Source organism: Lathyrus oleraceus, chromosome 2, assembly GCF_024323335.1.
Source record: "Lathyrus oleraceus cultivar Zhongwan6 chromosome 2, CAAS_Psat_ZW6_1.0, whole genome shotgun sequence".
Taxonomy (NCBI): domain Eukaryota; kingdom Viridiplantae; phylum Streptophyta; class Magnoliopsida; order Fabales; family Fabaceae; genus Lathyrus; species Lathyrus oleraceus.
Genome location: NC_066580.1, coordinates 310,545,522 through 310,689,700, shown reverse-complemented (window position 1 = coordinate 310,689,700; position 144,179 = coordinate 310,545,522). Strand labels below are relative to the sequence as shown.

Here is a 144,179-nt window from a genome sequence, read left to right as displayed (position 1 = left end):
ACATTTAATATAAAAACAGTAAAGTAAACCTGTAAATTGCAGAAACATAGAAATATGTATTATAAAAAAAAACTCCAAATTCTAGTATAGAGAAAAACTTGAAATAAATTCTGGAAAAATTATGGTGGCACAATTGCAACTCGAACGACCAAATAACATATTGGAAATTCGCATAATCTTAATCTAAGGTGTACTTGTCACTCAGTGTGAGGTAGTAAGCACTTTTACAAGCTCGTATTTCTGCCTAAAATTCAATATTAATCGTGTTTTCTCCTTAAAATTGAATTGTCCAACACTTTTTATAGCTCAAGTTCGTACAAATAACTGTTGCATAATGGTTAAAAATTGATGGATAAAAATAAGGAACAGGGGGAAAGAATGATTCTGAGCGTAGTGGGGCGAAAACTCAAAATCCAACGTCATGACGGGCGTCAGCCAGGGCCGACGGGCTTCCCGTCATGCCTCCCAAGCATGAAATGCAAAATTTTCCAAACTGACGGGCATCAACTGGGTCTGGCAGGCGTCAAGTCTCAAATATTTGTTTTCTCTTATTTCCTTTGGCTGATAGGCACGTGGCTTAAGCCTGATGGGCGTCAACTTTGCTATGAGCCCGTCTTGACAACAACATAACGTCTTTTTTGTCCCGTTATGACCATTTTTCTCCGTTTTCGCTCGCACATGTCTCTGACTAACATGTACCTGAAATAAATAGACAAAATCCATGTAACACAGTAAAAACATATAAAATTGACACTTAAATACACGTGAATCGAGTCAAAATATACTATGTATTTTTGTGTTATCAAACTCCCATACACTTGAACTCTTGCTTGTCCTCATGCAAGTCAACTAGGATATAAAAACAGTGTGATGCAACAATAACAGAAAAAGACATAAGACACTGCAAAGTATTGAAACTACTTATACGCGGCTGATGAAAATTAGTTCAGCTAGGATCGATTCAATATGTACTAATGCAAAACTAAGGGCATTGTAACAACACAAACCACCCTCGTGGACACAAGTCTCCCTCTTAAGCATATTAGTTCCAATCATGCCATTGAATGAAAGTATAATTTCTCTATTTGTTATAATCCTCTTTCGTTCGTGAAGTCATATTAAGGCCCTTTATCTCTCATACTACATGGTAGGCGGTCTGTAGTGATTATGGTCAAAACAACTTTTTCAAAATTTTAAATTTCCTTTCTTTTTCAAAGATGCATTTTTTATTTCTTTTAAAGGATTCATCCGCTTCTTTTGAGCTAAATGATCGGGTAAGGGTCACCTAACTTAGTAAATGAGGGTTTCTCCTTTTTATTCATTTTTTAAGCAAAGGATCATTCACTTATTATTCGTCGATCGACGTACTTAGTGACTACAGATGGTGCCTGATTGGATATAAAAAATACTTTAGGGATTTTTCACAAATAGAATCGTAAGACTAAAATTCAAAGGGGATTTGAACTAGTATGCATGATTGGGAGGCTTGATGTGTTATGACAGTATTGATTTTTTTCAGATTTTTCCAAGTCTCCTCAACCTAGCCTCTCCTCTTTCACAGCTTATATACTTCTGAGTCAAACTAAGCTTCCTAGGTCTTTTCAAAAAAATTGGTAGGGCTCGAGAAAACTGGAAATTAAACAAATAACGGGAAACCACGCATAAATGACTCGACAATACATGCATACGACTCAAAACATACACTACGCTATGAACAAAAAATTAACTACAAAAAATAAAACAACAATAACATAAACTAAGAAAGAAAAAATGATGAAATATAAAAGGAGATAAAGTAAATAAAAGTGATAAAGCTCTCCCCTACACTTAAATATGAAATTATCCCCAATGTCAGGAAATAAGAGCAAGAGAAGGAGTAGAATCTGATGTGAGAGAACTTGATCGGGAAAATAGCAAGTGTACTATTTTGCCTTTTATAGTAATAATGGGGAAATTCCCTGAATGTCGATCTCAAGGACTGCACGTTAGTATTGAGTTTAAATTATCATTCAATTAAACAAAAAGTACTAATTTGGTTTTTGAGTGTAAAAAGAAAATAATAAAGAAATATGAAAATAAGGGTTTGTAGAGAAAAAGGAACAATGTCAGGGAAGGTGTATGATTTATCCCTGTAACAACTCTGAGTTACTATTGCATCAACAAATATCAATTACTACCAGTTCTCAAGGGTATTTTCTCCCAAGTCCTTGGTGAGAAAACCTTTAATCAATCTACCCTAATTCCTATGTCCATAGCCAATTAGGGTGAAGTTAAGGTGTATAATATCAAGAATGCTCTGGTTCATACAGGGTATCCCTAGTCCTAGGTGATATCTACTGCAGAGTAACTTGATGAAAACCTTATCACTGGCGGTCCAGCCTAAGTGATAACCATAGATCTATCTCAATTGGTCCGAAAGAGAAAGCAATAAACACATCAAAAGGTTACCGTAAACAAAATATTATAAATGCAAATGTAAACTCAAACTCATTACAATTCTAAATCAGGGACACCCCCTAGCATTGGGGGGTTTAGCTACTCATATTGTTTAACAAATTCAAGATAAAAATTACACATTACAAGTAATTGGATGACTTTGATCTTCAATCGCTCTCGCTCATGAATCTCTTCAGCTCTCCAAATGCCTTGATCTCTATAATACTTGATTGCTTCACAATACTGTGGTGCTGTATTCCAAGATGCTTTTTCCTTTGGCAGAAGACCTCTTTTTATAGTGAAAGTTCCCAACAACAGTTGGACAGGTCCAAAGATGTCTCCACAAAGCCCGAAGAATGAAAAGCCCGGGAAAATTGGAAATATTGGGCTTGGGCTGACACGGCCCGTGTCAGCCTACTATTTCCCCTGACACACCCCTGGCAAGGCTAACACGGTGGGGGCTTCTTGTAGCACCTCAAATTTGCACCTATCATTGTACATACATTCTCATATTAGGTCATAGCATATCATGGTCCACTGCATAGCATTGCATTGTTCCATTTGCCTCAAGTGCAAGCCAATCAAGAGAATTAGGTCAAACTGGTCAGGAGATCAGTCAGTCAAGCAAGCAAGTGCATTTCTCAAGGAGCCAAGGCCCTAGGGTTGGTCCAACATGTTCACATGACTTGGGGATCCATTTGAAGTGTTTAGGTCAAGGATTGGATGTTCAGAAGTCATCAGTCAATGCACAATCAGTCAGAAACCCTAAAAGTCAACTGTTGGTCAACTGTCCATTTAATCAGTGATTTGATGATGGAAATTGGTTTAAGAGGTCTCATTCATGTCCATATAGTCTTCATATATCATGTCAAACACCATCATGGAGGAATTTGAAGCCAGATCAGAAATTTCCAAAAAAGGGAAACTGGACCTGTAACTGAAACTTACCAAAAATGGAAAGTCTTGATCCTCAAACTTACATCATGATACAAGCTTCAAATGAATTTTTGCCCAACATGAAAGTTGAAGATCTTGTTCTCCCATTTCCAAAAAGTCCAAGAACACTCAATTCCCATGTATGGTTGGCAAGTTATGATCAATTCATTTTCAAAAATTCTTGAACTTCAAAAGGCCATATCTCTCAAACCATTTGGCCAAATTTGGTGAGGTTTTTTCCAACAAGTCACATTTGACCTCCTCTTTCCAAAAATGTAACTTTCATGTACCAAAACTTTATGGATCAAAATGGCACTTTTGAACCTACATGGATTATTTTCAAGTGAGGTGAAAATTTGAACTTTCCAAATAATCATTCCCAACCATTTCTACCATCCAAACATGTTCTGAAAATGCATTTGTGACATGAACCAAGCCCATTTTCGTGCAGTACATATAGCCATTCCTACTTGCTTGAAAATTGGCCAAAAGTACACTTTTTTTACCAACTCTATTCCACATTTTCATGGACTTTGTTTAGTACCCTTAAACAGAGGATATAAAGATCATTTTCTGTCATTTGGAAACCCTAGCAGCCACACATTCAAGACAGAAAAATCCATTTCTCTCATTTGGCTCATTCTTCCATTTGTGAACTTTCTGTCAAAAAAACTCAAAGCACTCGATCTGGCTTTTGCTGCTACATCACATACCATTATTCTTGAGCTCATTGGAAGCTTTAAATCACAACTGGAAGCAAGGAAAGTAGCACTGTTTTGCTAAGCTCCATCAATGGCAGATTTCGAGTTAAGCCATTTCAAGGGTTGCTGAACCAAAACCCTTCGACCATTCATCTTTTGGAAGCTATTGGCACATCTGTTTCAAGCATTTACCACCAAACAACAACTGCACCACAGCTTTTCTTCAAATTTGGTAAATTTTCGACCCTCATTTTTTCTAAAACCATGCTATACACTTTATAGATCTCCTTGCCCTGATCACACTGAGCTTTGAATGATTGAAAATGGTTGGTTATTTTGAAAGTTATGTTGGATTGAAGTTTGATGTGTGAATTTGTTTTGGCTTGGTTCATTCTTGTTAGTTCGTATTAGGGTAAATTGATCTTGGATTATTGACGAGCATTAAGAGATGAACACAGTGGTATGTGGATTGTTGATTTTGGTTACAACTTTTTCTTGCTGAAAATCTGGAAATTTTTTGGTGTTGAATGTGTTAGAACCCTAATTGCATCGTGTTTGATCCATGAAGCCGTGCCTTGCATGTTTTCTGTTGTTTTTTGGCCATGTAACGAATCAGCGTGTGACACGCAGGCCATCTGGAACGCAGCGTTCCATTTAAGTTCCAGAAAATTACAAGTTTGCCATCAGCGTGGCACATGACCCATTAAATGATGTTGTTTTTTTCATTTTTATTTCAATTTGATACATCATCTTACAAAAATCATGGCGCATCCAATTTTAATCCAAATTTCATGGGATTTTTTGCATCATGTTCATCACAATCTCTAGTTTTTTATCATGATTTTTCCAGATTTTTTTGATGAGTGGATTTTAATTGGTATTAGGGTTTGTGACAGGTGCTCATATTTTGTACACTTTGCCAAAACATTTGTGAAATGGTGATACTTTATCCAATGACCCCCAAACTTTTTGTGCTTAAACTAGATACACTCATGGTGATTTTGGTGTAGAGTTTGTGAATTTATCATTGCTGGTTTGTGAGTTATGATTTTTTGAATTAGGGTGTGACAATTTGTGTCACACCATTGATGTGCAACTTGTTGATTTTTATAGCCATGCCTATTGACCTCAAAATGGATTGAATTTTTGCATGATTGAGCTCACGTGTGTCTAGTTTACATGTGAATTTTCTTGGAATTATTTGTGGCATTTCCTAATTGTTTGAGATTTTCTCCCCTGTTTAGTCATATGTTGACTTTTTGTGACACATGTTCCCATTTCATTTGTGAAATTCTCATACTTTATTAGATGGACATGAAATTTTACATGAGATAAATAGACATCCTCATCTTTGCCATGGTTTTAGTCCCATTCATTTATCATATGCCATCTCTGATTTATGAATTTTTCAAGTTGATGCATGATTGGTTGACTTCTTTGAGCATGTTCAAAATTGCTTTGACTTTCTGATTTTCATTGACTGCCTTCCACTTGTCCAAATGAGATGAAATTTGACATGCTTACCATGCTGTGGGTTATGATTGATCATGATTTATTTGATGATTTTTGGAAATGTTTAAGATTGCTTTTGAGCTAAGTCTTGCTGTTGACTTCTATGAGCTCTCATTAGCCATGCTTTGACTTCTTTTGCTTATGAAATGATGATGATGCATGATATAAACATGAAACCAATGGGGTTTGTTTCTTGAATGTTTGAATTTGATTTTGATTGGACATTGCTTGCTGTTTTGGCTTTCTCATTCATTTTTGACCCTAGGCTTGTCCTAGTGGTCCTGTGGCTTATGTTTGAGTTCATGTTTTCAGGTTAAGCTACAAATGCTTCAAAGAGATCACTACAATTTGATTGAGTTCATTTGATTATCATGAGCTAACCTCTTTGTTTTGTAGGTTGCTTGGCTCGTATGCCTTGAGCTTTGTGCTTTGCACATTTGTCTGTTTGTTTTGACTGTTGATTCCTACTTCCTGTTGCTTTAACTTTTGAATTGTGTACTAATCTGTTTGACTATTTCAGGTACCATTAGTTGCTTAGTTCTTTGAACTTGCTTTGCTTTGCTTATTAAGCAATTTGCATTGAGGTATACTTCTAATCTTCATGTAGTCTGGAAGACCTGGCCTGTTACTTGGCCAGGCACCTGTCTGAAGTCCTCCTTAAGAGGCAATGTTTGTGATTGTTTACATTTGTCCTTGTACAGAGTCAAAAACCTCCTAAGTGAAGAGGCATTGGCAGACACAAGGGATATGCAATCTATCCCCTGCTATTCTGTGTGTCATCTGCTTTGCTCACACCACTGTGTTGATGCATTGCAGATACAAACCCAAGATCTTGTACAATTGTACAGTTGAGTCAGTATCAAATGTGTAGAAGGGTTCCCACTTTCTGAACCCACACATTCTTGTCTTAAGCTCTCCCAGGCCAGGGATAAGAGCTGTGAAGTCTTATCTTCACTCACCTTTCATCTGCTTCACCTTAGCCCCTCAATGGCAAGGTTAAGAGCAACATCTACCCAGTTCCAGAGGTTTGTTTGTTGAGGTTGATATGACCCCTCGACTAAAACCTGACCTTGTTTGAGCCCATTGCTTGCATATAGTGTGTGCTACCTGTGCTTGTATGTTTGTTTGACTTGCTTCCTGTGCAAGTTAGGTTTAGTTTAGACTTGCTTCCTGTGCAAGTTAGGTGTGGCTTGCTTCCTGTGCAAGTCATGATTAGGATAGGCTTGCTTCCTGTGCAAGTTAGCTAGAAACCTTAACTTAGGGATGATTTTGCATGATAACATCTAGGCTCGAGTCGTAGTCTCCCTAGTTGTGTCTCCCTCTGTTATCTGGTTAGGCTAGTCCTTTATCCCTGCGTAGGGGAACTACGTCGCCCTGATCCTCATACCAGATGAGGTACGTAGGCAGGAGATGAGCTGATCTCTCCGGGCACCCTTTTTCTTTTCTTGTGTCTTCAACCCTTTGTGTGTGTTGTTGTGTGCTTGGAAGCTGATGTAAGTCCATCGAGTGGCATTCGGGTTCCAGTGTGGGTTTGTTTTGGTTCGGATGCTGATGTAAGTCCAGTGATTGGCATTCAGGCTCCACGTTTGCCTCTTTGTGTGCGTTGTTGGTTCGGATGCTGATGTAAGTCCAGTGATTGGCATTCAGGCTCCACGTTTGCCTTTGCCTGTGTTTGTTTGTGTGCGTGTCAGCCGAGCTACGAATGCTCTGATTCTCCTTCGTCCAAGGAGATACGTATGCATAGGATGCGATATCCTAGCGAGCATGTGTCGTTTCCCCAGTCCGAACTACTTCGACTCTGATGTCTATGCCTGATAGACTAAGTAGGCCCAGGATGCGGTATCCTGCCGAGTCAGTTTCAGTCTGTTTTCTTGTGTCTCTTTCAGCCAGTGTGTGTGTGTGTGAGCAGTTTTTAGCAACCATTTTCCTTCCTATTGTGCGTGGATCCCGTCGAGTACGACGGATGCGTAGGGGTGCTAATACCTTCCCTTCGCATAACCGACTCCCGATCCCATTCTCTTTGGTCGCGAGACCATGTCTTTTCCAGGTTTACTCTGAGCGTTTCCTTTCCCTCTTTTGGGATAAATAACGCACGGTGGCGGCTCTGTTGTTCTTGTTTTCCCGCCGGTTTTTCGCGTAATGCGACAGCTGGCGACTCTGCTGGGGATATCCAGAGAAGTTGACCTGTGCTGGTCCGTCTTCCCTAAGCGAGTCTCTCCTAGCGCTCTCTAGGTTAGGGTTTTGGTTGCTGTTTGCTGTTATTTATTGCATTCATTTATTTATTGGTTGCATTTATGTTTGCACTAATGTTTGCATTCATATTCATCTGTTCATCTGGCTGGTTGTCTGTTTCTCTCTGTTGGGGTGGGAGTTACATGAGGTAAAAGGCCCAATACCCAGGCCATGAGTGAAATCTAGGATACTTAGGAATAGAGTGATTCATGGGAAGCGGGTGGTATTGCGCCACTTAGCGGAACATTGATATCACGAGCAGTTCAGACCCTGGTGGGATATTATCGTTACATACTTCGGGTGTGTATATGATGATATTCTGCGAAAGGTTATTTATGTTGCGTTTCTCTCGACCTCGCCCTGGCCTAGATGACACCCGTGAGTGGGGAGGGAATGATCATTTTTACAGGTACAGTTGGTGACTTGTTGGTGACTTGTGATCCTGTTGGTGACTATTGGTTCAGAATTTTGGGGTCTCAAATGACTTTGGGTTTCAGATGAATTTGTGGTTCCGAGTTCAAGCCGAAGCTTTGATCCTGTGTTCTGAGAGACACAGCCAACCAGTCGTGTCTGCATCATTTGCATCATAGCATGTTTATTTTCAAAAAAATACGCAATAAAAAAAAAAAAAAAAAGGGGAAAAAAGAAAAGAAAAAAAAACTAATCCCTGCATGCATATCATTTCTCAGGTACATTCCAGAGCTTGTTCACTGATAGAGATGGCAACAGTCCCAGAGTTGAAGCGGAAGACTTGTTCCTACAGCTTTCACCGTGAACCTTTGACGTCTCTGATTGAGTTGAGCAACCTTATGACCAGTGGTAACCAGAAGGGGTTTGTTGACCAGTATGGAGATATTCTGACACTGTTGAAGATGGTAGTCGATCCGGTGCCGTTGCAGACTCTTCTACAGTTCTACGACCCAGAGCTTCATTGTTTCACCTTTCAAGATTATCAGTTGGCGCCTACTCTTGAGGAGTACTCCATTCTGCTGAGTGTCCCGGTCCGGTATCAGGTTCCTTTCTTGGATGTGCCCAAGGAGGTTGATTTCAGAGTTGTTGCCAGAGCTCTCCATTTGGGTATCAAGGAAGTCAGTGATAGTTGGAAGTCCAGTGGGGATGTTGTAGGATTGCCTTTGAAGTTTCTGTTGAGGGTAGCTAGAGAAGAAGCAGAGAAGGGAAGTTGGGAAGCCTTTCATGCTCAGTTGGCCGTCATGATCTATGGGATCGTCCTGTTTCCGAGTATGCCAAATTTTGTTGACTATGCTGCAGTCAGTATTTTCATTGGAGGAAATCCAGTTCCTACTCTATTAGCTGACACTTACTATGCTATTCACAGTAGGCATGGTAAGGGTGGGGCTATCAGGTGTTGTCTCCCGCTTTTGCTCAGATGGTTCTTGTCTCTTCTGCCAGTCAGTGGACCTTTTGTGGATGCTCAGAGCACGCATAAGTGGACTCAGAGGGTTATGTCTCTTACCTCCTATGATATCAGGTGGCAATCTTACCGGATGGATGTGCGTAACGTCATTATGAGCTGTGGAGGATTCCGTAATGTGCCACTCGTAGGGACTAGGGGTTGCATCAATTACAACCCGGTTCTTTCTCTTCGCCAGTTGGGGTTTGTGATGAAGGGAAGACCACTTGAGGCTGAGGTAGCAGAAAGTGTGTATTTTGAGAAGCAGAGTGACCCGGCCAGATTGGAGCAGATAGGAAGAGCTTGGAAGTCTATTGGTGTGAAGGATGGATCTGTCTTAGGGAAGAAGTTTGCCGTTGCTATGCCCGATTACACTGATTGGGTCAAGGAGAGAGTAGAAACTTTGTTGTTACCCTACGATAGGATGGAGCCGTTGCAGGAGCAACCACCTTTGATCCTTGCTGAGAGTGTGCCTGCGGAGCACTACAAGCAAGCCCTGATGGAGAATCGCCGTTTGAGAGGGAAGGAGCAAGATACCCAGATGGAGCTGTACAAAGCCAAAGCTGATAGTTGAACTTGGCTCATCAACTCAGAGGAGTGCGAGAAGAAGATGCTAGCAGACTGAGAAGCAAGAAGAGATCCTACGAGGAGGTGGAGAGCATGTTAGATGCAGAACACCGGGAGTGCTTGAGGCTGCAGAGAGTTGAGGCCAGCTATCAGAAGAAGATCAGAGACTTGGAGAAGCAACTCAGAGATAAAGACATCCAGTTGAAGAAGGAAGTAGACTTGAGACAGGCATCAGAGAACCACCTTGGAGGAGAAGTGGTAGAGCTTAGACGACAACTGAAGGAGAAGATCACTCTTTTGCCAGAATGTTCAGAATGTGACCTGTTGATAGACCAGTGTCAGTACTTGAAGACTCTCATTCCGGGAGGCCGTTTGTCTTAGCTTGTATCTTTGATATGTATGTTGAGAATCACCTCCAGGCTTGTTGGATGGGATTCATTGTTGTACTCCGATTGTTTGGATTTTCTTTGTCGACTTTGTTGTATGATCCTGTTACTCATATAGATGAGGTTGTTGGTTTCACCTTGTACTCATCACTCTTGTGTATGTTGTTTCTGTGCTTCTGTGTTGTTCTTGCTGCAGGTTGCCATCTTTTGAGGATGACTCAGGCTCTTTGAATGCCTGAGGAATGAACATATCATGTGCATCATACGCATCATTAGCACCATACTCATATCATTTTGCATAACAGGTGTTCTTGGTCGTGACTTCTCACTCTTGGTTCCTGTTCAGGCAGGATAGCTGATCAACGTCCGCACCGCTACTCAACAAGACTGAATCAACAGAGAGGTATGGATCAAGTTCAAGCTGAGTTGGCTGAGATGAAGGCTAACATGGCCCAGTTTATGAATATGATGCAAGGGGTTGCACAAGGTCAAGAAGAACTTCGAGCCATGGTTCAGAGACAAGAGGCTGCAATTCCACCGGTCAACCATGCTCCGCCAGAGGGAGGCCCGGTCAATGATAATAATGTTGCTGCTGCTGTACCCATCAACAACTATGCTGTAGGTGATGAGTTGGGGGGTATTCGAATCAACGGTCAACCTATTGCTCCAGATGCCGCTAATGCCAGAGCAGTCCGTGCCCCGGCCCGTAATCCTGCTCCGATTGTTGACAGACAAGAGGATATGTTTTCTCTGCTCAGTGAAGACGAAGACGTTCTGGGAAGGGTTGATGAGAGGGATCGTAAAGTTGATGCCCTTGCTGAGAAAATTAGAGCTATGGAATGTCAGAATTCTCTCGGTTTTGATGTTACCAATATGGGGTTGGTGGAAGGTTTGAGAATCCCTTACAAGTTCAAAGCACCGTCCTTCGATAAATACAACGGTACTTCTTGCCCTCGCACCCATGTGCAGGCTTATTATCGAAAAATCTCTGCGTATACCGATGATGAAAAGATGTGGATGTATTTTTTCCAAGATAGTCTATCTGGGGCTTCTTTGGACTGGTACATGGAATTGAAGAGAGATTCTATCCGCTGCTGGAGGGATCTGGGTGAGGCCTTTTTGAGGCAATACAAACACAACATGGACATGGCACCGAGCCGGACTCAGCTGCAGAGTCTTTGTCAGAAATCCAATGAGAGCTTCAAGGAGTACGCCCAGAGGTGGCGTGAACTGGCTGCTAGAGTTCAACCCCCTATGCTGGAGAGGGAGTTGACAGATATGTTTATCGGTACTCTTCAAGGTGTGTTTATGGACCGGATGGGGAGCTGCCCATTCGGTAGTTTTTCTGATGTTGTCATTTGTGGAGAGAGGACTGAGAGCTTGATTAAAACTGGGAAGATCCAAGATGCTGGTTCCTCTTCTTCTAAGAAGCCGTTTGCTGGGGCACCTCGTCGAAGAGAGGGTGAAACTAATGCTGTTCAACACCGCAGAGATCAGAACAGAAGTGAATACCGTCAAGTTGCTGCAGTGACCATTCCGGCACCTCAACCTCGTCAACAACAACAACAAAGAGTTCAACAACCGCAACAACAACAACAACAGCAACGTCCGTATCAGCCCAGACAAAGGATGCCTGATCGACGTTTTGATTCGCTACCCATGTCGTACGCCGAACTGCTGCCCGAACTACTCAGGTTGGGGATGGTTGAGTTGCGTACAATGGCTCCGCCTACAGTATTGCCTCCTGGGTACGACGCCAACGTCCGTTGTGACTTTCACTCTGGGGCACCAGGGCATCATACTGAGAAGTGTCGGGCTCTCCAGCACAAGGTCCAAGATTTGATCGATGCCAAGGCAATCAACTTCGCTCCAGTGCCTAACGTCGTAAACAACCCTATGCCTCAGCATGGTGGGCATAGAGTGAACAATATTGAGGAAAGAAGCTGAAGATCTGGTTGTTAATGTTGATGATGTTCAGACTTCTCTGCTAGTTGTGAAGGGCCGTCTGCTGAATGGGGGTGTCTACTCGGGCTGTGATGAGGATTGTTTGGGCTGTGCAGAATCTGAGAATGGTTGCGACCAGTTAAGGGCCGGTATCCAGGGTATGATGGATGAGGGTTGTTTGCAATTCAGTAGGGCTGTAAAAGATCGTGGAACAGTGTCAACTATCACCATTTACTTTAAACCGTCTGAAGGACGTGGACAAAGGGTCGTTAGTGCACCTGCAACAAATGGTACCCCAGTTACCATTTCCGTGCCTGTAACCATCAGTGCTCCAACTACTATCGCCGCGTCTGGAAGAAGGGCTGTTGAGAATAGTAGAGCCGTGCCGTGGAAGTATGATAATGCTCACCGCAGTTACAGAAGGGCTGAAAGTCAGACGAGACCAGTGAATCAAACTCCAGTGACAATTGGTTTACCGAATAGAGTTCCTGCAACTGTTGGTCCGGCTGTGGATAATGTAGGGGGTCCAGGAGGTTTTACCAGAAGCGGTCGTCTGTTCGCACCGCAGCCTTTGAGGGACAATAATGCTGAGGCTCTCGCCAAAGCAAAGGGTAAGCAAGCTGTGGTTGAGGAAGAACCTGTCCAGAAGGAAGCGCCCGAGGGGTCATTTGAGAAGGACGTGGAGGAGTTTATGAAGATAATCAAGAAGAGTGACTACAAGATTGTAGATCAGTTGAATCAAACTCCGTCCAAGATTTCTATACTTTCACTGTTGTTGTGCTCTGAGGCACACCGTAATGCCTTGCTGAAGATGTTGAATCTGGCTTACGTGCCTCAGGAGATTTCTGTCAATCAACTGGAGGGTGTGATGGCCAATGTGAGCACCAGGCATGGTGTAGGATTCACCAACCTGGACTTACCGCCTGAAGGGCGAAACCATAACAAAGCCTTGCACATCACCATGGAGTGCAAGGGGGCAGTGTTGTCTCACGTATTGGTAGACACCGGGTCGTCGCTGAATGTGTTGCCTAAGCAGATTCTGAAGAAGATTGATGTGGAAGGGTTTGTGCTTACTCCCAGTGACCTGATCGTTCGTGCTTTCGACGGCTCCAAACGTTCTGTGTGTGGGGAAGTTACCTTGCCTGTGAAGATAGGTCCTGAGGTATTCGATATCATCTTCTATGTTATGGACATCCAGCCCGCCTATAGTTGTTTATTGGGGCGTCCATGGATTCATGCAGCAGGGGCAGTCTCGTCGACTCTCCATCAAAAGCTCAAGTATGTCTGGAACGGTCAGATTGTGACCGTGTGCGGTGAAGAAGAGATTCTGGTGAGTCATCTATCCTCGTTCAAATATGTTGAGGTGGATGGCGAGATCCACGAAACCTTATGCCAGGCGTTTGAGACTGTGGCTCTTGAGAAAGTGGCGTACGCTGAGCAGAGGAAGCCAGGTGCTTCAATTACTTCTTACAAGCAGGCTAAGGAGGTTGTTGATTCTGGCAAAGCTGAAGGCTGGGGCAAGATGGTGGATTTGCCTGTCAAAGAAGACAAATTTGGCGTTGGTTACGAGCCTCTCCAAGCAGAGCAGAATGGTCAAGCGGGTCCGAGTACCTTTACCAGCGCTGGGCTGATGAATCATGGCGACGTCTCTGCAACCGGTAGTGAAGACTGTGACAGTGATTGTGATCTGGACAACTGGGTTCGCCCGTGTGCACCAGGGGGGTCTATCAACAACTGGACGGCTGAAGAAGTGGTTCAAGTTACTCTTCTGACAGAGTAATTTTCTGTTGTTTTTCATTTTGCATGAAAATCCTACGATCTGCCCAAGGCGTAGTGATTCATTGTAGGGCCTCATCATGTTTTAATGATTATCATTAATGAAGGACATTTTTTGAAATCAAACTTTGTGATCCCTGTCTTTCTATTTTTTGTTTTCATCTTTTTCAAAAACAATAAAAATGGCAATGTTTTGTTTTTTGTGACTTTATTGAACTCTTTTTCTAAAACAAAGCATTAAACATGCAGAAGCGATCTTATGGCATTCACTATGAACAGTTCTGTTATGGCTCAGTATGATTTCGACAATCCCATCTACCAAGCTGAAGAGGAGAGTGAGGAAGACTGTGAACTCCCTGCAGAATTGGTCAGATTGCTGAAGCAGGAGGAAAGGGTCATCCAACCTCATCAGGAGGAGTTGGAGGTTGTTAATTTGGGTACTGAGGACGCCAAAAGAGAAATCAAGATTGGGGCTGCTTTAGAGGACTCTGTCAAGAGGAGGCTGATTGAGATGCTGAGAGAATATGTGGAGATATTCGCCTGGTCATATCAAGATATGCCTGGGTTAGATACAGACATTGTGGTGCATCGATTACCTCTTAGAGAAGGATGTCCTTCGGTCAAGCAGAAGCTTCGTAGAACGAGTCCTGATATGGCAACTAAGATCAAGGAAGAGGTTCAGAAGCAGTGGGATGCAGGTTTTTTGGCTGTTACAAGTTATCCCCCATGGGTGGCCAACATCGTTCCTGTGCCGAAGAAGGATGGTAAAGTCAGAATGTGTGTCGATTACCGGGATTTGAATAGAGCGAGTCCGAAAGATGATTTCCCATTACCTCACATTGATGTATTGGTTGATAATACGGCTCAATCCTCGGTATTCTCTTTCATGGATGGTTTCTCTGGATATAATCAGATCAAGATGGCGCCAGAGGACATGGAAAAGACGACATTCATTACACCTTGGGGCACGTTCTGCTATAAGGTGATGCCATTTGGGCTAAAGAATGCTGGTGCTACCTATCAGAGGGCAATGACGACTCTTTTTCATGACATGATGCACAAAGAAATTGAAGTGTACGTAGATGATATGATTGCGAAGTCGCAGACAGAAGAGGAGCACCTGGTTAATTTGCAGAAGCTGTTTGACCGGTTGAGAAAGTTCAAGCTGAGGTTGAATCCGAACAAGTGTACGTTTGGGGTGAGATCAGGGAAGCTTTTAGGCTTCATTGTCAGTGAGAAAGGGATTGAGGTTGATCCAGCAAAAGTCAAAGCTATTCAAGAGATGCCTGAACCGAAAACGGAGAAGCAAGTCCGTGGGTTTTTAGGGAGGTTGAACTACATTGCAAGGTTCATATCTCACCTAACTGCCACGTGTGAACCAATTTTCAAACTGCTTAGAAAGAATCAGGCGATCAAGTGGAATGATGATTGTCAGAAAGCTTTTGACAAGATTAAAGAGTATTTACAGAAACCTCCAATCCTTATACCTCCAGTTCCAGGGAGACCTCTGATAATGTACCTGTCAGTGACTGAGAACTCGATGGGGTGTGTATTGGGACAGCATGACGAGTCTGGTCGAAAAGAGCATGCCATATACTACCTTAGCAAAAAGTTTACCGACTGTGAAACAAGATATTCACTGCTCGAGAAAACTTGCTGTGCTTTGGCCTGGGCTGCTCGCCGACTGAGGCAGTATATGTTGAACCATACTACCTTATTGATTTCTAAGATGGATCCAGTGAAGTACATCTTTGAGAAACCGGCTCTCACCGGACGCGTTGCTCGTTGGCAGATGATTCTAACAGAATATGATATTCAGTACACGTCACAAAAGGCCATCAAAGGTAGTATTCTGTCAGACTACCTCGCCGAGCAACCGATTGAAGATTATCAGCCTATGATGTTTGAATTCCCTGATGAAGACATCATGTATCTTAAGATGAAAGATTGCGAAGAGCCTCTTGTCGAGGAAGGACCGGATCCGGATGACAAATGGACACTGATGTTTGATGGGGCTGTGAATATGAACGGTAACGGTGTTGGGGCAGTATTGATCAATCCTAAAGGTGCTCATATACCTTTTTCTGCCAGATTGACGTTTGACGTCACCAACAACGAAGCTGAGTATGAGGCTTGTATCATGGGGATAGAAGAAGCCATTGATCTGAGGATCAAAACTCTTGATATATTTGGAGATTCCGCTCTAGTGGTCAATCAAGTCAATGGAGATTGGAATACGAATCAGCCGCATTTGATTCCGTATAGAGATTACACCAGAAGAATACTGACGTTCTTCAAGAAGGTGAAGTTGTATCATGTCCCCCGGGATGAGAATCAGATGGCTGATGCCTTGGCTACTTTGTCGTCTATGATCAAAGTTCATTGGTGGAATCATGTGCCACATGTTGCGGTGAATCGACTCGAGAGGCCTGCGTATGTGTTTGCAGCCGAGTCTGTTGTGATTGATGAGAAGCCGTGGTATTATGACATCAAGAACTTCCTCAAGACTCAGGAGTATCCTGAAGGTGCGTCGAAGAATGACAAGAAAACCCTGAGAAGGCTAGCTGGAAGCTTCTATTTGAATCAGGATGATGTGCTGTATAAGAGAAACTTTGACATGGTCTTGCTCAGATGCGTGGACAGACCCGAGGCGGACATGTTAATGCAGGAAGTTCATGAAGGTTCCTTCGGTACTCATGCCGGCGGACATGCAATGGCTAAGAAATTGTTGAGAGCGGGTTATTACTGGATGACTATGGAATCCGATTGTTTCAAGTATGCTCGGAAGTGCCATAAGTGTCAAATTTATGCTGATAAGGTGCATGTACCACCAAGCCCTCTGAATGTCATGAATTCGCCTTGGCCGTTTGCCATGTGGGGCATTGATATGATTGGGAAGATTGAGCCTACTGCTTCGAATGGACATCGCTTCATCTTGGTTGCGATTGACTATTTCACCAAATGGGTGGAAGCAGCTTCCTATGCTAACGTTACCAAACAAGTGGTTACCCGGTTCATCAAGAAAGAAATCATCTGTCGTTATGGAGTTCGGAGAGAATCATCACTGACAATGGTTCGAATCTCAATAACAAGATGATGAAAGAGCTTTGTAAAGATTTCAAGATTGAACATCACAATTCTTCTCCTTACAGACCGAAGATGAATGGTGCTGTAGAAGCGGCGAACAAGAATATCAAGAAGATTGTGCAGAAGATGGTCGTTACGTACAAGGATTGGCATGAGATGCTGCCTTTCGCTTTGCATGGGTACCGTACCTCAGTACGTACGTCGACCGGGGCAACCCCTTACTCCCTTGTGTATGGTATGGAAGCTGTCCTACCTGTTGAAGTGGAGATTCCTTCTCTGAGAGTTTTATTGGATGTCAAGCTGGACGAAGCCGAGTGGATTCGAACAAGGTTTAACGAGTTGAGCCTTATCGAAGAGAGACGGCTAGCAGCTGTATGCCATGGACAGTTGTATCAGAGAAGGATGAAGCGAGCCTTTGATCAGAAAGTGCGTCCTCGAAGCTATCAGATCGGTGATCTAGTTTTGAAGAGGATCCTCCCTCCCGGTGCAGATAACAGGGGCAAGTGGACTCCTAATTATGAAGGTCCGTATGTTGTGAAAAAGGTCTTCTCCGGTGGAGCCTTGATGCTTACAACTATGGATGGTGAAGACTTTCCGTCTCCTGTTAACTCAGATGTAGTCAAAAAATACTTCGCATAAATTGACCCGCTGGACAAAAAGAAAAAAAAGAGTCCAGGCAAAAAAGGGGCATCCCGGCGAACCAAAAAACAGAAAGAAAAGGTTCGGGCAAAAATTAGGGATAAAATGAAAAGAATTTGTACACCCGGTAAGTCGAAAACCCGCAAGGGCGGCTTAGGCAAAAATGGGTATCCCGGTGGATTGAAAACCCGAAAGGGCGATCCAGCCAAAAAGGGATTAAAGCGAAGACTACAGTCTGAGTTGTCTGTACTTCATCAAGCTTTGTCGTCTGCCATCTCGAAAGATGTGATCCGTCCAGTCATTCTTCTCAGAAAGCAAGGAGTTGGGAGGAAAACTGATGATCTGTGAGTTATAACAGAATTGGGAAATAGTGGATGCCGTGTTCACGTTGCCATTAGGATAGATTTTTCCTTTTGTGCGCAATTACCTCTTTCTAGGAATTGCTTCCCAATGTATTTGCCTCTTCAGGCACATTTTCAATCAATAAAAGTCGTTATTCAGATAAATGGCTCTTTTGTTTTTATTTTTACTGTTTTGTTTGCAAAAATGTCCGAATTTTTGATAAGCATTGCATATAAGAACATGAAGGCTAAACAATAGTTTGCAGGATGATGAAACATTTGAAAATCATTTTGAATGTTGAGGACACTTGAGCGTATCTTGTCCATGTATCCCCTGGGGGCATTTTGTTGTGCTGTTTTTCAGGTTGGCATCTGTGAGGACGTTTCCTCAGCAGATATTTTCCCCAAGCAAGTTTGGAAGCTATCAGAGCTATGTTCCCCTGCGAAGACGTCTGTGGATAGTGCCTTCTATCCCCAGACAGATCTAAGGATTGCCTATCCCCAGCAGGCCTGTATTTGCCGATTTCCTCCCGAGTGAGGCAGTCTCATTGAAATTTATCTCCAGCATTTATCCTATATGTGGACTGAAGGATATCCCCAGCGGAGTTTACCTTCCCCCAGCAGCAGTGTTATTCTCCAACATGAGTGAAAAGTCGTTGCTCTCCTTGCAGAGTCTCCCCGCAGAGTTGGAGTACCCGATCAGTTTTGGCTCCCCAGCCGGAGTTTTTCATCATTTTTGCATTTTTGCATTTTAGTGATCATTGCATCCTCAAACTGCGTAGCATTCCCATTCAATATGGAGCATTACGCCATAGAAGAATTCAAACATATGCATCCATGTGTTAACCTCACCAGACCGTATCCCCGGCAGAGGCGGATCATTTCATTCAACATCAGCACAGCAAGTCTGCTACAGTTGCTCTTGACAGCATTCAGGATTGATATCCCCATAGAGGTTTATTACCTCACCCGTTGGCGACAGAAAGTTTGTTTCTCCCCAGTGAGACCCCCAGCAGGTGGTCAACCTTGCCTTGACATATCTAAAAGTCGTTCTTGTGATACCGGTAAGTGTCATACCAGCACCCGCGTGTGTTTCTTTGTTTGGTGTCGGTAAACACCATTGTTTCGGTGTCTGTAAACATCGGGTATTCTCCCCAGTCATCAGTAAATGTCTGGTCATCATTTTTGGTGTCGGTAAACACCATTGTTTCGGTGTCTGTAAACATCGGGTTTTCTCCCCAGTCATCGGTAAATGTCTGGTCATTTTTTTGATGTCGGTAAACATCATCTTTCGATGTCGGTAAACATCGAGTCTTTTCTGCAGTCATCGGTAAATGTCTGATACCCCAGCTAGAGATCCCCAGTAGAATCATCGGTAAATGTCCTATCTGGTTTCCAGTTGCAAATATTTGTTCTTCCCTTAGTGAAGTGTTCCCCGGTCATCGGTAAATGTCTGGTCGTTTTTGGATGTCGGTAAACATCATCTTTCGATGTCGGTAAACGTCGAGTCTCATCCCAGTCATCGGTAAATGTCTGGTCATGCTTTGTTTCCTTGTTGATAAAATCAAGATCCCCAGAAGTCGTCGGTAAACGTCTTGTCTGATTACACCACAAAGATTTTTGTTCCTCCCCAAGTAGAGACGCCATCGGTAAATGGCCCTGTATGCTTCGATATCGGTAAATATTGAATGCCCAGTTTTATCCGCCATCGGTAAATGGCCCCGTTTCTTTGATATCGGTAAATATCAGATCCCCAGTAGCAGTAGCCATCGGTAAATGGTCGAGTTGAAGTTGATATCGGTAAATGTCAAGTTTCTTTGAAGCCACCATCGGTAAATGGTTTTGCTTCCTTTTACATCAGAGTTGTTTCCCAGCAGCCATCGGTAAATGGTCTTGCTGAAGTTGATATCGGTAAATATCAAGTTTCCAGTTCCTAACCATCGGTAAATGGTTTCGCCTTTCTGAAGTTATCAATTGCAGGCGTCATCAGTAAATGACGTGGTTCTTCTTGTATCATATCCGGCAGAGTGCAAATTGCTACGGTTCTTGGTATTCAATCCCTGTTTACCCTGAAAGTCTGACAGCCGTTGCTCTCATCCCTTCGGGTTCCCAGCTGATTGAATAGGGGCAGCTGTAGCACCTCAAATTTGCACCTATCATTGTACATACATTCTCATATTAGGTCATAGCATATCATGGTCCACTGCATAGCATTGCATTGTTCCATTTGCCTCAAGTGCAAGCCAATCAAGAGAATTAGGTCAAACTGGTCAGGAGATCAGTCAGTCAAGCAAGCAAGTGCATTTCTCAAGGAGCCAAGGCCCTAGGGTTGGTCCAACATGTTCACATAACTTGGGGATCCATTTGAAGTGTTTAGGTCAAGGATTGGATGTTCAGAAGTCATCAGTCAATGCACAATCAGTCAGAAACCCTAAAAGTCAACTATTGGTCAACTGTCCATTTAATCAGTGATTTGATGATGGAAATTGGTTTAAGAGGTCTCATTCATGTCCATATAGTCTTCATATATCATGTCAAACACCATCATGGAGGAATTTGAAGCCAGATCAGAAATTTCCAAAAAGGGAAACTGGACCTGTAACTGAAACTTACCAAAAATGGAAAGTCTTGATCCTCAAACTTACATCATGATACAAGCTTCAAATGAATTTTTGCCCAACATGAAAGTTGAAGATCTTGTTCTCCCATTTCCAAAAAGTCCAAGAACACTCAATTCCCATGTATGGTTGGCAAGTTATGATCAATTCATTTTCAAAAATTCTTGAACTTCAAAAGGCCATATCTCTCAAACCATTTGGCCAATTTGGTGAGGTTTTTTCCAACAAGTCACATTTGACCTCCTCTTTCCAAAAATGTAACTTTCATGTACCAAAACTTTATGGATCAAAATGGCACTTTTAAACCTACATGGATTATTTTCAAGTGAGGTGAAAATTGAACTTTCCAAATAATCATTCCAACCATTTCTACCATCCAAACATGTTCTGAAAATGCATTTGTGACATGAACCAAGCCCATTTTCGTGCAGTACATATAGCCATTCCTACTTGCTTGAAAATTGGCCAAAAGTACACTTTTTTTACCAACTCTATTCCACATTTTCATGGACTTTGTTTAGTACCCTTAAATAGAGGATATAAAGATCATTTTCTGTCATTTGAAACCCTAGCAGCCACACATTCAAGACAGAAAAATCCATTTCTCTCATTTGGCTCATTCTTCCATTTGTGAACTTTCTGTCAAAAAAACCTCAAAGCACTCGATCTGGCTTTTGCTGCTACATCACATACCATTATTCTTGAGCTCATTGGAAGCTTTAAATCACAACTGGAAGCAAGGAAAGTAGCACTGTTTTGCTAAGCTCCATCAATGGCAGATTTCGAGTTAAGCCATTTCAAGGGTTGCTGAACCAAAACCTTCGACCATTCATCTTTGGAAGCTATTGGCACATCTGTTTCAAGCATTTACCACCAAACAACAACTGCACCACAGCTTTTCTTCAAATTTGGTAAATTTTCGACCCTCATTTTTTCTAAAACCATGCTATACACTTTATAGATCTCCTTGCCCTGATCACACTGAGCTTTGAATGATTGAAAATGGTTGGTTATTTTGAAAGTTATGTTGGATTGAAGTTTGATGTGTGAATTTGTTTTGGCTTGGTTCATTCTTGTTAGTTCGTATTAGGGTAAATTGATCTTGGATTATTGACGAGCATTAAGAGATGAACACAGTGGTATGTGGATTGTTGATTTTGGTTACAACTTTTCTTGCTGAAAATCTGGAAATTTTTTGGTGTTGAATGTGTTGAAACCCTAATTGCATCGTGTTTGATCCATGAAGTCGTGCCTTGCATGTTTTCTGTTGTTTTTTGGCCATGTAACGAATCAGCGTGTGACACGCAGGCCATCTGGAACGCAGCGTTCCATTTAAGTTCCAGAAAATTACAAGTTTGCCATCAGCGTGGCACATGACCCATTAAATGATGTTGTTTTTTTCATTTTTATTTCAATTTGATACATCATCTTACAAAAATCATGGCGCATCCAATTCTAATCCAAATTTCATGGGATTTTTTGCATCATGTTCATCACAATCTCTAGTTTTTTATCATGATTTTTCCAGATTTTTTTGATGAGTGGATTTTAATTGGTATTAGGGTTTGTGACATGTGCTCATATTTTGTACACTTTGCCAAAACATTTGTGAAATGGTGATACTTTATCCAATGACCCCCAATCTTTTTGTGCTTAAACTAGATACACTCATGGTGATTTTGGTGTAGAGTTTGTGAATTTATCATTGCTGGTTTGTGAGTTATGATTTTTTGAATTAGGGTGTGACAATTTGTGTCACACCATTGATGTGCAACTTGTTGATTTTTATAGCCATGCCTATTGACCTCAAAATGGATTGAATTTTTGCATGATTGAGCTCTCGTGTGTCTAGTTTACATGTGAATTTTCTTGGAATTATTTGTGGCATTTCCTAATTGTTTGACATTTTCTCCCCTGTTTAGTCATATGTTGACTTTTTGTGACACATGTTCCCATTTCATTTGTGAAATTCTCATACTTTATTAGATGGACATGAAATTTTACATGAGATAAATAGACATCCTCATCTTTGCCATGGTTTTAGTCCCATTCATTTATCATATGCCATCTCTGATTTATGAATTTTTCAAGTTGATGCATGATTGGTTGACTTCTTTGAGCATGTTCAAAATTGCTTTGACTTTCTGATTTTCATTGACTGCCTTCCACTTGTCCAAATGAGATGAAATTTGACATGCTTACCATGCTGTGGGTTATGATTGATCATGATTTATTTGATGATTTTTGGAAATGTTTAAGATTGCTTTTGAGCTAAGTCTTGCTGTTGACTTCTATGAGCTCTCATTAGCCATGCTTTGACTTCTTTTGCTTATGAAATGATGATGATGCATGATATAAACATGAAACCAATGGGGTTTGTTTCTTGAATGTTTGAATTTGATTTTGATTGGACATTGCTTGCTGTTTTGGCTTTCTCATTCATTTTTGACCCTAGGCTTGTCCTAGTGGTCCTGTGGCTTATGTTTGAGTTCATGTTTTCAGGTTAAGCTACAAATGCTTCAAAGAGATCACTACAATTTGATTGAGTTCATTTGATTATCATGAGCTAACCTCTTTGTTTTGTAGGTTGCTTGGCTCGTATGCCTTGAGCTTTGTGCTTTGCACATTTGTCTGTTTGTTTTGACTGTTGATTCCTACTTCCTGTTGCTTTAACTTTTGAATTGTGTACTAATCTGTTTGACTATTTCAGGTACCATTAGTTGCTTAGTTCTTTGAACTTGCTTTGCTTTGCTTATTAAGCAATTTGCATTGAGGTATACTTCTAATCTTCATGTAGTCTGGAAGACCTGGCCTGTTACTTGGCCAGGCACCTGTCTGAAGTCCTCCTTAAGAGGCAATGTTTGTGATTGTTTACATTTGTCCTTGTACAGAGTCAAAAACCTCCTAAGTGAAGAGGCATTGGCAGACACAAGGGATATGTAATCTATCCCCTGCTATTCTGTGTGTCATCTGCTTTGCTCACACCACTGTGTTGATGCATTGCAGATACAAACCCAAGATCTTGTACAATTGTACAGTTGAGTCAGTATCAAATGTGTAGAAGGGTTCCCACTTTCTGAACCCACACATTCTTGTCTTAAGCTCTCCCAGGCCAGGGATAAGAGCTGTGAAGTCTTATCTTCACTCACCTTTCATCTGCTTCACCTTAGCCCCTCAATGGCAAGGTTAAGAGCAACATCTACCCAGTTCCAGAGGTTTGTTTGTTGAGGTTGATATGACCCCTCGACTAAAACCTGACCTTGTTTGAGCCCATTGCTTGCATATAGTGTGTGCTACCTGTGCTTGTATGTTTGTTTGACTTGCTTCCTGTGCAAGTTAGGTTTAGTTTAGACTTGCTTCCTGTGCAAGTTAGGTGTGGCTTGCTTCCTGTGCAAGTCATGATTAGGATAGGCTTGCTTCCTGTGCAAGTTAGCTAGAAACCTTAACTTAGGGATGATTTTGCATGATAACATCTAGGCTCGAGTCGTAGTCTCCCTAGTTGTGTCTCCCTCTGTTATCTGGTTAGGCTAGTCCTTTATCCCTGCGTAGGGGAACTACGTCGCCCTGATCCTCATACCAGATGAGGTACGTAGGCAGGAGATGAGCTGATCTCTCCGGGCACCCTTTTTCTTTTTCCACCTTTGTGTCTTCAACCCTTCTGTGTGTGTTGTTGTGTGCTTGGAAGCTGATGTAAGTCCATCGAGTGGCATTCGGGTTCCAGTGTGGGTTTGTTTTGGTTCGGATGCTGATGTAAGTCCAGTGATTGGCATTCAGGCTCCACGTTTGCCTCTTTGTGTGCGTCTGTTGGTTCGGATGCTGATGTAAGTCAAGTGATTGGCATTCAGGCTCCACGTTTGCCTTTGCCTGTGTTTGTTTGTGTGCGTGTCAGCCGAGCTACGAATGCTCTGATTCTCCTTCGTCCAAAGGAGATACGTATGCATAGGATACGATATCCTAGCGAGCATGTGTCGTTTCCCCAGTCCGAACTACTTCGACTCTGATGTCTATGCCTGATAGACTAAGTAGGCCCAGGATGCGGTATCCTGCCGAGTCAGTTTCGGTCTGTTTTCTTGTGTCTCCTTCAGCCAGTGTGTGTGTGTGAGCAGTGTTTTTTAGCAACCATTTTCCTTCCTATTGTGCGTGGATCCCGTCGAGTACGACGGATGCGTAGGGGTGCTAATACCTTCCCTTCGCATAACCGACTCCCGATCCCATTCTCTTTGGTCGCGAGACCATGTCTTTTCCAGGTTTACTTCGAGCGTTTCCTTTCCCTCTTTTGGGATAAATAACGCATGGTGGCGGCTCTGTTGTTCTTGTTTTCCCGCCAGTTTTTCGCGTAATGCGACACTTCTACCTGACACGACCCGTGTCAGCTGACACGAGTGGCCGTGTCAACTGACACGAGTGGCCGTGTCAGGCTACTATTTTCCTTCATGTCCTTCCATTGCCCTGACACGGCCCGTGTCAGGTGACACAGGTGGCTGTGTCAGGCCTCCTGTACCGGGGTTTTATGCTCTTTTGCGTGTCGGACTCTCGCATTGTCGTGTTCTGAGTTCTCCGTTTCTTCTACCTGGATCTGTCGGACAAAAACACAGCTATCCCACGCATAAAATCAAGATAAACAAAGTAAAACATAAAAAATATTAAAAATGCGTAAATAAAATAACGGAAGTAAAACTACTCAAATTGTACCTTAAATGCTTGCACAGTGTATCAAATGTCTCTGTTTTGCGTCGGATCAGTAATGAAAACTTACTATAAATGGTGACTGATCATAACTCAATGTCGGCCATGGCCCCCGACCTCATCCTCGATGTGGTATGTAGTGAGGAGGAGGCGATTTCATACCCATACCATGCATGAAGTGTAACATATCCTATATTTGATCATCACGGTAGGTGTGATTCTGAAATTCCCCAAAATCCCTCTCCTCTAGTCCTATCATCATCCCCTAGAGTTGATCGGTAAGATCTGATATCATATGTTGGTTCTGCGCCTGAGAATCATGTGACTTCTCCTGCAAATGTTGAATCATCTACTGGCTCTATAGGTCGACAAAATGCAAGGTCTGCATATGGGCCAACATGTCCATCTGCTTCTGGTGCATGGATCTGAGTAGTTGGTCGTACTCTGCATTAGTATCATTATGCACCTGCACTTCGTATCCGAGGTCGACGATCTCATGTCGAAAGGCATTATAATCATAAACAGCGGTAACTTATGATAAGAAGATGAACCTGCATAATGGTAAGAATAATGGTGTGTGGTGTGTGCAGGTGATTAAGGTGGGACATTATAGTATTACTCATGTTGAGCATACTCGTCATCCGTATCACCCCATTGGAGCATTAGCAGTAGGTGCACTAGTAGTGGGGGCAAACATCAGTATCCGCTAGAGAATCCAAGGGAAACAACAAATATGTGCCCAATTGGGCAAAACAATGTTATGCACTACTTAATTCCTGATTATAAGATAGAACTGTCTCTGGTTCTTTTCTTTAATCAATTTCTTCCCTATATATGATTTCAAATCCAAAGAGGTGATTTCCTAAATAGGTTCTAGGGTGGCCACCTCAACATCTAATCCTAAGCATAGGGCGATGGTTGTGATCAAACATCCTATAACGATCTTGTCGGTACTTACATTTGTTATCTCTTGAATTTTAGCGAGCATAAATGTCGTTGTATGCATTCTATGATAATGGAAAACATAGTCAATAAAGTACAACTCCTTAGAATTGACGCTGCCACTACTGTCACCTTGACCAAAAAAGGTGTGGTCCAAGATTTTTTAGAAATACCAGATTGTCGGATTATGAATACGAAAGAATTTTCTCCCTTCCATGCTGGTGGCCAATTCTTTGGTTAATCTCTGCCATAAGGGACCGAACTCGAGGGTCCAAAGTCCAGAGGTGAGAATCTCAATTGTACAATAGAGGTGGTTGGCATTAAACTGAAAAGGGGATCCTATTTCGTCATGATTAAGAGTATATTCTTTATTGAACATTATAAATATGGCATCACCATTCACGTTGCGGACAAGCCTCAAATTTGTGTAATCAAAAGAACTTTAAAACTCTAATGTTAGCAGTACATAGGTTTTGTGTGTAAGAGCCACAAAGTGAATCAAGTGCAAACACTCATACATAAAGTGTACAAAATCATATAGGCCTAGGGTCCTAAGACCTTGTACCGATGTCTCTGTTTGGTGTCTCTGAATTTAAGCTCCATATAATCTAATGGTCAGACTCTCTGAGGCATGGTGGAGAGGAAATTTCGGATTTTTTAGTTATGTTTGAAATTCGAAAATTTTGTGAGGTTGGAAAGGTGGGAGTTTTGAAGTGGGTGGTGTGTTATGGAGAGTGTGGTGATGAGTTATGTGGTTTCAATTGGTGATATGGTTAAGAAAAGAGGAATTTATGAGGTTTAAACTTTTGGTTTAATGGAAGTTTGTGGGTTTGGAGAATGGAGGGAGAAAGAGGAAGAATAAGAAGTTTGAAAGGTGAGGGTGGAGAGTGGAAAAACGTGTAGGAGTGGAAAAGTGAAGAGAGAGAGAGTCTAAAAAGTAGATGGGGGATTTAATTAGGGGTAAAGAAAATGGTACAACGTTATTTTTCCCCGTAAAATGCGTTTTGGACGTATTGACGGGCATCAGCATGGCTGACGACCTACCTGTCAACGCCTAAAAGTCAAAATTTGATTTTTTTTTCTTCATGATGACCGTCAACCCTCCTGTAAGAGCATGTTGGTGGGCGTCAACTTCTGTGTTCGCGTGTTTTCAACTTTTTTGTGTGACCGGGGAGTACTTTCTTACCATGCTCTCCTTTTTATTCATTAACTAGAGAAAAGGAAAATACTAAAAACCTGTGGGTTTTATGTCGGTAGCTCAACACAATAATTCTCAATCCTCAAGGGGGGCAGATGTACAAGGTACAACTTCGCTCTAGTACATTATCAAAGGTATGATAGTGCTTAAATCTTTGACCATTTACCAGAAATTTTCCCGTGGACTCACTCCACACCTCAACAGCTCCTGAATGACTTACATGGGTCACTTTAAAGGGTCCTGACTATCTAGATCGATGCTTCCCAGGGAACAATTTTAACTTTGAGTTAAATAATAATACTAGCTCTTGCTCATTGAACTTTCTCCTAGTGATATGTCTGTCATGCCATTTTTTGGTTCTTTCTTTATATATAAAGGCATTTCCATATGCATCTAAATATAGTTCTTATAGGTCATGGAGATCCAACATCCTCTTCTCTCCGGATGCAGTAGGATCCATATTTAGGGCCTTGATAGACCAATAAGCTGTGTTCCAACTCTACCGGCAGGTGACAAGGTTTTCCATAGACCATCTTAAAATGGGTGGTTCCAATAGGAGTTTTATATGTGGTCCTATAGGCCTAGAGTGCATCACTAAGTTTAGAGGACCAGTGCTTTCTCGAGGCGGAGACAACTTTTTTTAGGATTTGCTTAATCTCCCTATTGGAGATCTCTTCCATTCCACTAGTCTGAGGAAGATATAGGGTAGCTACTATGTGTCTCACTCCATATTTCAACATAAGATTTTCAAAACATTTTGATATGAAGTGGGGACCACCGTCACTGATGGCTAATCTAGGGGTACTGAATATAGGGAAAATAATGTTCTTAAACATTTTAGTGACTACCTTTGCATTGTTAGTAGGAGAGATAATGGCCTCAATCCATTTAGACATGTAGTCTACAGCAAGAAGGATGTACTTGTTTCCCATCGAGGACGGGAAGGGCCCCATGTAATCAATTTCCCATACATAAAAAACCTCAACTTCTAGGATAGGTTTCGGTGGAATTTCATCACACCTCAAAATGTTTCCAGTGCGCTGGTGCCAGTCACATTCAATAGCGAAAATGTGGACATCCTTAAAGATGGTGGGCCAATAGAGTCCAACTTGGAGAACTTTTGCAGTAGTTTTTTCCATACTCATATGCTCTCCATATGGTGATGAATGGCAATGGGTGATAACACTCTCGATCTCATCCTCAGGAACACATCGACGAAATATATCGTCGACATCTCTTTTAAACAAGAGAGGGTCATACCAATAATACTTCTTAAGATCATGGAAGAACTTATTTTTTGTTGGTAAGTTAGGTCGGGAGGCAGGACACCAGAGGCAGGATAGTTGACGATGTCAACATACCACAGAACTGTAGATTTAGATATAGTAGTTGCCTCCTTAGCTTCCTTCTTAATACTAGAGCTACCTTCCTCAAGATAATTAGTGAGGTGAGCATAGCGAGGTGCTTCGGCTCTAACGAACACAACTAGTCTATCCTGGGGAAAATCATCATTAATGGGCACATGCTCAGGTTTAATATTGTCGAGCCTTGATAAGTGGTCTTCCACAATGTTTTCAGTCCCCTTTTTGTCTTGGATTTCCAAATCAAACTCTTGAAGCAGTAGGATCCACCGAAGTAAACTCTTGCAGTGTATAGATAATTTTTTATCCTACTAGGTAGGAGCAAAATTTATCAAATACAAAGATAACATCTAGAAGCTCTTTCTCGGTTGTGGCATAGTTAACCTGAGCTCCATCTAAGGCCCTACTAGCATAATATATAACATGCAACTTTTTATCTATTTTTTGTCCTAAAAAAATGTCTATTGCGTAATCACTTGCATCCCACATGATCTCAAATGGCTAACTCCAATCAGAAGTTTGCATAATGGGCATGAATATCAATTCACATTTAAGAAGCTGGAAGGATTCAAGGCATTGTTCATTAAAGACGAACTTAACATCCTTCATTAAGATATCAGTACTACTATGGAAAACACCTATAACAACGGTTGGAAAAGGGATATCCACCATGTCGGACCAGCCGTTGTGAGGTAAGGTGTGATCATGTGTATGATGCTTTCCACCGCGATCGTGCGACCATGATTGTATATATGTAGTACGCTACCTACCACAACGGTTACTTTAAACAACCATTGTTATATTCCTTAATGTATAATATTTAACAACAGTTGTATTAAACAACCATTGTGATATATACATCTGAGTTTATTATAAATCATGTGGAATGCTTATTTCATCAATGTTCACTAAACATATAACCTTTCAATCTGCGCTAGAACATTATAATATGAAAATTTAAGTTATGTTAGAAGAACAAATTCATGTTCAATGCTCGACAAGAATTCTTCAACTCCTTATCCACATTTTTCTCTTTAACAGTTAGAACTCGGTTTAATGATTGTAGTTCTTTAGCCACCCCTCTCTCCACCTCTAATTTTGTTTGCAAGGTAAATAGTATTTTGCAAACAAAATTAGAGATGGAGAGAGGGTGGTTGAAGAACAATATTCACTACACCAAGTTCTAATTGTCAAAGAACAACATGCAGATAACGTGTGAAGAATTATTGTCAAGAATTGAACGTGTACGTGTTTTTTAATACAACTTTATCTATCATATTATAATTTTCTAACACAGTTTGAAAAGTTATATATTCGGTAAGGGATTGGAAAAACACTCAAACCATATAATATATAATAAAATCATCTTTTAAACCAACATTAATAACAACATTCATCAAAAACATTCATCAACAACAAACCATAAACAACAAACATATCAAGTCAATGAATGCTTCAGAAACATACCATACATGTCCCATAATAGCGTGTCCACAATGAAATAAGGATGAAGCTAAAGTTAGAGCCATAAACTTGTGTCTATCTTTAATGGATGTCATTTTGGATCTTTGACACAAGTTTGCAATGCTAACTTTACCTTCATCCTCTTTATTGAAACAAGCATCCCTACCTACAAGTCAAAACAAGCAGAAAGTTCAAACATTGTGAAACAAGCTATTGAAACATATTTTAAAAAAAAACTATAGTGAAAGCGAACCTGTAAATACCCATTGGCTAAGATTTGATGTTATGGTTTCTTTTTGGGGTTTTCATATGAGAGAGAAAACTTAAAGAGTTGTTAGGGTTTCGTTTTGAGAGAGATGAGTGAAAGAGTTGTTAGGGTTCTGTTTTGAGAGAGACGGTTGTTATGTACTAAAGCGAGAGATAATTTTGCTTATATATAAATAAGTAACACCTTTCACCATGGTTGAAAACAAAAACAATGGTGATATACAAGTTCAATCACATTATTATCATGATAAATGGCCAAATTGTTGGTGCTAGGATTCAAACCATTTCACACCATATACATTTCATTATGGTTGTTCTATATGACCATCGTGGCATGCCCTTTAGTAAATACCAAAAAAAATCTCCCAAAAATAAACTATTACCACGGTTGGCACGATGACCGTTATAAAATTGGTGTTACGGAAGATCTATTTTATAGTAGCGTAGTTAGGGGTTTTGTGATTTTAGAGAAGTCTTTTATGAACTTTCTGTGGAAACCAGCATGTCCCAGAAAACTCTGAACTTATCTAACAGTCTTAGGTGGTTGGAGGTTCTCAATAACCTCAATCTTAGCCTTGTCAACTTCAATTCTTTTTTCGGACACTATATGTTCTAGGACTATGCCCTCATTAACCTTGAAGTGACATTTCTCCTAATTCAACACTAAGTTGACTTTCACACACCTTTATAACACCTTTTCTAAATTATCCAAGAAACCTTCTAAACTTGTTCCGTTTACAAAGAAGTCATCCATGAAGACTTCCGTGATGTCATCTAGGAAGTTTGCAAATATTTCCATCATGCGTCTTTGGAAATTCGCATGCACATTACATAACCCAAACGACATTCGACGGTATACGGATGTTCATAGGGGCAAGTAAAGGTGTTATTTTCCTAATCATCATGATGGATTGGGATTTAAAAGAATACCCATCTAGGTAACATAAATGGGAGTGCCTAGCAAGGCGCTCCAACATTTGATCAATGAAAGGAAGGGGAAAATGGTCTTTTCTGGTGTCCTTATTCAATTCCTATAGTCAATACACATCCTCCATCCCGACTCTATGCGCTTACATACTAATTCACCTTTTTCATTCTTCACTATAATTACTTTGCCCTTCTTTGGTACAACATGTACCGGGATGACCCATTGGCTATCTGATATGGGATAAGTAATCCCATCATCAAGTAGCTTCATCACCTCCTTCCCAGTTGCTTCACTCATAATAGGATTAATCCTTCTCTGATGCCCTCTAGAGGCTTTCGTATCCTCTTCTAGCATAATCTTGTGCATACCCACTGTAACACCCTAAATCACACAGTCAATTATCGCATAATTTAATTATAAATATAACCACATAGGGTGTCACATATATCAAAATGGAATCCTGCTCCGTAACACGGGTTACATCAATTCACATTAAACTTATCATCACATGCTCACTTCCATTTTAAAGTATCATCACATCGGAAATATCATCAACAATTATGGAAGGTAAGGTAAGTAATGACATTTGGTTTCAAACTCCAACTTCAATAACAAAATAAGAGAGTTGTAATCAATCCACTTAACATGCTTAAGAATGCACAATAACAAAATTAGTCTTATGACTTCAACATAAACATGTCATAAAATTAAAACAAGCGTTCCCAACCCAATGTTACATAATCAGAGCAAGACGTTACTAAATAAAGAGTTAAACTAAGAAGCAACTCCATGAGATGGCTTCCACTTACTTCAACAATTCTACTCCTGAGTATCTGCACAATGCCCGTGTAAAGGCAACATTCAAACAGAAAGGGGTGAAAATACACTTCAATAATTAGCAGTGAGAAATAATTGTAAGTAGATTCACTAATAACAAGCACACACTAATTAATTCAACATCAACATATCAAGTATTCTCATCCATACAACACAACACCAGAAATAATCATTGAATGCAACACAATGCATATGTACTCGACAACTGACTCAACATGCATGTGGTACCAAATTATGAACACTCAGGTTCGTTTCACTCCATGATCCCCACCATATGATCGATTCCCTCTTGGAACTAGAGCACACTAAAACCGCTACCTTCACCATAGGTAACGCTTCACTAATTCCCTATAATAGGAATTAGCTACTCGCACCTGATCTATCACCATAAGATCAAGGATCATAAAAAAGGACTGAAGTTTAAACAACATGAATGCATGGGCTCTCAAAATGCAACAACAACAAATACACATTGTCCCCCTTCTGACCGTGTATGCCACCAACAACATCATCACCATAAAAATAACATGCATATATTTGAACATGAAACATCATTAACAACATCATCATAACATCATACACCACATGCAACATTAATCAATATTATTATAACCAATAACATCAACTTCAAAAACTCAACATATGCATATTCATAAACATGCAATCATGTTATTTCATTATATCATCAATATTTCATTACGATAACTCAATGAGTCCCTAATCGATCCCACACACCCTCATAAACATGCCTACTTTATACACCTTACTATCACTCAATTCTTACACCAAGTACTAACATTATGTATGTATGAGTGTTAACTTTCCAACAATTCAAACGGGGTGCCATTTGGACTTACAGATCAAAAGTTATGATCAAAACAAAAATAAAGATTTTATGTGAAAAATAGGGTTAGGAGTCGACTCCCATCTCGTATGGGTCGACTCCTACTGTCAAATTTTCAAAAATTAGCTTCTGGACATTATGGGTTGACTCCCATCTCTTATGGGTCGACTCCCAACTCTTATGGGTCGACTCCTAATCTACAAAATTATAAAAGAAAACTTTTATGTTGGTTTGGAGTTGACTCCTAACACATATGATTCGAGTCCCACTGCTATTTTTGCCACACAAAAAACATTTTTTAAACTATCCAAACACTACCTTATGTGCCAACAACTTATTTTACAAAAATATATCGAATAAATCCAATTTCCTAATGTTATAGCCTCCTAAACTCATCATTTACTCCATGGGTTCATGAATCAACAACATATTACAATAATATCATCATGTTCATCATCTCTTAATCTCAATTAACACACTTAAGGTCGTAACCTTCAAACATCAATCAATGACATAATATCATCAACAACATAAAAATAGAATTTATGCATACATATGGTACACGAATTTCACACCAATTCCATCATACAACAACAATTATAACACAAAAATATGAATTGAGATTTAGAACACCCAGTCCTAAGGTGGTTAAGGGTCCCTCCGTCTACCCGACATGCTTAAATACCCATTAAAGAAGCACATCTCCCCCTTACCTGAAATTCTAGAAATTGATGCAATTCTCTCTTGATTTCCCTTCTTCTACCTCTAGCCAATTTGCCTCTTTTGCTCCAACTTCCAAAAATATGTACTGACACTTTCAGGTTCTCCAAATCCCTTTTTTTTCCAAAACTTATTTCCTTCCAATTAGGATCTTCCCATTTTACCCTTAACTAATCCTTATATTTCCCATAATACCCTCACTCCTCTTACTAACTCCAATTTTATTTTATTCTAATTATCCTAAATATTATCCTCTTATTTTAATTAATATAATAAATCTATTATTTTACCTATTAAAATAACTCTAAATTATTTCTTCTATCCATAATTATTTTACCATTCCTCTAACTCAAGGACTCACACCCCACAACCAAAACAACAATTAAATAAATAAAAAAACAAAATTAATTAAATAAATACGGTAAAATATTCTATACGCAAAATGGGGTGTTAAAAATCTCCCCCACTTAAGAAATTTTTTCCCTCGAAAATCACCTGAAGGAAACAAAGATTGATACAACTCTCTCATTTTCTCCCCGTGCTCCCCAGTCATGCTCCCACCAGCTGGTCCTCCCCACACCACCTTCACCAAGACAATCTCTTTACCATGCAACTACTTCACTTCCCGATCCTTTATCTGTATGGGTGATGTCTCTACAATCAGATTGTCTCTCACCTGCAAATCATCCACCTGGATTACATGGGACGGATCCAAAATGTACCTCCTCAACTGAGACACATGAAACACATCATGAAGATTCACAAGTGGAGGTGGAAAAGCAGTCTGATAGGTCAACCAACACCAGTTACCAGCATAACCCTAAAAAACACATAATCTCCCTCTTGGAACTCAAGTGGTTTCCTCCTTTTGTCATCATAACTTTTCTAGCGACTCGACAATGCTTTCATCTTATCTTAGATCATCTTGATCTTCCCGGTCGTCTGCTAAATAATCTCAAGTCCGAGCATATCACTTTCGGCCTACTCATACCAACACAAAGGAGTTATACACCTCCTACCGTGCAATGCCTCATACGGTGCCATTTCGATACTAGCATGGAAATTATTGTTGTAGGTAAACTCAATCAACGACAAGTAGCTATCCAAAGCAATTCCTTGTTCTAACACAAACGCCCTTAGTAAATCCTCTAAATATTAGATAGTCCTCTCTGTTTGACCGTCCGTCAGCGAATGATAGGCTGAACTCAACCTCAACTTAGTACCCAAAGCAGCTCACAAAGTTTCTCAGAACCTTGATGTAAACCTCAAATCTCTATCCGACATAATACTCGAACGTATACCATGCAACCTCACAATCTTTTCGATATATAACTTAGCTAACTTCTGCAAGGAATGATTGATCTTCACCGATAAGAAATGACCTGATTTAGTCAATATATCCACTATCACCCAAATCAAATTGTCTCCCTTAGCATTCTTTGGAAAAACGGTCACAAAGTCCATAGAAATGCTATCCCATTTTCACTATGGAATATTCAGCAGTTGCATCATACCTAACGGCTTCTGATGTTCAATCTTCGACTTTTGGCAAGTCAAACACGAATACACAAACTCAGCAACATCTTTCTTCATTCCTAGCCACCAAAATAACCTCTTTAAATCTTGATGCATCTTCATAGCACCATGGTTAATACTTAAATTATTCCTATGTCCTTCCTCAAGAACACTCTTCTTAAGTACAGGTACATTAGGAAGACAAACTTTATATCTAAACCTCATCACATAGTTCTCATCAACTCGAAAATCACCTATGTTACCTTGGTTGATTAACGTGAGACGATATATCAAACTCAAATCAAATCTCTAACCTTCTATGATCTCTTCAAGGATACCACTCGTAAACTTTAACATACCCAACTTCACATTGTTAGGAGTTTCTTCACACACTAAACTCATATCTCTTAATTGCTCAATCAGTTATAACTCTCGAACCATAAGCATCGACATGTGCAAAGACTTCCTACTCAACGCGTCAGCCACGACATTAGCCTTAACAGGCCCGAAAAACATAAGTTGGCCCAAAACTTCATACTCAAATCATTGAACCTAATATTGAGTTTGTAACACCCCGATAAAATAAGATAATTATTTAAATTGAGTTCATAATATATTTATTAATTTAATTAAATAATTGGAATTTTTATATTATTGGAATTACTATTATTGGGTTATTATTTTATTGGAATAAAAGTTGGAAGTTAGAAAAAGGTCCCATTTAGTAAAAAGGTTTATTTTTCACGTGAAAAGGAAAAAGAGACAGAAAGTGGAAAAAGGGCAAAGAGAACAAGGGTTGAAGGAAGGAAAAGCTTGAAGCTCAGAGATTGCCGGATTAACTCAGGTAAGGGGGGTTTATCATCGTGTAATGGGTATTATGGGATAATATGTCATGGGTAGTGATAAACCATTGATTGATCTCTGAATTGGATGAGTATGATGAAAATTGTGAAATGTTGGATGAACGAAATTGGGTTATAATTGAGAGGAATTCGTAGGAATTAGATGCAATAGTGCTAGGATTTGTGAAATCGAATAGGTTATAATTCGTATTAGATGATATGAACGATTATTGTGTAAAATTGGACTGTAGAAGGTTGAATTGGATAGATCTCGTAGCAGAGAAAGCCATTGCAGATCTGGGAATTCTGGTTTCTGGTCATACGCGTATGGCACTAGGCAATACGCGTATGAGATGGCATGGTACGCGTATGGCACTAGGCAATACGCGTATGGATGAGGAAGATGATGTTTTGAACGTAGATTGGTCTCTGTTGGTACGCGTATGGGAGAGTGGTACGCGTAGCATACGCGTATGAGACAGGTGATACGCGTATGGGTTGGGCGAGGAAACGCGTCATACGCGTATGGGCATAGGTAATACGCGTATGGGCAGGATTGTGATTTTCCTGAGCTGTTGTTGTGCAGTTTTTAACTGTTCAGCTGAGTAACGTAATTCAGATGATGTATGATATGTTAGGGATCATTTCCCGTTGTTTTGAGTAGTGTAGGTATTAGTAGAGTGTGCTAATACTGTGGTTGTTATTTGGCATGATATGATATGCTTATGTGATAAAATACTGCTGATGTGTGATGATATGCATGATGCTGTGAATGTATCAGTTATGTGTACATTTGTGAATAGACTGTTTTATGGCTTAGAGTGTGAGCATATATCTATTCTTGAATTGTTGTTGATGATGTAGCATTGCTAGGTGATTAGCATGCATGTTGTGGCCTTTATGGTGGTAGCTAATTCCCATGGTGAGGAATTAGTGATGAGTTATTGTGAATTGTTGTTGATGTTTGCATGCTAGGTGATTTAGCGTGCATAGCATAGCCCTTGGGGTGGTAGCTAATTCCCATGGTGAGGAATTAGTGATGTGAGTCACTAGGTCTCAAATGAGTGGGACTAGTGAGCTTGGTAGCCGCACCTGGATTTGGTCGGTGAGGTTGAACTATATGTTCACGAGTAGTCGGTACCGCATGCATGGAGTCTCATTGTATAATATATGTATGTATGGCGTATAATATGAATGGATGTATTCCAATATTATACGTGTGTTTTATGGTTGTTTTGAGTTTGAGTATGATGATGGTGATGATTATGAGTTGATATTGCCGTTGCTGAATATGTGTAATCTGATTAGGGTGATGATATGTGTTATATTACTTAGCATTACATGATATTTTATAATGCTTATTATATCGATTGAAGGACTCACCCTTACAACTATGTTTTCAGGTAACGAGCAATGATTGAATAGAAGCTAGTCCTGGGAGTCTAGTGTAGTCCTTAGCGGGTCATGCTCTGGTAGATGTAACATCGGGATGGGATGTTTTACTATGTTTTCTTTTGGTTGTTGAACAACTTTACATGTAATGTAGTACATGATTTGAATGTTGTTACTTTGTATCCGTTGCGAATTATGCAAAAGTGTCTTATTTGATTAAATAAATGAGCATGACAGGATATTTTGATGATTGTGTGACACCCTTCGGGGCATAATTACTCTGATTGATATTTTTATTATTTTAAATAAATATTTGGGGTATTTTAGAAGGGTGTTACATTAGTGGTATCAGAGCCTGGTTGGTCGAGTCGAGTCGTAATTATTCTGTTTCCCCTGTACGGGATAGGTGTTGTGTAACCCTATCAGTACTTATTGTTTTAGCTTGTTGGGTTTTCAGAATAGAGATGGCTGGAAGAGGTAGAAATGATGCTGCGATTGCTGAGGCTCTGGGTATGCTAGCTGGAGTACTTGGAGGGAGTCCGAATGTTGTGGGAATGGGAGCTGCTCGTCAATTGAGTGAGTTCCAGAAGAACAATCCTCCAATGTTCAAGGGAGCATACGATCCAGAAGGTGCTCAGAAGTGGTTGAAGGAGATCGAGAGGATCTTCCGAGTGACTGAGTGTGCCGATAACCAGAAGGTCAGGTTCGGTACGCATATGCTGTCAGAAGAAGCAGATGACTGGTGGGTTGCTACCCGCACTGAGTTGGAATCTGCTGGGAATGCTGAGATCACTTGGGCTGTATTCAGAGAGAGATTTCTGAGGAAGTACTTTCCAGAGGATGTCAGAGGAAAGAAAGAGATAGAGTTCTTGGAATTGAAGCAGGGCAATCGGTCTGTTACTGAGTATGCTGCTAAGTTCACAGAGCTGTCGAAGTATTACACTCCCTATAACGAGGCTACTGGGGAATTTTCAAAGTGTGTGAAGTTTGAGAACGGGTTGCGTCCCGAGATCAAGCAGGCTATTGGGTATCAGCGGATTAGAGTGTTTTCTGATTTGGTGGACTGTTGCAGAATTTTTGAACAGGATACCAAAGCCAGAGCGGAGAGCTATCAGCAGAGGGTTGATAGGAAAGGCAAGAATCAGAATGATCGTGGGAAACCGTATGCAGTTGGCAAAGGTTTCCAGAGACAGAGTGGGATGAAGAGGCCTAGTGGGGGAGACTCTAGTGCCCCTGCTAAGTGTTACAGATGTGGTCAGGCTGGACATCGTTTCCATGAGTGTACCAGTGCTGAGAAGAAGTGTTTCAAGTGTGGCAAAGGTGGTCACTTGGCTGCAGAGTGCCGGTTGAAGACTATGACTTGTTTCAACTGTGGAGAGGTGGGTCATATCAGCCCACAGTGTCCTAAGCCGAAGAAAGAGAATCAGTCGGGAGGCAAGGTTTTTGCTTTATCGGGTTCTGAGACTGCTGCAGATGATCGTTTGATCCGAGGTACGTGTTATATTAATGGCTTTCCTCTTGTAGCTATTATTGACACAGGTGCGACTCATTCCTTTATATCTTTGGATTGTGTTGTGAAACTTAAGTTAGAGATATCTGAGATGCTTGGAAGTATGGTGATTGATACTCCTGCGAAGGGTTCAGTGACTACTACTTCAGTTTGTTTGAATTGTCCTTTGAGTATTTTTGGTAGAGACTTTGGGATGGACCTAGTGTGTCTTCCATTAGTGCAGATTGATGTTATCTTGGGTATGAACTGGTTGGTGTTTAACCGAGTTTCTATCAACTGTTTTGATAAGACTGTGATCTTTCCTGAGATTGAGGAAGGGAAGAGTTTGTTTCTATCAGCAAGGCAGGTGAATGAGGAAGTAGCAGGTGGGGCAGAGTTGTTTATGCTGTTAGCGACTTTGGAGGCTAAAGATAAACTAGTGATTGGCAATCTAGCCGTGGTGTGTGATTTTCCTGATGTGTTTCCGGAAGAAGTGAATGAATTGCCGCCAGAGCGTGAAGTTGAGTTCTCGATTGATTTGGTACCTGGTACTAGGCCGGTATCGATGGCCCCGTACCGTATGTTTGCTGTTGAGTTAACTGAATTGAAGAGTCAGTTGGAAGATCTGTTGGATAAGAAATTTATTCGTCCGAGTGTGTCACCGTGGGGTGCACCAGTGTTATTGGTTAAGAAGAAAGAAGGTACTATGAGGTTGTGTGTGGACTACAGGCAACTGAATAAAGTGACGATCAAGAATCGGTATCCTTTGCCGAGGATTGATGATTTGATGGATCAGTTGGTTGGTGCGAGTGTGTTCAGCAAAATAGATTTGAGATCGGGTTATCATCAGATACGTGTGAAGACTGAGGATATTCAGAAGACTGCTTTCAGAACAAGGTATGGACATTATGAGTATTCTGTAATGCCTTTTGGTGTGACTAATGCGCCTGGAGTATTCATGGAGTATATGAATAGGATTTTCCATCCGTACCTAGACAAGTTTGTCGTGGTGTTTATTGATGACATTTTGGTGTATTCGAAATCTGAAGAAGAGCATGCTGAGCATTTGAGAGTGGTGTTAGGAGTTCTACGGGAAAGGAAGTTATTTGCTAAATTGTCCAAGTGTGAATTTTGGTTAGAGGAGGTTAGTTTTCTTGGTCATGTGATTTCAAGAGGTGGTGTTGTTGTTGATCCTTCTAAGATAGAAGCGGTATCTAAGTGGGAAGCTCCGAAGTCTGTTGCGGAGATTCGAAGTTTCCTTGGTTTGGCTGGTTATTATAGGAAGTTTATTGAGGGATTTTCTAAGTTGGCGTTACCGTTGACGATGTTGACTAGAAAGGGGCAAGCGTTTGTTTGGGACTCAAAATGTGAAGAAGGTTTCCAAGAGTTAAAGAGAAGGTTAACTACTGCTCCTATTCTGATATTACCGAGTTCGTCGGAACCATTTGAGGTTTTCTGTGATGCTTCATTGTTGGGTTTGGGTGGTGTGTTGATGCAGAATAAGCAGGTTATAGCTTATGCTTCGAGACAGCTGAGGGTTCATGAGAGGAACTATCCGACGCACGATTTAGAGTTGGCAGCTGTGGTATTTGTTCTGAAGTTATGGAGGCATTACTTGTACGGGTCAAGATTTGAGGTTTTCAGCGACCATAAGAGTTTAAAGTATTTGTTTGATCAAAAGAGCTGAATATGAGACAGAGGAGATGGTTAGAGTTTCTGAAGGATTATGACTTTGGTTTGAATTACCATCCGGGTAAAGCAAACGTAGTGGCTGATGCATTGAGTCGGAAATCATTGCATATGTCTATGTTAATGGTTAAAGAATTGGATTTAATTGAGCAGTTTAGAGACTTGAGTTTGGTGTGTGAGAGTACTCACAATAGTGTTAAATTGGGAATGTTGAAGTTAACGAGTGGTATTCTGGATGAGATTAGAGAGGGTCAGAAATCCGATGTGCTTTTGGTTGATAAGTTGACTTTAGTGAATCAAGGTCAAGGTGGTGAATTCAGAGTTGATGAGAATGGTATTTTGAAATTTGGGAATCGGGTGTGTATTCCGGATGTTACCGAACTTAAGAAGAGTGTTCTTGAGGAAGGACATCGTAGTGGCTTGAGTATTCATCCTGGAGCTACGAAGATGTATCATGATTTGAAAAAGTTATTTTGGTGGCCGGGAATGAAAAGAGAAATTGCGAGTTTTGTTTATTCTTGTTTGACTTGTCAGAAGTCAAAGATAGAGCATCAGAAGCCGTCTGGGCTAATGCAACCGTTGGCTATTCCAGAGTGGAAGTGGGATGGTATCAGTATGGATTTTGTTTCTGGGTTACCGAGGACAAATAAGAATTTTGAAGCCATTTGGGTGATTGTTGATAGATTGACGAAATCGGCTCATTTCATTCCGATCAGAATGGATTATCCGTTAGAGAGATTAGCCGAGTTGTATATTGAGAAGATTGTAAGTTTGCATGGTATTCCGTCGAGTATTGTTTCGGACAGAGATCCTAGATTTACATCGAAGTTCTGGGAAGGTTTGCAGAGGGCTTTGGGAACTAAACTGAGATTGAGTTCTGCATATCATCCGCAGACTGATGGTCAGACTGAGAGGACGATTCAGTCACTAGAGGATCTTTTGAGAGCTTGTGTTTTGGAAAAAGGAGGTGCTTGGGATTGTTACTTACCTTTGATTGAGTTTACCTACAACAATAGTTTTCATTCGAGCATTGGTATGGCACCGTTTGAAGCTTTGTATGGTAGGAGATGTCGGACACCTATATGTTGGTATGAATCCGGTGAGAGTGCTGTGGTTGGACCGGAGATTGTTCAACAAACTACGGAAAAGATTAAGATGATTCAGGAGAAGATGAGAATTGCTCAGAGTCGTCAGAAGAGTTATCACGACAAGAGAAGGAAGTCACTTGAGTTTCAAGAGGGAGATCATGTGTTTCTTCGTGTTACTCCGATAACTGGTGTTGGTCGAGCTTTGAAGTCGAAGAAGTTGACACCTCGATTTATTGGTCCTTATCAGATTTTGGAAAGGATAGGAGAGGTAGCCTATCGTATCGCTTTACCGCCGTCACTTGCGAATTTGCATGAGGTTTTTCATGTGTCTCAGTTGAGGAGGTACATTCATGATCCGTCGCATGTAGTCCAAATAGATGATGTACAGGTGAGAGATAACCTGACTGTGGAAACATCACCTATGAGGATCGAGGATCGAGAGTTGAAGCAGTTGCGGGGTAAAGAGATTGCTTTGGTAAAGGTAGCTTGGGGAGGACCAGCAGGTGGCAATGTAACTTGGGAACTTGAGAGTCAGATGAAGGAGTCTTATCCTGAGTTATTCACTTGAGGTATGTTTTCGAGGACGAAAACTCTTTTAGTGGGGGAGAGTTGTAACACCCCGATAAAATAAGATAATTATTTAAATTGAGTTAATAATATATTTATTAATTTAATTAAATAATTGGAATTTTTATATTATTGGAATTACTATTATTGGGTTATTATTTTATTGGAATAAAAGTTGGAAGTTAGAAAAAGGTCCCATTTAGTAAAAAGGTTTATTTTTCACGTGAAAAGGAAAAAGAGACAGAAAGTGGAAAAAGGGCAAAGAGAACAAGGGTTGAAGGAAGGAAAAGCTTGAAGCTCAGAGATTGCCGGATTAACTCAGGTAAGGGGGGTTTATCATCGTGTAATGGGTATTATGGGATAATATGTCATGGGTAGTGATAAACCATTGATTGATCTCTGAATTGGATGAGTATGATGAAAATTGTGAAATGTTGGATGAACGAAATTGGGTTATAATTGAGAGGAATTCGTAGGAATTAGATGCAATAGTGCTAGGATTTGTGAAATCGAATAGGTTATAATTCGTATTAGATGATATGAACGATTATTGTGTAAAATTGGACTGTAGAAGGTTGAATTGGATAGATCTCGTAGCAGAGAAAGCCATTGCAGATCTGGGAATTCTGGTTTCTGGTCATACGCGTATGGCACTAGGCAATACGCGTATGAGATGGCATGGTACGCGTATGGCACTAGGCAATACGCGTATGGATGAGGAAGATGATGTTTTGAACGTAGATTGGTCTCTGTTGGTACGCGTATGGGAGAGTGGTACGCGTAGCATACGCGTATGAGACAGGTGATACGCGTATGGGTTGGGCGAGGAAATGCGTCATACGCGTATGGGCATAGGTAATACGCGTATGGGCAGGATTGTGATTTTCCTGAGCTGTTGTTGTGCAGTTTTTAACTGTTCAGCTGAGTAACGTAATTCAGATGATGTATGATATGTTAGGGATCATTTCCCGTTGTTTTGAGTAGTGTAGGTATTAGTAGAGTGTGCTAATACTGTGGTTGTTATTTGGCATGATATGATATGCTTATGTGATAAAATACTGCTGATGTGTGATGATATGCATGATGCTGTGAATGTATCAGTTATGTGTGCATTTGTGAATAGACTGTTTTATGGCTTAGAGTGTGAGCATATATCTATTCTTGAATTGTTGTTGATGATGTAGCATTGCTAGGTGATTAGCATGCATGTTGTGGCCTTTATGGTGGTAGCTAATTCCCATGGTGAGGAATTAGTGATGAGTTATTGTGGATTGTTGTTGATGTTTGCATGCTAGGTGATTTAGCGTGCATAGCATAGCCCTTGGGGTGGTAGCTAATTCCCATGGTGAGGAATTAGTGATGTGAGTCACTAGGTCTCAAATGAGTGGGACTAGTGAGCTTGGTAGCCGCACCTGGATTTGGTCGGTGAGGTTGAACTATATGTTCACGAGTAGTCGGTACCGCATGCATGGAGTCTCATTGTATAATATATGTATGTATGGCGTATAATATGAATGGATGTATTCCAATATTATACGTGTGTTTTATGGTTGTTTTGAGTTTGAGTATGATGATGGTGATGATTATGAGTTGATATTGCCGTTGCTGAATATGTGTAATCTGATTAGGGTGATGATATGTGTTATATTACTTAGCATTACATGATATTTTATAATGCTTATTATATCGATTGAAGGACTCACCCTTGCAACTATGTTTTCAGGTAACGAGCAATGATTGAATAGAAGCTAGTCCTGGGAGTCTAGTGTAGTCCTTAGCGGGTCATGCTCTGGTAGATGTAACATCGGGATGGGATGTTTTACTATGTTTTCTTTTGGTTGTTGAACAACTTTACATGTAATGTAGTACATGATTTGAATGTTGTTACTTTGTATCCGCTGCGAATTATGCAAAAGTGTCTTATTTGATTAAATAAATGAGCATGACAGGATATTTTGATGATTGTGTGACACCCTTCGGGGCATAATTACTCTGATTGATATTTTTATTATTTTAAATAAATATTTGGGGTATTTTAGAAGGGTGTTACAGAGTTTATCTTAAATAATAAAGAAAATTCGACTTTAAGAGCACATGACCGAAAAACATAATCTGACCCAAAACTAACAACTTTATTTTTATTAACTCTAGACTTAAAACTGACGATTTGAATCCTCTTTTCTCCAAATTGGCTTCTAACATCAACATGAAACTTATAGCTTTTTCTCTTACCTTTCCAAGGCATATTATAAATCGTGAAACCGCATCATGTAGCTCAAGTTATGATCTACCCAACATGAAGGTGTAAATTGTTGTTTATTCAGAAAATAAGTAGCGAAATTAAAATCAAAGAAGAAATAAAATAAACTTAAGAAACACACTAAAAATAGTAAAATAAAAGAAACAAGCAATACAAATACCTTAGCACAAATTAAGTGTGGTGTATTCAAATAGACTGGTCAAATTCCCCCACACTTAAACTTTTGCACTCCGAACAAAACTCAAAATTAAAAACAGAGTGAAATCAAGAAAAAGAAGAACAAAATAGAGCATACAATTCCAAAGACTTTCGGGATCACAAAAGGGTTACGTGAAATCCTCATTCGAAGATTCAAGTAATATGGTGTTAGTGAGTAACTTTTTGTAACAGTCAAAGTAAGTAAGAAGATAGTTTACTAAATAGTACATCATAAGCAGCAAGATCCTCACAAGATAAAATTCTCTCAACTCTCAAGTGTTTAGGTTACTGTTTACACTCAAAGCACATCATGAAAATTATCACTACCATAAGCTTGAAAAGATTCTAACATCCACACTTGAAGTACATGCACACAAAGATCAAAAGAGCTTTATCCAGGTTGTAATGGGGTCAAGGTAAGGGTGGGAGAAATCCTAAGGGGTGGTAGGCTAAAATTTAAAGGGGCAAAAGAGAATTGAAGGAGAATGTGGGAGTTGAACTACATAATAATTCATTCACTTTTCAACAACTTCTTTGCAGCCATTTTCTTTTCTCTTTGTTTTTTATTTTTCTCTCTTTTTTCCTATAAGGAATACGATAAGAACATGAATTTTCTTCCTCCTTTATTTTATTTTTCCATATTTTTATCTTTTCTTTTCTTTCTATTTTTTTTCTTTTCTGCCAACTTTTGAAAAATATCACAGTTATATTTATTCAACCCTACACAACTCCAAACAAGACTCTTTCGACCCTTTAAATAGGGTAATGATATTGTTTTTAACTTTTAGGTTTGTAATGAGCTTCAAACAAAGAATGAGATAAATAGACCCAAGGGAATTTCAAACAATGGGTGATATTATAAGGTTGCCTTTTTGTCTAAGTGGCTAAAAATAAAGCAAAAACAACTTGCCTTTTCATATCAGTATGCACAAGTAAACAAATAATTTCAAAAAGGGAATAATGTTTCTAATATATATATATATATATATATTATATATATATATATATATATATATATATATATATATATATATATACACACGTGCGCCTAGTAGTTTAGCCATATGCACATTTGGGTCCCAATGCCAAAAAATTATGGGCAAGAGATACGAAGACAAAAGAGTTCTTTCTATCATCTTCGATTAAATCTGACACCTCCATTAATTTATAATTCCAAAACTACCTTTGAAAATTTTAAAATAAATTTTCGTATGAGGCATATCAGAATTTTTGATAGTGTATTTATAATTTCTAATATACTAAAATTTTAGAAATTTACGTGAACTTTCTCATTCTATACTTGAAATTTCGAATTTTTCGATAGTGTATTTAAAATTTCAAAATTTTAGATAATGTAAAAAAGATTGAAATTTTTGAATTTTTTTTTTTAAATTCCGATATTTTTCATTTTTTTCAAAAATATATTTTTTTTATATAGAAAACTGTGATACATCTTGCAAATTTTCAATAAAATAGATAAATTTCAAAAACATCTAATTTTTAGAAATGAGTATAATAGTAAAAATGCTCAAAATGGAAGATGTCAAATTTAATTGGAGGTGTCAAGTTAAATACTCAAGAATCATGTTTTTAGGGTCGGTGCTCTTGCATAATCGACTCCCGAACCCAGATTTGGGTGCGATGACAAATATCATTGTCGTTCTTTCTTGGGTTTTATCGATATTTCTATTTTTCTTTTTAGGAATAAATAAAGTTCGGTGGCGACTCTGTTCAGTCTATCCCGTGATCGTGCGATTGCACTTCGCTAAGTCGTGTTCTCATTTTTTTGAGGTGTGACAATAGCCGAGTATGGTGAGGTCAACAAATCGGATAATCATGCTACCATTAAAAGTTGGAATCCGGTTAGGACATCAAAATAGGCATAACGGATCCGACCTCCTTTAAACCGAGAATGATCTCATCGGGATAAGTCAAGCTTGATGACAAGGCCCGTACACCATTTGAAGGGTCACAAGAAACGATTACAATGTGATATATTATGGAAGAAGTTATAATTATTAAAGAGGCAGCTGTTAAAAAGAGGCAGCGAACGTTATTGATAAGAGAATTTATGAAGGATGTGGAGAGTCAGGCAATGAGAGAAAGAGATATATAAATAAAAGGATATTTTAAGGGTAGAAGTCCGACATAAAAAACAAAAACCTCACATAACAAACACGTCAACTATTCATTTTAGACTCTTCTTGAACTAGAACAAGAAAGTCAACCTTTTAATATTTTTTAAAAACATGTTGGCTGATCACCATCCACCTATTAATTAATTTAAGTTAATAACAAACATAATTACAAACTAGTTAATTGAAATATATACATGAACATATAGTATAAATGACTACTTCAACGATATATATATATATATATATATATATATAATATATATATATATATATATATATATATATATATATATATATATAATATATATATATATATATATATATTATATAATATATATATATATATAATATATATATATATATATATATATATATATATATATATATATATATATAATATATATATATATATATAATATATATATATATATATATATATATATATATATATTCGCAATAAGTGTATTGTATAAATGAGAGTAAATGAGATTTTTTTTAAACTAACCATTATTTAAAAAAAAATTCTAAAATAATAATTTTTTCAAAATTTTTCTAAAATAACCACCTTTCAAAACAGATGCGCCAGATGAACTGGCGCATCCATTTCCCCTGAATAGGAGGTGTCAAATTGAGTGGCGCATGCAGTGGATGCCTCATGAAGAGGTGTCAATGCCTCTGGCGCATGCCTTTGGCATGTGGTGTATGCGCTAGTTCATTTGGCGCATACACCCTTGTATTATTATTTTTTATTTTTTTATTTAATTTTTAATTATTTTTTTATTAAATAATAAAATATAATGTAATTTTCTTTATTCATGATATAATAAATGTTACATGGGACTGACAAAAATTTAATGACCGGCCCGATCGAAACGTCCCCCTGTTCCACATCCAGGTGCGTTAGTTTGTCTTCGAGGTCTCCCACGATTTTCCTGAGGTGTTTGGGGTCTTTGCTTGCTTACCTAATCGAATGATGGCTGGTGTGAAGGTCCGACGGAAGTTCCAGCGGTATTTGATATACGTGTCATCATTTGTTCCCAATATCCATGGGGCCCTGGCCAACAGCGCTTCCATAATGGAGTTCGGTGCCCATGTCATCGTAGTTAGGTCGATTGGATTGTTGTCCAAACTGCAACATCGTCATGGTTAACCTAATGATCAAGACCCAAATATGACCTCCAGATAAACTGTACAACAATACGACACGATTATATGATAAATAGTTTGATAAATATTTTTAAATTAAAATAGAGTTGTGTAGGTGTATTACATCGTCTGGTCTAATATGATCCAATAGATTGTGATAGACTACTATAGTGTGTTTCAGGCACCTATTGTAGTTCATCCCCCTTACTGACCACCTAGATAAAAAAAAATTGAAAAATATTATTTACCAGTTAATTGTAATATAAAGTATAATTAATTAAATGGTAAAGTGTTAAACTTACTTTGTTGCAAACGGAAACATGAATGGGTTCTCGTTTACTAGGGCGAGTGACATCTTTCTTAACCAACCTCATGCTTGTAGCAAATACGCACATGAATAAAAAGTACAAGTATTTTTTTTTTGACATTTTTACATATTGCACTATACAGATGGGTCAACACAGCTGAACCCCAACTATATGTGCTTACCTTATTAATGTTGCGTAACAACGGTAAATACATAATATTTACTGTATTACCTGTACTTTGTGGAAATATAAATTACCAAATAAAATCATAATATAACACCGAGCTTTAATTATTTTTTCGTACTCAGCGGACAATATTATACTCACATAATATTGTTTAAGATATTTTAAATTTATACCTTGCCCCCTAGCTTGACCGGATGACTCTCCCTCAGTTTGGTCTCACACAAAGGGGCACCCAATAATTCATTGCAAATAGAGTTGTCCTGATTAACTCTATCATTCACGGCCTTAGCATTTATACGGAGACCCAACAACATGTATACATCCTCAAGTGTGACGGTACATTCACCGAAAGGAAGGTGAAATGTGTGAGTCTCGGGTCTCCATCTCTCCAACAAAGTAAAAATGAATTTGTAGTCCACCGAGTACGAGACTATATTAAGGAGATTTACAAATCCACATCCTCTAATATATGGTTCTATCAAAGGATCGTGGGGTACATATTCATGTACACGGCATCGAAAATGCTTTGGGTCCTAATAACACATAAGTAAGAAATACAATAAGAAGAAGTAATATATAATGCAAACATAGATAAGAAATATATACGAAATAAATATGAAATAAGTAAAAAGAGAGTGATAACATACAAATGTCGAGATATTCTCGAGTGTTCCTCTGTGTTAATCACCCATAGTCAACAGAGACATAATGCTGCAGAGGTTGAGTGTGGCAGAGAAAGAGTACGGTAAAGAAAGAGTGTAGATGATTAGTGTTGTAGATGATTAGATGTTATGATTTGAAGCCCGATTTATAGATGATGGAGTCTTACTAGGTTTGCAACCTACGCAACATGTGATTGGATGCATATAATAACATTGATTAGTGCATATAATAACATTGATAATGGCTGGCAAGATCCTCCTTCGACGCATGTCTTATGTATTAGACATATTGCTCAGAATTTTATGCGGGAGATCAAAGACAAAACGTTGCGGAAGAAGGTTGTCAATGCAGGTTACGCATTATCAGGACCTTCTTTCAAACACTACCGCGAAGAAATAAGATTGTCAAACGCAGATGCAGTACGGTGGATCGACAGTATTTCATTGGAGAAGTGAACTAGGGCATACGACAACGGTCAACATTGGGGCCACATGACAATAAATCTTGTGGAATCAATGAACTCTGTCTTCAAAGGCATCTGTAACCTACCTATAACCACTTTAGTGCATGTAACATATTTCAGGCTAGGGGTGTTGTTTGAGACCAGAAGTTCCAAATGGAGTTCAATGTTGCAATCTGAGCAGTTGTTTAGTAACGATTCAATGAAATTCATTAGACATGAAGCTGTCAAAGCAAACACACATGTGGTCACGGTGTTTGACCGCACTAAAGGTTGGTATAATGTTGTCGAGTCCATGGATCACAATGAGGGCATGCCGATGGGACATTGCAGAGTCGAACTAGATAGAGGTTGGTGTGACTGCAGAAAGTTCAAAGCCTTCTGTACGTGCTGCTCCCATGTCATTGCGGCATGTTCAAAGGTTCGAATGGATCCATCCTACTTACTATCTGACGTTTACAAAGTCATCAGCCTATCAAATGTTTATAAAATTAGTTTTTCCGTAGTGGCAAAAAAGGATTACTGGCTAAAATATCAAGGGAATATCGTCTGGCACAACGAAGTTATGCGAAGGAAGAAAAAGGGTCGCCCAAACAGCACCCGTATTCGAACCGAAATGGATACGACGAACAAAATGGTTAGATTATGTAATTCATGCCGTCAGCTAGGTCATAATCGTACTAACTGTCCTAGTGTTGGAACGGGCACAACCGGATAAATTCACATGTACCTCTGTTGCAATATATGAAAAACTAAATTTATTTCATATTATAAGTTTGTGAGGAAAATACCATTAGATAAACAACAACACAAACAACTAAAACAACTACAATACAATAACTAAGCGATCACAACCATCAAAACAATTTTGAACATGTAATGCATCATCCTATGAACGTCTCGGTCAGTCTTAATATCCACCCATTCACGCACTTCTCCATTTTGGTTGAACGTGGACACAAGTCATTGGATTCTTCTAATCCTTTCACCATCTCCAATTTCTCCATCTAACCAACTATTCAACGTCTGATTAAGACGTTCAAACGAATCTATATTCTAAAGTCGAATCTTTATCGGAGACGCAACGACGGAAAATATTAAATCAGCATTTCGCTTGTGAATGTATTCATACATGGTTAAAACTCAAAAACTTGAAGGAGAGTGAAGTTGAATAAAAGAAAATGTGATTGTAAGGTAAAAATTGTGAAAATATTGCATACAAGGCGATATACTTATACAGAGGAGCTAGAAAATGCATGCGCCAAAGGACTGTGCGCATTACATGTCAAGACATGTAGGCGCCATAGGCATTGACGTCTCTTCATGAGCCAAAAGGCATACGCCAGAGGCATTGAATGCGTCACTCAATGCATCCAATGCATGCGCCACTCAAGTTGGCGCCTCCTCTTTAGGAGAAATGGATGTGTCAGTTCATCTGCCGCATCTGTTTTGAAAGCTGATTATTTTAGAAAAAAAATTTAAAAATTATTATTTTAGAATTTTTTTTAAAATAATAATTTTTTTTTAAAAATTCAATAAATGAGATTAATATGTTGAATTATCGGTAAAAAAAATCTCTTTTTATAGTACACTTATTATTAATTTTAGAAGAAAAAAAACATTAATTAAAAATGTTCCGTCGTAACTTTTTCCTAACCACAATAATTTAAAAATATCCAAATTCTTCACTAAGTTTTTTATTGTATTAAAAAATATCAAAATAATTTGTTTTTTTAGTTTCTAGTACCATTTTTCAAATAAGATTCTACATTAAGTAACGTCATGTCGGGCAGCATCCCGAGTAAAAAATCCCTATAAATAAGGGACAAATGGCAGCACAATTAGGCTTGAAGGCGCAACACCAAAATCCTAAGCTCCTTCAAGCCCAAAACATTTTTCTTCAACAGAGTTCACTCAACTCACATTACACAGTTCAATCCTCCGATTCTAAACTATACCTTACTCGAACCTCACCTAAACCGTAACCCGAACCTATCATGTTCGGACTCTCCCAACCCGCTCCGGATTCTCCCAAATCCACCATCAAATTCCTCTGTAGCTACGGAGGCAAAATCCTCCCTCGTTATCCCGACGGCAAACTCCGCTACCTCGGCGGCCATACACGTGTCGTCTCCGTCGATCGCTCTGTTCATTTTTCCGGTCAGTTATTTCTCTTTCGCGGTTGAATTTTACATTCTGATAATGAAATTGCTTTTTGCAAATAGAAATAACCGTAATTGCGATTGTTACAGAACTGCTTCCGAAGCTGGAAGAACTCTGTGGTTCATCCGTGACGCACCTCCGCTGCCAGTTACCCGCCGAAGATCTAGACGCTTTGGTTTCCATAACTTCCGACGAGGATCTCGTCAACCTAATCGAAGAATACGATCGTACCGCATCGCCGCAAGTGCCGTTGAAGATCAAAGCGTTCATTTCACCGCCGAGATCTTCGAACAAGGTTTCCAAACCTCCGTTACCAACTATTTCAAAAACAGCATCTGTCTCTTCTTCATCCTCCGTTTCGTCAACATCTTCTTCATCGTCTTATTGTAGCATTACCGGTGGAGGTTCTGTTCCGAAGTATACCACGGCGCCACCGGTAGTTAACCGATGCGTTCATCATTTGTCGCAACAGACTGTGAATCACGTGAACATGGAGAGATCTTCCGGGAGGAATACTCACCTGCAGCGCAACTGCAACCACTGGCAATAATGTTAAGATTGAGATTAAGAAACTGAATGTTGAGAAAAGAAAAAGTTTAAAACAAAATTTGACGGTAATTAATATACATAAGATTAAGATTAAATCAAAAGATGAAATGGAGAAGGTGAAAAATGTGAAGGATATATTTGTGATGTAAAATAGTTGAGAAGGATTGAGGTATTAGTATGTGATCTTGCTTGTACATTAATGAATTTCTCTCCAATTTCGCATTTGGTTCCTTTTTTGTAGTGATGGTGAGTTTGTTCGACCTTTTCTATTTTCGGTCTTCTTTGTGGGTTTTCCTTTTTTTGTGGCAATGAGAATATCTTCCTGGCCAAAATATCCTAGATCCATATTTTTCATTATTTTCATCTTCTTGTGTGATTTAGTTATGACCTATAGTCTCACTATTACACCCTTAGAATTTTTTGGATCTGGATTTGGATTTACAGAGCAGTAAAAGCGAATAGTTGCAGAGAATCTATACCCTTATGACCTATAGTCTTTTGTGTCTATCTCTTTCATCTCATGTGTTACTTTTCTTTCCTAAAAAATACACACTAAATTCATGGTGATCATCACTTTTCCACCACAAATGCAGGGAATCTATGTCCTCCTTTTTCATCACAATAGTTGCAATTTTTCTCATGAAACTTTGAATTCTAACAAATCCAGTTTTGGATTTAAGGGTTTGTATGATTTGAATTGTTCAATAATTTGACATTTCTCTTTTCAGGTTTAAATGAAGATTGGAAAAGTTGCACAAGGTGGATTTTTAGTGCGCTTGAATGGTGAGTTTTTTATTGCATGTAACCTTCTTCAAACAGAATTGCATTGATTTCACCCAAATCAAATTTACAAAGTTCTCTCTTTTTTAATAACTAACTATTTTAAATTTTCATGGTGTGCATTTTCAGTTTTCGGCCAGTTTTAAAGGAAGTGCTACTAAGAACTATATACAAACATCAGAGGCATTTTTTTGAGACAGCATCTGAGACACATGGGTTCTTGCATATGAAGCCCAAATAGGATACCCGATGCGATGCTGAAAATGCAAAGCGTTGGCCATGAGGACCACTGAAATATTGTCCATATAGAATATAGGAAAATAATGACCTCATTATAATGAAAATGAAAATTAAACTATAATAACTTGGTTCGTAATATTAGAATTAATAGAACCAACATAAAATGAAAGTTATACTTATCTTGAAAAAAGAAACGCAAAAGAACTAGAGAAGTAGGGCCATTCGTTCCTTGAAGATGGCGCCAAACAAAATATGGGGACGTAAATAAAAGGACCTCCACTCATGTAACATTCAAAAGGAAGATTTCTTTTGCTGGTTAAACGTGTTCACACGCGGAATCTTAATTAACTTTATTATTCAATATTACAATAATGTCAAAGTAAGTTTGACAAATTAAGGATATCTTATCATCAAAATTCTTAAAGGGGCGGTGAAAATTTGGAACGAGAGTGTCTTTGAAATTTTGACTCCTTAAAAGAAGAGGTGATTTTCTTGATTCTAGAGCTGATTTGGGTGTTATGCCGTAGTTTGAAATTTTTGCTAAGTCTAGAGTAATTATCGATCAGATTCTCAATTGTTTCAAAAAGGTCTATCTATAGTTAAGTGGCTTAACGAGAGTGATGTCAAATTTAGTTTTTTTTTCACGCTTGTATGAAGATCAGGAGCAAGAGGAACACAATCATTGCTCTTAAAGAGGGTGAGAGTTGGGTCGAGGAGATTGCTGAGATTCACCTAAAAGTTGTTAATTTTTTCTCTAATTAGTTTAAGGAACCACTCGGTGATCGGCCACAACTAGGCGAGGTTAGTTTTCAATCTCTTTTTTAATTTCTCTTTAATGTAGAGGTTTTTCCTTCTCTCTAGGGAGAATTTGGAGCGATGTTTAATCAATTTTACCCGTTTGCTTCTCTACTTAGATGTTTTACTTCTTATTTTGTCACTTTTATCCCTAAAATGAACTCTCATTCTCAATTGGGGGATTTTGAACCTATTTCCTTGTTGGGGTCCTATATAAGCTAGTTGCTAAATTTTTGGAAGTTAGACTCGTTGAGGTTATGGATAACATCATTTCCGTGAATCAATCGACCTTTCTTAAAGGTAGATTGTTTGTGGATGAGGTGGTTGTTGTGAATGAGTTGGTGGATCTAGCTAAGAAATCTAAAAAGGTCTTGCCTCACATCTTTAAGGCGGATTTTGAGAAAGTCATGACTCAATCAACTGAGATTTTCTGGGCTATATGCTTATCAGGTTTTGGTTCAATAGTAAGTGGAGATCTTAGATGGGTGCTTGTGTTTTTCAAAAAAATTGTGGTTTTGATTAATGGTTGTCCGACGCAAAAGATCAGAATTCGAAAGGGACAGAAGCAAAGTGCCCCTAGCTCTTTTCCTTCTCTTGCTAGTGACAGAAGGGTTGGGTGGGTTGTTGTTTAGTGTTATCGACTCAAGTCTTTTCTGGTTTTAAAGTGGGCTTCTTGGATATATATCTGCCATCTCTAGTATGCATATGATACTATTATTTTGGAAGAGACTAAGGTGGATAATCTATGGATTATTAAGGATATCCTTCGGGGTTTTGAACTTTCCTCGGGTCTTCAGGTGATATTTGTGAAGAATTATCTAATTGGAGTAAATATGGATTCTTCCTTTTTGGATCAAGCATGTGATTTTCTTCACTGTAAGCAAGAATATCTTCCATTCAAGTACCTTGGGTTACTAGTAAGAACTAATCCTCGTAGTGAGTCTACGTGGGAACCTCTAGTCACTATGTTGTTTAGAAGGTTAAACTCGTAGAGGCATCAATATGTTAGTATGTGGGATCAGGTGATTATTCTCAACTTGGTCCTCAATGTAATGCCTATTTTCTTCTTGTCCTTTCTGAAAATGTATGTCAAGGTTTGGAAGAAGATTGTTGGAATCCAAATAAATTTCCTATGGTGTGAGAATAAAAGGGTCTCTAAAAGTGTTTGGGTTAAATGGGTTAGTGTGTGTAAACTAAACACAAAGGAAGTTTGGGTGTTTGAGATATTTGTGTTGTGAATCTGGCTCTTCTGGCCAGTTGGAGATTGAGGCTCATTTTAGATGCTTCATGCCTCTGGTATAATATATTATCTTCCAGATATGGATCTCAAGTGTTCTCCTCCCTTTTAGAAGGTAGGTTTGTTAGATTTCATTATCACCTTCCTGGTATTGTGAGTTGGGATTTGAAATGGAAAAATCTCTCTTTGTCTATTATGAGGTGATGGTCCAAAATCTTCTTTTAGCTATCTAGAATGTAACCATATTCCTAAACCTCGATAAGTGGGTTTGGTGTCATTTTAAGGAAGGGATCTTGTCCATTTCCTCAACTTTCTCTAGTCTCCTTCAAAGTGCCATGTTTAGTGATGTTATATCCACAATGGGAAATTTGGTACTTCCTTTTGTCTAGGAGAGTTAGACTCACTCTAAAGTAGATGTTTTCTCCTAAAAGTTTTTTCAAGAGAAAGTCCCTACTAGAGTACTTGTTTAGGTGGGGGGTTTGGTGGACCCTAGGGGGGTGATTTATTTGATGTGTGGGAGAGAGTATGAGTCTGTTACCCATTTATTTGTGTCTTGTGACCCAACAATGTATGTTTGGTATGTGATTTTTAGACGGATGGGGTGGATTTGTGTTCTTCCTAAGGATCTTAGTTCTATTTTCTTGGTTATTAGATTGTTAGGTGGTACGTCTAGAGTGAAGGGTGGTTTGGTTATGATTTGGCATTCAGTGGTTTAGTTAATTTCGAAATCCTGAAACAATATTTCATTTTTAGGCTCCTCGATCATAATGAAGGATGTGGAAGATAATATTATATTCCGAGTTTGGAAAGGTTATCTTAGTAGGCATGCGAGAAACTCTTATGCTTTCTTTGCTTGGTTGGAGAACCTTATTCTTTGTATGAGATGAGGGAGAGGAGAGTGACTCTCGCCTTATGGTTGTGAGTTCTTAGTGGTACTATGGAAGTGGTTTTTTGTTGATGGTAATTTTGCTCGGTTAAGATTTAACATGTCCTACCTTTGTGGGGTTCCTGTGTTTTCCTTTCACATTTTTTAGTGAATTGATGTTTACAGGTAGCTTTTTTTCCCTTATATGTATTTTATGTTTTTATTTTGTAGTTCAGATACTTCTTGTATTTATTTGAATGCTCAAGTGTACTTTTCATCGTGAAATTCTATTTTTCTTTATATACATTTAAAAATAATATCTTACAATCACTAAATTCCACTATGGCTGATCTTTTTTTTGGTAAAGTAGCCTAATGCCTAGAATTCATCCAATATTTTATATTTTTTTTAATTTTCATTTTATTGTAGTTCAGATGCTTCTTGTACTTATTTAGTTCTTAATTGTAATTTTCAGCATGAGATTCTATTTTTCTTTATGTACCTTTAAAAACAATATCCTACAACCAGTAAACCACATTATGGACGATCTCTTTTTTGTTTGACCAAGTAGTCTAGTGACTGAAATTCACACTATATTTTTTGTTTTTTTTTGTTTTTTTTTGTTTTTTTATAGTTCATATACTTCGTGTACTTTTCAACATGACATTTGATTTGTTTTATATACCTTTAAAAATAATATTTTACAATATTCCTGCATATCTACCAACTAAGTTGCCTTAACGAGACGATCTTTTATTCCTATATCTCTTTAGATTGTTTTATTTTCCTGATGCAATGAAAGATTGAACGTGTTTCGGGGGAGTTAACAACTTAACGTGATAAAAGAATTTCCTAAAAAAAATAAAAATAAAACCTGATTAAAGAAAAAGGTATCTACATGGAAATGTGATATTGTCCTTTTTTATACGGACATTGAGGCGTGTTTTGACAATGCATTCACACTAGTATTTTTTATTTCACACTATTTTAATTTTTGATAATTGTGTGTATACAAATTTTGATAGTGTTAATGAATTAACGAACTTGGAAAATTTTACTTAAATAACCAAAATTTTCAATTTTAATACAAAACTAACCAAACATTTCAACATAATTCCTAATATAACCATGTTTCAAACAAAAAAATGGATATTAAATAGGAGACTCTAATTCAATTGCCACCTCCTATGTATTTTTTATTTTTTTCCAGCTACCTTTAGATTTTCCTACGGATGTTACCTGCAGATTTTCCTGTGGATTTATCGATGGACAAAAAATTAAAATTGCCGCAGGTAAATCCATATATCATCAAATTTGCACGTAAATCTGCAAATAGCTAGAAAAAAATAGGAGGCACCAATTCAATTGACGCCTCCTCTTCCAACTCACAACCACACTTACTCCTCCAAAGTACATGTACCTGCATAATGTACAAAATAATACAAAACAAACAACAAAGGAGTGAGAATACCCTTAAATATATTAATAGTGTAAAAGAATGCAAGGGTAGTTTAAGTCACACAATCAACGACACACATTCCATTTACACGACAGTACAACAATTCAATTCATATAGCCTTTATGTATGCAATGTGATAAATAACTCGACTTTATACATGTGGTACCAATTTAGACATAATAGGTTTGTTACTGATCTCATCCACTCAATAATGGTTACTCATTTGAACCTATTCCCAATTGAACCTCGGGTACTCACTTCTAAACCTTAGACGATTACTGGTCCCCACTTCTGAACCCATGACTCGCCTCTTTCAACACACTAACATAAAATGATGCATAAAATACAAAGTAATGCAACAACAACAACACTTATGGTTCCACTTCTAACCATAAACAATATGCAATACATCATTCACAATAGTCCCCACTTCTAAACTACTCACATCAACATAAATCACAAATTCACAACTTACATGTATAATCATATTTATACAACACATCACCATTTGCACATGTAATTATAATTTGCTACTCATAATTATACAAATAACTCTAATATTATTTAACCCATCATAATATTCCATCACAACAATTTAATCTATATAAAACGTCTTAAATGGTAGCTAAACATCCACCGTACACAAAAATAACATCAAAAACTGAAACAACCGCTCAAAACTGGTCCCTGGAGGCCATGACGACCGTCTTCCAACCCGTCATGTCCCCTCATCAAGAACCTATCACCCCATGATGACCAACATGAAAATCCCGCCTGAAGTCCATGTTGGTCTCGTCGACACCATGCTGGCGACTGTCAGCTGACCCATAAGCATGACAGGCAGCCCATCACGCTCGTAACGACCGCCACGTTGATGCAGAATCCAAAATTTGCATTTTTTTCACCATAGGAGCTTATTCGAAGCTCCGATATCGACCCTATCACCCCAAATCGCTCAGAAAATAATAGATACATATTATACAACAATTAAACATCACGTATGCATCGATTACCATCCAAATTAATCAAGTAATCATGAATTCAAGGTTATGCTCATAACACAAAAACATATCAATGGCAACAATCACATTCATAGTTCATACCAACACATCATGCTTAATATTCAAAACATAATAGAGCATAAATTTATACATTAAATATGTCAATTAGCATGGATTTCACATAATTATAATCAAACTCATAAAGCACAACAATGGAGAAAACCTAGTGGAGGGTGAGGATCTCTCTCTACCCTTCATGTAATAACACCTATATTCAAGTAGTTCCTCACTTACTTGAATTTCCAGCAGTAAAATAAGTATGTTTATGGTATTCTTCTTCTCCCCCAAGCCTTTATTATCCTTCTCCCACATGTGCCTCTTTTTTCCAACTCTACGTACTGACAAGTTTGGCTCCCCTCACATATTCAATTTATTTTAACCTAAAATTGTATTTAAGTTAATTATTGAACTTTCGTCCCTCGACTTTTGTGCATTCACTCCTTACTACTCAAAATTTACCAAAATTCTAATTTCTACCTCCAATCTCACTATTTGTCTTATTTTATTATTATTCTATTATTTTAATGAAATAAAACTATATTAAATTCCAACAAACCCCAACAAATGCCAAATAATCACATAAAACGTGTTATTACCAAATAAATAATTAAAAGTATATTAAACCACCCAAATAATTAAATAAAAGTAATAAAAATTAAATTAAATTAATTAATTGAATTCGGGGTGTTACATGAAGCACCACCTACTATCATCAATATCTTTAAGAAGTAGCTTAATAAACCAGGTCCAAGAGTCCTTAGTTTCATTCTCTACAATCCCAAAGGCAATATGAAGATACTGATCATTGACATCCCTCCCGACATCAATCAACAAAATTCCACCATATTTTTTATTTAGGTGACATCTATCTAATTCTATGAATGGTCTACATCCTAGTGTCAATTATTTTTCCGTACCATCAAAACACACGTAACACCTTTCAAACCATGGTTGCAAGCCAGGTCCTGGTCTGCCAATGGTTAATTTGAATGTGTTTCCATGAGAAGCTCTCCCAAATTCAACACCATATGACCATAACAAACTATATTACTTGCTTGAGTCCCCTTCTACAACTTCTCTAACAAGCTGCCTAGCTTTGAAATCCCTATAACCATTGACCTCATTTGTAAACCTCAGCCTTACATCTGCTACAACTTCATTAACTTCATCTTAGTATTGTTCTTCAACTTGTCTACAATCATTTTAGCAACCAAAACAGCCATGACATTCTTATTGAAGAATTGTCTCCCGCATTTATATTTGTGAAACAAAGTTTTGATCTTATATGTCGTGGTTCTTAAAATTCCACCGCATAGCACAATGTAGTTACAATGCTTTTTATTCTTATAAACAAACCTACACCTATTGGCATCATTTTTGGAAAATCTCACCTTCCTACCATTCAAGGCATTGTGTTATAGTATAGCCTTCTTAAACTGCTTTAAAGATGAAAATTCCATTCCATCCTTGAATGTGAAATCCTTTATAAGTGCTTCCTCTTTATTAAACATAATCATTGCAAGCCTGTCATCATTACTATCTTCATCTGCCCCACTATCAAGTTCATCAACTATGTAATCTTCTTCTACGATATGTTCCCTTCCCATCTATTATGTGGTAAACATACGGTTGGATGGTTGGCTAGTAGCACCAAAATAAACATTCCCCCTTCTATGCTCACGTTCATCCACCCTAAAAATAAACCATTCACCAAAGTCTTCATCAAAATCATGCATTATCTTTTCATCATTGCCTTCAAAGTGTATACTATTCATAGATTCATCACTTGTTTCACCGTCCTCACCACTTTCATGTCCATTTTCTTTATTTCTTAACCTCTCCATATATGTTAACTCATGTGTAGATAGTTTGGGCTCAATATAAATTTTAACTTCACAATTATTCTGCTCAGCAAACAAAGATATTTGTGTCTCATCCTCATCATTTCTAAAGGGTTTTAGATCTTTTTCCAGATAACCCTCACCATGTTTACACCATATTTTCACATCATCAACAATAAATTCAGAGTCTATCCCCTTAATTAGGTCACGGGCTTCAAAAAAGGACCAAAAATCAGTGTCAAGTACACTGAATGCATAAATAGCTCCACCTTCATATCTTTACTTAGAGTCTTTTGGAAAAGAACCCTTGGTATAAAATACAACCTTAATTAACCTCGTCTCCTATACATTAAAAATATTAAAAAGGGTAAATTTGGCATTACATTCATATAAAGACAACAATTTTTTAGTGAACACGATAATATTTCAGGGGGAAATAGACTACACACATTACAAAATCCTAAATTATGTGGGAGAAATAAAAAACGGAAGAAACATTAAAAATTAGAAACCATAAACAATTTGGGACCTCACGAACGAAAAAAAAAGGAAGAAACATGTGGGACTAGCCTGTCTTAATGGTGCGTGATATACGATTGGGAGCACAGGACCACACCAAAATCATGTTGGAGAATTGCCATCCAAGGCGCAGCGGAATTTAAAAATTTCTCCATTTAGTGATCCTTACGAATGGGCATGATCAGTGATAGAATCGTTACCTCTTGTGGCGATTCAAACCTTTGGTGCAGATCTCTGATAATGATCAAAACCTTTGATACAGATCCACGGGGCGATCACGAACGTTGAATGATGACAACGTCTCTACTCAGTCCACACGAACGGATTCCTTCAATCGCAGTGCTAGCTGTTATGAATGAAGGCTTTGAGTGAGAGAAAGAGGGAAACAAAATTCCAAGTCTCTACTTGAATTTCTGTCTGAGTGGATTGGAGTGACAATGCTTCTACCCAAGGGGTTCTATTTATAGAACCACTTGTGTGGGCTTCAAGCTAAAAAGCCCACTTAAGTGCATTTTGGCCCACATCTTATAATATGCCCAAAATCACTTAAGTATTTGGTACCTTACCATATTTTGTCTCCCACTTAAGTGCACCGTACCTTACGGTGTTCCTTAGTTACTCTATCTCTTATCAATCCGTCCTTTGTGTGTGACCCTATAGGTTTTCGCGGCATTGGCAATTATATTAAATCACGCATTTAACATAATAAACAGTGAGCGGTATCTAGCAACACATCACTGCTACCCAAGTCACAAAAATGTCATGTGATCTGACAAAACCTCCTGTGATAATAATTATGTGTATAATTACGCCTTTGCCCTTATGTCTATATTGAACACAAGGTATAGACCGTGTCACCCTTGTCCAGTTCAATATTGGGCCCATAGACATTTATCCTGTTACGCAGGATTGGCAAATTCCATCTAGGACACTCATGTCCCTCAGCATGCTTCGTGTCGTACCCATCAACTGTCTTTATGGTTATCCAGTTACGGACAATGTTGGATCAGCAACAAAGCACTCGACTCTACATCTAGGATCCATAGTGGTTTCAGGTCGAAGAGTGGTATACACTATTATCACCATGAGAATAACTTATGACACTTTGCATAACTTTCTATATAGTATTCTCATAGCGGGTCAATCCGGTATAAATGTTACTCCTAATATTCATACCTATGTTTAAGACTTGATAACTCTTTATCCATGATCCATGAGATGTGATCATCAATCTACAAACATAATAGTCTTAATGCTTTAATGTTATCCCACTTCACACTAAAGCTCGACTACGGATATTTTAAGAATAGTGTCCTTATGTTTAATGTGTTCTCATGATTAAGTCACACTTAATACATTAAACGGACTATCTATTCCAGGGACTTTATTAATCAACCATAATAAAGAAAATGCCTTTTATTATTAATAAATAATTCGATACAAGTACCAAAAGTATTGGCCTCTAGGGCTTACACCAACAATCTCCCACTAGCACTAGAGCCAATCAGGCATACCCCGTATGCCCATTGATCTAGTATGGCCATCATGCTTCTGCTGCGCAAGAGGCTTTGTCAGTGGGTCAGCTATATTGTCAAGTGTAGGTACTTTACATATTTTCACATCTCCTCTATCTATTATCTCTCGAATGAGATGATAACGCCTAAGTATGTGTTTGGATCGTTGGTGAGATCTACGATCCTTAGCTTGTGCGATAGCACCATTGTTATCACAATAGAGACCAATGGGATCCACAACACTAGGGACTATGCCAAGTTCACTAATGAACTTCCTGATCCAAACAGCTTCCTTTGCTGCACTTGAGGCAGCAATATACTCGGCCTCGGTTGTAGAATCAGCAACTGTATCTTGCTTCGAACTTTTCTAGCTCACAACGCCACCGTTCAAGCAAAACACATAACCAGATTGCGATCTAAAGTCATCCTTATCTGTCTGGAAGCTAGCATCAGTGTAACCAATTACAGCCAACTCTTCCTGACCTCCATATATCAAGAATGATTCCTTAGTCCTTCTCAAGTACTTAAGGATATTCTTAATAGCTACCCAATGGGCATCACCAGGATCAGATTGGTACCTACTCGTTGCACTTAAAGCATACGAGACATCTGGTCGAGTACATAACATGGCATACATGATAGATCCTATTGCAGATGCATATGGAATCTTATTCATGCGTTCCCTTTCTTCCTTAGTTGAAGGGGATTGTGTTTTTGATAGACACAGGCCATGTTGCATAGGTATGAATCCTTTCTTGGAATCATGCATATTAAAGCGTCTCAGCACTTTGTCTATGTATGTACTCTGACTTAGGCCAAGCAGTTTTTGTGATCTATCTCTATAGATTCTGATTCCTAATATATAGGCTGCTTCACCTAGGTCCTTCATAGAAAAGCATTTCCCCAACCAAGTCTTTACTTGTTGCAGGGTAGGGACATCATTTCCAATGAGTAATATGTCATCTACATATAACACCAGGAACACGATCATGCTCCCACTAACCTTCTTGTAGACACAAGGCTCATCTTCGTTCTTGATGAATCCATATTGTTTTACTGTTTCATCAAAACGAAGATTCCAGCTTCTGGAAGCTTGCTTCAATCCATAGATTGATCTTTGTAGCTTACATATCTTATGGGCTTCTTCTGGTATGTCAAATCCTTCAGGCTGTGTCATGTACACATCCTCAAGAAGATTCCCATTAAGGAAAGCAGTTTTGACATCCATCTGCCATATTTCATAATCATGATATGCAGCGATAGCAAGTAAAATCCGAACAGATTTAAGCATTGCAACTGGTGAAAAGGTTTCATCATAGTCAACACCATGAATTTGTTTATATCCTTTTGCAACCAGTCTTGCCTTATAGGTATGTACCTTACCATCCATGTCAGTCTTCTTTTTGAAGACCCACTTGCATCCTATAGGATTAACTCCTACAGGAGGCTCTACCAAGTTCCAAACTTGGTTCGTGTACATGGAATCTATTTCGGATTTCATGGCCTCTAGCCACTTCTCAGACTCGGGACCAGTTATGGCCTCTTGGTAGGTCATAGGCTCATCTTGATCCATGAGTAATACATCACCTTGATCTGTTATGAGATATCCATATCTCTCAGGTAGGTGACGTATCCTGCCTGACCTACGCTGGTCTTGTTCTACTTGAGTAGGTTGCTCTTCCACAACCATTTGTGTTTCCTGCTCTAATTCCTCCATAGGTGTATCAATGCTTTGTGATTCTTGAATTTCTTCAAGCTCTACTTTCCTCCCACTGGTTCCTTTGGAAATAAAATCCTTTTCTAGGAAAACTCCAGTTCGAGCGACAAACACTTTGCCCTCAGAAGGATTGTAGAAGTAATATCCTCTTGTTTCTTTAGGATATCCCAGAAATAAGCATTTGTCAGATTTGGGCTCAAGCTTAGTTGAAATTTGTCGTTTCACATAAGCTTCGCAACCCCAAATCTTCATGTAAGACATATGTGGTTTCTCACCACTCCATATCTCATATGGTGTCTTATCAACCTTTTTGGATGGAACACGGTTAAGTGTGTAAGCTGCGGTCAACAGCGCATGTCCCCAAAAGGAGTTTAGAAGATCGGCTTGACTCATCATGGATCGGACCATGTCCAACAGGGTTCGATTTCTTCTCTCAGACACACCATTCCATTGGGGTGTTCCAGGAGGAGTGAGTTGGGATAGGATCCCACACTCTTTCAGATGATCATCAAACTCTAGGCTTAAATACTCACCACCTCGATCTGATCGAAGAGTTTTAATATTCTTACCCAGTTGGTTTTGTACTTCATTCTTGAATTCCTTGAACTTTTCAAAGGACTCTGATTTGTGTTTCATTAAATACACATAACCATATCTACTGAAATCATCAGTGAATGTGATGAAGTACTGAAAACCTCCTCTGGCTGGTATGTTCAGTGGTCCACATACATCAGTATGTATGAGGGCCAAAAGATCATTACCTCTTTCACCTTTTCCTGTGAATGGAGACTTTGTCATCTTTCCAATTAAACAAGATCTGCATGTCTCATATGATTCATAATCAAAAGAGTCCAACAATCCATCTTTATGGAGTTTGGAAATGCGTTTCTCATTTATGTGGCCTAATCGACAATGCCAAAGGTAAGTTGGATTTAACTCATTAGGTTTCATCCTTTTAGTATTAATGTTATAAATTGGCACTTCAAGATCAAGGACATATAATCCATTGTTCATTTGAGCAGTAGCATAGAATATATCATTCAAATAAATTGAACAACAATTGTTCTTTATTATGAATGAAAAACCGAACTTGTCCAAACAAGAAACAGAAATAATATTCCTGCTAATTGCTGGTACATAATAACAGTTCTCTAACTGAATTTGAAATTCTAGTTATCAGACTTTGGATGTCACACGGGTTGTTATGACATCCAATTCTGCACAGACAGGAATTATGCAGAACTTAACAGTAAGTGCAGTAAATAACACAAGTAATTGTTTACCCAGTTCAGTCCAATATGACCTACATCTGGGGGCTACCAAGCCAGGGAGGAAATCCACTATCAGTAGTATCAATTCAAAGCTAAACTCACCCGTTTACAACTTATCACTTAATCCCTACCCAATGCAATTTCAATCTTAACCTAAGATCAGAGTTCCTACTCACTCCCCCTCAATCACCTCAGTGATTACTATCTTTAAACAATATTAAAGACAAGTTGAAGTCACACTTCAAACAACTCTTGATTGTGCTTCACAGCTTTAATCAAAATACACAGCACTCACGCTTAAAAGCTTTGAGCGACACAACACTTACAACTCAATGAACACCCTATGCCACAGCAATCATCTATTTGATAATGGCTTGGCTTACAAGATACGTCTAATACAAGACTCACAAAAATACAGCAGTGAAGTATGATGGACACACAAAATCTTCACGCCTCAAAATCCCTGAAACTGAATGAAGGAACGCCTTCCTTTTATATTGCAGTACCCTGGGCTTTTGCACCTGTATTCTCCTGAGTTTAAGGTCACGTGAGTTCCCATAAATTCAACATTTAGGTTACTAACAAATAGGCTATTTGTTAGGTTCATTGAATGTAGCTTGGTTGTTGATTTCCTGGATTTTCTCTCAGTTGTTGAATCCCTGAAGAATAGCCCGAGAAAAAGCTGAAACAGAAAACTGAACAACCTACAATATAGCATATGCTGTCAGGCATGAATGTCACGACATTCAGCTTGACATCAAGGTCCATATGCTGAGTCTGTTTTTCCAGAAAACAGACTGTACAATTTTGCTGACCTGTACATGATCAAAAAGACCATACTACAGTAACAGCTTACATTAATAAATGTCAAAGTGTCCAACTTAACATTTACACATTTGGCCTTCAGTTAGTTTTGTTATTCTCTTGAATAACAAACTAAGTTACATGCTGAAGTATAGCAGAACACCATTCTGTCTAATGTTCAGTAGCTGCTGTCAATGAATGTCATAACATCCAGTTTGACATTCAGTCAGTAGGCCTCATGCCAGATCTAGTCTTTCCTTGATAACCAGACTGGAAATAAATACTAAGTTCTAACAGAACACTAGCTGTTCTATTCCTTAGTATCTGTTGACAGGTATGAATGTCACAGCATCCAGTTTGACATTCAATAAATCCTGTGTTAGCTAGTCCTGCAGCAACTACAATGTAGTCACACATACATGTCATGACATCGGTCAAGACATTAGTAACCAGCTAGTGTTTTACCATATAATGCAGCCAATTAAGCACCTACAAACTCCCCCTTTGGCAAATTTTTGGCTAAAACACTTTGATCCCCATAACAGAGTTCATGGCAGCGGAATCACACACTGTAACACCTCAGAATTTGCCCTCCTCTCTTGGGACTAGCATATCATATTGCATATCATTTTTTAGGTCATTAGGCATTGCATATTGCATATCATGTGGTTACATTGTGCAAGTCATCCTCACAAGTCTTGATCAGGAGATAGGAGGTCATATGCAAGCTAGGGTTTTATTGGACTGGTCATTAATCATCTGAGGATGTGGAGGTCCAAGTTAGGGTTTTTTTTTTATTCTCAAGGAGATTGGTCTTCATCTTGATTGAAATGATTCATCATCATTATCATGGTTTGTCATCATCAAGTGTTGAAGCAGATACCTTGAGATTAGGGTTTTGACCACTGGTCAACCCTAATCAGTTGCATTGGGCCAATCAGGGCATGGCTAGGAGATGGGGTCTATGATGGATATGGGGATCATCATGTGATTGTATTGAGCATATTGAGGCTAGGGTTTCATCCTTGGGCCATTTCATCAGAGGATTGGGGCTTAGATTGATCAATGCATAGCCAGATTCATCTATCAGTTGAAAAGTCAACTGTGGTCAACTGTGCATGATTTAATGGATTTGGAGGTGGGATTGAGTTGGATACACTTCATTCATGTTGGAACAAGTGTTATTTGACATTTCAAAGCTCAAGAATGGAGAAAATCAAGTCAGAACAAAAATTGCCAAAAATAGAAAGTGACTTGTAATAGAAGTTTCCAAAAATGGAAAGTTTTTGACCTCAAAATTACATGTCCAAGGAAGCTTCAAATGAAAATTTGTTCAACCTGAAAGTTGTAGGTCTTGGTCTCACCTTTCCAAAAAGTCCAAGAACTTGAAATTCCCATGTATGGTTGGCAAGTTATGGTCCATTCAATTTCAAAAATGACCCATAATCAGAGGGGCATAACTTCCACATGGAGTGTCCAAATTGGATGATCTTTTTATGTGAAAACTCCATTTGACATGTACTTTCATGGTGCATAATTGGAATTCATCAAAAATGGTCAATGCAAAAAGTCAATTTTCAAGTGTACAGTTAAAGATCCAGGGGCAAAATGGTCCAACTTGAGAAATAATGAGAATTTTGGAATGGGGATTTTTGCAACACCTCACAAATGCAATTTAGAAATTGTTTGAATGGTCATAACATGTCAAGGTGCAATATTTGACCAAGTCACTTTTGAACTCCACTTGAAAAAATGCATTTCATGGCATGATATAGTGAAAATCAAAATTACATAACCAATGACCATGGGACAAGTTGCAACAGATCACACATGTCATTTTGAGAGTGTGTGAGCTGTCAATGAGCTGTCATTGGCCTGTGGTGAAATGGCATTTTTTCCCTTGCTTTGAAAATGACATTTATGCTAATCACTTGCACTTTTGCTAATTGGGTGATTAAGAGCTGATTAAATGGAGATATAAATTCCTAATCATAACAAACTTCTGATTACAATCACAATTCACAAGAAATTGCAACCACTTTTCCCTCCAAATTCTCAAAAATTCTCAAGAACACACAAGAGCAAAAATCCACAAATCTCTTCCAATTCTTCATCAAATCCAAAAATTCTTTTTGCTGCCTATTCCTTGGATCCTCTTCTTGGACTGTTTTGGCAATTCATCATCAAAAGCCTCACCATTCGCAACTGTTCATGTGAGGTTCATCAATGGCATTTGAAGATTTCTTACACTAGGAGCAAATTCGAGCCAAGCTAAGCACTCCAGTCAACATCCTATATCCTCTACTGCATCTGTTTTTGGAAATTGGAGCGCAAGAACACGAGATTCATCACTGCCACCTCAAGGTACATGAAATTCGAATCTCATGATTTGATGAATGTTCATATGCGTTTTGTAGATTGCTTAACATAGATTATCATGATGCTTTTAGTTTTAGAAATGGTGAACCATAGGATAAGTTATGTTGATTCAAAGATTTGAGAGCAAAACCTAATTCGATCGATCCGGTTTATACAGTTAGATTTAGGTTGATTAGGTTACATATTCGTGCTCCTGACACTTAGACCTTTCCAACGGATATCCGTTTGTGCATTTTGGTGATGAAATGAGCAAAGTCGAATTTGGAAGGTGATGAAGAACATAGGCCACGCGGTGAAGAAGAAGAATCCCGTGTTTGATCCATCAATCGCCAGGCATTTCAAAAAGTTGTTTACCGCCAAGGAGAACCAATCAGTGCACGCCGCCGCATAAATGAAATTGGACCGGCCTAGGTTAATTACAGGAATGCCACTGAAACATTTCAATTTAAATAAAACATTCAATAATTATTTAAAAAAATTACCAAAACTTAGAAAAATCATAAAAAAATAATTACAAGTCCAAAAATTATGAGAGTTTTTTTTGTTGGATTCCAGATTCCCTCTAGTTTTTTATGAGCATGGTTTTACAAGTTGTGCATGGTAAAATGTTGACCTGGCCTATTGATCTTTGACTTGTGTGTATTTTTTGCATGTTTTACCATTTTCATCATGAAATGCTCATACATTTAAAGAAATGATTGAAATTTTTTGTGCTCATTCTGGACATGTTGATGGTGATTTCCATATAAAGTTTGTGAATTTTGGATACCTGAGGAGTGAGATATGATTTTGTGAACTTAGGTGTGACAATTTGTGTCACACCTAGTTAGGTCAACTTCATGAATATTTTTGCCTGGCCTATGATTGATGGAATGGATTGAAATTTTGCATGGATGATCATTGATATGTTGAGATGTTATGTGAATTTTTCTGGATTTTTCTATGGCATTTTCAATTTGATTGATATTTTTCTTCTCTGTATGTTCATTTTGCAAGCTTGTGTGATACATGTTGGAATATCTTGTGTGAAATTCTCATATGGTTTTGTATGAATGTGAAATTTGGTATGCTGATTATAGACACATTGTAGGACATTCCTGTTTTGGTCCCATTCATTTCTTAATTGATTTCATTGATTTATGAATTTTTGAAGTGAATGCATGTGTTGATGCTATGAATTGGCTTACATAATCTTGTCTGGATTTCTTGATTTTCATTGGCCTATTTCCTTTTGTCCAATTGAGCTGAAAATTGACATGCTATACCTTGAATATGTCCTGTTTAGGTGTGAATTATTTGAGGATTTTTGGAATTGTTTTGGTATGCTTTTGATGGAATTCATTCTGTTTGGACATTGGATGTTGCATTTGACCTAGTTTGTACCATATTGTGCATGAAATGAGATTGGTAAATGATATGAGTATGGGATCAATTGCATTTGCTTTCTATTTGTGTTAATTTGATTTTGGTTGAGAATTTCTTGCTGTTTAGGATTTTTTCTCCCTTGTGGACCCTAGGCTTGGCCTAGTGGTCCAGTTTCTCACATTTGGTTTGACTTTTCAGGATGAAATGCATAATGCTCAAGGAGAATGCTTCAAGTCAATTAAATTGAGATTGTTGGATGTTTTGAACTAATTTGACTTTGTTTTGTAGGTTGTGAAGCTTGAGCTTGAGCTTATAGCTTGCATTTGTGTGCATTAACTTGTGTTGTCTGTATAGATTAACATTTGCTGTTTATTGTTGGTTTGTCTGAGTACTGATGATACTTGATTGATTTCAGGTACATTTAGTCGCTTACAGTTCTTTAAGAACTTGCTTGCTGCTGCTTGGTTTTTAAACCACTTGAGGTAGGACTTCTATTCTTCATGTAGTCTGGAAGACCTGGCCTGTTACTTGGCCAGGCAACTGTCTGAAGTCCTCCTTAAGAGGCAATGTTTGTGGTTGTTTACATTTGTGCCAAGCAGGTAAAGACCTCTAAGAGGCAATTGGTGGATCAAAGGGATATGCAATCTATCCCCCACTATCCTGTGAGTCGTCCCTCTGCTCACACGGCTGTGTGTTGATGCATTGGGACACAAACCCAAGATCCTGTGCTGTTGCACAATCGAGTCAGAGTCTTTGAGCGTAGAAGGGTCTCTCCATTCTGGACCCACGCTCCTTTGTCTGAAGCTCTCCCTGGTCAGGGATAAGAGCTGTGAGGTCTCATCCTCACTTCACCTTTCATCTGCTCCACCTTAGCCTCGTAATGGCAAGGTTAAGAGCGAATAATACCCATGTACAAATGACTTGTTTCGGCAGTCAAACCCATTGTTTGAGCCTCACTTGATTGGTTATAGTGTGTGCTTTGTGAATATTTGTTTGACATGTTTGCTTGAATTGTTTGGATTGATTGTATGCTTGTATGCTTGCTTTCTTCCTGGATAGGATTAGCTTGCAGTTGTGCAAGTAGGTAGAAACCTGAACATAGGGTAATGATGCATGACAACACTAGGCTCGAGTCCAGCTCCCTGGTAGTGTGTCTTCCCTTGGTTTCTGGCTAGATTTTCTTTCCCTTGAGGGGGAACTACATCACCCTGATCCTTGTTCCAGACGAGGTATGTAGGCAGGTGGTCGTGCGAGACCACTCCGGGCAACCTTTTTTTCTTTTTGTGTGTGTTTACCTGTTATCTGTTGTGTGTTGGGTTCGGATGCCGACGTAAGTCCAGTGATTGGCGGTCGGGCTCCACGTTTGCCGTTTTGTGCGTGTTTTGGTTCGGATGCTGACGTAATTCCATCGAGTGGTTGTCGGGCTCCATGTTTGCCATCTGTTTGTGCGTTTTGTGTTGTTTGGCGTGCGTAAGCCGAACTACAGTGGCTCTGATTCTCGTTCCAGACGAGATATGTAGGCATAGGATGCGATGTCCTATCGAGCTCCCTTCTCTTAACCCCACCTGTGTTCCCTGTGTGTGTGTGATGTTTAGCAACCTTTTCTTTTCTTAGAGCGTGGATCCCGTCGAGTACGACGGACGTGAGGGGTGCTAATACCTTCCCCTTGCGTAACCGACTCCCTTACCCTTTCTCTTTGGTCGCGAGACCATTTCCTTTCCAGGTTTCTCTGAGCGTTTCCTTTCCCTATTTTGGGATAAATAACGCGCAGTGGCGGCTCTGTGTTGTGTTTTTGTTTCAGCCCGCCGGTTGTTTTTTCGCGGATGCGACAACTGGCGACTCTGCTGGGGATTACTCAGATGTTGACCTGTGCTGGTCCATCGTCCCTAAGCGAGTCCTTCCTAGCGCTTTAGGATAGTTTAGGTTGCTTGTTTTGTTTGATTTATTGCACTTATTATTCTAACCTGTATATATTTGCATAAATATTTGCATGCATCATACTATTATTGTTGCCGTCCTCTGTGCAGGTGGTTCCTCTGTTTTGGGGTGGGTGTTCTGAGTGGGGCTAAAACCCAGGCCCGAGTATACACCTAGGATTAGCGTGGTCTCGTGTCGCTCACATGTCGGTTGGGCATGATGTTGCGATGTGACATACCACAAGCCGGACGAGGTTCATCTGAGAAGTGCTCTTCCAGTGGGGTTTTCCATTTTGGTTGGGTTATCTCTTTTGAGCCGTTGACTCTGGTGACCGATCATTTCCCGGATCTTTGGTTTAGACGGTCTTAAGGGAGCTACAATGGCACACCCGAAAGGGCAAACCCATTGAGTATCTCTGCCCGATTGTCGAGACTATTATCCGCCTTAGGATGACCTGATTAGAATTTACCTGTGAGGGGAGGGTGATTCTTACAGATGCATGTTCTGTTGGTGACTCAGATGGTGACTTTTTGTTCCGTGGATCAGAGTCATATTTAAGAGTCGGATTTATGGTCGTTTATTGCCGAGACGCCGGAGTGCTGTCCGAGTTATTTATCAGTGGGAATCCGTTTATTTCAGGATTCCCCGGGCCGTGGTATTTATCAGTGGGGATCCGTTTATTTCGGGATTCCCCGGGCCGATTCAGAGATGATTATGGGTATCTGCTCAGAGACTGATGATGGTGATGAGGTATCTTTCTTCCGTTTATTTCGGAACCCGAGGGTCAGATTTGTGGTTACAGTTTCCTCAGATGGTTATGATCAGTTCAGAAACCAGGTTTCAGTGCAGATGATCAGATGGCTCGGAGGATGGCAACGCATTACATTCATTCATCAGCATCATTACATCTTGCATTAATTGCATCTAACATATGTTTACCCATATGCAGGGACCCTTTTGATCGAGATCCTGGTTGAGAGACTTCCTGTTCAGATATGAGAAGACCCGGCTTGAAGGATGATGTTGCATACAGTTTCTTCGACCCAGATATCAGCGTGCTGAAGGATATGATAGCATTGATCGCACCCGACCATGTGGGGTTGTTTCGTGAGATGTATGGGGGTATTCTGAAGATGGTTTTCAGACTCATTGACAGAGACCGGAGTGCCATTCATACTCTTCTCCAGTTTTATGATTCTGAGCTGAGGTGTTTTGTCTTCCCAGATTATTTACTCGGGCCGTTGATGGAGGATTATGCTGATATTTTGGGCCTTCAGATCAGAGATCAGGTTCCTTTCTATGCTACTAAGGAAGAGCCTGATATTAGTGGGATTTCCCGTGCTTTTTATCTGAGTCCAGAGATAGTGAAGGGTAATCTGAAAGAGAAGGGGAAGTTGTCTGGTTTTCATTTGAGTTTCCTGGAAGCTAAGGCTAAGGAGCAGTCGGAGTTGGGTAATTGGGAAGCTGTCTGTGCTTTGATTGCTGCGGGCATTTATGGGATCATTCTGTTTCCCAACCAGAAGAGTTTTGTGGATATTAACGCCATTCGCTTGTTGGTTCGAGGAAATCCTATTCCCACCTTGATTGGAGATGTCTATTACTCGGTCCATAATCGGAACGAGAAGAGGCGTGGGGGATTGATTCGATGCTGCGCTCAGTTACTATTCAAGTGGTTTATGGGTTATTTGCCGTCTAAGGGTGCTTTTGTTCTTCTTGGTCAGAATGTTAATTGGGCGACCAAACTGATGGGTTTGAGGGCCAAGGATATAGATTGGACTCACAGTAGTGGGGTTGGACAGGATTTCATTTGCAGCTGTAGGGGTTTTCCCAATGTGCCGCTTATAGGAGTTCAGGGTTGCATCAATTATAACCCGACACTTCTTAAGAGGCAGATGGGATTTGCTATGGAGCTTCCTCCGTACAAAAGTGAGGTTCAGGAATCTGTGTACTTCCCAGTTGAGGGTAATCAGGCCCGGGTGAAGCAGGTAGCTGAGGCATGGCGCAGCATTCAGAGGAAAGGCAAGGTTTCTTGGGGTAGAGCTAATAATAGATCTTTTCCTCCGTTCGATGACTGGCTCAGTAAGAGAGTGGAGCTTACTTGTCTACCGTTTCCTATGGTTGATCCTTGGTATCCGTTGGTTGAGGAGACTCCTTCTACTGTTAGCATGGAAGAATTCCTCGAGATGAAAAGGGCTAGAGATCAGTTACTTGCAAAGAGGACGGAATTGGAGATGAGTGTTGCTCGGGTTCAGAGGGTTAATCAGGAGCTCAAGGGGAAGATGGAAGATCAAGACAAGCGGCATGCCCTGGAAGCAAAGCGCTTTGAGATGGATACTGCCTATTATGGGAAGGTCAGTCAGGCTTTGGCATCTTCAGCAAAGGAGCATGACATCACCAAAGAGAGATTGGCTAGAGCTTCAAAGGTCATCGAAGATGAGAAGAGGAGGCAGATTCTCGTGAAGGATCAGAGAGATGCTAGAGCCCGAAGCCTTGCTGCAGAGTGGGAAGCAGAGAATCTAAAGATCATCGCCGAGAGAGATCATTATATGGCAGAGAGAGATCACTACTTCAGACAGATGAAGATTCATCAGAAGGAAGTGGGGAGATTGCAGCAGGAGAACACCGAGCTCAGGTTCGCCGCAGAGTTCGCGAGGATGGAAGATGAGATAGGGCCATCTGTGGGACCCTCATCCGGCTAGATCTTTCATTTGTTGTGGATTACCGTCAGGCTTGTTGACGGAATCTACTTGCTTGTATTTCTTTCCTGATTCTGGAGGATTGTATTTGAATTGTATCTGGTTTGATGTATGACTATGGCACTGTTTGTGCACTATTTGCTATGTGATGGTTATTTTCAGTCAATGATTGATCTTCAAGCTTTATTTGCTTTACCGTATGCACTCACACAAGCACACACATGGTTGGGGGTATCATGCTAAATCACATATCTCCGATCTGCACGATAAAACCAAATGCTGAACATCAGAGTATTGATGCCGGATTATTATTTGTCTCAATGATGCCAGGATCGAGAGACAAAGTGTCCTTCATGTGGATAAGCACTGCATTCATGCATTGATCATAATAACTTGTGTTTTGTTTTGCAGGTATCTGTTGCTAACGTGCTTGATTGTTACAGGAATCATTGCTCGTGCTCGAAGAACTGTACCTTTTGCACTCAACACGCCCTCACAGATATTATACCAGGCGCAATACTCCTAGACTCATGGATCTTCCCAGTACAGATCTCCTCGAGCTGAAGGATAAAATGAACGAGCTGATCAACATCATGCAAGGCTTTGCAGTTGGTCAGAAGGCTCTGGCAGACAAAGTTGAAAAGCTCGAGCGGGCTTCTGCAGCAAACAGCGGTGTAAACCTGGATGGTGTCTCCAACCAGGGGCTGGGGTCTCGTGATGGCGGAAAGAGGACGACTGTGGGTGTTGTAAACAATGCTGCTGGTTTTGGTGTTGGTGGTCAACCTGGACCGGGTCAGAATATGAAGGATGGTCTGGTGCCTCCATTCTATGGGTTTGATGAAAACGGAGAGGAAGATAGGGAGGCTGACCAGTTTTCAATGCAGAATGAACCGTTCGTTCCCTACAGTGCTCCGCCTCAGAACAAGGAGATTCAGCTGCTGGCTGAAAAGATTAAAGTGCTGGAAAGCTATGCCACTCCGGGGGTGGTGAACATGTCAAATATGGGGTTGGTTGAGGGGATTGTGATCCCACAGAAGTTCAAGGCGCCCACATTCGACAGATATAATGGGAGTTCTTGTCCTGAGACTCACCTTCAGGCCTTTGTCCGCAAAATTTCTGCTTACACCATGGATCAGAAGTTGTGGATGTACTTTTTCCAGGACAGCCTGTCCGGAGGTTCCCTGGAATGGTATACCAAGCTGAAGTCTTCTGACATTAAAAATTGGCAGGATCTTGGGGACGCGTTCTTCAAACAATATCAGTTTAATGCTGACATGGCTCCGAGCCGTACCCAGTTGCAGGGTATGTCTCAGAAAAACAATGAAGGATTTAAAGAGTATGCTCAGCGGTGGAGAGAACTGGCTGCAAGAGTGCAACCTCCTCTGGTTGATCGTGAGATGTCAGATCTGTTTATGGGAACCCTGCAGGGGCCGTTTGCTGAGAGAATGGTTGGTTGTCCGGTGACCAACTTTTCTGATATTGTCGTGGCAGGGGAGAGAATAGAGAGCTGGTTGAAGCTTGGTAAGATTCAGGGTACTGCTTCTGCTTCTTCGTCTGGTTCGAAGAAGCCGTTTGGTAATAACGGTCAAAGAAAGAAGGAAGGAGATACCAGTGCCGTGTATGCTCAACGAGGACCCAGTAGGGATCGTTACTTTCAGCACACCGCTGCGGTAACTATTCCTGCTGAACAGCAACCGCAACAGCAGCAGCAACAGCAACAAAGACAACCCTTCCAGTAGAGGCCGCAGAGGGCTGGGTATCAAGTCAGGGGGAGAGCTGCGGACAGGCAGTTTGATAGGCCTCCAGTGACCTATGCTTTCCTGTTTAAAAAGTTGCAGGATTTGGGGCTAGTACAAACAAGGACTCTGGCACCTTTGAGACCTGATCAAAGGCCAGCCAGTTATGATGAAAATGCCAAATGTGAATTCCACTCCGGTGCGCCCGGACATAACATTGAGAACTGTAAAGCTTTTAAGCACACAGTTCAGGATTTAGTGGATTCTAAGGCAATCAATTTCGCACCATCTCCCAATGTCAATGCTAATCCCATGCCTGCGCATGGTCAAAGGGGGGTGAATGTTATCTCCGAGGAGAGTCGAGTTGGGTTGTTGTCTATTGGCCAGTTGAAGACTCCGTTGGCTGAGGTCAAGGGTCTGTTGTTGAAAAATGGGGTTTATCCGGGCTGTGGCCATGAGTGTGATGAGTGCATGGTTTCTGTTAATGGGTGCTCATTTCTGAGGAAGACTGTCCAGGGTCTGATGGACGAGGGGAGTGTTGTGGTTGAGAAGAAGGTTGATGAAGGAAAAAAGGAGATCTCCACCATAACAATCTATTTTGATCCGGTGGATTTGTCGGATCTTGCTGAAGCGGCTCCAGTTACCATCACGGTACCTGGACCAATTCCCTACGATAAAGATGATGCCGTGCCGTGGCATTATGGTGGGGAGGTTTACTGTAATGGCGAGAAGTTGGAGGAACAATCTGCCAGTGAAACCACCGTGTTAAAGGTGGATAATGCCGGTCCCAGCGGTTTCACTCGCAGTGGAAGGTTATTTGCTCCTGATGCGTTGAGGAGAGGAGAAGAAGAAAAAGATAAAAAAGAAAAGGCCGAGGCTTTAGCCAGGGCGAAAGGAAAGGCTGTGGTTGATAATGGTACTCCTGTGGTGACGCCGGCGCCTGCAGGGTCGGAAGGCAAACTTGATGATGATGCTGAAGAATTTCTGAGAATCATCAAGAAGTCAGAGTATAAATTGGTAGATCACTTGCAGCAGACTCCTTCAAAAATATCCATTCTGTCATTGCTGTTGAGCTCTGAGGGGCATAGGGAAGCTTTGTTGAAAATTCGGAAGAAAGCTTATGTTCCTCAAGAGATAACTATAAATCAGTTGGAGACGGTGGTGTCCAATGTTCATGCTAGCCATGGGCTGGGTTTCACAGATATGGATTTAACAGTGGATGGGAGAAATCATAACAGGGCATTACACATAGCTATGGAATGTAAAGGAGCCGTGCTTTCGCATGTGCTGGTTGATACCGGCTCCTCATTGAATGTGTTGCCGAAGAAGGCTCTGGCTAAGCTGAATTGTGATGGGCTGATTCTCACTCCGACGGATTTAATAGTGCGGGCTTTCGATGGGTCAAAGCGGGCCGTGTTCGGGGAAGTTGAGCTGCCAGTGAAGATTGGGCCTGAGGTGTTCAAGTCGACATTCTATGTCATGGATATTCAGCCGGCATACAGTTGCTTGTTGGGTAGGCCATGGATTCATGCTGCTGGGGCAGTAACGTCGACTTTGCACCAGAAGCTGAAATACATCTGGGAAGGTCAAGTTGTCACTGTTTGTGGAGAGGAGGACATATTTGTCAGCCACCTGTCTTCTTTCAAGTATGTGGAGATGGATGGTGAGATTTGGGAGACACCCAGTCAGGCATTCGAAACCGTTAAGGTGGAGAATGCTCTGTTTGCTAAAGAAGAGGAGAAACCGTCCATTTCTTCGTATAAGCAGGCCGCTGAGGTGGTCAAGAGCGGAGAGGCTCCTGGTTGGGGCAGAATGATGGAGGTCCCTGCAAAGAAGGACCGATTCGGGGTGGGGTACCAACCGGGCCGAGGCTCAGGACAAGGAAGAGGACGTCGTACGTCGGTAACCTTCACGAGCGCCGGAATGCTGGATCCGGATCACATCTGCATGATGGGTGAAGATATTGATAGCGACTGCGACATCGACCGCTGGATAAAGCCGTGTGCACCAGGGATGGGAATCCAGAACTGGAAGGCTGAAAAGATCATCCGGGTCACTCTCCTCGAAGAGTAATATTTTTCTTGTTTTCATTTTATATGCATGAAAGCCTTACGTGTTGCCCGACACGTAATGGTTCATTGTAAGGGCCACCTCATGTTTAAATTTGCAAATTCGCATCATGAATAAAAGGATGTTTTTCAGTTAAAAGCGGTGTTCCCTGTTTTTCATTTATTTTTGCAGTTTAAAAATAAATACAAATAAAAATGGCAATGTTTTCATTTTTCTTTTTCAATTTCTCACACCGGTTCTAAAGCAATGCATGAATCAACATTCATGCAGATGCGATTCCTCCCCGGATCTCATTGATAACAATCCTGTTACACCCTTGTATGACTTCGACAATCCAATCTATCTTGCTGAAGAAGAAGACGAAGAAGATTGTGAACTGCCAGGGGAATTAGCCAGGTTGTTAAAACAAGAGGAGAAGGTGATTCAGCCGCATGAAGAGCCGATTGAGGTTGTGAATTTGGGTACCGACGAGGTCAAGAAAGAGGTGAAAATCGGGGCTGCTTTGGAGGAAAGTGTCAAGAGCAGAATGGTGGCATTGTTGAAAGAGTATGTCGACATCTTTGCCTGGTCTTATCAAGATATGCCAGGATTGGATACCGATATTGTTGTGCACAAGCTACCGTTGAGAGCAGATTGTCCTCCAGTGAAGTAGAAGTTGCGCAGAACTCGACCTGACATGGCAATGAAGATTAAAGAAGAAGTGCAGAAGCAGTGGGATGCTGGTTTCCTTGCTGTCACCAATTATCCGCCATGGGTTGCGAACATTGTACCAGTCCCGAAGAAGGATGGGAAGGTGAGAATGTGTGTGGACTACCGAGATCTGAACCGAGCTAGTCCGAAAGATGATTTTCCATTACCTCACATTGATGTGTTGGTAGATAATACAGCTCAATTCTCGGTGTTTTCCTTCATGGATGGCTTTTCTGGCTATAATCAAATCAAAATGTCGCCAGATGATATGGAGAAAACAACGTTCATTACACCATGGGGTACCTTTTGTTATAAGGTGATGCCATTCGGTCTCAAGAACGCCGGTGCTACTTATCAGAGGGCCATGGTGACTTTGTTTCATGATATGATTCATCATGAAATTGAATGCTATGTTGATGACATGATAGCAAAGTCCCAAACAGAAGAGGGGCATTTGGTAGATTTGGCCAAGTTGTTCGACCGGCTGAGACAATTCAGACTGAGGTTGAATCCGAACAAGTGCACGTTCGGAGTGCGGTCTGGTAAATTGCTGGGGTTCATTGTGAGTGAGAAAGGAATCGAGGTTGATCCTGCAAAAGTAAAAGCAATAAGAGAAATGCCTGAACCGAGAACAGAGAAGGAGGTTCGTGGTTTCTTAGGTAGATTGAACTACATTTCACGGTTCATATCTCATCTAACAGCCACGTGCGAACCGATATTCAAATTGTTGAGAAAAGATCAAACGGTCAGGTGGAATGATGATTGCCAAGCGGCATTTGAAAAGATAAAAGAGTATTTGCAGGAGCCTCCGATTCTGATGCCTCCTGTGGAGGGAAGACCGTTAATTCTGTACCTGACAGTCCTCGAGGGGTCTATGGGGTGTGTATTGGGGCAGCATGACGAGTCTGGTCGAAAAGAGCATGCCATATACTACCTTAGCAAAAAGTTTACCGACTGTGAAACAAGATATTCACTGCTCGAGAAAACTTGCTGTGCTTTGGTCTGGGCTGCTCGCCGACTAAGACAGTACATGCTGGTTCATACCACTTTATTGATTTCCAAGATGGATCCAATCAAGTACATTTTTGAGAAGCCAGCATTGACCGGACGGGTTGCGAGATGGCAAATGATTTTGACAGAATATGATATTCAGTATACCTCTCAGAAAGCAATCAAGGGGAGTGTATTGTCTGATTACCTCGCCCAACAACCTATTGATGATTATCAACCGATGAAGTTTGAATTCCCTGATGAGGACATCATGTTTCTCAAATCGAAAGATTGCGAGGAACCAATCCCGGAGGAGGGGCCTGACCCCGAATCCGAATGGATTCTGATGTTTGATGGGGCCGTTAACGTGAATGGGAGCGGTGTTGGTGCTGTTTTGGTTACGCCGAAAGGATCCCATATTCCTTTTGCTGCCCGGCTAACATTTGAGTGCACCAACAACGTAGCTGAATACGAAGCTTGTATATTGGGGATTGAGGAGGCGATTGATTTGAGGATCAAGAACCTTGTCATATATGGAGATTCAGCTCTGGTGATAAATCAGGTTAACGGAAAATGGTATACGCACCAGTCTCATTTAGTTCCGTATCGAGATTATACGAGGAGACTGTTGACGTTTTTCACCAAGGTGAAGTTGCATCATGTGCCTAGAGAGGAGAATCCTTTGGCAGATGCTTTGGCTACTCTGGCTGCCTTGATTAAGGTGCAGAGGTGGAATCAGTTCCCCAGTGTTGAAGTAGGTCGTCTGGATAGACCGACTTATGTGTTTGCTGTTGATACAGCGCCTGATGATGAGAAGCCGTGGTATTATGATATCAAGCGCTATCTAGAGACTCAAGAGTATCCTGAGGGAGCATCCAAGAGGGACCGAAAGACTCTGCGGAGGTTGGCCATGGTGTTCTATCTGAATAAGGATGGGGTTCTGTACAAGAGAAATTTTGATTGGGTCTTGCTCAGATGTGTTGATGATAGAGAAGCAAGCCAATTGATGAAAGAGGTTCATGAGGGATCGTTCGGTACCCATGCCAGTGGGAATGCAATGGTGAAGAAGCTGCTGAGAGCAGGTTATTACTGGATGACAATGGAGGCCCAATGCTTCAATTTCGTGCGGAAGTGTCATAAATGCCAGATTTATGCTGACAAGGTGCACGTGCCTCCAAATCCGTTGAGCTTAATGTCGTCTCCATGGCTGTTTGCTATGTGGGGCATTGATATGATTGGGAAGATTGAGCCTACAGCTTCGAATGGGCACAGGTTCATATTAGTGGCTATTGATTACTTCACCAAGTGGGTTGAAGCAGCCTCTTATACGAACGTGACGAAGCAGGTCGTCGCCAGATTTCTCAAGAGAGACATCATTTGCCGGTATGGGGTTCCCGAGAGAATCATTACTGATAATGGTTCTAATTTGAACAATAAGATGATGGCAGAGCTGTGCCGGGAATTCAAGATTGAACATCACAATTCTTCTCCCTATCGTCCGAAGATGAATGGGGCGGTTGAGGCAGCCAATAAGAATATAAAGAAGATTGTGCAGAAAATGGTGGTAACCTATAAGGATTGGCATGAGATGTTGCCGTTTGTATTGCATGGGTATCGAACGTCGGTGCGTACATCTACTGGGGCAACTCCTTTCTCATTGGTATATGGAATGGAGGCTGTGTTGCCGGTTGAGGTTCAGATTCCCTCTTTGAGAGTCCTGATGGACGTAAAGTTGCAAGAGGCTGAATGGGTAAGGACCCGGTACGAGGAGTTGAGCCTGATTGAAGAAAAGAGGCTGGCAGCCATCTGTCATGGGCAGTTATACCAGCAGAGGATAAAGCGTGCTTTTGACAAGAAGGTACGACCTCGGGTGTATCACGTAGGTGATATGGTGCTGAAAAGGATCCTTCCTCCTCAAAACGATCGAAGGGGCAAATGGACACCGAATTATGAAGGTCCGTTCGTGGTCAAAAAGGTTTTCTCTGGCGGAGCCTTGTTGCTAACGACTATGGATGGCGAGGATTTTCCATCCCCTGTGAATGCGGACGCAGTTAAAAAATACTTCGTGTAAAGAGACCCGCTGGACGAAAAGAAGAAAATAGTCCAGGCAAAAATGGGCATCCCGGCGAACCAAAAACAGAAAGAAAGGTTCGGGCAAAAATTAGGGATAAAATGAAAAATGTACACCCGGCAAGTCGAAAACCTGAAAAGGCGACTTGGGCAAAAAAGGGTATCCCGGTGGACTGAAAACCCGGAAGGGCGGTCCAGGCAAAAGAGGGATTGAAACGAACAACTGCGTCTAGCATGATCGTTTGCGCTTTGGTTAAAGCATCATGGATAATACCCGGTAGGGATCAATCGGAATTGTCTTGTTCAGAAGGCAGAAAGCACGGAGAGTCTGAGGACATATGGGGTGTAACCGAGTTGGAACTCGATGAGATCACGGGTTTCACGTTGCCATTAGGATAGATTTTTCCTTTTGTGCGCAATTACCTCTTTTCAGGAATTGCTTCCTTTGTATTGCTCATTTGAGCCACACTTTTTCAATCAATAAAATGCATATTCAGTCAAATAATTTTGTTTTTGTTTTCATTACTGCTTTGATTGCAAAAACATCCAATATTTTTGATAAAGAATGTTGCATTTTAAGACATACAGGTCCCTTCCAATGCATGTTTATAAGATGGAAAGCTTGAAATCTTATTCGGAAGGTTGAGTGACCCAAGTGTTGAAATCTTGACACGCCTGGGGCACGGTTTTATCTAACGGTCTGTTTTGCAGGTGTTGTTAGATGTTTTTCACTCACTTGCAGGTTGTGATGTGGAAGCTTTGAAACAAATCCCCAGAGAGTTCGCTCAGGAACGAATGAATGAAAAACGACGAAGTGACGTTGAGACGTACGACGATCCTTGATGATAACCAAGAAGACTCTTCAAAGTCGGAAGATTGGAAAGTCTGTAGAAATTCCCCGCAGGGTCCAGTCAGGGACGAGGGACGGTGAAGAGACGACGAGGGACGTCCGACGACCTTTGGAATTAATCAAGAAGACTCTTCAAAGTCGGATAATTGAAAAGTATGTATAAATCCCAGGAGTACGTTTCTCGTCGAGCGCGGGGCGATTGGGGATACAAGATGATGGAGCAGAAAAGGTCCAGACGAGTCTGGGAATTCTCAAAAGTGGAAAGCTGATACGCGTTTGGGAGGTGGATACCATGGTTCGACGAGTCGACGGGTGTTCTGTACCGACTTTTCTCATTTCCCCAGCTATATTCCCAAGCAGAGTTGTGAGGACCAATTCCCAGCAGATCCAAGGTCTGTGGATTCCCAGCCGAGTCAGGATGGTTATCCTTGGCAGGTAAACGATGTGTCTCAGCAGCCAGGCCTGAAGGTTGTTACTCCCCGAGTGGAGCGGGTTTCAATGAAATATATCTCCAGCAGTGTTCATCCTACCAGTGGATTGGACAATTTTCCGTAGCAGACTGATATCGGTATCCCCAGCTGAGTGTATCCTACGTGTGGATTGCATGGGTTGTCCCCAGCGGAGTAGCATTCGTTTTCCCTAGCAGGGTTTGGCTGGTTATCCCCAGCAGGTTTCAGATCGAATGCTTCCCCAGCAGCCAGTCCTGGAGGTTGTTGTTTCCCAGCAGAGCTATCTGTGAGTGCTTCCCCAGTAAAGTCGACAGGTATCTGTGAGGGTTCCCCGAAGCAGGTGGATGTATATCCCCAGCAAGTCAAAGACTGTTGTATCCCCACAGGGTGTTGGTGGTTCTTGTCCCCAGCGGTTTCTCAAGCAGATTGGGTGCAAAGGAGGTTCTTCCCCAGCAAGGGTTACCTTTTCCCAGCAGCAGTGTTATTCCCCAGCGGGGTGGAGATTGGAGTATTGACGAGTTCCTCAGCAGAGTGTCTCGTGTTCCTCAGAAGAGTCCCTTGAGGGGGATACCTTTTATACATTCATCATGTAAAAAATAGCATAGCATATTGCATAGAAAAAATAAAGCGCGTAGCATTTCCATAATTATGGAGCATTACGCAGAAAAAATCAATCATGCATCATATTGCAAGCACAAGCTAGTCTCAAGCCGTGGTCACCGTTTGAGAGGTGGTTTTACCAGAAGTAGAGGTGTTACTCCGAGGAGTTTGGCCTCATGATTTGATCAAAGGTATTTCCCCAGTAGTGTGATACTGGAGGAAATGTTTCCGTCGGACAGAGATGGAAATAATATCAGAAGACGTTACGCGATTAGCGCGATTCCGGGGTTCAAATGGAGAAAAGGAGATGTTGAGGCATTTTCTGGAAATGGGGTTCAAATGAAGAAAGGGAAGTGTTGCGACATTTTCTGGAGATCGGGGTTCAATCAGAGAAGAGTATATGCTGAGGCATTTTCTGGGGTTCAAATGAAGATTGGAGTTGAAGAATGTATCCGGGATGAGGTCCTTAGGATTATCTTCTGTTCATGTGTCACCTTAGACTCTGGCTGAGGCCAATGGAGGTCGTTATAGGTGTCTTCTGAGGAAGAGATACACATGCTACCTTCCTTTTGTGAAGGTATACCCTCTGACATGTCGCCCTCAGAGTGGTGTTTGGTGTTATTTCCGACGTTGCCAGCGGAATTATCACGGAGAAAAGGAGATGTTGAGGCATTTTCTGGAGACGGGGTTCAAACGGAGAAAAGAAGATGTTGAGGCATTTTCTGGAGATGGGGTTCAAACGGAGAAAAGGAGATGTTGCGGCATTTTCTGGAGAACGGGGTTCATATTGGCGATCGTGAGTTATCGTCAGGCGACTGGGGTTCAAACTGGAGAATGGGGTTCATTATTTGGCAAATAGGAGAGCGGGGTTCAAATGCAGTGATTTGAGGATCATTTGCGCAGAAGAAAATTTCGGGGTTCAAGAAAAGCATAAAAGAGAAGAGAGAATAATAATCCCGAGCAGATGTGTGGTGTTCAAGCCATGGTTATCCCTGCGTTACCATTTATTTTGGTATCCAGGTCGACGTTTCTGTTTTGGGGTTCAAGCCGAGTTTTCTCCGTTCCAGACGGATTCTTCAAGATTGTGTTTCTTCGCCGATGCTGACAGGCGTTGTTAATTATTTTCCCATCAGAGCGCAAATTGTTCGTCTGTTCTTGGTATTCAATCACTCTTCATCCTGATCATCTGAAAGCCGAGGTTGTTCATATCGACAGGTTCATAGTGGATTGAATAGGGGCAGCTGTAACACCTCAAAATTTGCCCTCCTCTCTTGGGACTAGCATATCATATTGCATATCATTTTTTAGGTCATTAGGCATTGCATATTGCATATCATGTGGTTACATTGTGCAAGTCATCCTCATAAGTCTTGATCAGGAGATAGGAGGTCATATGCAAGCTAGGGTTTTATTGGACTGGTCATTAATCATCTGAGGATGTGGAGGTCCAAGTTAGGGTTTTTTTTTTGATTCTCAAGGAGATTGGTCTTCATCTTGATTGAAATGATTCATCATCATTATCATGGTTTGTCATCATCAAGTGTTGAAGCAGATACCTTGCGATTAGGGTTTTGACCACTGGTCAACCCTAATCAGTTGCATTGGGCCAATCAGGGCATGGCTAGGAGATGTGGTCTATGATGGATATGGGGATCATCATGTGATTGTATTGAGCATATTGAGGCTAGGGTTTCATCCTTGGGCCATTTCATCAGAGGATTGGGGCTCAGATTGATCAATGCATAGCCAGATTCATCTATCAGTTGAAAAGTCAACTGTGGTCAACTGTGGTCAACTGTGCATGATTTAATGGATTTGGAGGTGGGATTGAGTTGGATACACTTCATTCATGTTGGAACAAGTGTTATTTGACATTTCAAAGCTCAAGAATGGAGAAAATCAAGTCAGAACAAAAATTGCCAAAAATAGAAAGTGACTTGTAATAGAAGTTTCCAAAAATGGAAAGTTTTTGACCTCAAAATTACATGTCCAAGGAAGCTTCAAATGAAAATTTGTTCAACCTGAAAGTTGTAGGTCTTGGTCTCACCTTTCCAAAAAGTCCAAGAACTTGAAATTCCCATGTATGGTTGGCAAGTTATGGTCCATTCAATTTCAAAAATGACCCATAATCAGAGGGGCATAACTTCCACATGGAGTGTCCAAATTGGATGATCTTTTTATGTGCAAACTCCATTTGACATGTACTTTCATGGTGCATAATTGGAATTCATCAAAAATGGTCAATGCAAAAAGTCAATTTTCAAGTGTACAGTTAAAGATCCAGGGGCAAAATGGTCCAACTTGAGAAATAATGAGAATTTTGGAATGGGGATTTTTGCAACACCTCACAAATGCAATTTAGAAATTGTTTGAATGGTCATAACATGTCAAGGTGCAATATTTGACCAAGTCACTTTTGAACTCCACTTGAAAAAATGCATTTCATGGCATGACATAGTGAAAATCAAAATTACATAACCAATGACCATGGGACAAGTTGCAACAGATCACACATGTCATTTTGAGAGTGTGTGAGATGTCAATGAGCTGTCATTGGCCTGTGGTGAAATGACATTTTTGCCCTTGCTTTGAAAATGACATTTATGCTAATCACTTGCACTTTTGCTAATTGGGTGATTAAGAGCTGATTAAATGGAGATATAAATTCCTAATCATAACAAACTTCTGATTACAATCACAATTCACAAGAAATTGCAACCACTTTTCCCTCCAAATTCTCAAAAATTCTCAAGAACACACAAGAGCAAAAATCCATAAATCTCTTCCAATTCTTCATCAAATCCAAAAATTCTTTTTGCTGCCTATTCCTTGGATCCTCTTCTTGGACTGTTTTGGCAATTCATCATCAAAAGCCTCACCATTCGCAACTGTTCATGTGAGGTTCATCAATGGCATTTGAAGATTTCTTGCACTAGGAGCAAATTCGAGCCAAGCTAAGCACTCCAGTCAACATCCTATATCCTCTACTGCATCTGTTTTTGGAAATTGGAGCGCAAGAACACGAGATTCATCACTGCCACCTCAAGGTACATGAAATTCGAATCTCATGATTTGATGAATGTTCATATGCGTTTTGTAGATTGCTTAACATAGATTATCATGATGCTTTTAGTTTTAGAAATGGTGAACCATAGGATAAGTTATGTTGATTCAAAGATTTGAGAGCAAAACCTAATTCGATCGATCCGGTTTATACAGTTAGATTTAGGTTGATTAGGTTACATATTCGTGCTCCTGACACTTAGACCTTTCCAACGGATATCCGTTTGTGCATTTTGGTGATGAAATGAGCAAAGTCGAATTTGGAAGGTGATGAAGAACATAGGCCACGCGGTGAAGAAGAAGAATCCCGTGTTTGATCCATTTCAATCGCCAGGCATTTCAAAAAGTTGTTTACCGCCAAGGAGAACCAATCAGTGCACGCCGCCGCATAAATGAAATTGGACCGGCCTAGGTTAATTACAGGAATGCCACTGAAACATTTCAATTTAAATAAAACATTCAATAATTATTTAAAAAAATTACCAAAACTTAGAAAAATCATAAAAAATAATTACAAGTCCAAAAATTATGAGAGTTTTTTTGTTGGATTCCAAATTCCCTCTAGTTTTTTATGAGCATGGTTTTACAAGTTGTGCATGGTAAAATGTTGACCTGGCCTATTGATCTTTGACTTGTGTGTATTTTTTGCATGTTTTACCATTTTCATCATGAAATGCTCATACATTTAAAGAAATGATTGAAATTTTTTGTGCTCATTCTGGACATGTTGATGGTGATTTCCATATAAAGTTTGTGAATTTTGGATACCTGAGGAGTGAGATATGATTTTGTGAACTTAGGTGTGACAATTTGTGTCACACCTAGTTAGGTCAACTTCATGAATATTTTTGCCTGGCCTATGATTGATGGAATGGATTGAAATTTTGCATGGATGATCATTGATATGTTGAGATGTTATGTGAATTTTTCTGGATTTTTCTATGGCATTTTCAATTTGATTGATATTTTTCTTCTCTGTATGTTCATTTTGCAAGCTTGTGTGATACATGTTGGAATATCTTGTGTGAAATTCTCATATGGTTTTGTATGAATGTGAAATTTGGTATGCTGATTATAGACACATTGTAGGACATTCCTGTTTTGGTCCCATTCATTTCTTAATTGATTTCATTGATTTATGAATTTTTGAAGTGAATGCATGTGTTGATGCTATGAATTGGCTTACATAATCTTGTCTGGATTTCTTGATTTTCATTGGCCTATTTCCTTTTGTCCAATTGAGCTGAAAATTGACATGCTATACCTTGAATATGTCCTGTTTAGGTGTGAATTATTTGAGGATTTTTGGAATTGTTTTGGTATGCTTTTGATGGAATTCATTCTGTTTGGACATTGGATGTTGCATTTGACCTAGTTTGTACCATATTGTGCATGAAATGAGATTGGTAAATGATATGAGTATGGGATCAATTGCATTTGCTTTCTATTTGTGTTAATTTGATTTTGGTTGAGAATTTCTTGCTGTTTAGGATTTTTTCTCCCTTGTGGACCCTAGGCTTGGCCTAGTGGTCCAGTTTCTCACATTTGGTTTGACTTTTCAGGATGAAATGCATAATGCTCAAGGAGAATGCTTCAAGTCAATTAAATTGAGATTGTTGGATGTTTTGAACTAATTTGACTTTGTTTTGTAGGTTGTGAAGCTTGAGCTTGAGCTTATAGCTTGCATTTGTGTGCATTAACTTGTGTTGTCTGTATAGATTAACATTTGTTGTTTATTGTTGGTTTGTCTGAGTACTGATGATACTTGATTGATTTCAGGTACATTTAGTCGCTTACAGTTCTTTAAGAACTTGCTTGCTGCTGCTTGGTTTTTAAACCACTTGAGGTAGGACTTCTATTCTTCATGTAGTCTGGAAGACCTGGCCTGTTACTTGGCCAGGCAACTGTTTGAAGTCCTCCTTAAGAGGCAATGTTTGTGGTTGTTTACATTTGTGCCAAGCAGGTAAAGACCTCTAAGAGGCAATTGGTGGATCAAAGGGATATGCAATCTATCCCCCACTATTCTGTGAGTCGTCCCTCTGCTCACACGGCTGTGTGTTGATGCATTGGGACACAAACCCAAGATCCTGTGCTGTTGCACAATCGAGTCAGAGTCTTTGAGCGTAGAAGGGTCCCTCCATTCTGGACCCACGCTCCTTTGTCTGAAGCTCTCCCTGGTCAGGGATAAGAGCTGTGAGGTCTCATCCTCACTTCACCTTTCATCTGCTCCACCTTAGCCTCGTAATGGCAAGGTTAAGAGCGAATAATACCCATGTACAAATGACTTGTTTCGGCAGTCAAACCCATTGTTTGAGCCTCACTTGATTGGTTATAGTGTGTGCTTTGTGAATATTTGTTTGACATGTTTTCTTGAATTGTTTGGATTGATTGTATGCTTGTATGCTTGCTTTCTTCCTGGATAGGATTAGCTTGCAGTTGTGCAAGTAGGTAGAAACCTGAACATAGGGTAATGATGCATGACAACACTAGGCTCGAGTCCAGCTCCCTGGTAGTGTGTCTTCCCTTGATTTCTGGCTATATTTTCTCGTTCCCTTGAGGGGGAACTACATCGCCCTGATCCTTATTCCAGACGAGGTATGTAGGTAGGTGGTCGTGCGAGACCACTCCGGGCAACCTTTTTTTCTTTTTGTGTGTGTTTACTTGTTATCTGTTGTGTGTTGGGTTCGGATGCCGATGTAAGTCCAGTGATTGGCGGTCGGGCTCCACGTTTTCCGTTTTGTGCGTGTTTTGGTTCGGATGCTGACGTAATTCCATCGAGTGGTTGTCGGGCTCCATGTTTGCCATCTGTTTGTGCGTTTTGTGTTGTTTGGCGTGTGTAAGCCGAACTACAGTGGCTCTGATTCTCGTTCCAGACGAGATATGTAGGCATAGGATGCGATGTCCTATCGAGCTCCCTTCTCTTAACCCCACCTGTGTTCCCTGTGTGTGTGTGTGTGATGTTTAGCAACCTTTTCTTTTCTTAGAGCGTGGATCCCGTCGAGTACGACGGACGTGAGGGGTGCTAATACCTTCCCCTTGCGTAACCGACTCCCTTACCCTTTCTCTTTGGTCGCGAGACCATTTCCTTTCCAGGTTTCTCTGAGCGTTTCCTTTCCCTATTTTGGGATAAATAACGCGCAGTGGCGGCTCTGTGTTGTGTTTTTGTTTCAGCCCGCCGGTTGTTTTTTCGCGGATGCGACACACACCTAGCAGGAATTAATACTAGCTAATACACTCAGAGTGGCAGCACACTCACACATATGGAAGTTAAATAAAAACTTCACACAGCAGCACACACATACAGAAGTTAAATCTAAACTTCAACTCACAATAGCTGCAGGGGAGGAATCTGTCGTCATGAGAGTCTGTTGTAGAGACCCACTCTGTTTGTCAGGGGTTACTCCCCCTTTTTGTCAAAAATGTTGCCAAAGCCAACAACATAACCAGAGAATAATGACAGAGTTACAAACTTGGTTTGACTTCACAGTTTCAACCAAGTTACCATCCACTTGATCTTGCTTCACAGCTTTGATCAAGTAATCACCCACTTTTGCTTTACAGTAGATACCACCATATCCGAAGCCATGATTTTGTTTCTGACATCCAGAACCACTCCTGCATGAACAACATCCTTGAACTCCTGCAGGTACATTGGCCTTCTCACAGTAGGGTGTCTCCTTACCCTCTTGTATCCACCCTTGTTGCAAGTAGCATAGCTATGATCTGTTGACCAATCATAGCCTAGTACAAATTGTTTAATAGGCAGAGATATTAAACAATTTATCCCAACCATCAGTGGTTGCTATAAGGTCTCAGAGAGATATATTCCCAGTTTGCTCCTTAAGTTTTCAAACTGAGTAGCATCCAGAGCCTTTGTAAATATGCCAGCCAGTTGAAGATCCGTGGCTACATGTTCCAAAGTGATCACCTTATCTTCCACCAGATCTCTGATGAAGTGGTGCCTAATGTCAATATGTTTGGTCCTGCTGTGTTGGATGGGATTCTTGGAGATATTGATGGCACTGAGATTATCACAGAACAATGTCATGACATTTTGAGTGACATTGTACTCAGTGAGCATCTGTTTCATCCAAACCAGTTGGGAACAACTGCTTCCAGCAGCTATGTATTCAGCCTCTGCAGTGGACAGAGAAACACAATTCTGCTTCTTGCTGAACCAAGATATGAGGTTGTCTCCTAAGAAGAAGCATCCACCTGATGTGCTTTTTCTGTCATCAGCACTCCCAGCCCAGTCAGCATCACAGTACCCAGATAGGACAGGCTCAGACCCATGTGAATACAGCATCCCATAGTCACAGGTCCCATTGATGTACTTGAGAATCCGTTTGACTTGATTCAAGTGGCTCACCTTAGGCTCTGCTTGATATCTGGCACACACTCCAACTGCATAAGAAATGTCAGGTCTACTTGCAGTTAGGTACAGCAGACTACCTATCATGCTTCTATATAGGCATTGATCAACACTAGGCCCTCCATCATCTTTGGTCAACTTCAGATGAGTGGGAGCAGGAGTCCTCTTGTGCCTAGCATTATCCATACCAAACTTCTTAACTATGTTCTTGGCATACTTGCTTTGGGAGAGAAACATAGAGTCCTCCATTTGGTTTACTTGCATTCCAAGGAAATAGGTCAGTTCTCCCACTAGACTCATTTCAAACTCAGACTGCATCTGGTGAACAAATTTTTGAACCATTTGTTCTGAAATTCCACCAAAGACTATATCATCAACATAGATTTGAGCTATCATGATTTTGCCTTCTTCATCCTTCACAAACAAGGTTTTATCTATGCCACCCTTTCTGTATCCATTTGAGGTCAGAAATTCGGTTAACCTTTCATACCATGCTCTAGGTGCTTGTTTCAACCCATACAAGGCTTTCCTCAACTTGTATACATGCTCAGGTTGGTTAGGATCACAGAACCCTTTAGGTTGTTCCACATAGACTTCTTCATTCAGGTAGCCATTCAAGAATGCACTCTTCACATCCATTTGGAATAGCTTAAACTTCAGGATGCATGCTACCCCCAACAACAATCTGATGGACTCAAGCCTAGCCACAGGAGCAAATGTCTCATCAAAATCTACCCCTTCAACTTGAGTGTATCCTTGAGCTACTAGTCTTGCTTTATTCCTAGTAATTACTCCTTTCTCATCAGATTTGTTTTTGTAGATCCACTTGGTACCAATGATGTTGGTCCCTTCAGGTCTTGGAACTAGCTCCCAGACTTCATTCCTTTTGAACTGCTCAAGTTCCTCTTGCATGGCAGTGATCCAGTATTCGTCAGTCAGGGCTTCTTTCACATTCTTTGGTTCAACCTTGGATACAAAGCAGGAATTTGAGTTTATTCCCCGTGACCTGGTAGTTACACCACTGGTGGGATCCCCTATGATAAGATCCTTAGGGTGGTCTTTCTGAATTCTGATAGATGGCACTTTGGTGGTTGCATCTACTTCAAATTCAGGAGGAGGTTCCTGTACTTCTTCAGACTTGACTGGACTGTCAGTTGAACTGTCAAGGAATGTTTCAACATCCTCCATGACATCGGTTCCTTCCTCTTTATCGTCCACAATGACATTTATGGATTCCATCAGGACATTGGTCCTGTAGTTGAACACTCTGTAGGCTCTGCTGTTAGTGGAGTATCCCAGAAATATACCTTCATCACTTTTGGGATCTAGCTTCCTTCTCTGTTCACGATCTGTGAGAATGTAGCATTTACTTCCAAAGATATGAAAGTACTTCACAGTGGGTTTTCTGCCTTTCCATATTTCATATAGAGTGGAGGAGGTTCCTTTTCTCAAGGTGACTCTGTTGTGAACATAGCATGCGGTATTCATTGCTTCAGCCCAGAAGTGCATGGGGAGCTTCTTTGCATGAACCATTGCTCTGGCAGATTCTTGAATAGTTCTATTTTTTCTTTCAACTATTCCATTCTGCTAAGGAGTTATAGGGGAAGAGAACTCATGACTTATTCCTTCAGACGAGCAAAACTCATCAAACTTGGAATTCTTGAACTCCGTACCATGATCACTTCTAATCCGGACCACACAACTGTCCTTTTCCCTTTGAAGTCTTATGCACAGGTCTTTGAAGACATCAAATGTATCTGACTTCTCTCTGATGAAGCTTATCCACGTGTATCTGGAATGGTCATCCACCACCACGTATGCATATTTCTTCCCACCCAGACTTTCAACCTGCATAGGTCCCATTAGGTCCATGTGCAACAGTTCCAGAACTCTGGAGGTTGTGGGATGTCCCAGCTTCGGATGTGACATCTTGGTTTGCTTGCCCACCTGGCATTCTCCACAGACTCTTCCTTCATCAATCAGAAGCTTTGGAATTCCTCTGACTGCTTCCTTGGATATAATCTTCTTCATTCCCCGTAAGTGGAGATGTCCAAGACGTCTATGCCACAGCTTCACATCCTGTTCTTCCTTGGCTGAGGAGCATGTTGTGGAAAAGTTAGAGACTTCAGGTTCCCACAGGTAGCAGTTATCTTTGGACCTGGTTCCTCTCATAACTTCCTGATTGTCACCATTTGTCACAATGCATAGCTCCTTAGTAAACTGAACATGAAACCCTTGATCACACAGCTGACTTATGCTGATGAGGTTTGCAGTTAGTCCTCTTACTAACAGCACATTATTCAGTTTTGGAACTCCAGAACAGTCCAGTTTTCCCACACCTTTTATTTTTCCTTTGGCACCATCACCAAAGGTCACATAGCTGGTAGTGTGAGGTTGAATATCTACCAGTAGATTTTCCATACCAGTCATATGTCTTGAGCATCCACTGTCAAAGTACCAGTCTTCTCTGGTAGAAGCCCTTAGAGCAGTGTGTGCTATCCTACCATACCATTGTTGCTTCTTAATGGGAACATAGCGCTTATGTGTTTTATGCTTAGGCCTGACATGCGAGGCTTGGTTAGGGAAACCATGAATCCAGTAGCAGAAGGCTTTTATATGACCAAGCCTACCACAGTGGTGACACCTCCACTCCTGGTATTTCCTCTTCTGATGATCATTCATCCTAGTTCCTCGATGTTGAGACATTGACTTTGACTTCCGCTTGAACTTCTGAACTTTAGCCTTTGGGCGTTTGTGTTCAGTTGAGGATCTTTTCCCAAATCCAAGGCCAGATTTGGTTCCAGACTGCTGTCCCACCTTTAGAATCTCTTCCAAGGTGTCAGTTCCCTTATTCATCATTCTGATGGATTTAGTCATCTGACTCAGCTTGGAGGTCAGCAGGGCTATCTCACCATTTAGACCCTCTATGACAGACAGTTGCTTCTGTCTCTCATCTTCTAGTTCCTTGATGAGTTTCTTTTGCTTTTCTCCTTGTGCACGCACTTCTGCATTGGTGGAACACAGCTTCTTATAGGCTGCAGCAAGTTCATCAAAGGTCAGTTCATCTGCACTTGAGTCATCATCAGAGGCACAAACACTGGTTAGTGCAGTGACATGTTTGGCAGATTCACTTTCAGAGTCTCCTTCAGACCATGTGATAGCTAGCCCCTTATTTTGCAATTTGAGGTAAGTAGGGCATTCAGCTCTGACGTGTCCATACCCTTCACAACCATGACACTGGATTCCCTTGCCGTGATTGAACTTCTCATCAGAAGTTGATCTTTTCTTAATGTCAGACGGGATGTTCTTGACATTAGGTCTACCTCTTTGATCAATCTTCTTCACGAACTTGTTGAACTGTCTCCCAAGCATGGCTAAGGCTTCTGATATACTTTCATCACCTCCAGTATATCCTGCTTCTGACTCCTCTTCAGCATTAGATACAAAAGCTATACTTTTGTTCTTCTTCTCAGCATACTCACCCAAGCCCATTTCAAAGGTTTGGAGAGAACCAATGAGCTCATCCGCCTTCATGTTGCAGATGTCCTGCGCCTCCTCTATAGCTGTGACCTTCATAGCAAATCTCTTAGGCAAGGACCTGAGAATCTTTCTTACAAGTTTCTCTTCAGCCATTTTCTCACCTAGTCCACCAGAGGTGTTTGCAATTTCAAGAATATTCATGTGAAAGTCATGAATAGTCTCATCCTCTTTCATCCTCAGATTTTCAAACTTGGTGGTCAGCATCTGAAGTTTGGACATCTTCACCTTGGAAGTACCTTCATGAGTTACCTTGAGGGTATCCCAAACTTCCTTAGCTAGTTCACAGTGGTGTACCAGCCTGAAGATGTTCTTACTGATTCCATTGAACAATGCATTCAAGGCCTTGGAATTTCCAAGAGCTAATTCCTCTTGCTCCTTGTCCCACTCTTCTTCAGGAATCTGCACACTGACTCCATCTTCACCTGTCCTCATTGGATGTTCCCATCCTTTGTTGACAGCTCTCCAGACTTTGCTGTCTAGAGACCTTAAGAAGGCTATCATACGAGGCTTCCAGTCATCATAATTAGAGCCATCCAACATGGGTGGTCTGTTTGAGTGTCCTAAATCCTTGTCCATGGTACTAGAAAGTAACTTCCCTAGATCTCACCCAGAAATTCACAGGCAGGGTGCCTGCTCTGATGCCAATTGAAATTCTAGTTATCAGACTTTGGATGTCGCACGGGTTGTTATGACATCCAATTCTGCACAGACAGGAATTATGCAGAACTTAACAGTAAGTGCAGTAAATAACACAAGTAATTGTTTACCCAGTTCAGTCCAACATGACCTACATCTGGGGGCTACCAAGCCAGGGAGGAAATCCACTATCAGTAGTATCAATTCAAAGCTAAACTCACCCGCTTACAACTTATCACTTAATCCCTACCCAATGCAATTTCAATCTTAACCTAAGATCAGAGTTCCTACTCACTCCCCCTCAATCACCTCAGTGATTACTATCTTTAAACAATATTAAAGACAAGTTGAAGTCACACTTCAAACAACTCTTGATTGTGCTTCACAGCTTTAATCAAGATACACAGCACTCACGCTTAAAAGCTTTGAGCGACACAACACTTACAACTCAATGAACACCCTATGCCACAGCAATCATCTATTTGATAATGGCTTGGCTTACAAGATACGTCTAATACAAGACTCACAAAAATACAGCAGTGAAGTATGATGGACACACAAAATCTTCACGCCTCAAAATCCCTGAAACTGAATGAAGGAACGCCTTCCTTTTATATTGCAGTACCCTGGGCTTTTGCACCTGTATTCTCCTGAATTTAAGGTCACGCGAGTTCCCATAAATTCAACATTTAGGTTACTAACAAATAGGCTATTTGTTAGGTTCATTGAATGTAGCTTGGTTGTTGATTTCCTGGATTTTCTCTCAGCTGTTGAATCCCTGAAGAATAGCCCGAGAAAAAGCTGAAACAGAAAACTGAACAACCTACAATATAGCATATGCTGTCAGGCATGAATGTCACGACATTCAGCTTGACATCAAGGTCCATATGCTGAGTCTGTTTTTCCAGAAAACAGACTGTATAATTTTGCTGACCTGTACATGATCAAAAAGACCATACTACAGTAACAACTTACATTAATAAATGTCAAAGTGTCCAACTTAACATTTACACATTTGGCCTTCAGTTAGTTCTGTTATTCTCTTGAATAACAAACTAAGTTACATGCTGAAGTATAACAGAACACCACTCTGTCTAATGTTCAGTAGCTGCTGTCAATGAATGTCATAACATCCAGTTTGACATTCAGTCAGTAGGCCTCATGCCAGATCTGGTCTTTCCTTGATAACCAGACTGGAAATAAATACTAAGTTCTAACAGAACACTAGCTGTTCTATTCCTTAGTATCTGTTGACAGGTATGAATGTCACAGCATCCAGTTTGACATTCAATAAATCCTGTGTTAGCTAGTCCTGCAGCAACTACAATGTAGTCACACATACATGTCATGACATCGGTCAAGACATTAGTAACCAGCTAGTGTTTTACCATATAATGCAGCCAATTAAGCACCTACAGAATTATTAAACCACTAGGTAAAGTTAATTCATAAGTTCCTACGGCTAAGGCAACAACCTTTGCTCCATTGTCAACTCGTAGGTCGACTTCACCTTTTGCCAAATCTCTACTCCTTTTCAGTCCATGCACATTTGTACAAATGTGAGAACTACATCCAGTATCTAATACCCATGATGCAGAAGTAGATAAATTAATTTCAATAACAAAAATGCCTGAAGTTGGAGTCTCTACTCCATTCTTCCTATCTTCCAGGTACTTTGGGCAGTTCCTCTTCCAGTGTGCGGTCTTACCGCAATGGAAGCAGGCGCCTTCCTTTTCTATGCTTCCACTAGGCTTTAAAGCAGCACTAGTGGGTTTGGGTTTGGCAACTTCCTTGCCTCTCCCTTTATCATGTTTGAGGACAATCCTCATGTCTCGGTACCAATCCAAAAAATTTGTCCCAGACAATTTTTCCTTCTCAAGGTTTGATCGCAATATGTTGTTAGAGGTGTTTGTTGTCATGGTAATCTACACAAGGATTAATGAAAATATAAGTATCATTGACATATTTAATTAGGCCTTTAATTAAACATGTTCCCACTATTTTACTCAAAACAAATGACCCTCATCATCTGATTCGGAAAATCCCGTTGGAAGATTTTCTAGTGGGTCGAGATCCATATTTCACTTCGTTCTAAGTCCGCGTAGGCGGATTACACAAAACTAGGTTATTTAGGTAGGAACTCCTTCCAATTGTATCTCATACAACTCTCGAAAATTTCAGTTGGGTGAATAACTCCTTATTCCAATCCATCATATGGATCATTCCCAACTCTTGCTTCTAAACATATATATAATCTTATTATAATTTGTTTAGTTAAGTTTGACCCATTGTTTTAACAGTTGGATATTACAATTATCCCATCGCACCTTACTAATATAGAACATGCACCTCGCGTAGGCGAAACCTACATTATTCGATACTAGTCTTGATGAGTGTTAAAACTTGGAAAGCTTAAAACTTAATATTTATTTTGAGGGAATTGCAATTTTTCTGATCTCACCGGCTTGTTTATCATATAAACCGTCTCTCACATGCATCAACATACATTCACATGCATCAACATACATACAAACAAAATGAAACGTTACGGCCCCTAGCGCAATTGTTCTCCCAAGCCAATGAGAGAACCTAAGCTAACCTACAACGATCTAAGCTTCTCCAAGCAAGATCTTCAAGGTTGTCCTCCTTTGGCATTGACTTCTTTGCTTTCTTCATATCATTACATTACATGAAAGAAACTCGTTTTACATACGAGGGAGTGAGATGAGAAAAGAAGTTACATTTGGGAGATTAAGAGAGAGGCACGACACGCAGGTCGTATTTTAAAACCCAAAACAAAACAAAGGAAAACTAAGGCCATAACCGATCACCACAAGACAATAATAAACACTTTATTATTATTATTATTAATTCCTTTAATTAATTAAAATCAAATTAAATTTCGACGACCGATCATCACATTTTAATGAACAATTCATTTAAATCGATATCGCTTTTCGTATCAACACTTGACACTTTTAAAGCACTGAGTTAGCCGAACGGGTGAAAATTTCCTTGCGTTAACCGGTTAACCATATGTGTTAACCGGTTAACACTATTTGAAATCTGAAAAAAATGTTTTCTGCCTTGCGTTAACCGGTTAACCAAATGCGTTAACCGGTTAACACTGTTTGAAAATGTCTTGGAAAACTGTTTTCCGCCTTGCGTTAACCGGTTAACCATATGCGTTAACCGGTTAACACTGTTAAAAACTCAAAAAAAATTATTTCGCATTGCGTTAACCGGTTAACCATATGCGTTAACCGGTTAACACTGTTCCAAAAAGTGTTTAGAAAGCACAACTCTTGTGCAGTCAAACCCCAATCGCATAACTCTCTGACAACACAACCCTTGTGTCGTTACTAACCCTGATGCACCAATTTCAGACCGTCAAACACATCTCGATTGTTAATTCAGTATGATTGATCAACACGTCATTGCTTCACCATACTAATGTCGGATCAAGAAGCAAACGACCATTGATCGCTCAAAGGAAAACAATCACTGAGGGTTTGAATGAACGAAACGAGAACACTATGTCATATATAATGTATTTTGCATCAGGATTACATATATCACATATATGTAACTTGATCGATCTCAATTTAACCTTTGATTCATTCTGTCTTTAATCATATTATTACAGAACAAAAACAGTTATCAGATTCATGGTTTCGTAAGTGGCTCTGATACCACTGTTGGAGAATTGCCATCCAAGGCGCAGCGGAATTTAAAAATTTCTCCATTTAGTGATCCTTACGAATGGGCACGATCAGTGATAGAATCGTTACCTCTTGTGGCGATTCAAACCTTTGGTGCAGATCTCTGATAATGATCAAAACCTTTGATACAGATCCACGGGGCGATCACGAACGTTGAACGATGACAACGTCTCTACTCAGTCCACACGAGCGGATTCCTTCAATCGCAGTGCTAGCTGTTATGAATGAAGGCTTTGAGTGAGAGAAAGAGGGAAACAAAATTCCAAGTCTCTACTTGAATTTTTGTCTGAGTGGATTGGAGTGACAATGCTTCTACCCAAGGGGTTCTATTTATAGAACCACTTGTGTGGGCTTCAAGCTAAAAAGCCCACTTAAGTGCATTTTGGCCCACATCTTATAATATGCCCAAAATCACTTAAGTATTTGGTACCTTACCATATTTCATCTCCCACTTAAGTGCACCGTACCTTACGGTGTTCCTTAGTTACTCTATCTCTTATCAATCTGTCCTTTGTGTGTGATCCTATAGGTTTTCGTGGCGTTGGCAATTATATTAAATCACGCATTTAACATAATAAACAGTGAGCGGTATCTAGCAACACATCACTGCTACCCAAGTCACGAAAATGTCATGTGATCTGACAAAACCTCCCGTGATAATAATTATGTGTATAATTACCCCTTTGCCCTTATGTCTATATTGAACACAAGGTATAGACCGTGTCACCCTTGTCCAGTTCAATATTGGGCCCATAGACATTTATCCTGTTACGCAGGATTGACAAATTCCATCTAGGACACTCATGTCCCTCAGCATGCTTCGTGGAGTACCCATCAACTGTCTTTATGGTTATCCAGTTACGAACAACGTTGGATCAGCAACAAAGCACTCGACTCTACATCTAGGATCCATAGTGGTTTCAGGTCGAAGAGTGGTATACACTATTATCACCATGAGAATAACTTATGACACTTTGCATAACTTTCTATATAGTATTCTCATAGCGGGTCAATCCGGTATAAATGTTACTCCTAATATTCATACCTATGTTTAAGACTTGATAACTCTTTATCCATGATCCATGAGATGTGATCATCAATCTACAAACATAATAGTCTTAATGCTTTAATGTTATCCCACTTCACACTAAAGCTCGACTACGGATATTTTAAGAATAGTGTCCTTATGTTTAATGTGTTCTCATGATTAAGTCACACTTAATACATTAAACGGACTATCTATTCCATGGACTTTATTAATCAACCATAATAAAGAAAATGCCTTTTATTATTAATAAATAATTCGATACAAGTACCAAAAATATTGGCCTCTAGGGCTTACACCAACAAATCAAACTCAAAATTTCCATACACTGGCAAAAACATAATCATGTGGATGTAAAATACTTCAATGGAGTTGAGAGCGAGTGAGAGACATGCCAAAATCAGTGAAAGCTACAAAATACTTCAATAGAGTTGAAAGTGCGAGATAGACCATATATGAATCTTAGGGTTTTTGAACAATTTAGGATTCGATTTGGGATTTAAGTAACACAATCAATTTAAGTCATACAGTAAAATCCCATGTTATCCATCACATTAACTAGGAAATTTAAAATTTTATCCACGTCATACTCCGTTAGCTCCACTTAACAGCAGGGTATAAATGTGTGGATGGAAAATACTTGGAGGACCATTCTTTGAAGGAAATTTTTTGAGGGATTAAAAATGAAATTGGTAATATTTAGGAGTACCATAAACTTATTTAACCCTAAACAACATAATTGGATGATAATTAAGCATAAATTATGCATTACATATATTAGTTCAAAGCTTGGTAGTAGGTTGCCTTTGTAACTCCCATCATATGATCCCTCATAGAACTTACTCCACCAAATCTCTTTTTAAAATTGGCATACAAATGTCTTAGACATATTCTATGCTCAATGAACCCAAACATCTCCTCAAACACATCCACAAGACCTTACACAAAAACACAATCATTTAATTCATACCCTGCTCAATATGGACAAATTATACATTATTCGTAACTCCCCACAACTCCAAATGTTAATCAAAAGTACTGGTTATTTGGATCCATATCCATATGAATAAGTAATTGACCGTCATACTTTATCTTCAAATGACACCCATCCACACCAATAAAGAAAGGGTTTGTATCTGTTAAAGAATTCCTTTCTTGTAACCATCAAAAAAGAAATAGAAACTACCAAACCTTGATGGAATGGTTGAAACTGGTCTCTCAACATTAACTTTCAGAGTATTTCCACTACCTTGTTTCTCAAGTTTTGCAACATAACTCCACAACAATGAATACTATTTAGTTGAGTCACCTTCAATAATTTCCTCAGTTATATGCTTGGTCCTCCATGCTCTTCCTTTTGTAATCCCTACTGAGTTTTTTCTTCTAAGTTCTGCCATTAGATCAGATACCTTAACCTTCCCACTTGACTGCCTCTTTTCGACCACAACCTTGGACACCCACTTTGAGTTAGCTGACTTGTTATTCAAAATACTAGAACATGTGTGTGCCCCCACCCATGTCTTTATTTGATAGGTGTGTTTGTCTCCCACTTTACTACAAAATGCTAAAAAACCACATTTACCCCTACACTCCACCCTAATCCTATAAATTTCAATTTTCACAATCCTAATCTCTCTACCATTCAAAATTGACCAATCTCTTATAGAATCCTTAAATTTAACTAGTGAGTTAAACTCCATACCTAGTATAAACTCATAGTCTTTGTTCATCAAATCTCCTCTAAACTTCTCATATTTGGGCATCCTTTCATTGTCACTATCATTTGGGTCTGAGCTACCCAATTCTTCACTTTCATAGTCACCATCATCTCCTACACACTTTGAATTATTTGATTTCCCACCCATTCCTAAACTTCTAGCAATGACACTTGTAGGAGCAACCAACCTGATTTTTGAAGGAGATCTTACAGTAGATCCAATTTTATTAGATTTTAACTTATATCTATATTTCCCACCATTCATTTCAACCATATTACATTCACGTGGTTGATCAACCTTAATAACCATAAAGCCTTCATTATTTTCATTAGCTCCTTCTTCCTCAACATCACCAAATCTTATCCCTCTAGCATCATCATCACTATTTTCGTCACTCTCTTCACCAACATCTACATACCTTGGATTGAGCACCCTATTCGAAGTGTTTTCAACTTTATGCTCTGCTCATATATATCCATTAGTATTGTTAGAAGTAGAATGATTTGCAATTTCTACAACATGAAAATCATCATTCAATTGGAAGAAACCTTCTTCAATCCCTTCAAACTTTCTCCATATTTTAACACCACTACCATCATAACCCAATTCTTTTACTAAGTTTAGAGCCTCAAAATACGACCATTTGTCTGAATCTTACCCATTAACGTTTATTTTAACACATCCTTTATAAAAATATAAAACTATCACGATTTGTGTTTTTATTATATCATTTTTCTAACTTATTTATTTTTATGTTTTTATAATTTGAAGAGAAAAAAATGTGTCAAAAAAAAACTTAAAAATGTGTCAAAAAAATGTGTCATGCCATGTGGCTTATTATTTAAAAGAAAATTAAAAAAAAAGGTTAGTGTATACATGCCACGTCATATATTTTGTTGACCAAATCCATCTTATAAGTTCAAAGATTTCGAATTTACCTAATATGGGATGAGAAAAGGGATATTAGCATGTATTATATATATGAAAAGTGACTCTACAAATTGTTTTTATTAACCGATGATCATCATGGATGAATCTAGGTATTATAAAATGAGGGCAGTTGACCCCACATGCTTAATTTGATTTTAATAAATAATTAAATGATTTCATATTTTGACCCAAATTAAAATGGAAATAGATTCCTGTAGTTGACTGCAGACACATCTCAACCATCCATTTTAATCATTAATTTACAATATCTTTTATTTATTTACTGATCTTTAATTTGGACCATTAAAATTCAATCTAGAGGTCTCCGACGGTGTGAATGTGTGAATGCAGAATCCCCCGACTGCAGGGAGTTTAGGTCCAATTAAAATAGTGTGATGCCCCCACATGTCACGGTTCAACAAATGGGCACACTAAGCACTGATCCTTACTTTTTATAACATAGAGTATTGATCGATTTTTTAAAGACAAATATTATAGTACAAATTAATATTATACTCCCTTATTTGTTTATTTGTTAGTATTATATATTTATTTTCTTTGAAAATTTTAAATTGTCTTTGAAAATATATTAAAATTATTTTATTCCCTTAGACTTTTGATTATTATTACAATTGATAATCAATTCACATTGTTTTGAAAATTAAAATCATAAGTGAAAATGGGTGGCCTGACAAGAAATAAAGTTGAAATAATTTTAAATTTGTATCACTTTTAAGTTGAGTCTTTTTTCTTTTTGACGATTTAGAGATTTATTTTCAGTAATACAATAATTTATGGTTTATACATTTATATATATTTGTAAGTATTTACAATAGTAATTAACAATGTTTCAAAAATCAAACTAATCATCAAACGAGTGAGTATACTGGGTCATTAGTTGAGTGGTCAAACGATTGGGTTATTAGTCGAATTCGCATGACTAAATCAGATTAAATCGAATAACTCGGTTGAATAAATTGATCTCTATAATAAAATTATATAATTATTAAACCAATCGAATCATATGACTTGATCTCTAAAAAAACTATAACAACTATAAAATTTCAAAATATCATAATTTTACAAGTATATTCTCCAATTTCTAAACATGGTCGTCAAATATAACAAAATACAAATTTAAATAAATTTTAAATAAAATATAATTGCAATATAAAATGAATAACAAAATAACTGATCCTGTCTAATAAATTTAATTCTAAAGAAAGAAAGTTGTTCTATATAAAGTTTGAACAATGTTTATTTATTTTAATTTTAATTTATTGATTTTTTTTAATAAAAAACAACGTTGCTTTGTCTGAAAAAAAGAAGCAAGAATTTAACCATTTAAACATCTTCATCACATATAACAAAATACAAATTCAGATAAATTTTAAATAAAATCTCATTGCAATATCAACTGAATAACAAAATAACTGACCATGTCTAATAAATTTAATTCTAAAGAAAGAAAATTGTTCTAAATAAGTTTTGAACAACGTCTACTTATATTTTAATTTTAATTTATTAAAAAAATATATTTAAAAAGTGCGCCATTTTGTCTGAGAAAAAAAACAAGCATTTAACTCGTCAATTTTCCAAAACTACGGGTTTGTCAGTTTTTAAGGATTTTGACCAGTTCTAATCGATTCTCAATGGTTCAATAGCTTATCCACTATAAGAAAATCATCCCCCAACAACATGATTTTGTGGCATGATAAACATGTGGCAAAAAAAGTTGTTGCAATGTGTTTATCACATCGCTAAATATTTTAAATGATAAAAAAATTAAAAATTAGGTTATCATGTGGAGAAAGTTTGAAAATTTAAAAAAAATGGCGTGGAAAACACGTCGCAACATTCCTATTTATAATATTTAAAATTAAAAAAAAATAAAGACGTTGGGTTTCAAAAAGGGAGAAGTTTTAAATTTTCAAAAATTCATTTGTGGTGTGTAAAACACGTCACAACCCACATTTAAAAAAAATTAAGAGGAAAAGTTTGATTCGACGAATTGATGGAATTACAGGTTGACTGACAGCTTTTAGGTAGCGACATGTAATTCACGTCGCAACTCTTATGACCGTTCTGACTGTCCAAAGTTTTCGACGTGTTATTCACGTCGCTACTCAATGAATATTTCTTTTTTGCAACATGATTAACACGACACTGATGTGGATATTTAATGACCACACCCTTTTTTCCAAGTTTCACATACATTATCATTGTCTTCCTTTCTCCTCTTCCTTTCCACCTTCTAACTCTCCCAATTTCACTCATTTCTTCCACCTTCTTCCGAATTAAAATCTCATTTGATTTTAGATTTTCACGTTCTTCCAATTTCAATTAAAAATATTATATTTAATTTATCATGTTGATTTTTTCGGTTTTTTTTCATCTTGATTTTCTTGTTAATTTTTGTTATTTTAATTGTTGATTTATTTATTACTCAAGATTCAAGACCTTCACAAGACTCAAGAAGACCGTTCAAGATTTGTTGTTTCTTCATTGAGCTATTATAACTATTATATTCATTTATTTATTCAGATTTTGATATATAAAATTATTGGATTGTTGACAATTGTTGTAGTTTTCAGATTATTTGTTGATTGTTGTTTTTTAGATTTTTTCAGATTTTAATCTTATATTTTAATATATTAGGTTTTTAAATACATTATTAATATATAAAGTTTATTAATCCGAAAATATAAAATATTAAGTTAACTAATACAAAAATATGTTATATTTTTATAATATATTATTAAAACAAAATATATACGTATATAAAAAACATAATATATTATATTCTTATTAAAAGCAGAATATATTATTTTTTGAAAACAGAATATATTATATTTTTATTAAAAAATATATAGATTTATTAAAAATAGAATTTATTAATTTTATTTATTTATTAAAAACAGAATATATTATAGTTTTATTTTGATTATTTTAATATATAATTAAAAACATAATATATTATATATGTATAAACAAAATATAATTAAAAACATAATATATAATTTTCATTTTAAAAAATAATATATATTGTATATATTTTAAAAAAAACAGAGTAATATTATTATTTTTTATAATATGTAATTAAAAACTGAATATATATATATATATATATATATATATATATATATATATATATATATATATATATATATATATATATATATATATATATAATACAATGAAAAACAGAATATATTAAATTTTATTTTTAAAACAGAATAATATGTTACATACATTTTTTAAAAACAGAATACTTATTTTTGTACACAAATATTTATTAAAAACAGAATATATTGTATATGTTTATTTAAAACAAAATAGTATGCAATAGTTATATTGTATGTTTATTAAAAGAATAATATGTTTATTAAAAACAAAATAGTATGAAATAGTTTTTTTAAAAACATAATAATTAAAAATAAAAGACTATATGGTTATTATATGTATTATATGTTATATGTTTAATATATGTTTTTTTAAATAGAACATAATAGTTATTTATTATAAACATAAAATATTATAGGTTTATTATATGTTTATTGAAACAAAAACAGAATAATATGTTTATGTTAAAGAATATATTATAATAAAAATAGTTATTAAAATTTATTTGAAGTTAATATATTAAAAATAGTTATAAAATTTATTTGTAGTTCATATATTAAGTGAGTATATATTATATATATTAAATAGTATAAATTTTATTTGTATGAAAAGTAGTTTGTAATTAATATAAGTTTATGCTTAAAATAATGTATAAAAAATATTATTAAGAATAGTTATTAAAATATTTTACATAAAATATTTTTGTAGTTAATGTTTTACCAAAATTCTCGAAATTGGTCGATATATTAAAATCACATTTATAATTAAAATGGAAATGATTGTACAAATATGTAGTATAAAATATTTTCAGTACTATCGTAGTTGGATGTATAATAGGATGTATCTAGGAAGACGTGCACTTAAACCAAATTTTGAAGAAGGAGTTAAAGGGTTTATCACGTGGACATTTGCTCAAGAATAACCTATAATTAGTCACTCAAAGGAAGTAGAGCGTCATTTAAAAAGAAGGGATTTCATTGATAATTATTGGGTTTGAACATATAATGGAGAATAACTGTCAAGTAACGTACTAGAGACTACTAATACGGATGCTTCAAGTAGTCCATCATATATGGAATGTGATGAACAATTTAATTTGATTGGTGAAATGGTAGGTGATGCTTTTGGGATGAATGTGACATATGATGAACTTGAAGATTTTGATGGGGAAGAGTTGTCGAATGAGGAAGCGCAAAGATTTTATCAGTTGTTGAAAGAAATGAATACGATGTTGTTTGAGGGGTCAACAAACTCAAAATTATCAATGTGTGTGAGATTATTGGTTGCCAAGTCAATTTAGAATGTTCATGTTCAATGTTTGGAATTCTTTGCAAAAATGATGTTGGACGCAACTCCTACGAAAGAAAACTTGCCTTTATGATGCAAAGAGTTTGGTGTCGAAGTTGGGTTTAGAAGTAAGAAAGATTGATTGTTGCATTAGTGATTGCATGTTGTTTTATGACAATGAGTTTGGTACTAATGATGGAGCGTTAGAGGAATGTAAGTTCTGTAAGAGTCCAAGATATCAAGTTCGTAGTAAAGCCATTAACCATAAGCAAAAACGTGTAGCAGTGAAGTTCATGTTTTATTTTTTGATAATACCAAGGTTAAAAAGAATGTTTACTTCAATGCACAGTGCAAGTCAAATAACATGGCATCATACACACAAAACAAGTTCAGGCACTATACGACATCCATCTTATGGCGAGGCATGGAAGCACTTTGATCAGATACATCCTTATTTTTCTGAAGAACATAGAAATGTCAGACTTGGATTATGCTCTGATGATTTTACTCCATATGTCCAAGCGTTGGGAAGTGGATATTCTTGTTGGCTAGTTCTTGTAACCCCTTACAACCTCCCTCCTGAGATGTGTGTGACAAAACCATACATGTTTTTTACTTGCCTCATTCCAGGACCGTCGAGTCCAAAAGGCAAAATAGATGTGTATTTACAACCTTTAATTGATGATTTGAAGAGATTGTGGATTGGAGAATAGACTTATGATACATTATGTAAACAAAACATTACTTTGTGAGCTCCCTTGATGTGAACTATTAACGACTTTCCCGAATATGGCATGTTGTCTGGTTGGGGAACACATGGAAAAATAGGTTGTCTGCATTGCATGGAATACACTGTAGCGGTAAATTCATGACCGTCAAGCTTGGATAAGCTTAACATTAATAAAACCAGAGTTGCCACCGCACTTTTATTATTTCCAAAGGAAAAGGGAAAAGTACGAAAAAAAAACCAAAGATAAGAAGTTTTCAAATAAAAACTAATAAAATGCCAGAGATTACAGGTAAGGGGGTTGGTTACACAGAGGGAAGGTGTGCACCCAAAGTGTCCTAGGTACCCCTAGGGAGCCATTTTTTATGTGTGCATATGTGTTTGGTATAAAAGATGTTTGAGAAAAATAGAGTGTGGGGGTGAGAAAAGAATTCATTGATTATATTTTTGTGTTTGACAAGACCTTCAGACTTGTGCCTACGTACCAACATAAAAATGAGGGATCAAAACCTTGTAGTTCGTGGTAAAAATTTCAAATGAGTTGGTGCATTGCTTTTAACAAAAGTTAATAAGAGAAGGCACAAAGGGGCCAAAAGTTTGAATGGAGTTATTAGTTCTTTTTGTCTTTTGAAATTTCAAGTCAATATGATTAAGTTTATTTACAAATTTGATTTAAGAAAGAGTTTGAAAATTGAATGCCATAAAGCCAAAGTTTCTAACTATTAAAACAAAGTCTAAGTTTGAAATCACAAGCAAAGAAAGTTTTTGAAAAGGGGAAGAGATTTTGAAATTTAAGAAGTGGGAGGAGATGAAGAGACTACCCTAAGCAAAAATTTAAAAGTTAAGAGTTGAAAAGATCTAACCAATGGGATGCAATCCAACAGACAAGAATGTCATATAGAAACTCATTTCCCTTTGGACTTTAATCAAGCAATAATCAAATAAGAAATGAGTAATATCCGGACATCATGAAGATCAAGGCATCAAATAAAGATAGCACATCCAAGCAAGCAAATCCAATAGCTAGAAATCTTCATTGTCTTTCAATGTAACCGATGAAATATTCCTTGATCAACTCAGAAAAAGCATCAGACATAAGATCAAAACAACACTTAAGCACAAAGACAGAGTAGCAGATGAACTCAAGAAATTCCCAAGGCTTGTATCAGATGAAGGCACAGTTCAAAATAGCTCAGTTTCAAGATGTTGGCATTGACCAAGTCCTTTTAGCACAGAGAATGTTGCCTAATCCTAAGTCCAAAAGTTCAGATCAAGTTCAACAATCCACCAGATGTTTTTTAGGGTTTTTCTTGTTATTAGGTATTTTAAGGTCCTAAGACCACAAATAAAACCAAAACAAACAAACAAACAATATATATATATATATATATATATATTATATAATATATATATATATATATATATATACACAATCACAATATATGGCTCAAATGAGCAAAGTGAAAATGACATAATCATAAACAAGTTATATGAACTATAAATAACAATGAATGATAAATGACTGAAATTTAAATTGCATAATAGTAAATGACTTGAAAGTAAAGCAATATTAACAAGTGTTAGTCAAATGTTAGTCAAAAGTTAGTCAAGTGTTAATGGTGATTTTAATTGATTAAGTCATTCTTTGGAGAACACTCAACCATTCATTCACAAGTATAAATCCTTAAACCAAGACATCTTCCATGAGAAGGGCTCCAACTTTGATAATTTAACAAGTATGCCACTAGCTCCCATGAAAGGAAAAAATGTCAAGTCTCTACATAATGCCATGAAGAATGGGAGACTTACAATCTCACTTACTAGAATGATATGCCCCGAGGGTCAAATTTAGCTATATGTTAAGCAATCGTAATTGGACTTATGTAGAAGTCACAACTATCTGAGGCCTAGTAATAAAAATATAGGTGTTAATGCATGTTAGAGATTTGGTATGAAGAACCAAACTCCTAAAACATACCACACACTAAAAGAAAAGTCAAGAGGGATTGACTTATCTCAGTCATACTTGTATTGATTCATCTGACACAAGGTCATTGATGAATCAATTAGCCTTTAGACATTAGAGATTTCATTGGTCAAATGATGGAATAAGGAAGAATAGGGATGAAGATGAAGAGGGAGGGGAAGATAGAAACACAAATTGATCATGGGAGGACTTTCATTAAATCAAAACCATCCATTCATTTTGGAAGATGAAAGGTACCTTTCATCAATCCCCTAAATCCAATGGTTTTGATCCAACAAAAGTCAAATCAACCTTGACCAAGGCCCAAACAGAAAGCCAAACATCACAAGACCCTAAAAATGGCTCAACAATATTTTCAAGCATTTAATCAATTAAAAAAACAATTTAAAAATGAATTAAAATATATTTTAATTTGGTCAAAACCTAAAATCCCTTCAAAACACCAAATAAATGGCCAAAGGATTTATCGTAGGTCAAACAAGGTTAAAGGACCTTAGACAAAAAAAAGTCACAATTAAAAATATGCATAAAAACATTTAATTCATGAAAAATATCAAAGTTAATCCAAAAAATATATTTTAATTCAGAATATGGAAGAGAAAAATATTTAAAGATTTTTGATGAAAGTCCCATATTTTTTGGATTAAAAATGAAATTAATATGAATTAAATAAAATAAAGGGATTAAATAAAAAATCAAAAAATAAAAAGAAATTCAAAAAAACAAGGGCCATCAGATCTCCCTCATTAATTGAGGTGGCAGATCTGATAGCCACGCGCTAGAGTGCACCAAACACCTTAGTCAAATGCTCAACACAAGTGGTAATCAAAATGGAATGCTGAGATTAAAACATGGATTCATGATCAGATTGTTTGGACCTTGCCAACGCACCACCAGAGCCCTAGCTCCGGTCATCTTCTCCGGTGGACCTCATCGGATTGGTCCACCCTCAACCAAATGAAAAATGGAAAGTGAGTACATGTTTTTGAAGGAAAAATGCTCAGGAGCACGAATCTGACCTCCATTTCTTCCAATTCCAAGTATATTCAAAGATACATGGATTTGAAATTTGAGGTTCATGATCTGAGTTGCTTCATTTGACCTAAAAGTAACTCAATCTTATTGCCTACATTGGTAGGACTTCAACAAACCAACAATCAATCAAAATGGATGAGAAATAAGAGAGAATCGAAAAAGAAAAGTTTCTAAAATTTCACCTTCGAGGAGCTTCAAATTGGCTTGATCTTCCTTCCAATTTGGCTTGGCTTGACTCTAGAAGCTTGTAGAAGATGATTTGGATGGTTAAAAAGCTTAGACTCTTGGTGTTTCAATTAAAAAACATAATGAGAATTGAAAATCGATTTCTCAAGAAATCTTCAAGATTATCCTTTCAATGGGGTTTGGGAGAGAATGGGGAAAAAGCTTGGGCAAAAGGGATCCCTTTCTGAGCTCAAGGCACTTGCATTTATAGGCTTGCTCATTGCTTTTTGCACACTTCAAAAATTGGCAAAAATTGGAAAGGTGAGATACATGCTTGCATGGGCGTGTGATAGGCCCATGAGATGATGTAATTCAGTCCAAAAGTGATCATGAGCAATGCTGAAAGTGTAACATGAAGCCATGCATTTGAAATTGAAAAGTGGTAATGAGATTCATCCAAATGGAACCATGAAGAGTAACCATACTTAAGTCATTCAAACCTTGGTCGAATGAAGTGATATTGAACATTTTGGAAAGGTGAGATCAAGGGGAACAACTTTGATGTTGAACACTTTTCCATTTGAAGCTTGGATCATGATGAATTTTGAGGTGGAAGTTTGGAAAATTAAACATAATTAAAAAAATTCTAAGTACCAAGTCAAATGTTCACTTCTTCCACCTTTAAAAACTTTTGACATGAGCTTCAAATTGAAAACGTTCCTTTACCAAAGTTGTATCTCTTTCACACCTCTTCAATTTTGTCACAAATTTGACCTCATTTGGATTTTGCATGAGGGAGGTATGCATTTTAGAAGTTGAGGAAAATTGCTTGTTCAATGGTAATGGCCCAAAATGACCTATAATGTTTCCTCTTGGAACATGCCCTTGCAAGTCTAATTTGAATTTTATCAAAGAATTAAAGTTGGATAAGATATCTTGAAATTATCATGAAACTTGGATGGCATTCATATCATAAAAATTGAGCAAGTTATGGTCCTTGGAAGTTGACCTCCTAACTAGGGCACAAACAATATGACCTATAATCTTTCACCATAAGAAATGACTTTCCAAGCAAAAATACCTCTTGACATCAACATGAAAGTTGTTTGGAGTTTCATAAGGAGTAACGTTTCTCTTGGAATCATTTTCATATGACAAAAAGTGTAGGAGATAGGGTCTGGTGAACCCTAGTTTTGACCAATTGACTTTCTCTGGTCAACCACCATGGACCAACTTGCAAACTTGAAGCTATCTTGATCTTTTGGACTCATGGAGGATCATATTTGCATAATATGATGTTTAATGAAGTATCTCTTGATATATTTGATTAAATGTTGAAGAAACTTGCTGAGGAAGTCACAAAAGATACCCAGATGAATTAGGGCTTCCAAGGCAAACAAGCTTCAAACTCTTGATGAATTATTGATCAAAATGATAAATCAAGATCATGGGGACCCATATATGATGTCTAAAACCAATGCGAACCATCTCTTGATTGATCTCCTTGCATTGAGAATCTCAAACCCTAGTTATGAGCCTGATGGGGCATTAGTGGATGCACACATTACCTACAAAAGAAACAAAGCTATACATAGACATATTTTTTGGTATTTTGGTTAGTAAATAATGAAAAGCAAAGTATGATACAATCAAATATGCTTGGTGATCTATCCCAATGCAAACCCAATGAATGAGGGGTAAAGAGGATGCCAAGGTGTGATCCTAAAGCCAATGCAAATGATGAGATAGCATGAGGGATCTTAGGGTCAAAATTGGGGTCTTACAGCTGCCCCTATTTAAGGACATTCTAACTGAGGATATGAAGGTTAAAATCTTAGTATCAAATCAGTAGAATGGACTTAAATAAAAACATATAGAAACAAATTTTGGTCCCTAAGAGACCTCATGATGCATATGATATGAATGTTAAAATAATTTGTGTGGGGAATATATTTCCACAAAGGAAAAGAATCTGGAAGAGACTGAAGGTCCACGTGATTACCATGCATTCCGTAAGTAAAACTCACTGGGGAGACAGAGACTATGGGGGGATAAAAACTTGTGCATAGGCCAGGCTATGACTTAAAACTGCTGGAGATACGAGGGGAATTTCCATGAAAATAAACCAATGGAAGGACTCGGTATGGGGATAAAGGAAATCTGTAGGGGATAGGAATGGGATCAGAATAGAACTGAAATACTCAAACCAAACAGAGGACTGGCGATTTCACCGGGGAAATACACACTCAAACTCAATTGGGGAAGAATGAACTTCAACGCAGGAGTACCAGAGATATATTATCTATTACCGATTATTGGGCAGAAAGATAATACACTCTGACAGAGGGACATCCGTTACCGGTTAGGGTAAACATATCAAGGATGACTCGCTAAGGAGAAAGAGGTGTATTTGTTACCTGTTACCGGGTAAGAATAACCTACTTAGGAGAGAACTTAAATAGGATTTACAACTACCGTTTACTGGGCAGAAGACCAAAGAGAGAGTATTTGTACTTATTTAAAGTGAACATATCAAGGATAAACTCAAAGGAAGAATATCCGTCATCGGTTAGGATGAATATATCAAGGATAAACTGCCGGGGAGAAATGGGAATTATATCTATCAGTTATTGGATAGAATACCAAAGAGAGAATATATGTCACCGGTTAGGATGAACATATCAAGGATAAACTCAACAAGGGAAAGTAGGAATTACAACTACCGGTTACTGGGTAGAGTACCGAAAAGGGAGAGAAAATCAGTCACCAGTTAAAGTGAACATATCAAGGATAGACTCTCTGGGGAATAAAATAGGGATTACAACTACCTTTTTACTGGGTAGAAAACCAAAAAATGAAGAATATCCGTCACCGGTTAGGATGAATATATCAAGGATAGACTACCTGGGGAAACGTGAAAACGAATCCGCAGGGGAAAACAAAGGAAGTAGATTACATTTTACCGAGTATTGGGAAAAAATAATGTACTAAAAAATCGAGAAGAATATTACCAGTTACTGGGTAATAAACTCTCAGGGGACCAAAATATCTATCTAGGCAATAACTAAAAAGAAATGATCAAATAAAGACTCAACCCAAAGAGGATCTAACTCAAGGGGAGTGGTTCCATCCAGATAATTAATTGGGGAGGAAACTGAAATAATGATCATCCACGAGGAAATAACTCAGTGGGGAATGAGAAAGGTTAAACTCTTTCTGCTTAAGGGGCTGACACTCTACAATTGAAAGAGGACAGACACACCAAATCTGCTAGGGTAAATAATATTACCGAAGCAGGGGATCAGAAGAAAAATCAAATGTGATAAAATGAATAGTGACATATTTGATGATGTGTTTTACGCATGAATATGCATGTATATGATCATGACTATACTGACAAAACAACACAAAGGATACAAATAACAAGGATTTGAATCACTACTACAACACTCAGATAATCTCAACAAGATGGAAACACCAACTGGAGAAAATGCTAGGGATGAAAATAAATCATCTAGCTCTGAATAAATCAGCCCTGGCTGGGAGAGTCATGGAGAACATGCTTCCGATCAATCACGACAAACTTTATGAGGAGAGTACTGTTGAAGGATAATCAACCAAACATGTCGAGGATAGAAAAAGGATTTGTTGACGATCCAAATTGTCAACACTGCAGGGAATTTTAAGTCAACACCATATCAGGATGGGAGACAACCTTGCAGGGGACAAAAATCAAACACTGCTCAGAATCCAATACTGTCGGGAACGAGGGATCGTTATATCAGAAGATGAACTCCGCCGGGGAATACAAGAGGTAAAACTATGCATGAGGATTTAAGAAAATTGTTGGGGATGCTATGACTAAGACCAATCACATTCCTCAATACTCATTGAATTCTTCTTGGAAATTGCGAAATAAACCAATTCCAAGGCAAAGATAACCGGATCTGGTTCACACAAAAGAGAAACTGCCGAAGTTATGCAACATAATCAATGCAAAACGGAAACCAAATAAAGGTTCTGGATCTCCAGGGTCCAATCATGAACTACTAACGGGGGATACAGAACGTGAGCACCTCAGCTGGGGAATATGAATTTGCAAAGGGGACCGATCATCAGCTCAGTTCTACTAGGGGATGATAAATTACTCGGGGAGAAACTCATCAACCAAGCTGGGGATAAATGATGAACTGTTGGGAAGGAAAGTAATTACCAAACCAACTGCTTAGGGAAGACCGAGACTTACCTGTTCTCAGATTGTTGTTGACATTCCTTACTGAAATCGATTATTCTTAAAGTGATTATTTTTATTATTTTAAGAAAAATAATTCTTATTCGTTAATTTATTTTAAAATTATCATCATAAAAATCCAATTTTATTTAGCAGAAGTAAGTAAGAATAGAAACAATTGGATAAAAGCTCAACTTTATTTAATAGAACGGTAGTCCGTAAATGACGAAACTCCATAGATTTTTACAAAGTTTGAAAATGGTAATTTACATGGAAAAGGGATACATTGAATACAATGATCACTACTCTCCCTACCAACTTCAACATCCATTGTGCTTGTCTTCAGTTGAGAATGATGAATCAGAACCAAATGACTTTCTCAAAATTGCTTCCATGATTAGAACTAACCGAATACAGTTACTTGCCATAATCCCTAATTTTTGCCTAGATTTCCCCAAGGTGGGATACTCAATCTACCAGGATAAATTTTCTGTTTTATGTCTCTAATTTTTGCTTGGATCGCCCTTTCAGGTTTTCAATCCACCGAGACGCTCTTTTTTTGCCTAATCCTCCCTTTCGGGTTTTCAACTTAGCGAGTTATTCTTTTCTTTTTAGGCGAAGTATTTCTTGACTGCATCGACATTCACAAGATGAATGAACTCTTCACCATCCATAGTTGTAAGAATAAAAGCACCCCCTAAAAAGGCCCTCTTCACAACATATGGGCCTTCATAATTAGGAGTCCATTTTCCCCTGGCATCATGTTTGAAAGATAAAATCTTCTTGAGCACAAGGTCACCTTCTCTAAGCACACGAGGCCTGACCTTCTTATCAAAAGATTTCTTCATTCTTTTCTGATATAACTGACCATGATACATGACAATCAATCTCTTCTCTTCAATCAAATTCAACTAATCATACCTGGTTTGGCACCATTCAGTTTCTATCAACTTGGCTTCCATCAAGACACGCAATGATGAGATCTCAACCTCCACGGGGAGCATAACTTCCATACCATAAACAAGAGAGAAAAGGGTTTCTCCTGTTGAAGTGCAGATGGATGTACGGTACCCATGCAAAGCAACTGGGAGCATCTCATGCCAATCCTTATATGTCACAACCATCTTCTGGATGATCTTCTTAATGTTCTTATTTGCAGCTTCAACAACCCCATTCATCTTGGGTTTGTAGGGAGAAGAATTATGATGTGCAATCTTGAAGTCTTTGCAAAGAGCTCCCACCATATTATTGTTCAAGTTTGATCCATTATCAGTAACGATCTTGCTTGGCATACCATAATGACATATAATCTAATTCTTGATAAACCTTACAATAACTTACTTAGTCACATTTGCATACGATGCCGCTTCAACCCACTTTGTTAAGTAATCAATAGCCACCAGAATGGAACGATGTTCGTTCGAAGCTTTGGGCTTAATCATATCAATCATATCAATTCCCCACATGGAGAAGGGACATGGAGAGGAAATGATGTTCAACAGTGTCAGATGAACGTGAATTTTATCTGCATAACTTTGACACTTGTGGCATTTCTTCACAAACTTGCAACAGTCAGATTCCATTGTTAGTCAATAGTAACCTGCTCTCAAAATCTTCTTTGCCATAGCATGTCCATTGGAATGGGTACCAAAGGAACCTTCATGGACTTCAGTTATCAACAGGTCTGCTTCGTGTCTATCCACACATTTGAGCAAAACCATATTGGAGTTTTTCTTATAAAGCACATCACCATTCAGGTAGTGATTGTCGGCTAATCTTCTCAAAGTCTTCTTATCTTTCAAAGATGCCCCAGATGGGTAGATCTGACTTTGGAGGAAACATTTGATATCAAAATACCAAGGCTTGTCATCTTTGACTTCTTCGACAGCAAACACATGAGCTGGCCTATCAAGACGCATCACAGTCAAATTAGGAACTTCATTCCAAAATTTCACCACAATCATTGAAGCCAACGTTGCAAGAGCATCTGCCATTCGGTTTTCATCTCGAGGGATATGATGAAACTCAACTTTTGTAAAGAAAGTTGATATCATCCTTGCATAGTCTCTATATGGTATCAAACTGGGTTGATTCGTCCCCCATTCACCTTTGATCTGATTCACAACCAAAGCTGAATCTCCATAGACGTCAAGATACTTTATTCTGAGATCAATGGCCTCTTTAAGCCCCATAATGTAAGCTTCATACTCAACTATATTACTTGTACATTTGAATCTAGCTGTAAACGGAAAATGAGTGCCTTGAGGAGTAATAATCTCTGCCTCGATGCCATTACCATACGAATTAACAACTCCATCAAATACCATGCCCCAATGGGAACTGGGTTTTGACCCTTCTTCAAGCAATGGTTCATCACAATCTTTCATCTTCAAGTATAAAATCTCTTTGTCAGGAAAATCATACTGCATTGACTGGTAATCTTCAATCGGTTGGTGAGCCAAATGGTCAGCCAAGACACTACCCTTAATTGCTTTTTGAGATCGGTATTCAATATCATACTCAGATAACAACATCTTAATGGGCAATCCTCTCAGTTAAAGCAGGCTTCTAAAAAATGTACTTGATTGGATCCATTTTGGATATTAACCAGGTAGTACGATTCAGCATATACTGGCGTAGACGCTTAGCAGCCCAAGCCAATGTGCAACATGTCTTCTCAAGCATATAATACCGAGTCTCACAGTCGGTGAACTTCTTACTGAGGTAGTAAATTGCATACATTTTCTTTCTAGATTCATCTTGATGAACAAGAACATAACCCATACTCTCATCCAGTACAGTCAAATACATGATCAATAGTCTTCCTTCAACAGGCGGAGACAGAATCGGAGGCTCAAGCAAATACTCTTTGATACTATCAAAAGCTTTATGGAAATCTTCGGTCCAATCACAAGACTGATCTTTCTGAAGAAGCTTGAAAATAGGCGCACATGTGGCAGTCATATGTGATATAAATCTTGAGATATAGTTCAAACGACTGAGAAAACCTCTGACTTGCTTCTCAGTTTTGGGCGCAGGAATTTTCTTGAATTGCTTTGACCTTGGCAGGATCAACTTCGATACCCTTCTCACTGACAATAAAGCCCAACAACTTACTAGAACGAACACCAAAAGTACACTTATTGGGATTCAAGCGGAGTTTATATTTCCTCAAACGCTGGAATAACTTCAACAAATGCTTAGCATGTTCTTCTTCATCTCTTGACTCGGCAATCATATCATCAACGTATACTTCAATCTCTTTATGCATCATATAATGAAAAAGAGTGGTCATAGCTCTCTGGTATGTTGCACCAGCATTCTTTAAACTGAAAGGCATCACTCTATAACAGAATGTTCCCCAGGGTGTAATGAATGTGGTCTTTTCCATATCTTCAGGTGCCATTTTAATTTGATTATAACTGGAAAATCCATCATAAACAAAAAGACTTTGAATTTAGCCGTATTGTCTACCAACATATCAATGTGTGGCAGAGGAAAAATCATCTTTCGGACTAGCTTTGTTCAAATCTCTATAATCAACACACATGTAGACTTTTCCATCCTTCTTAGGAACATGCACAATATTGGCCACCCACTGCGGATACTCGGAGGTTACAAGAAAACCAACATCAATCTGCTTCTGCACTTCCTCTCTGATCTTTACTACCATATCAGGATGGGTTCTTCTCAACTTCTGCTTGACCGGCGGACATTCTGGCTTCAACGATAATCCATGCTCCACAATCTCAGAATCAAACCCAGGCATGTCTTGATAGGACCAAGCAAACACATCAGAATAATCTCAAAGAAGATAAATCAACCCCTTCTTAGCTTCTGGACACAGTTGAGACCCAATCTTGACTTCCTTCACATCATCCTCGGAACCCAAGTTGACTAATTCAATCTGCTCTTCAAATGGATAAATGGCTTTTTCCTCGTGCTCAAGCAAACGAGATAATTCATCAGATACTTCTTCATCATCAATCTCTCCCTTAGATTCAAACACAGGGAAATCAAAGTTTGGAGAGGGAGTAGGATCATTGTATTCAATGGGTTTGAGAACCAACCTGCATAATAATTTGATATTTTGATTTTAGAGAAGTTGAGTGCGGACAAATATTATGCAGATGGAAGATTATTATATATTTATGTTTGTTTTTGTGATTACCATTTTCCAAAAAAGTGAAAAGTGAAAATAAAACATCATAGATGTGGATGAATAAAATTGTACTTTATTGATGATAATAATAAAAATTCCCAACAATGTTCACTTCTCCCTTAAGCATAGGATAAGGATTTTTCTTAAAATAATAAAAAAACAAATTACTTAGAACGGTGAATGACAACAGGAACATCAACATCAACCCAATTGTCGCAAGTCTGGCCGTGCGTCACAAAGTTGGCACAAGCTTCGACTTCATCACCATTGTCTTCAATAATGGCAGCTGAGTGTTGATCATTCTCATGAATGAACCCTCCACTGCGGAATACTGGTTGCATAACTTTGACTTTAGCGTTGAACGACCCTGATTGAAATCCTAGTCCGACTTTGTTCTTGTTCTCGGCAACCTCCACAACACGACCCCATTTGTCAATGCTGCCATCTTGAATAGCCTTTTGCGCATCTTTTAAAGAAGACATGGGTGCCCCAATTTTCTTTAACTCATCAGTAATAGATAAGGCTTGGAACGACGTTCCAACCTCCTCCTCAGCATCAAGATATGTGAAAGATGATAAATGGCTCACTAACAATGCCTTCTCCCCACCAACAACGACAAGGTTGTCGTTCTTCACAAATTCCAGCTTCTGGTGAAGAGTAGACGTCATTGCTCCAGCTTTATGAATCCATGGCCTTCCTAACAAGCAACTATAGTCCGGGTGGATATCCATTACCTGGAAAGTAATTTGGAAATCACTCAGATCTATCTTCACTAGAAGGTCCACTTCACCAATGACAGTTTTACGAGAATCATCGAACGCTTTGACAATTACGCCACTATACCTCATTGGGGCGCCTTGATAAGAGAGTCTTGACAAAGTTGATTTTGGAAACACATTCAATGATGACCATGTATCAACCAACACATTGGACAAAGCGTCCTCCTTGTAATTTATAGAAATGTGCAGCGCCAAATTGTAATTCCTGCCTTCCTCAGGAAGCTCTTCATCACAAAAACTCAAATTGTTACAAGAAGTAATTTAGCAACTATGTGGTCAAATTGATCCACAATAACATGATGCTCAACATAAGCCTGTTCCAACACTTATTGCAATGCTTCTCTGTGCGCTTCGGAATTCAACTACAGTGACAACACGGAGATCTTTGACGTAGTCTAGAGCATCTTCTTTACAACATTGAATTCACTTCTCTTTATTAGCCTTGACACCTCATCATCATCGTTAGTCTTCAAATTGCTGGACTCACCAAACTGACACGTTGTAGCACTAGCCGGATTCACTACTGGAATCTATGCCTTCTTACTTACTGAAACATCTTCTACTATCTTCGAAAATACTAGACTGAACACACGACCGCTATGGGTCACCTTCGCAATATCTGCAATGTTTACCATTGAGTCAGCAACTGGTAGAGGAACATCTTGACCATTTTCAATCATAGTGGCATTATACTGATATGGCACAGCTTTATCGGATAAGTAAGGGACATGGCCTGCTAATCATATGACCAACGGTGATACCGATCTATTGACATTATTGTTGTTGCTGCTATCAAACTGAATGACTACCCGCTTAGGGGTCTTATACACTGGCACAATGACATTCACATCATCCTCCAAATGACGGAACTGGAAAATTTGGATAAGTCTTTCATCCATCAGCCTTTGAATATCCCTTTTGATAATAACACATCCATGAAGGTTCACGCTACAGATTACACAACCATTATGGTCATGTTCACAATCGCTAACCAAGCAAATATCTTTATGCATTACCACTTAAGATCTTCTGATATAGAGGACATCATAAATATTGAACTCACCAGGACAGTCGTCTATCATGTTCACAGATGCGTTACCATAAGGAGGCAACATATTTGCTTTTACGTTCGGTGCTCTGTCCTCAAAGGACATCATACCACTCTTTACCAGCTTCTGAACTTCATATTTTAGAGGATAGAAATTCTCTATATCATGGCCAGGGGCTCCCTGGTGAAAAGCATAATGAAGATCAGGCTTGAACCACCATGGTAGTGGCTCAGGAATTTGCAGAGGATTTCTTGGCTGAATTAGATTTTTGAGAACCAATGATGAATATAACTCTGCATATGTCATAGGAATAGGGTCAAAGGAGACATTCTTCCTCTCAAAATTTTGTTGGCTATTATTGTTGTTGTTGTTGGTTCTTTGTTGCGGTTGTTGATGTTGTTGTTACTGAACTGGAACTGATTGATTGTTGGAATTGTTGGAAAAAACTAGAATTACTGAAGAAACTTGGTGCTGATGTTGACGAGGTTGAGAACTCTTTCTGACATGATGCCTCCTCTGCCTCCCCACTGATAATGAGTTAGTTTATCCTTCCTTCCTCTTAGAGAAACTCTCACCATACTTCTTGCTAGCTGATGCTTCTTCTTTAGACAAACGTCCTCCACGGACTCCTTCTTCTAGCCTCATCCCCATGTTTACCATTTCAGTAAAGTCATTAGGGGCACTCGCAATCATACGTTCGTAATAAAACGAACTCAACGTATTCAAGAAGATCTTCATCATTTCCTTCTCTTCAAGAGGTGGAGTTATCTGGGCAGCCAGTTCTCTCCATCTCTAGGCATATTCTTTGAATGTCTCTTTATCCTTCTGAGACATAGACCTCAACTGGTCTCTATCAGGCGCCATATCCACATTGTACTTATACTGCTTGACAAAGGCCTCGCCTAAGTCATTGAAAGTACGGATGCTTTCATTGTCCAGACCCATGTACCACCTCAAGGCAGCTCCAGTTAAAGTGTCTTAGAAATAATGAATCAGCAACTGATCATTATCAGTCTGAGTAGACATTTTTCTGGCATACATAACAAGATGGCTTAGCGGGAAAGTATTCCCTTTGTACTTTTCAAAGTCTGGGACATCAAATTTCACCGGGATCTTAACATTGGGGACCAAGTAGAGTTCAACAACACTCTTCCCAAACAAGTCTTTCCCTCTCAGAGTCTTCAACTCTTTACGCAACTCGAGGAATTGATCTTTCATCTCATCCATCTTCTCATACACATATGGACCCTCAGATGACTCAGAGTGATAGATAGTGTCCTAAACACGAGGAAGAGTGTGAACAACCAGAGGTGGCACTGACATGACCAGGCTAGATGCCGACAGAGAAACAAATATGGGTGCATATCCTTCTGGCATAAAATTTGATGGCATTTCTCAAGGGAGTCCAACAGGCATATAAGGAATGGATTGACTGACAACAGCAACATGAACAATTGAGATAGCAACCTCAGAAATGACAGTCCTCTGAGGAAGAGGAGTTGCAGGAGTTGGTGGTGAGTGATTATGGGCAGCAATCACATATTCCATCAGCGCCGTAAGCCTAACGATCTCATCCTTCAGCTCTCGGTTCTCTTGTTCTAGATGCTCCATTCTCTTCGGTTGATTAGCGCGAGTATTATAACGGTGAGTCAGCTTGGCTGATGCACAAAAGAAGAACTGATAAGACATCTGGCGATAGAAAGCTGTTATGCAAATGATGCATGGAATGCAATATTTTTTATTGTTTTTAATTTCAAGGAACATATGAAGTTCTATTTGCAATTATATATATATATATATATATATATATATATATATATATATATATATATATAATAATTTGATTGACCATAAAATCTCTTTTTATTCATAAAATTTTGGAAGGATTACACATAGTACAATTTTAGAAACCAAAATACAAATACAAGAGAAAAGGAAACTATCATCCTAAGGATCCCTAGCAACTGCATCAGATGATCTGGCTATGGGTGCATACTTCCTTCGGATGCGTCAAATATCGGATTCAAAGGATGTCTTCATCTGAGCCTTCTCAAGAACTAGTTGATCAACAATCTTCTTCCAAGCACCGGAAGGCTGAGGCATACTAGAGGAAAATAGAACCTCTGGCTCTCTCTGTCTCTTCACTACACGGTCTTCAATAATCTCAATAAGTGTATCTTTGTCTTTCGACTCAAGCTACAACTCTTCATGCTTGCGGCTCAAAGCATGGACCCACTCTTCCCACATATCTTTCTCTTACTTCATCTTGGTGAGTGAGCCTTCCAACTCCTCTAGATCTTGGTTAGGGAGATTTGATGGCTCAACCATAACCAAAGACATAGGTCTTTCACAGGCGTATAACATCTTCAACTCCAGAGCTATCTTCTTCACCTATATAGTGTAAGCTTCTAAAGCTACACAATTACGTGGACCAAGCTCAGATCTTCCTTTCTTATGCACATTATGATAAGCATGTATCATCCTCTGCTTCAAATGTTGGGGATCTTTACCCTCAAGATAGAATAAACCTTCCAACTGAGTGTTATTAGGTTTATCTCTCAAGGGGAACCCAAGTTGATGATGAGCCAAAGCAGGGTTGTAGTTGATTCCTCATTGTGTACCAATGAGAGGCACGTTAGAGAATTCACCATAACTGTCAATAATGTCCACACTACTTAATGCAGAATCATACCAAACAATATCATTATTAGTGAGAGATATAAGTCTCTAAGACCACCGTAGACATTGCTTGTTCTCCAAAAAAGCAGGCGTCTGAGGCAAGTACAAAATAAATCACTTGTACAGAAGAGGAAAACAACACACAATAGTCCCACCACCTTTAGAATTCCTCATATACAAAGAGAAATACATGTCACCCAATGTAGCGGTGTATTCGTCACTTTATGATTTATTGATTAAATAAAAAGCAAAGCATACAAAGAATCGAGTCGCCACCGCACTTTTATTTATCCAAAGGAATGGCTAAAAAGCGAACAAAAGCCTAAGAAGTTTTACACATAGAAAACTAATGAAAAGATCAGAGATCTGGGTAAGGGGTTAATTACGCAATGGGAAGGTGTTAGGCACCCAAAACGTCCTAGGTACTCCTACGGAGCCCTTTTCACAACTTGTTGCAAAAGATATTGTTTATTATAATATTTATTGTGCAAACATTGATTGGGAGGATGAGAGAAGAATATACAATTTTTATTATTTTTGTGTTTGGATGGATAACCATTGCCTACGTACCTTTCCATGGAAGGTAAGGATCAAAACGCCGTAGTTCGGCTAAAAGATTTCCAAAAATATGTGAATTGATTTTAAAACAAAAGCCCTAAGGTCTTTCGTTATCCACTGGAGAAAACTCAACCTATACAACCACAAGTCCACCATGTGAGAAAAGCTTCAACTTGCTAGTGAGGGGTTAACCCTATAATAAGCAAGGAAGTCTTACAATTCAATCACTAAGGACAAAAGGTGAGATTAACATCAACCAACTAGGATAAATCAAACCTATGGCTAATGTATGAAAACTTATCAAGAAAGTGGACTTGAGCCACAAAACAATTGAATGAGTGGAATTAATCAATTAGAATTTATTCACAAAAGATGGTCAAAGTGTGATTAGAATTCAATTCAAAAGAAGTATTGTGAAAGTGAAGTTTGAAAATCAAAGGCCTAAAGCCTAGGTTTCTAGTTTGAAAAGAAGTGACAATGTTTGCATAGTATTTTTTTGGTTTGAGTTAACATGCAAATGGAGGTTTAGAACAAAAAGGGTGAAGGTTAAGGGATGCAAAACTTCTTAGATATTCACCTCTTGAGATCATATATAGATGATCCAAGTGATTCCTTTGGAAAAGGCAACAAGCAAATAACAGGTAAACAACATAAATGGATACCGGATGCCAATCAATGGACTTATTCCAATCTCACAAAGCAAAACATGGATACCAGATGCCAATCTATGGACTTATACTAGTCTCCTAAAACAAAGAGAAACATGGATACCAGATGCCAATCAATGGACTTATACTAGTCTCACAAAACAAAGAAAACAAATGCAAGAAGCAAGAGGAAACAAGTTGCCAATAAATGGTCTTACACTCGACTCCAAGGAAATGGGATGCCAATCAATGGTCTTAGTCCCAACTCCTCCCAGATCATAGGAAACAACTGCCAATAAATGGACTTACAATTGACTCCTCAATGGACAAACAAAGTGTCACAAAGATATGAACAATGATCATGAAATGATATACAATTAATGCTCAAAGATGAAAACAACGCACAAAGGCACACTCAAACAATTATGCACATATGGGCAAACCAGCAAACAAGAAATCAATTAGCACACACTATACACAATCAATTAGGCTCAAGCAAGGTTAGGCTTTACAGCCAATTGGGAGAGCTTTAATCAATAGAAAGTGCGGGAGTTCAGAATGAGGGAACTATTCTCCATATATGATTGACTCTATAAGATCTTGGGTTCTTATTCACAATGCATCAACACATGGTGTGAGCAAAGTGAATGACACAACTGAGTAGCAGGGGATGGATTACACATCCCTTTTATCTGCCAATTGCCTCTTAAGAGGACTTTACCTGCTTGGCACAAAATTAAACAAACAAAAACATGGCCTCTTAAGGAGGGCTTCAGACAGGTGCCTACCAATAACAGTAGGTCTTCCAGACTACATGAAGATTAGGGATTATACCTAAGTGGTATGCCAACCACAAGCAAAGCAAAGCAAAGTTCAAATGAACTTAAAGCAACTTAGGTACCTGTGTAAACAGCTAAACCAATCAGTACAATACTCAGACAAACAGACAACAGCCAATAACCAACAGTCAATCCCAATGTACAAGGTATAAACCATAAAGGCAAACTCAAATGAGTTATCATCAACCTATAAAACACACAATGTTAGTAATCAAAAGCAAACATCAACATCAAAATAATGAAGCATCATCAACCATGGCATTTGGATGCTTGAACCTGAAATCAAAGCTCACATGTAAGTAACAAACCACTAGGTCAAAGCCTAGGGTCAAAGATGAAGAAAAAAATTCAAAACAGGAGCTGAAATTTAACACAATGCAACTTCAATCACATATTGACAAGTCCTAAAAAGGCTCACATCAAAATCAATCACCAAATGCATTTCATGATCAAAAGAAGTCAAAGGCAATTTCAAAGCTCATATATGGACATCATGAATGAAAATTTCAAATCAAAACAGAAATGATTCAAATAATTCTGGAAAACTTCATGAACATTCAACACATCTAACATGGTCATCATACAAAAAATCAGAAGCATCCAAGATCATTTGGCATGGAAATTAAATGATGCAAGTTGAACAACCAAATGTGTGACACAAATTGTCACACTATGCTAACACAAGCATAAAACAGAAATGGTGAATGAGAAAAATACCAAACCAAAACCAAAACATCCATCAATTTGTCTAGAATCAGCATGTAAAATTTCAAGTTCATTGGACTAACATCAAGCATTTCACAAAGGAAAGAGTAAGGCAAGGTCACAAATGCACATGTGTTCAAAGACTATAGCACAAACAAAAATCCAGCCAAGCACAACTTCAGAAAAAATCATCATAAAAAACTAGACATCTCAAGGAACAATTAGCAAAAAACCAGGTATTTTTTGGATCAATTTTCAATTTGATATGGATTTTACAATTTGATAAAAAATTAAAAAAACAAGTGAAGCACATAGCATGATTCATGAAGGGCAAAGCAAAAACATGAAGCATTTTGGAAAAATGGATGCGCCAAGGATCGAATCAGGTACGGATTTGAAATTGAGCGCGCCAGCATAATGAAACGCACCGTTTCATTAATACGTTGGCAAGTCAACGCTGAAGTGGCATGGTCAGCACAAACGTGAGCCAATGAAACTGCAATGTAAGCGCATGTGTGGACCAATCACAACCAAACCCTAACACAACATGGCAAAAAACCAGGTCCGTCGCAAACTGGACAAATCTGTCGCTAGGCATATGAACTTCATCTTCTTCATGATGAAGAAGATGAACAGTAGCATGAAGCTCATACACGTTTCCAGAAAAATTTCCAGAAAATCAAAACAATTACATCAACATGAAGCATTTTCAATGGAGATTAAAGATCAAGTAATAGCTAAGCATGAATCAACATAACAAGAGAGAATTGATAGAAAACATTTTGATGCATCAATCTTGAATTACACATATCTTGCTCAATAATGCACCAATTCACATGATTTTTTCATCAGAATCACCAGGAGAACAAGATCTACCAGAATATATACATGAATTTCAGAATTAAGAGGATCAAAAATTAACCTCTTGAAGAGCAGAATCTTTGAAAAGCACGATCCACAGCTAGGGAACCAGCACTTGATCTGCACTAAATCAAAGCTAGGGAACAAGAATATGAAATAAAATTGCAATGCTATTTGAAGAAAATTTGAATTATGAATGGAAGAAAATTTTGGAAGGAAAGAGAATTTTGGATCTAGAAATGTGAATTGTGATTAACCTCCCAAATTCTGTTATGATTATGGTATTTATATGAAGTCTTAATCACACTGAAAATGTTAATTAAGCTTGGTTAATGGTAATTGGCAAAAATAAGGTGTTTTGACAAAACTTGAAAATTAGTGGTGCATGAAGTAATATGGACGTGAACAGTAGCCAATGCATGATCAAAACAGAGTTATGTATTGATACAAAGCTCGTATGTATCAATACATAGCACATTTTTCCCTGCATGGATCGATACGAAATTCGTACGCATCAATACATAGCACATTTTGCCCTGCATGGACCGATGTGAAATTCGTACGCATCAATACATAGCACATTTTGCCCTGCATGGATCAATGCGAAATTCGTATGCATCAATACATAGCACATTTTGCCCTGCATGGATCGATGCGAAATTCGTATGCATCAATACATAGCACATTTTTCCCTGCATGGATCGATGCGAAATTCGTATGCATCAATACATAGCACATTTTTCCCTGCATGGATCGATGCGAAATTCGTATGCATCAATACATAACACATTTTGGCCATGCACACTTGATGATGATTTGATCATATCTCTTCAACCATTCATCAGATTCTCATGATCTTGGACTTTTTGGAAATGGGAGACAAAGATCTACAACTATCATGTTCAACAAAATTTCGTTTGAAGCTTTTTTGATGATGTAAGATTGAGTTTAAGTTGGTCCAAAACCCTTCCATTTTTGAAAATATTAGGTCACTTTCCATTTCTGGAAGCTTTTGACTTGACTTCAAATTCTTCAATGTGAGTGTTTGAGATGTCAAATGAGACTTGTTTGAACATGAATGAAGTATTTCTAATCATCTCCCACCCCCAAATCCACAGTTGACTTTGCAATTGACTTTCTGGGTCTTCAGATGACCTGGAAATGTCCTGATGAAATTTAAGCCTCTACCGCTTGGGATTTTGCTTCAAAATGACATCATAGCTCATATGAACTCTTGATAATGATCATGGGGTCTAAATCTCAAGAATAACCACCATCTATTGCTCAATGAATGCCTTTCATTGCTTGTCCTGCAAATGCTTCAGCTGCAAGTAACAAGGGTTAATGACATATTTTTGTACCTTTTGGTTAGTGATAAAAAGAAAAGCAATGATATACAAATGCAAGCAATGCTTGGTGATCAAGAACCACTCTCAAAGAATATCCCACCCATAGGGAAGGAAGCAAGGTGTCTAATGATCCTTGAGGCAATGCAATGTTATGATATGATGCCATGAGGGATCTTAGGGACAAAATTGGGGTCTTACAGATGCCCCTGTTTAAGGTCATTCTAGCCGGAGAAGTGAATGTTAAAATCTTCATCTCGACGTGGTAGAATGGGCTTAAATAACAGTAATGAGACAAATTTTGGTCCCTAAGAGACCTCATGATGCAAATGTATGAATGCAAAAGAAAGAAACTCTGTGGGGGATACTGGTCCACAAAGAAGAAAAGACGATCCATCGGAGTAATACACTCACCAGGAACAGAGACTCTAACAGGACTCTCATGGGGATAAGAACAAAAAAAAGCGTGAGCAGGACACGACTCTGAATCAGGGGAAACAAGAACTGATACTGCGTGAGCAAGACACGACTGGGAGACTTTACTGGGGAGTAAAGGACTCAAACTGGGGAGAAAAGAGTTCCAAAGGAAGACACATCCATTGGAAAGACTCAAGCTGACTCAAGATATCCACAAAGGATACTTCGGATAAAAATCCGGACTCGGACTGGGGAAAAAAGATTCACACAGAACCTCCCTGCCGGGGAAAAATGCATATATTGGGGAAAACGCCAATACATCAAAAGGGTAAAAACACAACAGAAACTTCACCCGGAATGTCTAACAAAGAGACCCTCTTGGGGAAAAACCAAGATGAGGTGTTACCGGTTACTGGGTAACAAACTCAAAGAGACATGTGATCTGAACACCGGTTACTGGGTGAAAGAACAACAAGCTCAGGAAGAATGAATATCTAGGACCGGTATAAGGGTGAGAGATATCAATCAATCAAAACATCTGAGAAAGACCTGAAAAAGGTACATCAACTTAGGAAAATATGACTCCACAGGGGACCAAGGTCATAATAGGGAGCAGAAAGGAAGGAACACCAGGGATACCGGTTACTGGGTATATAATAGGTGACCGACCACAGCGTGAATTGGTATATATGCCAAGACACTCATCATCCGAAAAGAGGGCTTGAAAAAGCAAATCGACTTACAGGATGGACATTCGACTCCGCAACGGGAAAACGAAACTTACTCGACTGGGGAAACACAACAGGTTTCAACCAAAGAGTGCATGAGATATATTATCCATTACCATCAGAACATGGATAGTATACTCGCTTGAGATATATTATCTATTACCGTCAGAACATAGATAATATACTCGCATGGAAGAAACACCAGGGATACCGGTTACTGGGTATATAATAGGTGACCGACCGAAGCGTGAATTGGTATATATGTCAAAACACTCATCATCCTGAAGAAAGCAAAAATGCAAACTTGTCAAAGGATGGATATTCGATTCTACAAAGAATACAGATCTTACTCTACTGGGGAAAATCAACAAAGGACTCCAACCAAAGAGCGCATGAGATATATTATTCATTACCGTCAAAACATGAATAATACACTCGAAAAAGGAAGAGACACCAGAGATACCGGTTACTGGGTATATAATAGGTGACCAACCAAAAGAGAAACAATCGTCGCCAACAACAACAGGGTAGACAAAAGACAACTCGCCGAGGATAAATTGCAAGCATCCGGCAATTATCCAGGAGACATATCACCGGTTACTGGGAGATACGCTCAACAAGGGGAAACAAAGAATACCCGATTCCGCAAAAGGAACACGAATCTTACTCGACTGGGGAAACACAACAGGTTTCGACTGAAGAGTGCATGAGATATATTATCCATTACCGTCAAAACGTGGATAGTATACTCGCATGGAAGATTATCCACAACCGGTTACTGGGTTAATAAAGGATAAATCAACCGAAAATAAAGGCATCGGGATACCAAAACTAGGTATATAATGATGACCAATCAAAGGGAGCAACAATCATTACCAATCAAACGGGTAAATGAAAGAGGACTCACTGGGGACGCATTGATAAAAAATCAATGATCCGGGGAACAAATCACTAGCAAACGGTGAAAGGACCCGCTGAGGATAAAATTGCTAGCATCTGGCAATTATCCATAAAAGACTTGCTGGGAATACAAGTGCTTACTCAAAGCAAATACCCAGAAGAGAGGGAACATCAGCATCGAATACTGGATGAAGATAACCACAAAGAGTAACCGTCATCGGTTAGGATGAACAACAAGGTTAACTCTGCAAAGGGGAGAACAAAGGATTTACAACTATCGAATACTGGGTAGAAGACCAAAGATTCTGGCTGAGGAAACAAGAGGTTCACCACTACTGACTACTGGGTAGAAAACCAAAGACTCAGCTGAGGATAAAATTGCTAGCATACAGCAATTATCCACAAGAAAGCACAGACTCCGCTAGGGAGACAGCAACAACATAGGATTTACAACTACCGAATACTGGGTAGAAGACCACAAAATCCACCATCAACCAGGATGAACCACAAAGGTTACCTCTACTAGGGGAATAGAGATAGGACTTACAACTACCGGTTACTGGGTAGAGACCCACAACTCTGATGAGGATAAAAAGAATTAGGGTTTACAACTACCGAATACGGGGTAGAAAACCAAAACCTCTGTGTGGGGAGTGAAAGGATCACAATTCCGCACGGGGAAACGAAATAGGGTTTATAACAAACCGCAAACTGCTGGAGAGCAAGAAAGTAGGATTTACAACTACCGAATACAGGGTAGAAAACCACAAACTCTTGCTGAGGAACAAAAAATGTTCACAACCACAGATTCCACAAAAGGGAAAAAGGTATACAGGATTTACAACTACCGGATACTGGGTAGAAAACCACAAAGATAGGACTTATAACTACCGGTTACTGGGTAGAAGGCCCAAAAAGATAGGACTTACAACTACCAGTTACTGGGTAGAAGGCCCAAAAAGATAGGACTTACAACTATCGGTTACTGGGTAGAGGCCTAAAAAAGATTCCGCTGGGGATAAGATGAACTATTGCCGGTTACTGGGCAATTTATTCATTTATTCCACAGGGAAGCACAAGAGACAGTTGAAAAAAATGCCAATTCAAGATCAATCCAAAAAGGCGAACTGAAACAAGACTCATCCTAATGAGGATATAACTCAATAGGGAAAACCCATCCCAATATATATGTTGGGAGGAAACGGAAACAACCGTCATCCACGAGGATATATCTCAGTGGGGAACTGCAGAAGGACTGACAGACACTTTCTGCTTATGGGGCGGACTCTATATTGAGAGATTAAACACCCGACATCTGCTTGGGGAAACCTACTGGAGAGATCTATATCACCATTAGCAGGAGACAACAAACAAGAGACATATGGCAAAAATGCAACATGAATATCTAAATGTTGAAAGAATATGCATGAATATGCGTGATTTATGTTTGATGAATGCTGACAAAACAGACATTTCTAACACAAACAGGCCCAGGAATCAAAAGCCCGGTACTACACTTCCAGAGGAAAATCCAAGAAAACCAACTGGAAAGCCAATCTGCCGGAGATCTGAATGCTAAAAAGCAAAGATCTGCTGGGGAACAAGAGATCAGAGATATCAAAGAAATCACAAAATCTCTGAGCGATGGATCATCAATCAACCCAACTGGGGATCAGAAGTTCACAACAGGCAGAAACTGCCACGAAAGCAACTCTGTTGGGGAAATGGAGAAATCCCGAGATTTCTGCAGGGGAATCATCAGTCTCAACTGGGAAACAAGAGCTCACTGCACAAGTAAGAACTGCTGAAGAGAACAGAACACACAAGTAGAATCTAGCCGCACAAGCAACTCTACTGGGGATTCTGTCAGCCACTCCATTGGGGATAAACCCACTGAAGGATAATAGATCACACAAGTAGATTCTGCACACAAGCCACTCTACTGGGGATCAAAAGCATCAGGAAATCAACCAAATCTCTGCAGGGGAGAAGACCACTCACAGACACAATCTACCACCACCGATCTACTGGGGATTTACCTGAGGCAGAGAAGGAGAGCTGGGGATCAACCACCAAAATTGAACCTTCCAAAAGGAATCACAACTGCTGAGGAGGAACGAATCACTGCTCTGCTGAAGGGAAAAGAGGTATAAAACTCAACAAGCACCTTGGTGAGGAGAGGTAGCATGGATGAAATACGTCATACTAACCTGCTGGCGACTTTACTTAGGAAACAGACAAAGTACCGGGGTGTCAACCCACCAACTACTGAATTTTCCAAAAGGAAAGCACCCATGCTGGGGAAAAATATCAACAGAAGCTTTGCTTGGGGAACAACCCCAACAACAATCTGAAGAAAGAGGATACAGCCATGCCAGGAATATGAACAAATGTCTTACCCTGTTGGAAACCATGCCACCCTTGGGAGAGCACTGAGAAATTCTTAAGTATCCTTTTATCATTGTGAATGTTCACTTTGTTTAAAACAATTTTGAAAAATTTGTTTGTTTTAAAACAATGACACTTTATCAATTAAAACATGCAAAACATTTGTTGAATTGAAACAAATAAGAGTGCAAATAATTGGATAAAAGCTCAAATTTATTTGATGGAATGGTAGCCTGCAAATGGCAAGACTCCATAGATCTGTACAAATTTGAAATCGGTGATATATATTGGAAGATGGCTACATTGAACATAATGACCATTTCTCTACCAATTTGAATCCGATGTATTCGAAGCTTCAGTTGACGACGACTGAGCGAGAATCTCTGACGAAAAGACAGCTGCGGAACAGAAAGTCTTGTCAGGATGCAGTTACTTGCCAAATCCCTAATTTTTGCCTAGAATTCCCCAGGGTGAGGTACTCAATCTAGCGGGATGCGAATACATTCTTTTTTCAAGTCTCTAATTTTTGCCTGGATCGCCCTTTCGGGTTACCCACCGAGACGCTCATTTTTGCCTAAGCCGCCCTTTCGGGTTTTCAACTTAGCGAGCTATTCTGTTTTTTCTTTTTAGGCGAAGTATTTCTTGACTGCATCTGAATTCACAGGACGAGTAAAATCCTCCCCATCCATTGTTGTGAGCATCAGAGCACCACCTGAAAAGGCTCTCTTGACAACATATGGACCTTCATAGTTTGGAGTCCACTTGCCCCTGGAATCGGGCGTGAAAGACAAGACTTTCTTGAGCACGAGGTCACCTTCTCGGAACACACGAGGCTTGACCTTCTTATCGAATGCTTTCTTCATTCTCTACTGATATAACTGACCATGGCACATGGCAGTCAATCGCTTCTCTTCAATCAAATTCAGTTGGTCATAACGACTCTGAATCCATTCAGCATCAGTCAACTAGGGGTTTGAGGGTATGCTTTTTCTTTTATTTGTTTTTTTTTTTGAAAAAAAAAATTGATTTTTGAATTTTTCTTTTCTTTCACCCTCTTTTTTTTTTACATTACATTTGTAATGCCCCAGTTTGACTGTTTGCTGATTCTCAAGATACAGCTAAATGATCTTCTTTTCATACTCAAGAAGGCGGGTAATCTCGTCAGGAATCCCCTTCAACATCATCTTCCTCTGCTTCGAATACAGGGAATCCACAATTGGGAGATGACGTTGGATCATTATGTTCAATGGGTTTTAGAAAACAACTTGCATAATGATTTTGATATGAAAAGCTTTTTGAAATCAAACAAGGCAATCATTATGCAGATGAGAAGTTTGATTTTATGCTTTTTCAGGGTTTTTTGTGATCACCAATTTCATGCAAAAAAGAAAAAAGTGAAAACAATTGGAAAAACAAACATTTTAGCATGCATTTATTGAATGAAATATCATTGTATTAAATGTTGCCAGCAATGTCATCACTTCTCCTTTTGGCACGGAAGAAGGGTTTTTAAACAAAGTGAAGCTTTACTTTGATCTATGAATGACTGTAGGAACATCTACAGCGACCCAATTGTGGCAGATCCCGCCAGGGATGACAAAATTGCCAGTATCCTCTGCATCCTCTTCCAGAATAGCAGCAGCTTCCTCAGCTTGATCGGCGTGGATGAAACCTCCACTCTTGAACAACCCTTTCTCATTGAAGACCCCAGAAGAATAGCCAATGCCAGCCCGGGATTTATTATCTTCAAGCTCGATCATTTTCCCTAACCCAGCAACTGCACCACATTCAATGGCCAGTTTCGCATCATGATAGGAAGCAAATGAAGGAGACTTCTTCTCAATTGGCTCAGCAATAGACAAAGCTTGGAAAGGCGTTCCAACTTCATCTTCAGCATCAATGTATGAGAAAGAAGATAAGTGGCTAACCAGGAATAAATCCATCAAAAGCACTCTGTCTGGCACATTCCTCCTTGAGTGCACAACTCTCTCGCTCAAAATGATCCATCAATCTGGCAAAGATAACCCAGCGCAGTACCGGCGAGTTAGTGCATCTTCAAAATAAATGAAGAGCACGGGGATCAGACCACAAGACGGGAGACCGGAACAAGCAAATGATGCATGCAATGCTCGTGCATATGCTTTGTTTTTATTTCAAAGGAACTCGAGGGTTTTATTTGCAAACTTTGAAATATTAATCATTTTATTGCATATGGAAATATTTCCTTGAATAATTCTTTGTCTTTCCATATCTGAAATTTTTTGCAAAGAAACCCCTTAAGTTCCTTGAATTTTTTTTCTCATTTTTTGATGATATGGGTGCAGATGAATGCATGAATGCAACAATCACACTCAAGGATCAAGCAAAGCACACCATACAAAGGTCATGGGATGGTTCGTATTATCCCTAATATCAATCATCCATTTTGGTGGATTGTGGTTTTCACCTTATCGACACCCAAGTTCCATTGGTATTAACGATATACGAACTTAATATCAATCATCCATTTTGGTGGATTAGGGTTTTCACCTTATCAACACCCAAGTTCCATTGATATTAACGATGGGTGAACGGATCAACCATGAATCACGGGTTTGTTGTGAGTCACGAGTGTCATACCGTGAACTGACTTTGACGTGATTTTGCTTTGTAAAGTTAATGTCGCGGATAACAAGAGTCGCCACCGACTTTTCTTTTATCCAATAAGGAAAGGTGGAAAAGAACAGGAAAGACCTTAATTAGATTTTGGGTTCGGGAGGTACATTATACAAAGGGAAGGTATTAGCACCCTTTGTATCCATGGTTGTCCATGGGCTCTTAATTGCTTGATCACTTATGTTTGTCTGGAAAAAGTGGTTGTGAATTGCTTAAAAAAAGTTTTGAAAAGAGAATTTAACTTTGTAATGATTCTTGTATGAATGTATACAAAGTGGTTATCTCGTTTAGTTTTGAAAGTTGTTTAGAAAAATATAACTCGGTAATGATTCTAGTATGAATGTATACCAAGTGGTGATTTTCTAAAAGATGTTTTGAAAGGTGTGGGGTGTGAAAAATGTTTTAGGTTGTGAGTCAGCAATTAAGGGTCATACCTACCCAAGGCCTTTATGGGCATTTCCTATCCTTATGAGGGTAAAACTGTCCTTACTATTGAGAAGTAAGTAGTTTTATCCTTTGGATGTAAAAGGGACATCGTAGGGTCATCGATTGGTCATTGAAGGCAACATTTGCAAGGACACCTTAGCATTCGAAGGGACAATCATCATTTAACCGTAGGCTACAACGAAGGGTCATCGAGGGACAAAATCATATATTCGCAGGCAACATCCGAGGGACGATGATTTATGTTATAGGGACGTGATGATTTAACCGAAGGGTCTTTGCCAAGTGTATCCCCACATTCGCGGGACATGACCGTTATACCGTAATACCGTAGGGCAACAAAGAGAGGTCCAAGATCACATATTCAAAGGCCATATTTTACAATCGATTAGGTAATTAGGATGAATCTCCACAATGAAATCAATACATTAAAATCAGCTAGGTAATTTAGGGTGAGTCTCCACATTAAAATTAATACATTAAAATCAGTGAAGTGATTTAGGGTGAATCTCCACAAGGGTATCCCACAAATAAGGTGGAATACCTACCAAGCTATCTTTTCCGGGGATATGGGAACCTTTACAAAACTCAGCAAACATGTCAGAATACCAAATCAGGGTGCAATCGAGAATTACACCATAAAAGAAATCACAATAGTAATAGGATCAGATAAACAATGCATGGCTATGATAAAACATGTCAGATGAGCAAAAGAATCAGAACAGAGAAGTCAGCTACTGTCGCGTTCGCTCCTGCTTCGCCTAGCGAAGGCTTAGCGAATACTCGCTGCATGCTCGCTTAGCGATGTGCTAGCGAGCGGCTGCGGATTCCGGTTTTGATAACAGTACAATTTCAGCCAATCTTATGCCTTATGGCTTTCATTACAGCAATTACATGGTTAATCATTTAAGGTATTCAGATATATACTAAAAATTCACATGCCAAACTTAAAATATTTTCATAAAATTAATCATAATGCCATATGCAAATTAAGAACATAAGGCGGTAATAGCAATGCAAACCTGTTTGTGAATTGAATTACGACCTTGGATTGGCAAATCGGATTGAATTGGGCAGAGGTAACCTTGATGCCGCTGAGTTCCTTCAGGGTTTGCCTCCAGGGTTTGCCGTCTGTGAGCGTTAGGGTTTGCTTGCTAGGGTTCTCCTTTCTCTATTTTCGTTTTCCTTCCGTTTTCGTCCCCCTTTTCTAAATGAAGTCCTTGGTATTTATAGTAGTTTTTGTGACCTAATGGGCTCAGAATGAAGCCCAGAATTTTCTGGTATTCACAAGCTTCGCTAGGCGAGTATTGTAGCGAAGGGTTCGCTAGGCGAAGGATTTGCTCGCCTAGCGAGCATGCCAGTTTGGGCCATTTTCTGGATTTGGCCATCTGTGAGCTGGGTCTTGGTTCCTTTAAGGTCAATGCCTTGAACAATGAGTTGGAATGCCTTGAAGAATGTCTTGAAAGATTAACGGGCAAATTTTGGGGTATGAAAGCTGCCCCTGTTCAATATTCTTGAACCGAGGGAGTTAGAATGGTATGTATGCCATTCGTGGTCTGGAGGTGGAAGATTATTGAACACTAGAATGCCCCAAAATTTTGCACTTGTTAATCAAAGGCTAGTCTTGATGGAGATGGGTGTCGCAGCCTGAAAAATACAGAGGTGCGAAAAAACAACCGGCGGAAGAAAATGACAGAAGAGTCGCCACCGTGCGTTATTTATCCCAAAGGAGGGAAAGGAAACGCTCGAAGTAAACCTGGAGAAAGGAAAGGAAAAGACAAGGTCTCGCAACCAAATCTTGGTTTCGGGAGTCGATTATGCGAAGGGAAGGTATTAGCACCCCTACGCATCCGTAGTACTCTACGGGATCCACTCTTGTTGTTTCTTGTCTAAAGGGTGTGTGTTTATCTAATGTACTATTTACTAAAAGAAAGGGTCAAAGAAAATGACTCGCACGGATGTCGCATCCACTGCATACGTATCTCATCTGAATATGAGAATCAGAGTCTTCGTAGCTCGGCTACCTACGGGTTAAGGAGATGTGTGCTCGCTAAGACATCGAGTCTTATGCCTACGTATCTCATCGGGAATGAGAATCAGAGCAAAACGTAGTTCAAACTAACTACGGGAATAAGGGTCTCGATTGCAACTAGGGCAAGAGAAAGGGAATGTCTCGATCGCAACGAGGGCGAGAGAAAGGATCGCAACAAGGGCGAAAGCAAACAAGGATTAGTTGTTAGTCGTTAGTCAAACTCGGCAAGACATCGCGTCTTGTGCCTACGTATCTCATCTGAACATGAGAATCAGAGTTGCCGTAGTTCGGCTCACGCACGCCAAACAAACAAACACACAAGCAGGAAAACATGGAGCCTGAGTGCCAATCACTGGACTTACATCAGCATCCGAACCAAAACACACACAAAAAGGCAAACGTGGAGCCCGAACGCCAATCACTGGACTTACATCGGCATCCGAACCAAAACACACGCACACTGGAACCCGAATGCCACTCGATGGACTTACATCAGCTTCCAAGCACACAACAACCAAACAAGTTAATAGGGAGTCGGGAACTCGAGCCTATAACTGTCAAGCACATACACAAAAAGAAAGAAAAGTGTGCCCGGAGAGATCTCGCACGATCTCCTGCCTACGTACCTCATCTGGTATGAGAATCAGGGCGACGTAGTTCCCCTTAACAAGGGAAAAGATGAACACACAAACTAAAGGAAAAGGTTGCCCGGAGAGATCTCGCACGATCTCCTGCCTACGTACCTCATCTGGTATGAGGATCAGAGCAACGTAGTTCCCCTTTATAGGGATACAGGACTAGCCTAACCAGATAACAGAGGGAGACACAACTAGGGAGACTACGACTCGAGCCTAGATGTTATCATGCAAAATCATCCCTAAGTTAAGGTTTCTAGCTAACTTGCACAGGAAGCAAGCCTATCCTAAACATGACTTGCACAGGAAGCAAGCCACACCAAACCTAACTTGCACAGGAAGCAAGCCAAGCAAACACACAAACACAAGTAGCACACACTATATGCAAGCAATGGGCTCAAACAAGGTTAGGTTTTAGTCGAGGGGTCATATCAACCTCAACAAACAAACCACTGGAACTGGGTAGTGTTAGCTCTTAACCTTGCCATTGAGGGGCTAAGGTGAAGCAGATGAAAGGTGAGTGAAGATGAGACTTCACAGCTCTTATCCCTGGCCTGGGAGAGCTTAAGACAAGAATGTGTGGGTTCAGAAAGTGGGAACCCTTCTACACATTTGAAACTGACTCAACTGTACAATTGTACAAGATCTTGGGTTTGTATCTGCAATGCATCAACACAGGTAGTGTGAGCAAGGTGAGTGACACACAGAATAGTAGGAGATAGGTTGCTTATCTCTTGGATTCTACCAATTGCCTCTTCACTTAGGAGGTCTTTGCATATGTACAAGGACAATTTTAAACAGTTACAAACATTGCCTCTTAAGGAGGACTTCAGACAGTTGCCTGGCCAAGTAACAGGCCAGGTCTTCCAGACTACATGAAGATGAGAAAATATACCTCAATGCAAATTGCTATTCAAGCAAAGCAAAGCAAAGTTCACAAGGAACTAAAAGCAACTAAAGTACCTGAAATCAGTCAAGCACAGTTAGTATACCAGACACAAAGTTAAAACAAAACAGCATAAGTCAACAGACAACATAGTCAGTCAAATGTGCTATGCACAAGGCTCTAAGCATGTGAGCTAAGCAACCTACAAAACAAACAAGTTAGTCATGATAATCAATCAAGCTCAATCAATTTGTATTGATCTCTTTGGGTATTTGTTGCTTAACCTGAAACAACAAACTTAAACATGAGCAACATGACCACTAGGACAAGCCTAGGGTCAAAAAGAGATAAGAAAGTCAAAACAGCAAGTGACAAGTGTCCAAAATCAAATTCAAATAATCAAGAAACAAACTCAATTGGTTTCATGTTCATATCAATCATCATCATCATTTCATAAGCAAATTAGGTCAAAGCATGGCATATAGAAGCTCAAAGAAGTCAACAGAATGATGCTACTCAAATCCAATTGCAAACAATTCAATAAATCATCAAATAATTCATGATCAATCATAATCCATAACATGATATGCATATAAAATTTCAGCTCATTTGGATCAAGGGAAGTTGGTTAATGAAAATCAGAAAGGCAAGGCAAGTTCAAACATGCTTAAAGAAGTCAACCAAACATGCACCTACTTCAATAAATCATAAATCAGTGACAACATATGAGAAATGAATGGGATCAAAACCATGACAAAGCTTAAGATGTCTACTAATCACATGTCAAATTTCATGTTCATCCAATTAAGTATGAGAATTTCACAAACAATATGAGAACATGTGGCACAAAAAGTCAACATATGACCAAACAGGGGAGAAAATCCCAAACAATTAGGAAATGCCATCAATAATTCCACAAACAATCACATGTAAACTAGACATCCAAGAGTACATTCATGCAGAAAATCAGACCAAATTGAGTTCATTAGGCAAGGGAAATAAAATCATGAAATTGGACATCAATGGTGTGACACAAATTGTCACACCTTAATTCAAAAAATCATAACTCACAAACCAGCAATGATAAATTCACAAACTCTATACCAAAATCAACATGAGTGTGTCTAGCTTAAGCACAAAACATTTGGGAGCCATTGGATAAAGCATCATCATTTCACAATTGATTTGGCAAAGTGTACAAAAAATGAGCACATGTTTGAACATTAATCTTTAAACCAACATAACTTTCAAAATACTTAGCCATTTTCATCGATTCAAAGTCTAAAATGACCAGCTAAGTGAGACCTATCAGAAGCATAGCATAGTTTAGCAAATGAAGGAGCTCAAAAACTCACCAAATCTGAAGTGCAGTTGAGCTACAGTTGCTATTTGGTTGTGAATGGCTGAAACAGTGACTCCACAAGCTCCCAAGAGATGAATGGTTGAAGGATTTTGGCTCAGGAGTGTTCAAAGCAGCTTAGATCGTGGACTGCCATGGATGGAGCTCTTGCAAAACAGTCCACAGAAAAGGCTTTACAGCTGGGATTGGAGGTTTGCCATAGCTTCCAAATGGTTTGTATGTGATGGTACCAACAAGCAATGCACAAGTTCTTTGAGGTTTCTTCAAGAAAAGTTCAAAAATGCAAAATGAGGGTTTGAGAGAATATGAGATTTTCTGTTTGAGTGAGTGTGGCTGCTAGGGTTTCTTCTGCAGAAAATGAAGAATATATACTGTGTTTTAGTGTCCTTAAGCTTGGTTAGTTATGTGGTAATTGGATTTTTGTAATTGGAGGTGTTTTGGTTAATTTGTCAATTTTCACTCAAATGGCAAGGTCTGTGGTTACAGCTGCGAAAGTGGGCCTTGTACACACTCCAAATATGATTTCTTAGCAATTTCAATTGGCAAAATATATTGGAAAGGCTTAAATTGCAAAATCACTTTTTCACCTCACTTGAAATAATTCAAGTCACTTCAAAAAGTGCCATTTTGATTGGTGAGTTTTTGGTAAATTGTGATGGCATATTTGGAAAGAGGGCATCAAATGTGACTTGTAGCAAAAAACCCCACCCAATTTGGCCAAATGGTTTGGAAGATATGCCACTTTGAAGTTCAAAATTTTTGAGAATGATTTGATCATAACTTGCCAACCATTCATGGGAATTGAGTGTTCTTGGACTTTTTGAAAATGGGAGAACAAGATCTTCAACTTTCATGTTGGGCAAAAATTCATTTGAAGCTTGTATCATGATGTAATTTTGAGGATCAAGACTTTCCATTTTTGGCAAATTCCAATTACAGGTCAACTTTCTATTTTTGGAAATTTCTTGTTTGACTTCAAATTCTTCCATGATGATGTTTGACATGTTATATGGACATGAATGAACCCCTTCAAACCATTTCCCACCTTGAAATCCATAAAATCAGGCACAGTTGACCACAGTTGACCATGGTTGACTTTTTAGGGTTTCTGGTGAACTGAGCCATGACTGATGACTTCTGGGCACCCAATCTTTGACCAAAACACTTCAAAAGGACCCCTAGGTCATGTGAACATGTTGGACCAACCCTAGGGCCTTGCCTCAAAGGAAAATGCACTGACTTGCTTGATTGACTGATCTCCTGGCCAGTTTGACCTAATTCTTCTGAATGGCTTCCACTTGGGCAAAAGGGACAATGCAATGTTATGCAGTGGACTATGTTAATGTTATGACCTAATATGAGAATGTATGTACAAAGGGTAGGTGCAAATTTGAGGTGCTACAGCTGCCCCTATTCAATCAGCTGGGAACCCGAATGGATGAGAGCAACGACTGTCAGACTTTCAGGGTAAACAGGGATTGAATACCAAGAACCGTAGAAATTTGCACTCTGCTGGGAAAATAATTAACAACGCCCGTCAGGATCGGCAAAGAAACAATCTTGAAAGAAAAATCCGTCTGGAACGTCGACCTGGATACCAAAATAAATGGTAACACAGGGATAACCATGGCCTGAGCGCCGCTCGTCAGTCTGAATACTGAGCCTCGGAATATGAGAGATTTGATGTCGATCTGAAACATCGGAAATTGGCCTGGACGCCACATTTGATCTGGATACCGCCTCGGTCTGAACACCGGAAAATTGGCCTGAATGCCATAAGTACATCGACCTGATCGTCGGAAACTTCTTCGATCTGAAAATCGGAAATTGGCCTGAACGCCACTTCGGTCTGAAAACCGGAAAATTGGCCAAAATGCCATAAGTACATCGACCTGATCGTCGGAAACTTCTTCGATCTGAAAATCGGAAATTGGCCTGAACGCCACTTTGGTCTGAATACCAGAAAATTGGCCTGAATGCCATAAGTACATCGACCTGATCGTCGGAAACTTCTTCGATCTGAATATCGAAAATTGGCCTGAACGCCACTTCGGTCTGAATACCGGAAAATACTGGCCTGAATGCCACTTCGGTCTGGATACCAGGAACTGGCCTGAATGCCACTTC

At 39.1% G+C, this 144,179-nt stretch overlaps 1 protein-coding gene across 1 annotated transcript; it reads left to right on the top strand.

Moving 5' to 3' along the window:
• The first annotated feature begins 51,533 nt into the window (after nucleotides 1–51,533).
• On the top strand, nucleotides 51,534–52,726 carry LOC127119257 (uncharacterized). Its single transcript, XM_051049456.1, has 2 exons — nucleotides 51,534–51,934; nucleotides 52,027–52,726. The coding sequence occupies exons 1-2, from the start codon at nucleotides 51,772–51,774 to the stop codon at nucleotides 52,485–52,487; spliced, it is 624 nt and encodes a 207-aa protein (XP_050905413.1). The 5' UTR covers nucleotides 51,534–51,771; the 3' UTR covers nucleotides 52,488–52,726.
• The last annotated feature ends 91,453 nt before the right edge of the window (nucleotides 52,727–144,179 follow it).

What these genes read in the sequence shown, in the direction of transcription:
- LOC127119257 (XM_051049456.1), top strand. Translation starts at nt 51,772, where the DNA reads ATGTTCGGACTCTCCCAACCCGCTCCGGATTCTCCCAAATCCACCATC. An exon ending in TCGCTCTGTTCATTTTTCCG is followed by an intron (nt 51,935 to 52,026) that starts GTCAGTTATTTC and finishes CGATTGTTACAG; the next exon opens with AACTGCTTCCGAAGCTGGAA.